This window comes from Pinus tabuliformis, chromosome 1_1, assembly GCF_031772625.1.
Source record: "Pinus tabuliformis cultivar Carrire ecotype Pingquan chromosome 1_1, CPIR1, whole genome shotgun sequence".
Lineage (NCBI taxonomy): Eukaryota > Viridiplantae > Streptophyta > Pinopsida > Pinales > Pinaceae > Pinus > Pinus tabuliformis.
The window spans coordinates 679,868,508-680,002,267 of NC_142297.1; the positions used below are offsets into that span (position 1 = coordinate 679,868,508).

Consider the following 133,760-nt stretch of genomic DNA (forward strand, 5'->3'; position numbering starts at 1 on the left):
ATATCTATGACCTAATATATGATAATGCAGCTAATGATATAAGGGAACAATGATTCTTAGTGATTATCAGATAAGTATGAGACACCTATGCTCAGATTTGTTGTTTAAACTTGTAGATTACATATTTGTGACATGTTTCATGAAATGCATGTCATGGCTAGTAGGGGTCTAGTGTAGTCCTTGTTGATGTTTTTTCAAATGTATCTTTGATCCACTGTGAAATTTCATTCATGAAGCTGTCATTGAGTTCTAGCCAGTGACCTAGGCTTTGGGCCTGAAAAAGTGGCACAAATCCCAGACACACAAGCGCAACACTGGGAAAAAATGTCCCCAGACTTACCCATGCCCTTATTGTGAGAGCATCCAAAGCCTCCCAGATGCACCCTTGTCCATATTGAGGGAGCGTACAGGGGTTTGATGTGCTAAAACTTCTGTTGATATCAGGGGTTGGTTACCGAAGTGGTTGGGATGGCTCTTAGGAGTTTTGTTGCTGATGTGGAAGGTTTGTGTGACGTGTTCCGACGGTTCCACTTCCTTAATTGACACATAGGGAGTCGAATCATATCATACTAACTTCTCGTCACATGTTTACCCCGGTTGGTCGGTTACTTGGGTAGATGTGGGAGGAGGGTGTTACAGAGTGGTATTAGAGCATGGTTCAACACTTCGATTAGATGGGTAAAATGTGTTTGTCACGCATGCATGTAGGTTGTATATGTATTTGATGTGTATGCATGGTGATGGTCATTTTTGCAGTTGCGTTGCATGTAGAAGTGGATGATGTTGTTGATGGGATGCATTTTTCATGAAAGCATGTCGGATGTATATGCATTTGTTATGCACGTCAGTGTCTGTATGTTGTTATGCATGCATTGTCATGGTTATAGTTATGCATGTATAGTAGGTCAAACATGTATTGTGAGGTCATTGTATGTAGTTTGTGTCATCATGATGTTTTTGTTATGTTATGATGCTAATGTGTTGTCTTAGAAAGAGTAGGAGATGTAGATCATCAAAGCGAGCTTGTAAAACCAGACTTCGGTGTAAGAGCAAATCGTCATATAGATTTGTATGTTGGGTATGCAGGGATGTGGTTAATGGTTGTTATAAGAATTAGGGTTACTTACATACATGTTTTTCGTTTTATTGTTGTTGTGGTTACATGCATGGTAGATGTTAATGAATTAGTGTGGTCATATGCACATGTGTCGAATAGTCATGAATGATAGTAACTTGTTATTATATGCATTGTTGTTGTTTTTTATGTTAGTTAACTTGGTGATTATGCTATATGTTTTTGATGAGTATGTTATATGTTAACTTGTTGTTGTTATATGTTAGTTAACTTGATGATTATGGTTATTACATTTAAGATCTTGATGTTATATGTATCATGCTAATCTAGATTGGCATGTACATATGGTTATGACTATGGTATTCAAGTATGAGTCGACCTATTTGTGATAGTGTGTTGTACTAATCTAGACTGGATGTGCATATGTGATTATTATTCATGAATGACAATTGTTTATGAGTTTATGATGTCAGCATGTTAGCTAGTTATTGTTATGGATATCAGGACCTTATTTATGTTTGAGTTGATATGTTGTGAAGTTATATCGTGCTAATCTAGATTGATTGTGTAGACAAGATAGCTTCCCCTGAGATACATCAAGGTATGGGTTTGCTTATGTCGTCTATTTGGTGTTTGAATGTTTGAATATGTTGTTTATTTTATGTTTGAGTGTTTGGTGTCTATTATGTCATCTATTTTTTTTCTAAATGTTTGATTACTTGAATGATATGAGCATGTGCCTATAATATTTCTTGTCTAAATGATATTGTTTTAAGATGGTTGTACTAATACATATGTGTTGAGACAATTGATATGTACTTAAGTGTAAGTAGGTGATAGTTGTAGCATTATGTATCACGACTGATGAATGTGAGTTGAGTGTTGAGTATGACATGGTTGTTAGACTTGGTAAAGGTTGATTTCAAATTAATATACATAATGTATTGATCTTTGGAATGTGAGACTGACATGTGTGAGTAGTTGCAGGGAAACATGCTTGGTATTAGCTTGACAAGGTAATAGTTGATGTGTTTACATAACTAACAGTCAGTTGATGTGACAATGCATAGTAAGACTCAATTGTGGCAAGGAAAAGGTAAAAGAAAGGAATTGGGTGAAAAAATCCTTTGTCTATGTTTGGAAACCACAATTCCAAAAAATTGAGTGCTTTGCATAAATGAAGTCTTCTTAACCTTGAATTTGTCTGAAATTTTGAGGATATGTGTTATATTCATAAATATGTATTTGATAGGTATAACAGTTGGTTCTAGTTATGGCTAGATTCTTCAAAGGATTGGTGTCCCTTGAGAGATGGTGTGGATGTGTTCAGTTGCAAGCAACGTGCTTAGCACATCAAGCTAAGGTAACTGGTGTATTGTTATGTTTATCTATGTGTTGACAGTTATGTGTTTATGGAAATATGATGCAGGGGATTGCATGGAAAAGAGATTGCATTGAATTTCTAAAGCAGGCTCAGGTTGAGCTTTCCTTTGGAAGCATTGGGAACCATGGGGATTGAGTCATGGTGTATGTTGAGAGTCTTGTGATTTTGATTCTTTGTGCTTTTTTTGTGCTTGATTTGTAGCTTTGTTTATGTCTAGTGTATGGCCATACCACTTTGTTTGTGGTGTCGTATTGTTATTGGTTTTCATGGTTTTCTTCTTGTTTTCATTTTTTCTTGCCTTTTATGTCTTGAGGGTCTTGGGAATTGGTTGGGAAAGAGGAAATTTAATGGAGCTCAGGGAGATCTAAATGAAACCTAGCAGGTAATGTAAGACCTGAATGAAGCTTAGTGCATGAGTAAGGGAAGTTGAAGGTAAGAATATGACAATCGGTTGGATTGGTTCAGTCCATTGGTGTAAATGGACAGTGGCAGTATAGTCATGAGAAAGGTAACAAGAAAGGTGAAGTAAATGGATCTGAGGTGTTAGATGCCTTGGCTATGTTGGGAACAATTGTTCTCAATGTTGTGCATGGTGTGCACAGATAAAGGGAGTTCTCTTAACCTTGACCTTATGCTATCTGGTAATTATGTTATGATCATGATTATGTTGATGTTTATATACATATGTATGTGTGTATGTATGTCGTTGTCTGACAGGATCATGATTGTTTTATGCTAATGTTTATGTATATTTATCTATGTATCTATGTCACTACCTGACAAGGTTTTCAGGGATCATTCTTGTGGAGGAATTATTGCTTATGCAGGTGAGTGGCATGAAGAGATTCTTGGTTCATGAGGAATCAAGTGGGAAGAGTAACCTGACAGATCTTTGAGGTCAATATCGTGTGGATATGAATTGATAGTTTATGCTTGTATTATGTGTATGTTTATGTTATGACAGATAACTCTGAGGGATACATCACTTGAATGGAAGTAGTAAGGTCTGCGGCATGCTAGGATAAGCATGGATGGTGGAGAAACACTAGAAACAAGGTTTCCTGGTAGAGAGAATGTGGTTTTGGATGTGCAGTACTATTTTTGTGTATATGTTGCGCATGTTGTATATTCATTGATTGTACATATGGTGATGTGTACATGTAATAAATCTAGTATTGTGTACATATGATGGTGTGTACCTATTGTATGTATGGTATTGTGTGCATATTGCATATGCAGTACTAGCTATAGATGGTACTATGCACACGTTGGATATGTAATGTTGTGTACATATTGTACTGTGTGCATGATGGATATTCGGTGTTGTGTGCATATGTTGTTGTGCGCATGTTGGATATGCAGTATTGTGTATATATGATGTTATGTACGTGTTGTATATGCAATGTTATGTAAATATGGTGTCGCGTGCATGATTGTACTTCTGGTGCTATTTTCCCATGGTGTTGTGTGCAAGTGGTGTTGTGTACTTGTCGTGCATATGGTGTTGGATACATATGGTCTTGTGTGCATGTGCATGTGGTGTTGTGTACGTCTAGTGTTGTGTACAAATGGTACAATGTACATGTGGCATTGTGTACATGTTGTGCAGGTGGTGTCATGTACATGTGATGTTGTGCACACATTGTGTAGGTGGTGGTTTATACAGGTGGTACTGTGTACATTTGTACATATGGTACTAGTGTACATGTGTTATTGTGTGCATGTCATACATGTTGTGTTGCGGGCATGTGGTACTATGTATGTGCGTTGAGTAGTCATGGTATCGTGACATATGTATTCATTGTGTTGTACTTTTTGTACATATTTGTGTTGTGTTGTACATCGTGTGTAGGTGTATGTATTGTGTTGTGTTGTACATTGGATGTAGGTATATGTGTGGTATGCCAAGTGTAGGTGCATGTATTGCATGGTGTTGTATGTCATGTGTGGTTGTATGTGTGTGATGCACACTATGTATATGTGTACATGGTTCAAGAGAAGGAATTGGGTGTTTGTCGGGTGTGGTAATCGATCCGATGTGTGTACATAAAGAACAAAGTCAGAAGTAAGGATCAATGAAGGATAAGTATCGGTATTTTATTTCAGTTTTATCATGCATGTGATTTATGATTCTCACTTATGATGGTTGCATGTTATTTATGATTATGGTTTATGATGATTTCATGTAATTCATGATTTTAATTTATGATGGTTGAGTTTAAGCTAACTAGGTGTGATATTTTTATTCATGATGATTTGATCAGACGGTTAGTTTGAATTGTTGTGACAGGAAGTAAACAGGATTGCAAGTGTACCTTACTGATGAGATACCAATGAGGTGTGATGTGAATTTGTTTCAGTTTATTTTAAATCTAATGGAAGTTTTGTGCTTAGTACAAGAAGAACAAAAATTCCCAGTTAGGTGGTTGAAACAGACTACAAGAATTAGCAGTGTCAGTGAAAGGAATTGGAACATGCATCAGCATGATGATAAAGAACTTTAGGAGCAGGGCCATTATGGGATACTAGTACCCAATAGTGTCCATTGATTTCCATGAACATGCTATGACCAGTATGATGGTTTTGAGGCAGGTATATGTCTTAGTTGTTTGGCCTTTTGATGTGAGGAATCCTTTCCAAGGGATGGATCACCTGAGATAAGGGATGTCGAGGAAATTGGAAGGTGAGTGACTGCATGAAAGGGGTAACCATATTTCCCGAGGGACTGTGTAGCAGAGAAGGGAAGGTCGGGGATGGATTGTTTTTGGTCATTATCATTGCCATATGGAATCATATGCACATTGGGAGTGGGCCTTGAAACAATGAGTCGGTAACTGTTCACTGAGAGGACAAGTGGCACAGGATTGTATTGCTGGACATTGGATGCAACTTTGAATTTGACAGTGGATTCTAGACTTCCTAGGAAGGAGGTGAATCCTGGTATTACTTTGAGGGTGGAGGTGTGAGCCTCTAGATTCCCTTGTTGTGGATGTAGGCATCGTATCCTTTTATTTGTTGGTTGAGAAAATGTGCATATGTGTATATGTGTGTATTATTGTAAATATTGTATCGAGTTGGATTTATAAAGCTCCATAGACAGTATGATTATTTGTTGGGTGAAGCAAATGTGTATGTGTGTATATGTGGTTATTATTGTAAATATTGTAATGAGTTGTGTTATAAAGCTCCAGTAAACGGTATGTTTGTCATGTTTTAGCATATGGTCATTGTAAATACTACAACAAGCTATGTTATAAAGCTCCATGGGTAGTATGTTTTGATTTTATCGGTTTTCTTATTTGTAAGTTTCATTGAACATCGAGAACGATGTTCCCCCAAGGGGGAGGGTTTTGTAACAACCCTAGTTAAAAATTCATGTAAAAAAATATAAGACCACGGTCATGGGACAAGTATTCCAAGTTGAATGTTGGACAAAACATCCTAGTGGGTGTTCATTTTGGTTATTATGGCTAAAGGAAATTGGGAAACGCTTTGGAAAGGCATGAGGTATTTATTGGAATTTTATTTATGAAAATAAATGAAAATAGGGGAAAAGGAAGGTGAAAGGTCACAGGTTTCATGTGAGGAGGAAATTGAAGGAAAATAATGGAAAATGAAGAAAATAGAGGCCTCATTAATAAAAAGGATTTTGAGGATCAGTTGGCAAGCTTTTGGCTCAAGATTTTGCTCAACGTTGGATCAAGAAAGGAAAAGAAGGTAAGAGGAAGGAAGGAGCAAGCAAGGAAGAGCAGGATCAAGCAACTACAATAATATTATTTGTAGGTGTCGATTTGAATGTGTGTTTTCCTTGCTAGATTTGGCACGCATGGTATTCAATGTGGTTCTTTGTTGTCATGGCATGGGCTTTTCCAGGTGCGAAAGTGATTTCAGCCTGTCCTTTCCATTTCCAGATAGCCATGGTGTGATGGGGTTCTCATTTTTTGGTTGAGCTGGATTGATGGATTGATTTGAGCTGGGTGAGGTGGATCTCCGAAAGAAATAACACATGGACTAGTGATCCCTAAATCAGAATGTGGATTGTGGTAAATCCATTGGCCTAGTGACCCCGGAACCGGACTCTGGGTTGCAGTAAAGCCAGGTATTGTGTGCCTCGGTGGGTATAGGAATCCTCAATCGGTTAATGGCGAGATATACGATAAAGCCTAAAGGTGGGTGTTCTTCATCAAGCCTACTAATCTCAGGATGGGTGTACGGTAAAGCCTATAGAGTGGAGTCTTGGTTAGGGCCTAGTGATCTGGGATGGATTGCGGTAAAGCCTGGAGACTGGTGTCTTGTTTATGGCCTAGCGATCCCTGGATCAGATTGTGAATTGTGGTAAAGCATAGAGACTAGGAGATAGGAAAATTCCTCATGGTGTCAGTGGAGAAATATGGTGGAATCCATGCTTTTTTGGCCTAGTGATCTGGTGGAGATCATGGTAAAGCATGTTATTACATGTTTATTGTTTTGGCCTAGAGATATGGTGTGGATTGTAATAAATTATGGTTTCCGTTGATGAGGGTGAGGTGTTTTATCCTTGGGATGCCCTGGTTGGTTCTTTTGGTTTGAGGCCCACATTCATTCTTGGAATATGGCATGGGGGTGATTAGCTGAAGAGAGACTTGACTCAACCAATCTATGGTCGGGTGGAATTTGGTAGTCCCATATCGGGTTGGTTTTTGCAATCATTAATAAGATTTTGTTTCCTTGGTATCTTATGTGTAAATACATTGGTTTATCTGTGGATTCTATGGATGATGTATCCTTGATATTTTTGTTTTTATTATGTTGTTTATAAGCATGTATTGCGACAGTGATAATGTATATCTCTTCTCATGTTTTGATTTGTAAATGAATGAACAATGTATCTATGACCTAATAGATTATAATGCAACTAATTATATAAGGGAACAATGCTTCTTAGCAATTCTCGGATAAGTATGAGACCCCTATGTTAAGATTTATTGTTTGAACCTATAGATTACATATCTGTGACATGTTTGACGAAATGCTTTCCATGGCTAGTAGGGGTCCAATATAGTCCTTGTTGATGTTTTTGAGAGTGTATCTTTTTTCTGCTGCGAAATTTCATTCATCAAGGTGTTATTGAGTTTTGGGCAGTGCCCTACAACCTGGGCCTAAAAAAGTGGCACAAATTCCATATATGTAGGCACAAAACTGGGGAAAAAGGTCTCTAGAGGCACCCATGCCCTTGTTGTGGGAGAATCTAGAGCCTCCCAGATGCACCCTTGTCCATATCAAGGGAGCGTCCATGGTTTTTATGCATTAAAACTTTAGTTGGTCTCAGGGGTTAGTTACCTAAGTGGTTGGGATGGCTCCTGGGAGTTATGTTGCTGATGTGGAAGGTTTGTGTGATGTGTTCCACCAATTCCACTTCCTTAACTGACACATAGGGATTCAAATCATATCATAGTAACTTCTAGTCACATGGTTACCCCAGTTGGTCAGTTACTTGGGTAGATGTGGGAGGAGGGTCTTACAATCATCACATTGATCCAACCTTTATTTTTGTTTCAAAAATTCTTTTACAATGTAGTTTCCTTCACTCACTATGAAACCCTCTTAATTGTTAAATAGAATCCACACGATGTTTTGGCCATTAGAATGGAAGTTCCTTTCCCATGTCCTACCTTTTTATTGAGCTAGACTTAGGGTGGAGTGACGTTCCCATTTTCTATAAACTCTCCACCTCACACAATTTGGATATCTAGGGAATGAATTAACTCATAAGAATATTTTCATTGCACAACAAATCCATGATAATGCTATTGACGTCATTTCTCTACCCTTTGTGGTATGCTTCCTACGGATTAAATTGATTCCAAATATCCCTTGTTCCCAGTGGTACAATAGAGCCAACACTCAACAATATGTCATCATTTGTATGAGGGGCTACAAAGGCCTCATGCCTGATATGTCACTTCCATACATTACTCACATTCCAAGCACATGTTATACCTAATACTAGTAAAGTCCACTTCTAAATGTCATTGTGGCATAATTAATTCCCCATGCCCTCCATATTTTCTCAATACCCCTATCACATGTAGTCTAAGAAGAGGAATGAACCATCTTCTATATTCAACTTATAACAATTACCCTTCTTATCATTGGCATGCATGCATCCACATGCCTTGAGCACACAAACCATGCTCTTGTATCTCCACATAGAAAGTGACACCAAGTTAAAGGATGTAAACATGCACTTCCATTTCATTCACCCTTAATGCACCCATTTCCATGGTGGTTCCCATGTTTTCCATTTGATCCACCTCCATATTGTTTTTTCTTAAAACATGGTAAACCAATGTGTTTTCTAAGTTCTACATCAAGGTCCATATTCTTTTGAGTATTGAGTATAATTTTTAGTATGAGGGTGAGGTGTCTAGCTTCATATTGTGAATAATAATTTGTGAATCTTCAAATATTATTAGCTTTTGCAAATTTAATAGTGAGACTCATATTGATCTATTATCTAATGCGTAAGATTCAACCTCGTTATTTGACAATGTTCCCAACACCATGCATATCTTAGTTTTAATTGTCCCTTGGGGCAAAGAATCACCCCCATACACTTGCCACACTAGGGTTACACTTTGAAGCTATGTGAAACACATAATATGCACATCCTATGATGAAATCTATTGAGAAAACTCATTTGGTTCCATTCTTAGATGCCAGCTAGTGACTTTTGTATCAAAGCGAGGAGTTCCCTTTTTAAGCTTAAAATAACCCATCCAATTTTGTTATGATATATCAATCTACTGAAAGGATAAATGAAACAATGGATTAGCATTCAAATGTTCAAATAGTAAGTATCAATCCTTAGAAGCTATCTCATGAGTTCTAGAGCACTCCTCCTCAAAAATGACTTTGTTTTTGGCCAACAAAATCTTCCAATGCAGGAATTTTGGAAAAGCTACCCACACCCTCATAATATGGGCATCCCACTAAAATACAAAATGTAGGTTTTCTCCTATGATTCAAAGAAAAATTTAAGAGAGCACAACGACACCAGCGTGTGGGCTATCCCATGTAGTGCAAACTCCCAAACAAGATCTGCGAATTTGATATTCTAAAAATAAATGGTTGATGGATCTAACATGTTTTGGACATAATGAGCACCTTTATGGTTTGAATTTTCTTTGTTTCCATATATTTTTAGTTATTATAATATTATTGTGTGCCAAAATACAACAGAACATGTTTATTTTGGCAAGCCATCTAGGTTCCAAATTCTACCCCATATAACTACTTTGGGAAGGAAACCATCCGAATAGAGAAAAGCATCATAGCTCTAATTAGTAGAGTATGCAAACATACCCCAACTATGGACATATTCATATAGAATATGTCTAAGGATGTAACCTAAGAGAGAAGATAACAAGTTTCAAGCTATTAGATGCAAATTAGCAGGTAGCTCACCTAGAGACCACCCTTTCCAATGATAACCATTCATCTAGCTAGAAATATTGTAGTCTTTCCTTCCCAAGCTAGCCATTCTCACAAGGGAGAAATATAAGGAAATGGTCCTAAAGAGAACCTTTCCATGACTTCACTTGTCTAGATGTTTATGTGTTTTCCATTCCTAGGAATCCATGACATTTGAGATTTCGATAAGTGAAATGGATAGTGACATTAGATTCCATATTTAAGATCCCCTTCTTATAGAGGAGGCATGATCCAAGCATGTTTTCCTTTTACTTTACTGTCAAATTATTTCTAATGAATGAGTAGTCACATAAAATATAGTGCAAAACCCAAGAGTACAAGAGAAAATAGATAAACCCTAAGAAAGATGTGTATAACAAAAAATAGAAAGCAATGTTCACTTCCCTCTTCAAGGGGGAAACCTCAAAGAGCAAAGCTCCAAATACAATAAAAATTCTTGAAAAAAACATTACATAATCTTATACACACACTCTCTCTACCTTTAGTTAAAACCCCCACCTCCACCTTAAGTGTGGGTTCCATAAGGATGCCCAGTCTTGGCTCAACCACTGGGGGATAAAGGAGGAGATCATCCTGGGAAGCAAGGATAGTGTCAAAGATATTATTACCTCCAAATTTAAGGATAAATTGTGGGATGATAAAGAGTTGGAGGGAAAAAGGAAGCTTATATATTATAAGGAGGTGATCAACCCCACCCTTGATAACCAAAATTATCTCTTTGTTTTGACTAGCACTAAGAAAAAAATGAGCATCACTAGGATTAGAACTAATTCTCGTGAGCTTTGGGGTGAAATCAGGCAGTGGTCTACTCCCAAAACTCCCTGGGACGATACAATCTGTCAAATTTGTGATACTAAGAGGGTGGAAAATGAAAAACACTTCCTCTTAGATTTCATGGCTCTTACTCACATCTGATCTCATTTCCCTGACATCTGCCACACTTCCAATCTTCTTGACAAGTTTCCAATTGTGACTCAAACCATTCAGCTGTTACTACGTTTTTAGTAGGACCCTTGTGCTTAATTATATCACCAGCTTCTTTATCTCTTATTAAGAGATAAGTCTTAGGAGCTAAGAAGACCCCAAAGTCATCCCAACTATATTGATCTTGGAGCACTTATTTCCCTTCTTTTTATCATAGAAATAAGATTTTTAAGAATCACAATTATATTTTTTTTTCAAGGTCTAATAGACTGCATTGGTCTTAGTAGACGTTAATCATCATCATCATCATCATCATCATCATATATATATATATATATATATAGATATATATATATATATATATATATATATATGGAGCCTTAGCTATCACATGTTCACTTATAATGAGGGCCTATTAACTAATTTGAGTCTTATTAATAAAGATGACCCTTTTTACAATGAATAACTATTAGCTAACTATTCACTAGGACTTATTCAAGAAGGTGGCCCCATACATTAATAAAATATCCTAAGGGGGTAGAGTAGGACCGTAATAGAGAAGGCTAGGTGAAAATGCATAAAAATTGTGTTCCAAATAGGTTTTAAGCTAACGTAGTGTTCACAATAGTATAACTTTTCAATAGATCTCCAATGATAGTGGTGAAGTAAAAGACTCTAGAGGAAGCATGTCAAAAAGGAAGCCCATAATTAGTCATCTTAAGGTGATTGGTTCTACAAATTTTTCCTAAGTTCTAGATGAGAATAAAATCAACTTAGACCTAAAGAGAAAGAAATTGACAATCACATGGTACCATGTTAGTCATAAATCCTACATATTATTTGATTATAATGCCAACTAGTCAAGCTTTAGTAGAGATGTTGTAATTAATTAGAAAGATGGGCCTTTCTATACTTCTTCAAAGATTAAAATTCAAAAAAAGCACCTTGTTTTAGTTCAGGATTTAGGTATCAAGCTTTAGGTAGCTCCCCCTAAAAGGATGATTCTAAGCATGAAGAGTTTTCAGTCTAATTTTCATGATGTTGGTACAAGTATAGGTCACCCAAATCATGGTGATAGACTCTATGGGGAATAGCTTGAGAAATGACCAAAGTGAAAGTGAAACATCATTCAATATGTTTGAATAGATGAAACGATCAAGGGATCGTCATCAAGAAATAAGAGAAAGACACTGAATATGGTCATATTTTCTTTAATATCCAATTTTCATGAAATATATGAAGCCACATATGTTTGAGGAAGAAAATAGAAAGCTTGAATGGGAGTATTGCATAGCAGTTGAGCAAGAAAGGTTGATGAAAATCAAACTTGGGATCTCATAGCTCTTTCACCAGTGAGTTGCAAATGGGTGTATAATGTCAAATACAATGTGAATGGTCAACTTTACAAGTATAAGGCATGATTGGTGGCAATAGGATTCTCTCAGTGAGAAGGAATTGACTAGGAGGAGACCTTTACCCTACAAAAAAATGAGGGCCATTAGATTAGTTCTATCCATGGAAAAGTAATTTGGCTAGAAGGTTCATCAGATAGACATGAAGCGTGACTTTCTTAATGTATTTTTGTAGAAAGAGGTATACAGGTATCAACCATAGGGATTTGATGTTCTAGGGAAATATCATATTGTTTGTAGACTCGGAAAGGATATATATGGACTAAGGTAGGAACCTCAAGCATGTCACATTAAGATTGACAAGTACTTGGATGAATATGTATTCCAATAGAGTCCTTCAAATTCCAATCTATACATTAAAAGCATTGGTAATCATATCATTTCACTCGTCATTTATGTAGATGATATCATTATTACAAAAAATCCCCCTCAAATTCAACACCATTTTACTCCAACTTTGAATATTTCCATTTCCCTTCTAAATTTGCTTCTTGCATATAGTCCCACCAAGTGATAACATCCACCTTCAGTTAAATACTTGTGAATATCACTTTATGAGATTCTTTCATTTTCTCAAATTCAAAATACATATTTGTCTTACTAATCTAATCTATCAACTCTTCCACTTACAAGCTTCCACCATATCAATGAATATTTTTTTTTGAGTTTATGCATTTTAGTAGTTTTGAAATTATCCCCATAATACCTTTTTCTTATTTTAAGTATGATTCAATTGGTTGTTTATATTTTCTTCTTTATGTATTTCTCATTTATTTTATTTGACTCCTTAGTGCTTCCACTTATCTATTCACTATCATTCTACGTCCTCTTTAGATCATTTCTTCACTCACACAACCTCTATCTATTATTCTTTTGAATTAATTTCTCCAAAATCCCAACCTCACTTTAATAGAATGATTCAACCCAATTTGGTCTCCCAAACTTCCTCAAATATATACAACTACTTGCAAATAAATTAGAGGCACAAACTGATGCTAAAACAACTAATAGTCGCCCAATTGCATTTAAAACTAGTGACATATAGATTAAAGGTACAAATTAGATTCCATTGATATATTTGCATATATTATAAAACTTTAGTCTCTTATGAGCTCTCAAAATATCAATTGTTTCCTCTATTTCCTCTTGTCTATCCCTTTTTATCTTCTCTCTCTCATACAATTTATCATATCTATCTACTTCATTATTTATATTCTAGTCACTATGACAATTAATATATCCCTTCCCCTTTTCTCTATCACTTTAGATTTGTTCACGTGGTCATCTTCTTTTATGCATTGTTCCTCCCACAATATGTACCCTATGAATTATTTTGTCTTTCCTCCAACCCAGTCCTTCCCTTTGGTAATGTGTATGCTTTATTATTTAATTCCAAATCTACACTCTTGTTCAGTTGATAAATCAAGGGTGGGGGGGGGGGGGGGGGGGGGGGGGGCGTGGGAAAGACAGTCAAGGTGATTTCTCTTGATAATTTCTTTTGAAGTTATGTTGGATTCTTATTACTTTATTATGTTTTGTTCATCAAAAATTTACCCAAACCATAAACAATGAAGATCACAAATAGACAATGAACACATGATGCAGGCTCTGAGCCAAGGAAAAACCCCTCCAAGGGGAAAACCCAGAAAATTCTTCTCTTCTTATAGAATAAGACCAAATGAGGAATCCAAGACCCAAAAAAAATACCTAAGTCATCCATCCTCCCAAGCTCTTCCAGCAAGATAAAGTCAACTCAAGTCAACACCTTCCAAGTCAGTTCTAGCAACAAAATTACAGCTTGCAACTTCAGAATTTCAACCCCAGCTTTAGAATTTCAAACCTATAGTAGATCTACAACTTTGACCCTGCAGTAGCTTTAGAAATTTCACACATGTGAGAATTTTAGGGCAGATTCTAGTGCAAAAAACTCGATTTTCCTTTCTTCTTTCTCTCTCTTGCTTCCAACTCCTTCTCTTGAATTTCACACTTCTTCTCTTGGAGATCGAACTTGCTTGATTGGTGTTGCAAATGAGGTTGAATTGTCTCTATATATGCACATCCAAGAGGTTGAATTACCCCTTTCTAGGTCGACTTGGGGAGGCAGGGCCGACTTGGTCTTGGAGACACAAAAATTACATTTATGACTCAAAAAAAAAAAAAAAAAATCTCTTCAAAGTCCAAATGAGACTTGATTCAAGGTCAATAAATTCTCATGCAAAATATTATTTTGACTCAATAAACCTTAGAAGCATGAATAACATGCTTGACCTAGTTGACCAAATAATTTGAGCATGAAACCCATGCTTGAAAAATAATATTTCCTCTTTTTCTTTTTGATCTTTTACATAAATATACAGTGACATAGATACAATATCAATTATGAAGACCGAACTTAGCTAAATTTTATAACAAGTTCTCTATTGCATATACAAGTAATTTTCTGTGTTAGGTCTTCCAATAAATCTTTCTTTTAGTTGACTCCCATGTATATTACATTTGTTAAAATATGTATACACTTGGGAGCTAGTTAAATTCAACTTGGTCTAAATTATGTGGTTTTAGGTGAAGTGTGTTTCTTTAGTATGCATTTGTAGTGACAAAATCTGATGGTCACGACATGTTTTATACATAAAGTGATATGATGGTTCATATTATCCCCAATAGTAACAACCATATTAATATATGGACTATCATCTAATTTGTCCATGATCTCTGTTTGAATAACATGGAAAGTCATTTACCAATGATTGATTGTGAAAAATCTCATGTAAAAACATTTAGTTTGCATTAATATATTGCCTCACATGATCATGCTAGTTGGAGTAATGAATTGTTTCCCACTTTGATGGTTTTAACCATGTAATGCATCAATGTACTAATATTTGATCTATTTATGTGAGAAAGTGCTTGATTTGTTCATTTTTTGTGAAAACACCATGTTTTGTTGAAGATGGTATGAAAGCCTATATAAAGACTCATTCTCGTTATTGATCAAGATCCTAAACTTTTTTCACTGCATGCATTTGAGAAATTTATTCCATTGTGGTCAAAGCACTACTTTTAGTTGGAAATACTTTTTATTTCACTTAAAAAGGTTACCATTTTCCAAAAATATGATCATTTTTATCAAATATGAACGTATAAAGTTTAATTACAGTTTTGAATTTTTTTTATATGTTATGTTAATGCTTTGATTTTTATGTTTATATTCCCTATTCACTACTCTTTCCAATCTGCATATGCTCTTTGTCTTGTGCTCTATGAAATTTCAACAAATAAAAAACAGAGTGAAAAATGTTTCCTTTATGTGTATTCTCTTTACTATTCACTTTATGTGATCTCAACAGATTAGAAACAAAGAGAAAAGTTGCAATTTCCATGTAGGTTAATCAAGATCTAACCTTGATCTTGTAAAGTTTCTTATTTTTTTTAGTGCAATAGTGTAAATATTTCTTTAAGGAAAAGAGTTTTGGACGAAGCACACACTTCAAGGCATAGAGTAAAGGAAAAAAAGAAAAGCCTTCTCGGTAACATTTGTTTTATATTTTTCATTAGCTTACTTGGTTGAAACTACTTTATTAAATAATTTCTTAAACTCAAATATTCAATTTCATTAAGTTATTATTTTAATTTGTTCATATAAGTTTAGGTCGTCACATAATTTTATTATAAAATGCATTTCATTTAAATTAAAAAAGTGAACCACTATAAAAGAACTTTTAATATAATTACTTATTGCATGCAACTTTAATTTATAAAATAACTTTATTGTAAATGTGATTATCACGTAATATGAAAACCATAATGTTGCAACAATTTTATTTTCTTAAACCTCTCTTCCTATGGTGCATGCCACTAGAGGGAGTGGTTCTCCCTCCTAGACCCATACTGTAGTGGATGGATGAGCATCTAAGAAGCATAAGGCCTCAAATCAAAATTCATCTTGGCCAACTCTGAATCTTGATCAACGGGACTTGAAGCTATGTGTCAACCATGCTAAGAAATGGAGATAGCGTAGCTACTTTCCAAAGGTAGTCCTTGACCCTAAATTCGAAGTCTGGTCTACTTGGATTAGGGAATATATTCAATACATGCATAGGGAAATTCGTGGGGATATGGCCTACTAAAAAATCCCTAACCCATTTGATTTAGAACCAATGGAAGCCAAAGGGTCAAATTAAATTAGAACTTGGTGCCAGGGGTTTTTTACCATCATTTTTTCTAGCTTAAAAGATCAAGATAGAGTGTTTGAGAATGGAGCATACTTTTTTAATTATGTTGGGCTTTATCTCATATTTCGAACTGAGAATTTCAACCCAAATAAGGAAGATTTGATAGTCACCCTACTGTGGATTCATATGTATTCACTGTTGAGAGAGTTTTGGGAAGAGGAAACATTATCTGGAATAGGAAATGCCCTAGGGAATTATTTCAAAGCATTAGATGCAACCAAACAAGTGTGATATATCTCCTATGCCCACATATACGTGTACATGAATATATTTGAGCCCCTTCTAGAATTAATCGATATGTATTTCTAGGACGAGTCGTGGAAGCAAATGCTCAACTACGAGCACATTTCTTTTGGGTGCAGAAGGTGTCACACATACAAGCATTTATGTTAGGACTTCCCACTAGTTAAACAAAAAAAAACCAAAATCGACATCATCTTAAGCCAGTGATGGGTTAACGGTAGTAGAGAGGGGTCATTGTAACCCTAAGACTCCCCCCCCCCCCCCCATGCTAGAACACAATGGAGAAGAAGGAAATTCCTACAAACCTATTTTATCTATTTGAATTGTTGAATAATATTGACAATCCTACCTCAGGTCAAGAAAGGAACATTGAAATGAAATATTTTGCGAAAGTCTCCTCCACTTTGGAAACTCCCCAATATGCAGTGGCTCCACCCACGCAACCACTGGTAAACCTTGTGCCTTAAGATAAAAAAGAATCTCGATTCCTCTGCCCAACCACTTTTTCTCTCCATTTGTGATCCATTCTTTACCTGAGGGGTTAAACCATTGTAATACCAGGTGGCAGAAATGGATTTGGACCTAGATGCTCTCAACCTACCAGAAATAGCGAAATCTTGGAAAGGAAAGGATCCATTCACTCTACCATAGCATAAAGTTTGTCTTTTAGGACGTCTAAATCTGAAATATAAACATATAGTAGTCAAGTCGAGTTCAGGATCTGGTCCCTTGGGGGTCCAAGCGCAATCATTGAAAGAATTAAGTAAACTACATAAGGAGGAGAAACGACGGGGTTTGAAAATCAATCTATAGATGCTAGATGAATTAGAATATATGCCTTAATCTTGATATAGAGGCTCACCAACATAATCATACATTTAGATTCGAGAAGTTTTGGCTTTAACACCCGAATTTTCTCTCAAATATCCAGAAGTTGTGGGAGGAGATAGGAAATATTGACATCTCAACCATGTTTTCTTTATCTAAAAAGATGAAACCCATCAAATGGAAATTAAAGAAATGGAATAAGGGACAATTGGCGACATTCTAGAGGAAAAGCGGAAGTTGGAGCTCAAAATGGTAGAGATACAGCAAGAGGCCATTTTGTATGGATGCTCGAAGGACTTGATTAAAGAAAACCCAAAGACTCTCTAGGACATGAAAGAGTGTCATAATTAGGAAGTAGGAAGAAGTTATGTGGAAGAAAAAATCTCGGAATCAGTGGTTGAAGGAGGGGCGAAAACACCACTTTCTTCCATAAAAACAATGTAAACTTTGAAACGGGAACTATAAACTCAAAACGGGAACTCTGGCCAAAAAACCCCAAAAACATCAAAAAAGGTGCTAAAACGAAAAGTGTGTATACTGGAACGATGTTTTTATTTTTTTGTTAATGGAAAAACCTGTGAGAGATTTAAGAAACCGACGTTTCGGACTAACTAGGTGAGTCCATCATCAGGGCAATGAGATCTGAATTATGAGAAGAGAGAGTCGAGGAAGAAGGCTATTAATAGAGGAAAAGAAAGATATCTCTTGGCATATGATGTCGGCTGGAAGATTTACATATATGAAATTAATTAATTATTAATTAATTCAATTTAATTTTAATTAAATTTTTTTTTTTTAATTTTTTTTTTTTTTTTTATTAAATATATTTATATATTTATTTTATTTTAAATTTCAAGATTCAAATAAGTTAATAAATAAGTTTTATTTAAAAGACTTTATAAGTAAATATTTTTTTATGTTATTTCTAATAATGATATTTGTTTTGAAATAATTGCAAATGAAGAAAATTAAAACTAGCATAAATTATGGATTAAGTTAAATTAATAAATTAAAATTATTTTTTTTTGTTTATTTATTTATTTTTCTTCTATTTATTATATTCCATTTATTTATTACTATTATTATTATTATTTATTTTATTTTATTAAATTGTAATAAAATAAATTTATTATTTATTATGAATTGTTTGTTTGAAATAATTTTAATGGGAGAAAATTAAATTAATAAAAATTGGATTAAATTAATAAATTAATTAATTTCATAAGGATATTATATTAAGAAGAAGAAATTATTATATGCATTAATTTATATAGTGAATTAAGTAAATTATGAATTGTCAAAAGTAGACCTAGAGTTGAATTGGATTAGTTTTAATAAATTAATCAAATAAATAAATAATCAAATAATCAGTTATTAAATTAATAATAAATTTAATGAATTAATTTTATTAAATTGCAATAAAATATTATTTATTTTGGTTTATTATTTTATTATTTATTTTATTTTAATAAACTATTTATTTATTTATTTATTTTTTTCTTTTATTTATTATTTACCATCTATTTATTTATTTATTATTATTCTTATTATTATTTATTTTATTAAATTGCAATTAATAAACAATTTTTATTTAAAAACTTATATATAACTAATTGATTTTTTATTTATTTATTAATTTATTTATTTTGTTTTTTCAAATTATGTGAGATGTAATATAAATGAGTTGTTTGTTTTGAAATAATTTTAATGGAAGAAAATAAAATTAATAAAAATTGGATTAAATTAGTAAATTAATTAATTTCATAAATATATTATATTATATGTTATTTAAAATTATGTGATATGTTGTATACGTGAGATCTTTGCATAGAAATGATTTAAGAAGAAGAAATTATTATATGCATTAATTATATAATTAATTAAATAAATTATGAATTGTCAACTGTAGTCATAAGGTTGAATTGGATTAGTTTAAGTTTTATTTTTTCATTTTATTTAATAAGGGCTTCCAGGTACTACTTAGTTTAAGACCATCATCCCTATTCATGTTATTAGAGGATTTCTCAATTTCTATTGCCTCTTTAATTCTTCTTTTTAAATAGTGGTCTTCCTTATGGATCAATTTAGCTTGTTCCATACATATATAGTGAGAAGAGGAACAAGCATGCTCAGCAAGACCTGATTTATCCGACCTATTTCTAGAAATATCATTAATGTGTTCTTTTAATCTTATACCAAAGGATCTCCCTGTTTCCCCTATATAAACTTTACCGCAAGAACAGGGAATTGAATACACACCTTTGTGATTGTTTGGGTCTATAGCGTCTTTAGCAGATTCAAGCATGTTTTTTATGGTGTTAGGGGGCGTGAAGGCAACCATAATGTTATGTTTAGCAAGAACTCTGGCAATTTTATCAGTGATTCCTTTAATATAGGGTAAGGAGATTCTAGGGTTATCACAAGTTTTTCTTATTTGTTTATTGGTAATGGAGTCTTTAATTATTTTATGGATAGTGTGGTTTTGATAGCCATTGTTTAAAAAGACTTCATGGAGATGGACAAGTTCTTCTTCTAAATGTTCCGGGTCAGAGATTCTGGAGGCTCTGGTGGTTAGGGTTTTGATGACACCAATTTTTTGTTTAGGATGGTGGTGGGAGTTTGCATGAAGATACCTGTCAGTGTGAGTCTGCTTTCTGAAGACCTGGTGGCTGAGTTTACCATTTTTCTTGGTAAGGAGGACATCTAAGAAGGGGAGCTGGTTGTCTTTTTCAATTTCAATGGTGAATTTTATGTGTTTAGAGAGGCTGTTTATATGAGATAAAAATTCCTTCAGCTTAGCCAAACCATGGCTCCATTTAGCAAAGATGTCATCTACATATCGCTTCCGTTCTTCAGGGGTAAAGGGGAAAGACTTAAGGGCCATTTGCTCAAAGTGTTCCATGTAAAGATTGGCAATCAATGGTGATAATGGGGAACCCATTGCAACCCCATGAGTTTGCTCATAAATTTTTCCCTTAAAACTGAAGTATGAAGATTTAAGACAAATACTTATAAGTTCCACTGTTTCAAGGTCTGTGATTTTCTTCAAAACTTCCAAGGCTTCATCCACCGGAATCATAGTGTAGAGAGACACCACGTCAAAGCTAACCATTAGGTCATTGTCATTAAATTCTAGGTTTTTAATCCATTCTATGAAGGAAGCGGAATCTTTGATGTAAGAGGGAGTATTACCGGATAAAGGTCTAAGTTTGCTCGCTAGATATTTAGCTAACCAATAAGTGGGAGATCCTATAGTGTTTACTATAGGTCTTAAAGGGACACCAGTTTTATGGATTTTAGGTACTCCGTAAATTCTAGGGATAATGGAATTGTTAGGAATTAATCTTTTCTTAATGGTGGCATCAAGAGAGGAGCTTTTAATTTTTTTGCTTACTTGGCGAAGAATTTTGCTGCTAGGGTCTTTGTTCAAAACTCTATAACATCCACTATTGTTTAAGTGATCTTCCATTTTATGTTCATAATCAGCCCTATTCATGATAACAGTGGCATTACCTTTGTCGGCTTTTAAGATTATAATGTTTTTGTTATTCTTAATGTTGTTTAGGGCTATGGCTTCTTCTTTGGATATGTTGCTGGGGGGAGGTCTGGCATTTCTCAGAATTCTGGAAACATCTTGTCTTATTTCCTCAGCTGTATTTTGGTCATTGTTTTTTATAATTACTTCAATATTACTTATGATGTCTGGAATAGGAATTTTGGCTGGGGATAATGCAAAATTTAAACCCTTTTCAAGAAGCAGCTTTAGGTTGTCATCTAACACTAGCTGAGAAAGATTAACTACTATAGACTTTTTGTTAAGGGAGTTAAGCGAATTTGAGGTGTTCTTGATGAGACCGCATGTAGCAACGTGGGCAGCAGTGCTATTTGCTGAGATGAGCTCATAGGAAGGGCGCTGGAATTATTACAGGTTGAATCTTTAACCATTCCGGAAGACTCCAGCGAATCTTTGTTAGGTTGCTGCGTGGAGACGAGTTCTGGAGATTTCTGCGTAAGGCCGAGAGCTTTAGACTGCGCAGATGCGTTGAGATGATCCTGCGAAGGGACGAGATCATCACACTCAGCAGAAATGTTAGGTTGTTCTTGCGTGGGGATGAGATCTTCGAACTGCGCAGAAGAGTTAAGAGAATTCTGCGTATTGCTGATGGTGCTACTCGAGAGACTGCTGCTCCGGTCCAACGACTTGCATGCTACAATGATATTCTGCGCCAAGTTGCTGGAGGTACTACAGTTTCGGTTCAGAGATGTGTGTAGATCCAGCGTGCTATCTGTATCTCGGAAGAGAGGATTGGGAAGGGCGCAAGGCATTTGGCCATGTAAAGGGGAATAAATTGAATTACTAGTGAGGTTGCAGTTTCTTAGAGAGTTAAGTTTTCTGGTTTTATTGGCCAGAGTAAAATCAAGAAATCTCTCGGCTTTGGCATGAGTGAGGGCATCTAGGTTCCGCCAGAGATCATAGCGAAGAGTAGAAGACAGTTTTTATTTTTTAGGTGTCAATTTTGAACATGTTTTAAAAATGGCAGTGAATACGAAATTTACTATGAATTTTTTGTGCAAAATATAGCTTCAAAATTAAAGTAATGATACTGGGAGAATGATCTTTTTTTTAGGGTCAATTTTCAAAAAAATTTAAAAGTACTAATAAAACCAATTTTTTTATGTCTCAAACAAAGTTATTTTTGAGGAAAAAACACATTAATGTTTTTGGTAGAATATCATTTTTCTTTCCTAAGTATAAATTTAACGTGTTTTCAACCACAACATGCTAGATATAAAAGAAATTGAAATTTTTTCAACTGTAAAATTAAAAAACCATGACATTATGAACAAATTATATCACTAAATGAATTCCAAAGTCTTTATTTCTATACTGAATAAAACAGACATTATATCTCTAATTTGATATTGCATTGTAGATATTTAAACAATAAAATTTATCATACTTAAGACATATAAAAATGCTTCATAACTTCTCATTTAACAACATATGGAAAACATTAATTTTATTTGAATATACGATGCATACATCAGTTATATAAATTGTCTTAAACAATTATTCAAAATCACTCATATTTTCTTGCGCACCATCAGAATTCACATCTTCAGATGAGTGACTGGATGCTGACGAAGATGTTCCATATTCTTCTCTTTCATCAACTAGTGCCCCATCTGAGTCCACATGCATGCCCAACATTCCAGGTTTCAAAAGTCTTCTAGATCTACGACTGGTTTCAGCAGACTCCCATGTCAACATTGTTCCTTCTGGTAACAACCTTTTCAGAATCTCTATCGTCTTGAAGCGAAGAGTTCCTCTCTTTGTTAAATTAAAGTCATAAACAAGTATGTCAACATCCTCCAATTGTAATATGTATGTGCAGCGGCGATTTATATTTGTACCCTTTCTTTTTCTTTTTCCGCCATTTTTTTTGTCAACTACCATCTCTGGCTTATACACACCATTGAATGGGTGTGTATTTGTGGCATACCAATGTACTTCAACACCTGTAACATCCTCATTTTCTGTAAAGACCTTTATAACTTTAGCAACCCAAAATGGATAGCCATTGGGATCTCTATCTGCTAGCACTGCAATCATGCAACCCTCCTTAATATCATGTACTGAACCCCTATAAAGGTTTTCCATGGCTTCACGTTGTGCACGAGATCTTCTGGAACCAATATACATCTCTCTTTCCATTGCCTGGTAAGAATTAATAATACCTTGACTTTGTTGTTGTTCAACAATGTTTACTTCCTCATGTTCATTCAACACATTTTGTGGCCAAATAAATGGATTTTTCAAAGGTATATCTTCATTTTTTGTTGTTGAAATGATATCGCTTTGATTATTGAAAAATGACTCCCACCAAACTGAATCAGCAATGTCAAAGTACTCATATGTATATCTAATACATTTTTTAATTTCTTCTAAGAAATCAGAATAATTTATATGTGTATTATGTCTGCGTGCATTCTGAACTTCACCAACTGATTGTAATAACAATATTTTTGATGCAAATATTGGACGATCTAGAATGAACTTCAAAAATTGCAAACCTGATGACGGTGCCCATTTTGTAGTAGTTGAAAAATTCTTGCCCCATATTAGTGTTTTCCCATCAATTTTTTTGATACGAAATTGATGTTGGAAGCTAATAGCATTAAGTTGTTCAATGCATTTCCCCTCACCATATGATCCTAGAATAAACCTTCGCATGTCAACAGTTTCTTCCAACACATCAAAAGTAGGCTCTGGCATGTATGATTTCTTAATACATTCAATTAGTGATGGCAAGCTCCCAACTTCCTTCCTCCTCAATGTGACTGAAAAACGACTGAACATCTGATCAATATGGTCATGAGTGTGCCCAACAAGAAGGAAACCAACCTTTACCTTTTGAAAAATTCTCAATACAACAAGCATGTTCAAATATCCAAAAACAACCTGATTTTTGTTTTCACGGCAAGTGTTGTCCAATTGTAGATACAAAACTTCAGGAAGATTACCAGACCAATGAGAAATCACATCATGAATTATGGTTATGGTCAGATTTGCATCATTATGAATATTTGGAGCTGTGAAGTACACCCTTGCAACATTTTCCCATTGAAGACCATACAACCGACCAAGTGAAACTGAATAAAATTTTCCTCTTGTAAATTTTTGGGTGTGTGAACAAAATGTGGTAAAAATGTTTTCTTATGGTCCATACCATCAATTATCAAACCCAAATATTTATTCGGATTATCATAACACTTCTTTCGATGCTTGTACAACTTCTTCCTTTCATTTGTTTGTTGTTCGTGATGCTCCTGAAGTTCTTTGACAATTAAATCTACACAACATAAAAGAAATTCACTAAGAAATATGTTTTCATAGTTGATGACTATACAATTTTAAAAGTAAAAGTTATGAACGCTTACCTCTTTCTAAGCCTTCACATTTGTCCCTTTTTTATTTAAGAGAAGTACATGTACTGCAAATCCCCATCCTTGTCTTCTTAGGAATACAGACATTATTGAATTCTTTCTTCCATATCTTCACAAAATATTGATATGTAATAATTGGCCATGTCCCTCAACACTTTCTGCATATTCTTTGTATAAGTTGTAGATTTCTCGTCTTGAAAAAATATCTAGAATATGTATTGTCTCTCTATTTGGCATACACTCTCCATGCTTTGAAAAGAAATCTTTCATCCTTGACATTGCAGTGTTTGATAATGGCCCAAACTGTCTTTTATGAAGTACTTCTGAATAAAATGTGGGATCCTTTTCCAAATTTTCTTGAATTCTTGAGAGACGAAAATTCCCAATTGAATGAAACATTTTGAAAGCTTTTCTACACAATAATAAATTCCTAATATGATAATCATAACCTAACAATGTAGATTGCATGCAGCCAACTAAATATGAGTTTTGCATGCTTTTATTCATTGACAAATATCTCTTCCTGCTTTCTAATGCAAATGTGAAATCCATATGTTTCAAGCAATTCTTTTGGCAACATTCACTTGAAATGAGAGCGCTGATAGAACTTATTCTCGTCAAATATTCTTCTCTACCCCTTGTATAACTAGAATAGCTTGCATTGATACGAAAAGGCCTACCCCTACTCCTCGATACAATATTTCTTGGCACCATCTCCATCATTGGATCATCATTTTTATAAGAATATTCATCATCATTAAGAGGAATATTATCCACACTATGATCAGCTCTGATTTTCAAATATTGACTTAGAGGATACTCTTCATCTTCCCCTTCTTCAGTGCTACTGTCATAGTCCTTAGAACTCGGACTAAATGGAAAACTTGAGTCGGTGTTTAATGGATATTCTTCTTCATGTGCATTGTCAGTGCTACTCTCATAGTCCATAGAATTAGGACTACGTTGAAAATGTGGTTGTTTACGTATTGAAGATGCTACATCCTGTCCTTTGTCACTGCTACCTTTATACTCATTAGAATTAGGACTAACTGCATCAACCTATCCTTCATCACTGCTGCTTTCATAGTCCTTAGAATCAGGACTAAGAGGATACTGTGATACTCCAATCTTTTGAAAATCATCATCCCGCGCTTCATCACTGCTGCTTTCATAGTCCTTAGAATTAGGACTAACTGGACACCGTGACACTCCATACTTTTGAAATTCATCATCATGCTCTTCATCACTGCTGCTCTCATAGTCCTTAGAATTAGGACTAAGTGGACACTTTGACACTCCATTCTTTTGAAATTCGTTATCACACTCTTCATCACTGTTGCTCTCATAGTCCTTAGAATTAGGACTAAGTGGACACTTTGACACTCCATTCTTTTGAAATTCATTATCACACTCTTCATCACTGCTGCTCTCATAGTCCTTAGAATTAGGACTAAGTGGACACTTTGACACTCTATTCTTTTGAAATTCTTTATCACACTCTTCATCACTGTTGCTCTCATAGTCCTTAGAATTAGGACAGTGGACACTTTGACACTCCATTCTTTTGAAATTCATTATCGCACTCTTCATCACTGCTGCTCTCATAGTCCTTAGAATTAGGACTAAGTGGACACCGTGACACTCCATTCTTTTGAAATTCGCCATCATGCACGTCAAAACTGCTGCTCTCATAGTCCTCAGAATTAGGACTAAGTGGACACCGTGACACTCCATTCTTTTGAACTTCACCATCATGCTCTTCAAAACTGCTACTCTCATAGTCCTCAGAATTAGGACTAAGTGGACATTGTGACACTCCATTCTTTTGAACTTCACCATCATGCTCTTCATCACTGCTGCTTTCATAGTCCTTAGAATTAGGACTAAGTGGAATCTGTGACTCTTTATTAATTTGAAATTCTCCATCCCCTCTTTCATCAGTGCTGCTCTCATAGTCTTTAGAATCAGGACTAAGTGGAAGAATTGACTTTCTATTCATAGTGGAAGAATTCCCGCTATATTCATCAATATGAATAGAGTTGTTACGCGATGAAGATGTTGATGGTGTATAAATCGAAACTTCACTATCATAACAATCCATCCCTTTCAAATAGGAGATGTTGAATGATACAAATGGAGTCTCCTAAGAATATTATATAGCCTAAAGAATGAAATATTCCCTCCAAAAAATTTCGCGAAAATATTTCCCTCCAAAAATTTTCGCGAAAATATTTCCCTCCAAAAGTTTGTTAGATTTATTTACCTTTATTATTTTACTCTACAATTGATTGAAAAACGTAAACTAAATTTTTTTATGAAATAAATCACTAAAATTAAAATTGTAAACTACAACTTGTACATTAATTATTCTAATAGTTAAAGCATATAATATTTACTAAACAACTGAATTTTTTTTTTTTTTTATAATATATTCTAAAACAAATTAATCCCACATTCAATCCGTTGTAAAACAATTCTACAATATTCACTTTATAATATTTTAAAACAAATTATCCCACATAAATCGTACAAAAAAACATCTTCTTAATTTCACTTATATATTAAATTTCATTATCACAATTACTCACGTCACATCCAGGTTTTCTGAAGTTCGTTGACAGACTCGTGAATTTGTGGAGTAGCTATATAACCACATATTCAACGAACAATTATCGCAAGTGAAAGGTAAGTTCATTTTTTCTATTCAAATTTTTCATATTATATTAATTTAATGAAGAATATATATATATATATATATATTTAAATTAATAAGTTTTCCAAACCAAAATAACAATTATGTCAATCGTGAAAATGGTGGGCCCGATCAAACTTAATCACCCAATAACTGTGGGTGGGCCGTCATCATGCCGCCCATGTCCCTTCCCACTCTCCCTCAACCCATGCGCCCCCCCAACCACCCCTCGTGCCCCACCCCTTCGTATTTCCTTAACACCCCCCTGCCCAGCCCCACCTCCCCCCTTCCCTTCCCCACCTCCCCCCTTTCCCCTCCCATTCCCCCCCACCCGGGGCCCACCCCCCCTTTCCCTCCCCCATCCCCTCCCCTTCCCCACTCAGCCGCCCCCCCCCCTTGCCCTCCCCCAACCCCCCCTCTCCCCTCCCATTCCCCCCCCCCCCCCGGGGCCCGCCCCCCCTTTCCCCCTCCCCCTCGTCCACCCCCCCTTTCCCCCTCCCCTCCCCCTCCCCGCGCCAATCCTCCGCCACCCCCACTCCCCCTCCCTTCCCCCTCGGCCGCCCCCCCCCCCCCCTTTACCCCTCCCCTCCCCCTCGGCCGCCCCCCCCCTTTCCCCTCCCCACCCCCTCCCCTCCCCCTCCCCCTCGACCACCCCCCCCTTTCCCCCTCCTCTCCCCTCCTCCCCGCACCACCCCTCCACTCTCCTCCCATTCACCCCGCTCCGCTGGCCTCCTCCGCCCCTGAGCGGCCCGCGGCGCCGGGCAGAGGGCCTGCACGAGGCCACTGTGCAAGCCCTCTGCCCCCGGGAGGCCCGCGGGGGCGCGGCACCGGGCAGAGGGCCTGTACGGCTTGAATCGACCCTCCGCCCCCGGGGGCCCGCGAGGATGCAGTGCCGGGCGGAGGGCCTGCACGGGGGCCGCGTGCAGGCCCTCCGCCCAGCGCCGTGCCCCCGCGGGCTGCCCGGGGGCGGAGTAGGCCAGCGAAGTGGGGCGAGGGGGAGGAGAGTGGAGGGGTGGCGCGGGGAGGAGGGGAGAGGAGGGGGAAAGGGGGGGGGGGGGCCGGGGGGCGCCCGAGGGGGAGGGGGAGGGGGAAGGGGTGGCGCCCGAGGGGGAGGGGAGGGGTGGCGCGGGGAGGAGGGGAGGGGAGGGGGAAGGGGGGGGCGGCCGAGGGGGAGGGGAGGGGAGGGGAGGGGTGGCACGGGGAGGAGGAGAGAGGAGGGGGAAAGGGGGGGACGGCCAAGGGGGAGGGGAGGGGAGGGGAGGGGGAAAGGGAGGGGTGGCGCGGGGAGGAGGGGAGGGGAGGGGAGGGGAGGGGGAGGGGAGGGGAGGAGAGGGGGAGTGGGGGTGGCGGAGGGGCGGCCCGGGGGGAGGTGGGGCCGAGGGGAGTGGAGGGTGGCGGGAGTGGGGGGGGGAGGAAGGGAGGGGAGGCGGGGAGCGGGGCTCGCAAGGGGTGGGTATTGGGGGTGAAGGGAGGAGAGGGGAGTGGCTGGGGTAGGGGGTAGTGGTGGCCGGGGGGGACAAGGGTGAGGGTAGGGGTGAGGGTGAGGGTGAGGGTAGGGGTGTGGGCGGGGGCGGGGTGTGGTGGCCGGGGGAGTGAGGGTGAGGGTAGGGGTGTGGGCGTGGGTAGGGGGTTTTGGGGAGGTGGAGAGTCAGGAGGGGTGGAGAGTTGGGGCGCATGGGTAAGGGGGTAGAGGGGAGGGCATGGGTTAGGGACAGGTTGCTTGGTGGTTGTGGGGGGCGCGTGGGTAGGGAGGCTCGCCCATACTTGCCTAGATGTCCACTTAGCCCCATCATCCCTCACCCGACCTCCCGCCCGCCCATCGACCCACTTGCCTGTTAGAGGTGGCTGGGCGATTCTGATTATAAAGATTAAAAATTTATGTTATATTTTGGTTGTTAATTTAAGTTCATATGTTTTTTTATTTACTAATTTATGTTTTTTTATTTTTTAGGAAAATGGCATCAAGGAAAATTTATGTGAATCTTTCTGGACCAAAGACTCTTAAAGGTGCATCTTCAAAAAACATTAGTGAACGAACTCCACCTGAGCTCATGGCTACAAATATTTCAAGTGCCTTAAGTGATAAGAAGATAATTTCTGACTAGAAAAATTCAAAAGAGGTGAAATTTCCATCAAGAGTCTGGTATGTGAAAGAAAGAGAAAGCACAAATATGAATATATATCTATATATTGATATACCCCATAATAATGAAAATTTGGAGGTGATGGGAAGAGTCATAGATATGTGTTCGGTGCCAAACGCTGAAGTTGTTTACGTACTTACAAAAGCTCCCAAGTCACATGAAAGGATTAAATACCGACTATCATATTCATTATATGACACGAGAGAGGTATCTACAAAGTTGTGTAAACAAATTGTAAATGAGATGACACAAAACATCGTAAGTATTGTTATTTGTATTTTTATTTTGCGTTCTTGAAAGTTTCTCGCTATATTTTTTTTAACTTTGTTTTTATTGACATATGATATTTTGTTTGGCAGAATTTTGTTGAAAGTTGTTCAATTAGGTTGGGAGGCATTCATTTCATAAAGCATGATATCATGAAAGTTGTCAGCCATTTTTACTCAGTGTCAGAAGAAGATATGGAAAACATGGAAAATGTAGTAATTGATGATGCTACAAAATTACATCCAAAGAATCAGAAAAGAAAAGCCTCTGATGGATAAATCTAGCAAGGGTAAACAAGTTACTTTTGAGGACGATGAAGTTGAAATTGACAGTGAAGCATATGTTTCCATTACTGAAGATGACATTGGCACTGAGAAAAGTCGTAAAAGACCAAAAGTAACAATGCCCAAGAATAAATCTATTGAGAATGTTATGACGAAGAAAAGTAGAGTTGAAGATCTTGAAGTAATCATTACCAGCAATCAAGAACCTAGTGAAACTTCAAAAGAAAGCAGAGAAATCATTACACCAGGAACTGATTTAGATGATGGCATTATCAAAACAAAACAAAATGCCATTCGACAGAATTTGACAAAGAGAAACTTAATTGATGGTGGTCGTACATTTCAGTTAAATGTCAGACAAACATACAAGGCAAGTGAAGGACAATGCCAATATCAAGTTAGAAAGCCACATTATCTGCATGTTCACAACTTGAAGACATTGATGAGGTACAATCCATATGCTCATGTGGTTAGTTATGTGCTTCTTGTTGATCCACTTCAAGTTCCCAACAAAGAAGAATTTGATAAGTCAAAATGTTTTGAATACAATTATTATGTGCTTGGGGGGAACCATTCCGTTGAAGCTCAAAGACAATTGATGAAGGAATATCCTAATAACCCACATTTTGAAACAATGAAATGTATCATTTATGCTGGTTTAAATGAAACAGAAGCAAAGTTGGTGGCATGGGATCATAATTCAGATAATGAATATAGGATGTCTATGACTTTCATCCAAAGGGTTAGATTTATTCATAGTGAATTCCTAGAAAAATGTGGTGGGGATAGGATGAATATTACTGCAGATTTTCGAAAGGAATGTTGTATGGAAATAGGCTATCAAATTGAAGAGAAAACCAATTCAAAAGGTGGAAAAGACAGCAGATATAGCGATTTATTCAGAGTTGTTGATAACATTTTCCAATTGGCATTTAGAACTGGAGATATTTTGAAGTTGCCTGATGATATTTTTAGCATGTGGGAAGACATTGGCATTAAAAACCAGAGGGTCAAAAATTCTAAGCCATTGATATGTAGCAACAATAAATCAGCTCCTGAACTAAAGCAACTTCCAGACGATATGACCATCACACCTTGGACGGCGATGCAAGGAGTGAAAGATGAAAAAATTGTCAAAACAATATTATCTCGTGTGAGGTCAGGGGAATTATCATTGGAAGAAATGTCTGAAGAATTTCAAAAGTAAGTTTGCTGAATTATTTTTACTTATTCCTAGGATTATAGTTATATTTTAAATAAAACATGTTGTTCTTGGTAGTATTTGTTATACATATCAATATATTAACTTTTTCTTACTTTATCTATGCAGTCACAAAGCTTACATGAAAATTTAGGAACAAATGGTTAGATTGTTGAATGAAGATAGTTGGGATGATGTTGTACGCAACTATCCAGATTCAAGTTCTACATCAACATTAAAAGCTTTTTATCTTTCATTTAAAAAGGTATCTTGATTTATACATTTAGTTTTATTCATCTGTGTACTATTTTTAATTTAAAACTTACACATATTTTTGTTTATTTGATAAAATATGAGGAAAGAAGATAATGGAGCACCAGACAGTTTCAAGACTTTTATTGAAAAAATAAAGATTAAAAGACTGAGGAAGCAACGTATTAAGAATGTTGAACTTGATCCAACTCTTAATCATTTCATTTGGAATGGGATAGACACTATTCAATATCAAGTAATACAAGGCGACTGTGAAGACATTTCTAAACTCATACCAAAAAGGGATTATGCCCTAGTTATTGCGGATATTCCCCATGGTTTCAATATTTCAAACATTTACTATGATAGTGACCCTTATACTTATCAAGCTTTTAATAAAGTGGTTGCGGGATTTGTAGAAGTGACGTCATCACCATTATGGAGATTTGTGACATTTCATTCAGACACACAATTGGCAATGATATTATCAAGCTTCAAGGGGAAAACAAATTCAAGGATGCAGCTTACATGGTAAGACGTTTAAAAGGTATATTTGATTAATGTTGAAAAATTCATTTATGTACAAGTTAACTGAACTTTTACTATTTCATGTTACAGGCAAAAGTCAAATCTTCTTAACAATGAAGATCAACAATTTATAAATGACTGTGAGTCCATTCATATTGATAGTTGGGAAAAAGATGATAGCCATATGTCTATGATTTTTAATCGGGTGGATAGAAAGAGTCATAGCCAAATACTGACTTATGATGCTGTTGTGAGAAAACTAACATATGAAGACAAAGAAATGAAAGGAGAGATAGTTAACATTTATCAAAAACCACAATTATTGATTAAATATCTTATAGACATATGTTCAAATGAAGGAGATTGGGTTCTGGATTTATTTTCTGGCTCATGTAAGTTTTGCCACATGGAATTGAATTTCAATATGTTATTTTTTGAATTAATATGTCATTGTACTAATTTAGTTCATTATTTTTTTGTGCTTGATAATTAGGTACAACACTAGCATGCTGCCTTCAAAAAGGAAGAAATTGCAATTGAGAAAGATCCATTACAATGCAATTTCATTCAGCAAAGAATTAATGCTCTTCAATTTATTCCAGATGCAATGTAAGAAATTAGGTTGAAAAAAGGGGACTTTAGTGAATCACATGTGGAAAAAAAGGCAAAGGAACCCCAACCACCATTACATCGAATGTTTGGAAAGACATATATTGGGAGATGCCCAGACATCAAAGACCCATTAGAAGAGGAAAATGCGCAAAAGGAAGCAGAAAATATTGTGGAAGAAGACAATGATGAAACTCTAGAGGACGAAGAGTTTGGATTACGTGACATTGTTGATTAAATTTAAGTTATACCTGGATATCAAGCTTTGCAATGTTTTGACTGTGACATTTTATGAAAAGAATAATCAATCAATTAAAGTTGTTATGTGTTCAATATTTGTAATTTGTGATTTTCGCATTGATTTTTAAGTTAATTATTATTTTTTGAGAAAAAAGTGATTATTATTATTTTTTTGACATGAAATTCATAAAAAAACTACTATTTGACCATTTTTAGTTAATATTTTTGTATAAAAATTGTGATTTTGACATGTTAATTCTAGCAAAAAATTATCAAAACGTTTAGTTTTTTTGTTATATTTATGTTAAAAATGGTTATTTTTATGTCCATTGCTAAAAAATATTGCTTTTTAGAAACAATTATTTCATGTGGATTGAAAAATTAACTAAAGATGTATAACTATGTAGATTATCTAAAATTCAAACTATCGACTTTCTAATTTAAAAATGAAAAACAATAAAAACCCCACTACAAAAAAAATTAAAATTAAGATAGAAAACAAGAAAATATGAATGAAATGACCACTTCAAAAACTATCAAATTTAGAAAATAATTATTTACATTTCATACACTACAAAATTTAAAGTCAAAAAATAGGTCTTTTAAAAAAAGGGTGTGATGCAGAATACACACTTTTTAAAATCAGCATGAAAATCACTACCATTCTAAAACGTAATGCACATGAAAAAAATTAAAGTGCCAAAAACTATGCTCTAAAAAAACATGTGTATTCTGCATCACCCCTTTTCAAAATCAGGTCATTTTTTTGCATCTCTACGAAACGGGTAACAGTATCAGTTCCCGTTTCAAAGTTTACATTGTTTAAATCTATGTTATAGCATAGACACCATAATAGGGCCTCTTCCTTAAAGGGTCTTGATGGTTGTAAGCTAAAAATCCATTAGGAGATATCCCAAGAATTGATTCAATACTTTCAAAATATTATTTTGAAGCCCGAGGTGGAGAAACCGGGGGCCATTATGCAAGTCGCCAAGTATATTCTATCACTTACAATAGAGGAGAAAAACACACAACACTTCTTCGGCAGATAACCTATGATGAAGTTGAATCTACCATCAAGGATATGCATCGTAATAAGGCCCCTGGGTTGGATGGGTTTGTCATAGATTTCTTCCAATATTATTGGTCAATAAATGCGGAGGAGGTTTGGAGGGATGTGGCCTGAGTCTCGACAGTCATAGTCTATCCTCATAACATTGGATGTAAAATTCATAACCCTAGTTCCAAAAAAAGGAGAAGACCAAAGATCCCAGTGCATACAGGTTGGTTGCCTTATGCAACGTAATATACAAATTTATCACCAAGATCATAGCAAACAAGCTAAAACCTTTCCTTCCCAAACTTATCTCTCCTAAACAAATAGGATTTGTATAAGGGATACAAATTCTAGATGGAATCATGGTGGCTCATGAGGTCATTCATTCTCTGAAAATCACTAAGAAACCAAGTACGATGCTTAAATTGGATTTTTCTAAAGCTTATGATAAACTGGAATGGGATTTTCTACCCCATACTCTAAGGGCATTTGGATTTTTCAATAAATGAATCAACTAGGTATATAACTCGGTCTCCTTAGCTTATTTTTAGATCATGGTTAATGGTTCCCCATCTACCCCATTTTAGTCCACTTGGGGGATTCAACAAAGAGGACCACTCTCTCCATTCCTCTTTATTTTGACAATTGAAGGTTTGGGACACCTCTTCAAGGAAGTTGTCGCTGATCGCAAGTCGAAAGGAATTTTCCTAAACGAAGAAGACTTGCCTCTCACTCATCAGAAATTTGTTGATGGTAGATGGTATTAGGTATCCCAATGGTGTTGAAAGCACAAGCTTTCAACCAGATCCTAGATCTATTCTTTGTGGCTTAAGGTATGGAAATCAATATAATTAAGTCCCTAGTTTTTTTCTTCAATGCTCCTATTATTGTACAAAGGCATGTAGCGAGAATCTTAGGGTTCTAGATTAATAAATTACCATCCAAATACCTAGGAGCTCTCATAGTGGATGATTCTCTCGGATGGAGTGTATGGGAGGATCTGCTTGCAAAATTTTAGAGGAAATTATTGAGTTGGAATTTTATATTATTGAACATGCTCGGTCTATTATTCCTTCTCAAAGTTATATTAAAATCTCTCCTTGTGTGTTTATGTTCCACTATGATGAACTTAACAACTATTCTTCAGAAATTGCAAAGAATTCAATGATCCTTCCTATCGGAAGGCTTACTATTGGATAAGAAATGGCCTCTAGTGGCCTAGGACAAGATAAGAATTCCAAAATTGAAAGGAGGGCTTGGATTGCGAGACCCCTCAATAATGGCCAAGGTGATGAGTGATAAAAACTTGGTGGAAGTGGCTCCAAGGAGGGGTGGATATCTAGAAAAGAAAATGGACACACAAATATGCCACCTCAACCCCACATCAATAGATGATAAGATTGAATACGTTGGCCCCTAGTTCAGCGATCTAGACTTTGGCAAAGAATGGAAGCACGACCTTATTCTAGGCAGATTCTAGGCAACAACTACCTAATCTAGAGGACCATGCAGAGCTCGAACAACTCAAAATTGAATATTATTGGGTTGAGGAACCAATGGACCAACAATGGTGTAAATGGATCCCTACAGAGAACTGGCATCCTAAACCAAATGGTGAGATTTAGCGAAACTTTTGGAACAACCTGCAACAACGTCGAATCCCAATGTCACACCAAGATAACAAGTTAAGGTGGGGTTATGGTTCCAAGGTAACTTTCTCAGTCAAGGAAGCATATCATTTGAAGCTGATGAGGTTTGGGTTAAAATATGGAAAAATCATTTATGGCCTAAAGTCTCAATATTCTTGTGGATGTTATTACAAATTAAACCTTTAACATGGTACAGCATTCAAAAGACAAATTTCTAGGGGCCCTCCTGCTTCCCTCTATGTTTTTTGGATGTTGAAACCCTTGATCATTTTTTCAGCTTATGCACATTATTCGGGTGTCTATGGAATAAGCTTTAATATTCCCTTTCCAAATATAACAGGATTCCTGATAGTCTTCAGAACATCTTCAATACTTGGAGGATTCAATCTTTTGAAAACCCCATCCTCAATTGCATCTAGATCATTTCCCCTGGATTTATCCTCTAGGGCATCTAGAAAGAAAGAAACATGAGGATTTTTAAAGGTCGGTCAATGTCGATGGAAACTATGTGGAACTCCTTTGTAAAATATGCAAAAGAAACGGTCCTTGCTTTAACATGGACCGCTCAATATTGGTAGGCTTCAAGCGTTGAATACAAGAGTCCATGTGAATGGTTTCCTTCCATTCCTACGGTTCCTTCCTCTGACGACCCTCCTCCTATTACTACCACTAGTCCATCTATTTGGAATCTCCCTTTACCCCGTTTTTTGAAACCTAATTTTGATGGTGTTTCTAAGGGTGATCTAGGTCCCACGGGATATGGAGGCATGATCAGATATCATATAGGAATTTCAATGTTCATCTATTCGAGGACAATTGGGATCAACACTTACAAGGCAACAGAATTAACAGGCCTACATATGGGCTTGGAATATTCCCAAAACCAAGGTTACAATAATCTCTTTGTGGAAGGGTACTCGTAACTCATTATCAAAATGATTCGTAGGTTCCAAGCTTGATCTAAAATAGATAAAGGTATTACAGACTATGTGTGAAGTTGCCTATGTTACTTAGTGCAATGGATCGAAAATATTGTGAATAACACAAAAACAATTATAAAACACATCTGCACAACCAAAATTGATAAAGGAGTTCACCAGAATTCCTGGCTACGTCTCCTGGTCCTAGCTTCCAGTGTTGACCTCTTTATTATGTCTTCAAATGATTGTTATAAGTGTGAGCTCAAAAACAGAGTCTCAAACACAAAAATGGATCTCACCACTATGTTCCACTCGAATCTTCAAGTCGAAATGAGCATACACTCGACCGTACTGGTCACTCTGACCTCCAGACCCCCTGGACAGTTCACAATCCACTCCTCTGAACTCTTTTCTATGTTATGGTGTTTATATAACACGTATAGTTACAAATTATGTTAATCAAGGAATAATATGTTACATTAAAAATAGCGTATTAACCAAAGGACCGACGGGCGTGGGGTGGACCCCAACTGTCCGGCCTTTCCCCGGCGTTGATCTTGAGAACAAACCATCTGATGGTTATCGTGTCCCACTCATCAACTGATCCGGACAACCTGCACCATTGATCTGTCCTGTGGGATCTGACGGCTGTCACGCGGTTTCGCACTCCAACTAGCACGTTTGCTAATTCTCCGAAGGCATGTGAAAAAGTGGTTTTCGGGAGGCTACATGTCGAGCGTTGAGTGGAATCGTGTGCTCCTGGTCTAAAACCACTTCCTTCCTTGAGGGCACATGATAAACCATTTACCGCCCTTCTGTCAGAACTCAAAGAGTTTAGCTCCTTTTTCATAATTTTATCGCATCTATTTTCCAAGATAACATGCTTGCATGTTTCGACGTGATATGCGTTGATCTCCTTTGATAGGACAATCTCCACACTTGTTATTTGATCCCCATCGCCTATCGTCTGAACCGACTGCCACATCATCTTTTGCACTTACAACATCAAGAACTTGTGACTCTTTCCCGGGTTTCCACCTGTCCTGCTGAGATAGGCATTGACTTTTGACCTAAATCTTTGATTAGCTCTAATTTCCTTATCCAAACTCGGATTTGCATGCGGTTTGCACCATTGGCTTTGTTTTAACGAGCTCTTCAACCTTATTCCACTTTCACCTGTATTTGAAGACTTTTGATCTAAAGGCTATGCTGAATCCATTTTAGATCAAAGCTGGATCCCATATCCATAAGGTCTCTAAAAGTTGGAAATTGGAATCATTGTTAGAACAAGTAGTGCACCTCATATTGAATTCCTTAGTTATTATCTTGATGTGCATAAGATGAACATGCAACAAAGTTACAGGACTACTAGCTAATTATGATTTCTTCATGTCATCTCATCCTATGGCATCAAATTGGAATTTCTTGCCTTCTTCCCCTACGAATACAACTTGTTGGCAGATGGATTAGGAAGCTTTTCCAACTACGTATGGGGTTAATTTCAAGGTGAGGGGGGGTTCCACCACCCCACCTGACCAACAGGTCGGGGGACGTGTCACCATGCCCTCAACAACTGTAAATAATGTGGGGTGGGTATTAACCTCTCCATCGATCAGGAAGATGAGCAAGTACTCAGTTGATTGCATTGTGGCATAAAGTGTGTGGCAAGGAGGTTGGAAATAATGATATGCATGTTTGGTTTAATTTTCCTTTGTGCCTCAGAAACCCAACACAAGAGGGTGATAGTTTTCTCTACGATGCATTACCCACAGCCTGAAACTGGGTATGAGGATAACAATAGTACAAAGGTGAGTAGCCAATAACACATTAAGATAGTTCATAATTTCTATACACCATGTCGGCTCAATAATGGGAAGAATGCATGGGTTTTTAGTTAGGTAATGTAATTTTGGAAAGTTCTAACTCTGGTAGGTGAGCTGAAAGCGGGAATTACTACCTTCTATGGTGAAATTATTGACTTCCAAGATCTCAGGTGACAAAGGTGGAAATAATACTACTTTCTGCTATCTGACTTTGGCACCTAAGGTGGAGCTTCTCTATTCATGAGGAAGATCTAATAAATATATGCAAACCATAGACTTATATTGGAAAATGAAATTCCTATTGGGATGCACTTTGCTAGATCATCGTGAGTCTCGGATGGACTTGCTTCAATCATTAGATCACATGCATGGGCACCTGAAGGGCTATGATAGTAGATTGGAGAGGATTGACTGCATGCTGGCGAGGATTAAATACCATCTTAGAATCCCATCGGTAGTAGATAGAACTTCGGCAGATCTAGTAGCTCCTATCCTAGTGGTAGGATCTGAATCAGATCCCCTTACTTGATTATGTTCATGGTTCTGGTTTATGGTTCCACTTTTGTAGTTATTTTTGTTCAAGGCCAGATATGCCATTGTATAGATTTAGGCTTGGTTTATGTAAGCTTTGTTAGCTTTCAATTATCTCTCTCACCTCTTTGGTGAGTACATTTTTATGGCCTAGTCTCCCCTATGAGAGATCAATATGATTTATTGTAATCCTTATGTAATCTCCTTTTTTCTGTAGTTAATATAATTCACGCCATACAAAGAAAAAATGATTATCACTTGTTTTGGAAAAGTGGGTCACTTCACGTAAAAATAAATTATCTGTATAAGTGATCTTATTGGAAAAGAGAGGAGAATGAAAACATTTTTTTAATTCAACTACCTAATTGTGCATCCATCACCATGCGGGTCAATTTCTATTTTTCTATGTGGCACCTTTGTTACGTTTTATTCATTTCTTAAAAAGTACAAAACTTTGTTATTTGGAGTCTATTTTCAATTCCTTTTGTTAACTGTCCATTTTGTCAAGAGTTTTCCATCTAGATAATCAATTCATGTTTTTGAGACCATCTTATCATATATTTTAATATGGCTAGTTCAAGTGATCATTTTCTTACTAGTTCAAACTATTTCACATGGAATCCTTGTATGAGGAAGTACAACAAAGTAGAGGTAATTGTTGGATTATCTTGGGAACAGAAACTACCCTCACTAATGCCTCAAAAAATCCAAATGGAATAGTAAAAATGACAAAAAACATGGGTGAATTGGAATATCCAAATCTATTGATTTATGGTTTCACCTTCAAGGAATTGATGATCCACATGAAGCTTGGGAATGTTGGAAACCATATTTGGTAAATACAATGAGATTAGAACCAACTACTAGCCTAAAAAACAATTAATTTCTTTAACTCTCAATTTTTTTTACATTGAAGATTATATATCTAATTTTAGAACACTCAAACTTTTACTTGAAGACTATAAAATTGAAAACAAAGATCATTAATGTATATATATTTTTTTTCTAAGTTGGGTAGTCCATATTTTATACTTCTATCTTCTTTTCAATCCATTAGAGAAGCTCTAGGGGATACTTATAGACCAACCTCTCTTGAATATTTTTGTAATTCTTTGATCAAAGAGCAAGATAAGCTCTTACATGTTGGAGATATCAACACTAAAATTACGTCTGACAAAGCGTGAGCCCAAAAAAAGAATAAATCCAATCATTTGAAAAAGCAACATCCTAGATTCTAAATATTTTAAGAAGATGAAAGCATTATAAGCACCAATAAAGAATCACAACATCGATATTGATTCCCATTCTTTTGATGTTTTCACTCATAGACATGCACCTTTTGGTTCTCGGTTTTTGTTCAACACAACATCTACTTCTAATAACTTAGTGGCTTGATGATTCTAAAGCATCTCATCATATGGCTAAGGATAGAGCCATTTTTCTACTCATAAAAAATGTAACACCAAACAAATATTTTTTCATGATGATAAATCTCTTAGTGTTGTAGGGTCTAGAATATTTCAGCTAAATGATTTTTATTTTAATGATGTATCATGTGTTCCAATCCAAGTCTCCCTTGCAATATTCTATTAATATATGGAATTACTCATTTGGGTGAAGACAAAATATATGGAATCACTCATTTAGGTGAAGGTAAAACAATAGAGTTTTCATCTCGCCAAGTTGTAATCAGAGATCTAAAATATTTTAAGCATGTCCTAGCAATTGGAGTTATTGATGATATTACCAAGTTGTATAGATTTGACAACTTTGAGTCCTCATTTTTTCCATAATTTTTTATTGATGACTTAAACAAATTTTGGCATGAAACATTTGGTCATCTAAACTATTGTGTATTACAACAATGGTGGAATTAAAACATGGTGACCAATATTCCTCTCGTTTCTTGCAAAGATGTTATGTGTGTCGACTATGTTCTCAATAAACATCATTTGAGAAGTTTTGACAAGTATGCCTCATGGCGCTTGCGGCTTATTCATTGTGATTTGTGTGATCCACTTCTTTCTCCTTTCTCCTTCTTTCTCTAGGTTTATTGATGACTTATCTAGATGTATTTGGATTTATTTCTTAAAACTTAAGAGTGAAGTTTCTGACATGTGTGTGGCCTACAAGGTCCTTGTAGAAAAATGAGTTGAATATCAATTACAAAAGTTAAGACTATATAACAAAGGAGAACTTGTTAACAACAAAGTTACAACTTACTTCAAATGTAACATATTGTTCCATATACATCATAGTAAAATGACAAATAAAGGAAAGAAATTATCACACATTAAAGGAAGTGGCAAATTGTATGCTCCATTTATTGGAATAAATCTTGACTTTTGGATGAAAGCCATTCATTAGAGGAATTTTGAGGTCTAAAATGGGCCTTCTAAAGAAACTATAAAATAATAGTGGAAATAATAAAATAAGATTAGATTACATCATCAAATTTTAGAGGGAAAAAAGAAAAACTATTTTTCAACTCATATTTTCAACTTATCTCCCTATGGGTTTACTCAAATTTAGAGAGGGAACACTCGTTGGATGCAGAATTTGATTCCTCGTCCAAGGAGTACCCATGTTGCATACTCTCAATGGACCCTCCTACACGAAAAGTGATAAATATATGAAAAATGTGATTGCAATCACGTTTTTTCATGTATTTTTCATTTTTTGTGTAGCAGGGTCCATCAAAAGTATGCAACATGGATACTATTTGGATGAGGAATCAAATTTTGCATCCAACGAGTACTCTCACTTAAAATTTGAGTAAAACATTAGGGAGATAAGTTGAAAAATAGTTTTGTTGTTTTATTATTTTATTATTTTTTAATCTTTTTGCTTTTTTACTACAAAAATGGTGAATCATCTCCCATGGTTGAAATCATCATCTTGAATCCTATGGGTTCTTATAAAGTTTATTTTGGTTGTACATTTTATTAGGAGGCCCATTTTAAACCTCAAAATTCCACTAATGATTTTTGCAAATTACAAAGTCAATTGCACTCCCATAATGACTTTAAAAATATAATACTAAAAGTAGCAAGGAGTAAAATTAAATCAAATGTAAGAAAATTCCACACGTTTCATAGTGAAGCATGGACTCACATTCCCGATGACAAAATGAAAGCAATTACAATCTAAAAGTGAGAAGACTTGCATTTTTGTTTGATATCATAAAGATGTAACAGGTCGTGGACTTCTTAAAACTCATTCTAATGAAATTGTGATTAGGAGAAATGTTAGGTATGATTTAAGTATCTCAACTTAGGAGCTTAATTCATCATTTGTGACATATGTGGCCCGTGAACTATCTTTGGTGTCTATGCCATCTTCTCTTCCCAAAAATTTTTTTAGCGATTCTATTATGGTTTCTTCTTTAGATGATGACAATGAGAATGAAAATCCACTTCTGCATACTCACCTTCCTCTAGTTGGACCCTTTGAACATGAGCTTGAATTAGCATCATATCCTCACAATTGGGTCTTACAATACAAGAAGCAATTGGCGATCTTGTAAATTATCATACAAATCAACATTGTACATGTTCATAGTTCTAGCAAACCTCCTCTCTTTTGATTCAATTTTTAGAGACTTGTGATCTAGAAATATGTATGGAAGCCTCCTCTCTTTTGATTCAATTTTTAGAGACTTGTGATCTAGAAATATGTATGGAAGCCTCCTCTCTTTTGGGAACCATCAATGAATGAAGAATATTATTCCTTAATAATAATAAAATATTAGGGACCTTATACCTCTTCTGAAAGAAAGAAAACTTGTTAGATGTAAAGGAGTGTATAGATCTAAGCATGCAACATATGGAGGTGTTGAAAGAAATTAAGGCCCGGTTAGTTTCAAAATGATTATATCAAGTTGAAGGGATTGACTATAATGAAACCTTTTCCCCATAGCCAAAATGAATTCCATCATCTCTATCCTAGCCCTTGTCCATCAGATGGATGTCAAATCCATCTTCTTGCATGGTAATTTGAAAGAAGAAAATTACATGGAACAACCCCCTAGGAATGTTCAAAATTACTCTAGCCTTATTTGTTGCCTTAAGATATTTCTTTATGGTATTAAGCAAAATCCTTGAGCTTGCTATGCTAAAATGGATAGTTTTGTTCTTTAAAACTACATTTCTAGGTATAATTCTAACCCCAATATATATACTGGGAGAGTAGGTAACCATCTCATAGTACTTGTTATTTATGTTGATGACATTATTCTCACTAGTAGTAGTCACAAGCTTTTAAACCATTTAAAATCCAACCTCAAGAAAAATTTGACATGATAGGCTTAAGTTATTTGCATTATTTCTTGGCATCCAAGTACCGCAAATTAATAGAAGAATTTCCTTTTCCCAACCTAAGTATATATGTGCTCTTCCCTATTTTCACAGAAGATTGTAAACTAACTGCTCTCCATTTCAGTCTAGAGTCAAACTTGTTGTCACCTATACTACACTTGAAGTAGATGTCACTTTGTATTGTTAGTTGGTAGCCTTTTGAATTTTACTTATACTTGTCTTGATATTTTCTTTGTTGTTGATATTATTGCCCGATGTGTGCAAACACCCCATGAGAGCCATTGGAAAGTAGAAAAAAGGATAATTTGATATATTTGGGATATAGTTCAATTTTGGATACATTACAGTGTTGGTTCCAAACTTGTCACATGGGCTTGTAAGAAAACAACATGGTCTTTCTATTTCACTTTCTTAGAAAACATAGAGTATCAAGTAGCAGTTAATGCAATTCAAGAAGCCTTGTTGCCTTGATCGATCCTTTCAAAGTTTGGATTGCAGGATACACTACAATGTGACAATATGAATGCCATCAAGCCAACTAAAGATTTGGTTCAAAATCAATGAAACAAACACATTTGCTACAAATTCACTTCATCAAAAAGCTTCCTCAATATTGCATTCTTGAAGTTCTATTTTGCCCTTCAGATGATCAAGTTGCAAGCATTTTCACAAAGTCTCTTAGAGAAAAAGAAAATTCACAAATTATGATCTATGTTAGGAGTTCAAGAAATTTTCATTATAAGGTGATAGGCTTTAATGCCTCCTTCCTTCTCCTATTGTGTGACCTTTATAAATCCTTCAATCCTATCCCAAGTGTTGAAGAATGCAACTAGGTTCGGTCTTCATATTTATATTTGAATCATTATGAAATGTATTTATCAAAGAATAAGAAAGGAAAATTTATTATTCCTACAATGATTTAGTAAAGCATGGGTTTCATGCTTGGGTCATCATCTTATAGGTCAAAGTCCCCTTTGAGGACTTCTAGGTTTCATATTGAGTCATTAAATTCATTGTCCATTTAATGAGACCCTTCTTGGGCTTTTGAATCATGTAAAAATCATTATTGTTGAGTCAAATATGTAATTTTTCACCTCCACGCCAAGTCGTCCCTTGCCTGATGAAGTCGACCTATAAGAGGACAATTCAACCTATAGAAAAGGCTATATATACAAGTGTAGTTCGATTTATTTGCTCACCAACTCAACAAGTTCTATACATAAAAAGGAAGAGCGGAAAAGCGTGAATTTCAAGGAGAAGACAAAAGAATTCCATAAGAAGAACAAGTCGAAGTTTTGGGCTATCTCTCTCTCCCTTTTGTATGAAGTTACTGGATAGTTGTTAGGGTCGAAGATCTATTGTTGGGGAGGTTGAACTTCTGGATTTGTTGGGTCAAAGTTTTGTTTCTGCATAGGTTGAAGTTCTGTTGTTGGATAGGTCAAAGTTCTATTGCTGCAATGTTGAAGATCTAGGTCAGAGTTGTTTGAAGGAAGAGATGACTTGGTAAAATAAGCCAACATAATTCACAAGTAATTATCAAGAAAGAGAAATCAAACCCTAATACTACTAGCATTGATTTCTCAATATGGCTTTAGAGCTAAGGTCAAGAAATATTGGATATCACTTTGTTGGCTTGAAAGAAAAAGATACTCCCTCTATGATAAGATACTTGAAAATGGGATTCAATATTGCAGGAAGTTGGATCAAAATAATCGTCTACAACTTTTCAATAAGTTCAAAAGAAAAGGGTTCTTGGTTGCACTCACAGGTTCACTCAATGATGACAATGCATGGATTATTGATAATCAAGCATCAAGGCACATGACAAGAGATAGAAAACAAATTCACACTTTATCAAAGGAACAATATTCTCATGCAATGGAATTGAGAGACAACAAAAGTTATGTTATTAAAGGCTTGGGATCAACTTCTTTGAAGTTGGACAATGGAGCAAAGCTACATCTCAACAATATACTTTATGTTCCAGGTTTGAAAAAGAATTTACTTTCAATTTCTTGCTTAGAAGATAAAGGTGATAGAATTTATTTTGTAGATAGAAGAGTTATGGCTTGGGGAAAAGATTCAAGCATCGATAAAGATAGGGTTATTGGAGTACGTGGAGGAAGTCTATATAGAGTCATAACACCATCTCCTCAAGCACTAGTTCACATGGAAATCAATCCCATTGAACTATGGCATAGAAGATATGGACATTTACATTATAAGGTTATTCCCTCTCTTAATCAATTGGTAAATGGCATTCCCAATATCAAAGAAGAGAATATGCAAGGGATGGTCCTTAGGAAAGAATACAAGGAAGCCCTTTATAAGCAGTGAAACAAGGTCTAAAGAAATATTGGACCTCATTCATTCAGATGTGTGTGGGCCTATGTCTGAAAAATCTCTTGGAGTTCATCTTTATTATGTAACCTTCATTGATGATCACTCTAGAAAGACATGGCTCTATCTACTCAAATCAAAGGACGAAGTATTTGAAAAGTTCAAGGAATTTAGATTTGAAGTAGATACCTTAACCGAAAGAAGAATAAATACTTTGAGATCCGATAATGGTGGGGAATACACTTCAAAATAAATAATTTCATATTGCAAAGAAGCAGGAATTAAGAGGGAGCTTATTATTCCCTAAAATCCCGAACAGAATGGAGTTGCAAAAAGGAAAAATAGAACACTTAAAGAATGTATACGAATAATGATTTTTGATCAAGATATATCAAAATTTCTATGGGGAGAATAAGAAATGACCGCATTATATATGAAAAATAGAAGTCCTCAGAATCTTTGATAATATGACACCCAAAAAAGCATTCATAGTAAGGAAGCCATGTGTGGACCATCTATGACTCTTTAGATGTCCCGCCCATATCCAGATTCCAAAGGATAAACGAAATAAGTTGGATTCTACAATCATTAAAGGGATTTTCATTGGCTACAGTCTTTCTTCAAATGCATATAGAATCGACATCAAGGAAGGAAGATATATTGAAGTAAGAAGGGACGTTATATTTGATGAAAATCATGCCTACAAAAGATCCAAAGATATTCCTATTGATTCTGATGACGAAGACATACCACTATTCTAGGAAGAAAAGCACTACGACAATCCTACTACAAATCAAGAAGAAGAATAAGAAGGACCAAGTGAGCCTATTCAACTTGTGATCATACCTAACACAAGGAAGAGGCCAAATTGGTTAAAAGCTACTCTTGAATATGTCAAAGGACATGGAGCTGCGAAAGGAACTTTTAGAGAAAGCAAAATACCAAAAAGATATTATGTATATGTTGCATACATGACAAAACTAATAGAAGATGAACCAACTACATTTGAAGAAGTTTCTCATCAAGAAGTATGGAAAAAGGAAATGCAGGAAGAATATCAATCCATCATGAAGAATGGGGTTTGGGAAATAGTTCCTAGACCAAGTGACAAATTGGTTGTCACTTCTAAATGGATCTACAAGATCAAGCATGTTGTTGATGGAAGCATAGACAAGTACAAAGCTAGATTCATTACAAGGGGTTTCTCTCAAAAGGAAGGTATAGATTATGAAGAAACCTTTGCACCTACCGCAAGATATACTACTATAAGATCCTTGGTTTCATTGGCTGCTACAATGGGATGGAATATCCATCAAATGGATGTAAAAACAACATTCCTGAATGGAACCATTGATGAAGAAGTATACATTGAACAACCTGAAGGCTTTGAAATAAATGGAAAATACACTCATGTTTGTAGACTCAAGAAGGCCCTATATGGTGAAGAAAACTCCTAGGTTATGGTATGAAAGAATAGATGCATACCTTCTAAGAATATGGTTCGTCAAAAGTATTGTTGATCCAAATATCTATATCAAAGTTGTGGATAATGAGCCAGTGATTATTATACTATATGTGGATGATCTATTTAGTATAGGTGTAGAGCAAAGGATACAAGAATGCAAGAAGATGCTAGCATCAAAGTTTGACATGAAGGATCTGGGGCTGATGCATTATTACCTAGGTATGGAAGTATGGCAGAAACCTGGGGAAATATATCTGGCACAAGTAAAGTATATAAACGAGTTGTTGCAAAAATTTATTATGATGGATTCCAAGCCCATGACTACTCCCATGATCACCAATCTCAAGAAGTTGAGAAGCTATGACTCAAGTCCCGTAGATCCTACCACCTATCATAAGTTGGTGGGTTCTTTGATGTATCTGGTAAATACTATACTAGATATATGTTTTGTTGTGACCATTCTTAGTCAATGTCAGTTGGAGCCTCGTAATGATCATTGGATCGCTATCAAGCATATATTAAGATATCTATGTGGCATTATACATCACTGCGTAAAGTATGGTAACAAGGAATTCAAGTTGACTGGTTTTACAGATTCTAATTGGGGTGGCAATGACATTGATGGAAGAAGCACTATTGGTGGATGTTTTAGTTTGGGATTTGCGATGATCTCATGGATGAGTAGAAAGCAAGATCTTGTTTCTTTGAGTGTTGAAATTGAGTATGTGGCTTCTTGTGAAGTAGGAAAGGAGGTTGTAAGGTTGAGGAAACTTCTGTCAGATTTGTTTGAGAAGCCCCTAAGTCCTTTGTGATAAATTGTGATAATCAAAGCAGCATTAAGATGTCTAAAGATCATGTGTTCCATGCAAGGACAAATCATATCAACAATAAGTACCACTACATTAGAAGTTTGGTATAGGATGGGATTGTGAAGCTACAGTATGTCCTGACCGACGAACAGGTAGTTGATGTGTTAACAAAGTATCTTCCTAATAAGAAGTTTGAATATCTTAGAAGCATAATTCGTTTGGTTGATATCACTAATCTCGTTGATGATAAATGTTTGGAAGAGATTTGAAGAGACACCTTGTGCAATATAAAATGCTTGGGAGGACATTTGGTTGGCCTGTGTGTTGATGTCTAATTCCCGAAGTAGGGAGGGTGGTGTTGGTCATAGAACTCTGACCTTGCATTACGCACCTAGTTACCTAGGTTGATGGTTAGCAAGTAAGCCTGATGGTACCTAGAGAGGCTGAAAGCTTTAGTCCATCTTATTCCCACCCAGATATATTTCCTTGCTCAAGAATCTAGTATGTGGCAGGTGTGCACCTAAACTCTTCGTAGTTCCTGTGTTTTGAGATCTTCATTGTACTTGTATATACACGTGTAAATTATGAATACCTAGAGGGAGTGTTGAAGAATGTAACTAGGTTCAGTCTTCATATTTATATTTGAGTCATTATGAAATGTATTTATCAAATAATAAAAAAGGAAATTTTATTATTATTACAATGACTTATTAAAGCATGGGTTTCATGCTTGGGTCATCATCTTATAGGTCAAAGTCCCCATTAAGGACTTCTAGGTTTTATATTGAGTCATTAGAGTCATTTTCCATTTAATGAGGCCCTTATTGGGCTTTTGAATCATGTAAAAAGAATTATTATTGAGTCAAATATGTAATTTGTCACCTCCACACCAAATCAGCCCTTGCCTGATGAAGTCGGCCTATAAGAGGACAATTCAACCCATAGAAGAGGTTATATATACAACTGCAGTTCGATCTATTTGCGCTCCAACTTAGCAAGTTTGATACACAAGAAGGAAGTGTATAAAAGTGTGAAGTTCAAGGAGAAGAAGGATGAATTTCAAAAGAAGAACAAGTCGATGTTTTGGGCTATCTCTCTCTCTCTTTCGTACGAAGTTACTGGGCCGTTGTTGGGGTCGAAGATCTACTGCTGGGGAGGTCGAAGTTTTGGATTTGCTAGGTCAAAGTTTTGTTGTTGCATAGGTCGAAGTTCTATTGCTAGATAGGTTGAAGTTCTATTGTTGCAGGGTTGAAGATCTAGATCGAAGTTGCTGGAAGGAAGGGTTGACTTGGTGATTGTAGTAAGTTTGTGTCTAGGTCAAAAAGTCTTGGATTATCTTGTCTTAAGTACTGAAGGAAGAAGTTTGACTGAGTTTTCCCCTAGATAGGGGTTTTTCCCTCGTTGAGTGCCATCTTGTGTCTCTTGTTCTTGTGATCTTCATACACACATAATTTGGTAATTGCTTGATGAAAGATAATATAATAAAGAAGTTAAAAAAGCCAACATAATTCACGAGTAATTATCAAGAAAGAGAAATCAAACCCTAATACTACTAGCATTGATTTCTCAACACCAAGTTGTTCTTAAAAGAGAATGCTAAAATATTTAGACACTTAGGAGTTAGTTAAAATCAACTTGATATAACATGTTTTTAGGTAAAGTGTGTTTCCTTAATATGCATTTGTAGTTGTGTAATCTCACATTCATTATCTATTCTAGACATAAAGTGATCTAAGGGTGTATATTTTCCTCAATACTAATGAATGTATTGATCTATAGCTTAACACCCAATTGATCCATGATCCCTATCTAGAGAGAATGGAGGGTCATTTTCCAATGATTGATTGTTAAAAACTCTTATCTAAACTTGTTTCCTTTTGCATTAATATATTGCCTCAAATTGCTACATTGGTTAGGGCCATGCATTGTTTCCCCCTTTGGGGTTTTTAACCATGTAATACATTAGTATATTGATCTTTGATTTGTTCCTGTGAATGGTAGCTTAAGGTGTTTGACCTATGTTGAAATACCTTGTTTTGTCAAACAACCTTATCTTCATGTTTTTCTTGAGATTTTGTGTTCCATGATTTTAGCACAACCCTTTTCTCTAAATAAAAATTGTACTTCCAGCACACCCCTTTTCTCTAAATAAAAATTGTACTTCCGTTTTGCACTTCACATTGTGTATTTCCTTTTTTATCTATATCTATACAATCTAATTCAATTTCACTTGTATTATTCGTTCATGAATTTTTCATGTGTTTTCCTTGTATCTTTTATGTTTTTTTGTAAGTTTCACTTTTTGCAATTACACTTGTATCTTTCTTAGATGCTCCTACATCAAAGCTTAATTGCTTCCTAGTCTAGGAATGTTTGTAATAGGATTTTTTATTTCCTCACTCTTAGTTGGTAGTGAAATTATATACCAGTTACTAATAAAATTCTATACCATAATTATTTTGATTCAAATATGAGGTCATTCTCATGGTGGCTTAATGTGTTTGACCTATGTTGAAATACCTTGTTTTGTCAAACAACCTTATCTTCATGTTTTTCTTGAGATTTTATGTTCCATGATTTTAGCACACCCCTTTTCTCTAAATAAAAATTGTACTTACATTTTGCACTTCACATTGTGTACTTCCTTTTTTATCTATATCTATACAATCTAATTCAATTTCACTTGTATTATTCATTCATGAATTTTTCATGTGTTTTCCTTGTATCTTTTTATGTTTTTTTGTAAGTTGCACTTTTTGCAATTACACTTGTATCTTTCTTAGATGCTCCTACATCAAAGCTTAATTGCTTCCTAGCCTAGGAATGTTTGTAATAGGATTTTTTATTTCCTCACTCTCAGTTGGTAGTGAAATTATATACCAGTTACTAATAAAATTCTATACCATAAGTATTTTGATTCAAATATGAGGTCATTCTCATGTTGGATGGACCATTTTTGGGGGAATGCTTTTGGCTCAAGTAAAACATTTTTGTATTGTACATAAATGATCAAATTATCATTTTTGCTCCAAAATTGATGAGGTTTCTTCCTACTCTTAAATAAATTAATTAAATTAAAAATAAAAAATAAAAAATAATAATAATAATAAAAAAAATAAAAAATAAAAAAAATATCATCCTACCTTAATTGATGCTTATTAGCATGCCAAGAAAAGATCATTTATCTCCTACATGCATGTGTTTCCATCAATCACATCATAAACATCAAGTGAGATCATTTTATAGTCAACCTCATCAATAAAATACATAAAATTTGCGAATTTTTAAACTTATAAATTTTGTAACAAATCAACTCATCATCTCATGTGACTATCCTAACAAGCATGGTGTGAGATGCACCTTCTTTCTATTGCAAATATTTTTATTAGAGATTATGAGAAGTTATTATGGTTTTAGAATTTGTAGTTTCAATGCATCATTATATGGCAAAATTCTCTTTATTCCACCTTACCTTGTGACTTAACCATTAATTTTAACTTATCACATGCTTCTTTGGTTCGTTCAATTTCTTGCCCATTAGCTTGCTCAACTTGAGTAAACGAAAATCTCCCCCATATACTTTTGTATCTCTTTTCTTAATCCATTCTTTTTCTTCTATATGTTGAACTTAGTTATTGCAACTTTAAAGAAAGAAGTCACTTTAGCTTCAATAAACATTGTTTTAATAAGAAATTTATAGCACATGACATCATCCCTTGTATCATTATGCACCTTTCCAATTAACTTGAATAATGCCTATCTTTCATCTTCAAGCAACGTAATACAATAGCGTATTATGAAATTCAACACTTCAAATATTAGCAATCTATCTAGGCTTTTGCATAAAGTGGTACCTTAAAATTTGCAATCCATAGGCATAAGGTAGAGCATTTTTTGCATTAGAATTATTTCTAATCGAGGAACCTTGTTGCTTTTACCATTGTCAAAAAGTTTCACTTGCACAAAGCATTGAGTAACATCTCCAGCTAGACAAGTGTGGCCTTTTGTAAGTCCAAGAATTGTTGGCATCAAGTGAACTAATCTCCAACTTAGCTTCAACTTTAAAGGGATTATGCTGAATTAACAAATAATTTGTAGGCATTGTTGTTGAAGCACTTGTGTCCAGTTTTTCAGATGGAACTAACGTGACACAGATGTTATCCAAAATTTGATTTTGTTGTCCAAATTTATTAATGATTATTTCAAACACATGGTCATAATTAGTTAGCTCACTAATTTATTTTTCTATTTCATCATAAAGTATATATCTTTGAGGCACTCTAGCAAAGGCACAAAATCATGAATGCATGGAAAGTTGCTTGAACTTCTTCAACTTTGAATTGTTTATTTACTCTCCCTCTACATTATATTGGATTCCTGGCTTTACAATTGATTTTTCTTGCGACTTCTTATTAAGAAATTTAAACTTTTTTTACACCAAATTATCAAAAGGATTTATATTAGTATGATGCCAAATTGCCCTATGTTTGATTGTATCATATGCTTGTGTATGTGTTACTTGCAACCTATGGACAATATTTTGGATCCTCAATAACATCTCAATTTCAATAGCACCTATTCTGTTCTAATAACAAAGTACATCATGGGTCAGTTTTGTCACTCTATTGCTGCTGCTCTAAAATTAATATGCCCACATATCCTAAACTCTTGACTCTTCTCCACTGCAAGTAATTTTATCCAATGATTCCAAAATTAGCTTTTGCAAACTCTTGACTCTTCTCTACTGCAAGTAATTTTATCCAATGATTCCAAAATTAGTTTTTGCAAAATATTACAAAAATAAACTTAATATACATATATTACAATTGATAACATGTTTGTATACAAAGAAATAATAATGATGATAGTCACATGCACCAGCTGCAAACTTTGCACAAGGATTTATAACCCATGCCTTCATTTATAAATATTATAATTTTTACACTTGCCGCAAGACTCAACTAAATGTCAACAATTTTTTGGGACAGTGAGATTGTGTCTTCAACTTCCTTTGTAAAGGAATGTTACAAAATTCCAACTTTTGCACTACTTTGTTTCTTTTTACTCACAGGATTCTGCAACAAAGCAACAAATTCCATAGCTTTGTTATGCTCACATTATTTGTATTAGTGATGTTTTCATTGGTTCGTAACCACAAGTTATGCTGCTCATAGCACTTAGTAGTGTTGGTCTTGTGACACCCTTAATTTTTTTCAACATTTCTACAAAGCTTCTATGGGTGGTTGAACTCAATGAATTGCCACTTACTAGTGAAGTCCACTGCATATACTTCAACTCAATCAATACCCCCTTTTTTGACTAAAGGAATTTCATTTTGTGTGAGAATTTACTGGAGAACTTGTCCCAAGGCTTCGAGAAAGATATCATGAAATTTGATGGTCCATATGCAATACACATTTAATCCATCAATGCCTATGTAGATTACAGTATTATAAAACACATTAGATTGGAGAAATGTCAACAAGCCAAGCATTAATTATAAGAAAATCTACTAGGAAATTAGCAAATACAAATGTAGACTTTGGTTGTGGCAAAAATTAGTGACAATAATCCTTATTGGGATTCCTTTGGTTTGTACCCCCAAACCTGTCGATTTTTCTCAATATTTCTACAAGCTTCTATGGGTGGTTGAACTCAATGAATTGCCACTGACTAGCAAAATCCACTCCATATACTACAACTCAAGCAATAACCCCTTGTTTGAGGAAGGGTGTTTCATTTTGTGTGAAGTTACTCGATAACTAGTCCCAAAGCTTCAAGAGAGATCATGAAATTTGATGGTTTGTATGCAATACACATTTAATCCATCAATGCCTAGGTAGATTACAGTATTATAAAACACATTAGATTCGAGAAATGTCAACAAGCCAAGCATTAATTAAAAGAAAATCTAACAGGAATATAGCAAAGACAAATGTGGACCTTGGTTGCAGCAAAAGTTAGGGACAATAATCCTTATTGAGATTCCTTTGGTTTGTGCTAGCCCAGTTTTGACCATTGCAAGGCATACAGAGTTTGTATAGATTGTAAATGCGTAATTTGTATGATGAGTGTCAAGGCACTGAGGTAAATTAAATGACCCTGTAATATAAACATTGTAACTATGTTTCATAAGAATTCATGGTGCATAGCGATAGGCCAAGGCTTCACTAGATTATCACTAGACGTATAGATATAAAACTGTAAATACACTATTTATTGATTGTGGTATGAGTTACCACAACACACTCTAAGCCATGTAAAAAGCCAACACTAGAAAATAATGGTCTGGGATGGTTGTAGGGAGCACGAGGGGATTGAGTGCAATGATTCCAGGGGAAAGAAAACATGTTTTTCTCAATGTCAACTCCAGAACCTCCCATCTTTTTCATCATGCCCCATAAATGAAACTCGCAAACATTTTTTACTTGAAGAACAAAACATGAATGCATGAAGTGGTCAGTGAAGGAAACTCTGAATCATGTAAATGATGAGGATAAGAAAAGTACCTTGTAAGAGAAAAGTACCATGTAAGAGAAAAAGTATAACTATTTCAGGAATTCATAGTAATTTTTCATTCCATTCTCCTCCCTCATTGTTTTGCATTCAATGTCCATTATTACCTTTGACGTACTAGATTCTCATGAGGTATTGGATCCCAAATATGTATTTTTTGTAACCAGCGCCACGAATCTGGGAATTTGGGAGGTTGTATTGAGTATAGAGGCTACGGGAACACAGTAAACCATCACCTACTTGTTTATGTTGTCCATTGACTCCCCCTTAAAAAAAATTAACTCAGCATGTTTTTAAAGGGCAATCAGTAATTGGGATAAGAAGTTTCATTGCTGATTGAAGGATGGATATGGTGTTCAAGAATGTAACTAGTGTCAGTCTTCATAATTGTATTTAAATCACGATGTAATGTATTTGTCAAAAGAAAGAAAAATAAATTTTACTATTAAAGAAATTGACTTATTAAAGCATGGGTTTCATGCTTGGGTCAATTGTTTTAGGTCATAGCATCCATTGAAGGATTCTAGGGTTTATGTCAAGTATTCTTGTCCATGTCATAATGTAAAAGACCCTTCTTGGGCTCTATTTGTTAAGAAAGAAATTTATTTTAATGTAAATTAGGTCTTCTAGGTCTCCTCCACCAAGTCGGCCTCAAATTGAACAAGTCAGCCCAACTGAGGGGCAAAAACTCCTATATAATGGCAGCAACTTGACCTCCTTTGGAGCACTCACTCATCAAGTTCAATCTGCAACTTTTGGGGCCAGAAAAAGTGTGAAATTCAAGGGATAAGAAGAAAAAGGCTAGCGAAGGAGGTCTCTATCAAGCACCAGATGTCGAAATATTCTCTCTCTCACGTGTGTGAAGCTGCTGAACCATTGGGGGGCGAAACTGCAGTGCTGAAGCTGGTCTGAAATTTTGTGTTGCTAGGGGCCAAAATTTCTGGGTTGTTTCTGGGTGGATGCTGCTGGACAAGAAGAGACTACTGCAGTTTGTTGAATTTAATTGGAAGGTTGACTTGGTGGAGGAGGAAACTCTGTTGGTCTTAGGTCTTGGTCTATATCTCATTTTGAATCTACTGAAGGAAGACTTTTTGACTAGATTTTCCCCTATAGAGGGGTTTTAGCCCTGTCAGATTGCCTACATTGGTGTGCTTGATCTTCATGTTTTTCTTTTGGTAATTGCTTGATGAAACTAAGATAAAAGAAGAACATAAGAAAGATAATAAGAACTCAAAGATATCACAAGTGAATATCAACAAGAGAAAATCTTTCTGCCTTTTCGATTTTCTAACATATGGTGCTTGGAGCTTGCCAATTGGTTGATTTATGAACGTTGCATGTTGGATTTGTTGTGCTTAATCCCATAGTTGCTTTCTTCACCTTGGTGATCTCATACCCTGGCTTGGGGTCAGGGTGGCATCTACAGAGGATGCCTATAGTTGGGCAGTGAAGAATCTTTGCATGAAGTTTGCATGAATCTGTTTAAAATAAATATAGGCATGTGCGGCCATGATATCCAAAAAGCCTTGCCAGATAAAGAAAGGCTAACAAGATATATTCAGCAATAAAATCATGCGAGGATGTCACAAATCGCTTTAAGCTCTGGGCACAAGAAGAAGCCGCTGTCACCTATAATGAATATATGGCTTCCAGCTCTGAATGTTTCGCCACTACTCTGATAAGGGGTGGTGGTTCATGATGATTAGCTGGCTCGAGGGGTCTCTCATGACTAGTGTTACTTGGGTCCACCTCCAGAACCACTACCTCACTTAGCATTGGTGTAGATAAAATTGACTCTTAGACCTTCCACTAGAAGATCGATAATCAAGCAAGTTAGACAAAAGCGGAAATGGTACTATCAATGAGCAAGAATTAATGAAACAGTCTGAAATGCACAAAGTTTAATCAGGGCCTAAAAGAAGCCAAATAAACTTCTAGCAACAAAGAACAGTGAAAAGAGATCTCAAGTTATGTGAAAAAAATGCAACATGATCTTCAACCAGTCGAGATCATTGAAGCATGTAACGTACACATCTCCATCTATTGCAACTTGCAAGTCCAGAGGGCATATTACACAATGCAAAATGGCCTAACTCTAAAAACAAATTTCAGAACATCTTCAGATTAAGAAAGGCTTTCATGCATTTAACATGATATCACAGCCCTCTCTTACACAAGTTAGAATGTGCTAACATAGCCCTCTCTCAGAAGAGGTCAAAATTATGCTCCATAAAAGTATATTTTCAAGTTACTCAGGCCAGAACTATATATACAGTCTACAACACAATTCTAAAAAGGCATCAACTGGATAGAGAATCAGAATACTTGAAAAAAAAAAATATCTGAAATACCCAATTAAAAATGGGTGTTTTGACGTTGTGTGGTTGATTTGGAAGCCCCCTACATGAAGACTCCTGAAAAAGTAATAATCTGAATAAAGACAAACTAAGCAGTGTCCTGGGATCTGTTAACCTTCCCAAGAAACACTCCCATCTTGTCAATGGCCTGCTTTTGGTAGAACCAGGAGAATGTCATATTCATGCTTCTGCTTCCCTATGTCTGTTGGATCATTTCAAAGAAATCCTTTTGAACCTTGCTTTACCAAACCACCTTGAAAATAAACGTCCTGGTCAGAAGCAGCAGTTCTTATATGGTCCATACCATGTTCACTTATCTTGAGCTCTTGAAAGCATAAGAATCAATAGTTTTGACACTAATGTGCCCATACCATTGACCTCTGGACAGATGAACAGATGAAGTATTTAAGGCTTTAAATACTGGAGCTGGCATTAATCCATTTTGTTGATGTTGAAATACCCAGATAGCTTACCATCAACCTCTACTAGTTTTGTTCTTGTACACCAAATCCTGTAATCTAATGCTGTAATGCTCTGGATACATGATATTCATGATTGTCCCAACCGATTTTGAAGAGCTTCAATAGCATCTTTCCACTGCCATCCCTGCTGTCTCAAATCTTCAAATGAGGTGGTCTTTTTCAACTGCATCACAGTCCAAATAAAACAAAATTTTCAAAGGTAACCAGCCAAATAATCTCCAACCTTATAAAGAAAACTAGAAAGCTTCTGGGTGAAAAAAGAATTCCAAAGTTCTAAATATGAAGTTTTAGAACATCAAAGACAAAAACCACAGGACTTACAGTACAGATCTTAAAGTTGGAAGAATTCAACACTTGGACATTAAGCTCCTTAGGATTATCAGACCAAACTATCTCACCCTTCTGTACCAATTTGACTGGGTCTACATATATCAACTTCGGCTTGTCTGTCAGAATCAGCTGCATCTTTTTGTTGTAAAGTTTCCGAATTTTCTTAACCAATGAAACCATCACAATGGACTCCCCTGGATCTAGAAATTTCTCCCTGCACAAGTGAATGTTTCATCTGTTCAGAAGGATTGAGGAACCAGTTATCAGAGGAATATATCGACAAACTATATAGAATCACCTCTGTTATTTCAACCATTCAATCAATCAACCTATATATATATATATATATATATATATATATATATATATATAGATATAGATATATATATATAGATATAGATATATAGATATAGATATATAGATATAGATATATTACCAGAAACACCTGTAGGAAATGTATTCCTGGCCCAGGAACCTTTCAGAAAGGTTTCCTGGCATTTCTGCCTGTTTCGACCCCCTTTTTAGAAGAGAAAAGAGGGCCAGAAATAAACAGATCCCAAATGAAAATCAAACAGATAATTATTCTATAAAGATGTTTCTAGAAGTCAGTTATCGTTATAGTGAAGAAATTGTGCAGAGCAGTAACAGAAAAGAGCATGCAGGTTGTCTGGGACAGATTCTTTATTTTGCATGTGCATGTGCTAGGACAGAAACTATTTTTGTATGTTCAGGATTGGCACGGCAAGGATATTTTGTGATGGTGAAGGGACTTTGTGAGCAATAGCAGATTTCTTCTCTCTCTCTTAACCATACTGCATAAATCTTCCTCTGAACAATGGCTTCTCACTCCCCTGCTGATGTCTCCTATTCTGAAGAATGTGTGTGCAGTAGTAAGAGAAAAGTGTGTGCATGTGCTAGAACTGCAGCGGCTTTTGCATATGCAGGATCGGGACAGCAGAGAAAATTTGTGAAAGAGGAGTTTTGTGAGCACCAGATTTCTTCTCTTTCTTTCAACCATCCTCCATAAATCTTCCTCTCAACATTTCTTCTCATTTCTCTAGTCATGTCTCCTCTTGTGAGAAAGTGTGTGCAGTAGTAAGAAAAAAGTTAAAAACATGAAAACTGTGTGCCGGTTGTCTGGGACAGCATCTTTTTTTAAATGTGTGCATGTGCTAGTACAGCAAAGAATGTGCAGCTGTTTTTGCATGTGCATGAATGTGACAGCAATAGCAGATTTTTTCTCTTTCCTTCAACCATCCTCCATAAATCATTCTCTCAACAATGGCTTCTTCTCATTCCTCTGCTGATTTCTCCTCTTTGGAGAGACATTACTAATTTGCTGGCTGATAAAAACCCTTTATGCACTGATTCCCTATAGCAGTCACCACAGACATTGTAACCCAGAATTGATGAATTTGAGCTTTTCCAAGACTTGCACAGACTCCATTTTTTTTTATAAATCTGATCTTCTTGTCTTGGTAATGTATGTAGATGATCTTATCATGACAGGAAATTCTAACCAGCTCATTTTGTGATGTAAGAAGAAATTGGCCAGTGAATTTGACATGAAAGAAATTGCTCTGCTGCACTATTTTTTGGGACTAGACGTTTCACAAGTTGTAGGTGAAGTCTTCATTGGACAAAGTCTACTGTGGGGAAAGGTTGTTGGGAGTTGGAGCACGAGGCACCAATCTCCAAAAGACTTTAAGTGTGAAGCACACGCTGGGAGCATTTTTATATGATATATATTTTAATATAATTTGATGCAAATATGTTCAGAAAATGCAATGCAGAACAGTGAATTAGCTGCAGAAAATATGAAAACAAAGATTTGTATAGTAGATTAGTGATATCGTCAAAGAAACAAACGTTTAGTACACAAATAACATCAACAATTTAGCAGTAATAACTTATAGCATTGTCATCAAATATCAACCATAAAATCAACACACTAGCAAATAACATCAACAATGAAATGAAACAGGACTTCATGACCAAATAATTGTACAATGAAGTCAACAGCTCAAACTTAATCCTCAAATTGTTATATAATGTTGATGAAATAGGCCATAATAAAGAATCCAGAAAAATAACACTGTTCTAGAAGCTAGATTCTAAACTGAAAAAGACAATAATCCTAACATCTACTAAGCTTTCCTCTTGTTAGTTAGAAGTTATTAGTTATAGGAAGTTCAAAATCAGTGATCCTCTCACCAAAAGACACAACAAGGACAAACGTTTGCAGCTATTGATCTTATTAATAACTGTAGAGATCTAGTTCAAAAACATGAAGATCTTTAGTTCTTCACTTAACATAAGAAGGTTTAATATGTTTGTTCCTGATTTTTATGCTAATGTGAATTAAAAAATTATCTAAAGTGGTAACTCATAGGAATTATGGCCATTGATCGTGGAACATATATTGCTTGTAAATTTGTTATTTTCACAATGTTACGTGGTCCATGGAGGATACAACCTCAATTAAGTATTATTATCTCAATTCTTATCTAAGTTACCGCAAACGCCTAGCACAAATACAGAAACGCCATTTGCTGTTTCAGAAATGGATCTGGGCAGGAAACGGGTTCGAAACGGCCTTGAAACGTTTGCAACCCATTTCAGGTTTTCCGGAAATGCCGAATCCGGTTTCGGGGTTGTTTCAGGGAATTTAAATGGTTTTGGATCATTTCGGATCCAAGAAAATCGTGATCTGTATCCGGATTTCCAAAAACGGATCCACCCAAGAACACCCACGCAAACGGAATGGCTACCAATGCGTGGGTGTATCAAACATGGCAGAAGCTAAGTTGCACGAAACAGGGAAACGGGTACGAGTTTCCGAAACGGGAAGCGATACGAAACGCGACCTCCCCAGTTTTTGGAAACGGGGAAACGCGAATATATATATATATATATAGATATATATATATATATATATATATAGATATATATATATATATATAGATATATATATATATATATATATATATATATATATATATATATATATGTGCAATCATAAAGCATTAATGATACATTATAATTTATTACACTTAAACATTAAGATTTAATTTACATCACATTTACTCATGAATGATCACATAATGAAAATAAAAATATCGGAATATGCAAAAGCACCGTTTATTATACATCCAAATCTCAAAATCAGCCTTTATTTATATTAATATATGAGGCTGCAAGTACAATAAAGACTATAAGGCTGCAAGAGAGAGATCCAAATCAGGATTTTCTGCATCCACATCCCATTCTTTAGAAGGACCACTGTTGTATTGGGAGTCTCCTCCTACATAATCGAACGACCTTAGTGCTCTTAATTAAATACACGTTTCATACCCTAGTACCCTACATGATCTTGATTATTGGGAGTTTCCCCTGCATAGAGGGCTTGATTCTCTTGATTAAATACAAGTTCCATACCTTAGTACATGATAAAATCCAATGGAAACATTGCAATCCCCCCAATCCTGAAAAACAAATAAGTCTGCTGGATTTTGAGTGAGATCTAAAATTCTACTTTCTCCATATGAAATCCAATGAGGGCGAAACCACTCTCAAACATCCTGAGTCATTTCATGGTAATGTTAACACTAGGTCATATGCCTCAAACTTCCTTATGAACTGCATATCAACACTAGGGCAAAAATTCACTTTTATAACTTTAGACACACATCTAGAAGTCACTAACATACCCTAAAAGTAAATTAAAAAACAGATTAAATTTTTTTTAAAAAACACAAGTCAATGAGGAAACGTGGGTCGTACGGCCCTGAAACGCGTTTCCAGCCGTACTGGCCACGTTTCCGTTTCGGGAAACGTGGCAGTACGGCCGGAAACGCGTTTCACGGCCGTACCAAACGCGTTTCCTCGTTCGTACCCGTTTCCGTACAGAAACGGACCTCTATGCCACATTTCCTGCAACATAGGGCAGAAGAAAAAGAAGAACATAAGAACATAAGAAAGTTAAAAGAAGAACATAAGAAAGTTAATAGAACATAAGAATATCACAAGTAATTATCAACATAAAGAAAATCTTTCTGCCTTTCTGATTTTCCAACACATTTTGTGGCTCCTCCTAGTTGAAGATATATTAATTCTTGAAGTATGGTACCCCAAAGATGGGCATAGCACCAGCACATTTGCCCCAAAAGGATAATGGCCCTTTTATTCATTGCTGCCCTAAAAGGAAGGCCAGAATCTATAATTTAAGAGGCCTAAATCCAAGTGTCTAAATTGGCCTTGAAAAGAGCTTTTATAAAGAATCAAAATCAATATTTTTATGAAGCCTAAAGCCCCCTTTAACCGGTCAGTTCATCTTCTTCAGGTAGGCTTCAATACAGTCATGACTTTTCAAAAGATAAGTATTATTTGGTTCAGGTCGGCTCTTGTGGACAGATGTGTCTTTTCAAGGTTCAAGTCGGCCTCATTATAGGTCGTCTCAATCACTATTTATACACCAGCCATTGGCATTTTAGTAGCAACAATTTGGTAATTAATCTGAGATAAAAGAAGCAGTCTGAGATACAAATTTATGAGGCCTTGTGCTTAGACGAAAATCTGAAGAAAGGCGGATCAAATATTGCTTTGATTGACTTGGGATTTGGTTTCTGGTTTTTGGTCTTGAGTTCTGGTTTTTTGGTGATCGACAGATCAATTTTTGGAGTCCATCATTGGAGCAGACTTGGTCACCCTCGTAGACAGACTAAATCCGGCTCATCCTTGCACAAAATTTCAGCCTGTGGGTGAATCATCACAGACTTATGTTTCCACCCAAAGTCTGAGGTGATTCAACCCTATTGAAGAAGCTAAGGTCTATGGAAATTTGGGCCTGAGGCAAGCACATAACTCAGCCCCTGTGGGCAGACCCGAGCCTGCAACCTCCTCCCTATGAAGGAGGTACAGACTTCACCTGTTATTTGATCTCAGGCTTTGGTCTATTTTATCAAGAGCTCGACCTTGAAAAAGACCAATCTTTGGTTCATATATTGGTGTATATGTTACGCCAGTTAGGAGCTTATCTGAAGCATACTTGAAAACATTTTTGTAGCAGCCTCTCTAGAAGTATTTTTAAAGACTTGAAGCAGACCTGGAGTAGTCCTTAAAGACATTCTTTGAGTAGACTTGTAGCCTGATTTTTTGAGCACATAGGAGCAGATTTGTAGCCTGATTTGTTGAGAACTTACAAGCAGAATTGTGACCTGATTTGTTGAGCACTTAGGAGCAGATTTGTTGTCTGATTTGTTGAGCAATTTGGAGTGAAACTTGGAGACCCTTTGTTGCAGACTTGGAGATATCTTGATGTAGACTTGAAGCTGACTTTGGAGTTGAACTAGAAGTCTTCCTTGTAGCAGAACTCGAAGCCTCTTTGGAGCAGACTTGGAGTAGATCTTGAAGACCCCTTGAGAGCAGATTTGAAGTAGACCATAAGAGCAGATCTTGAATTTTGTTGAAGACTGCTTTTGGTATCAGAATTTGATATTGATCTTGAAGCAAGCTGGGGTAAGATCGTTTGTGGATTTGATGATCTAAGGTATGTACTTCTCAGTTGAACTATTGATATGACTGTTGAAATTCATTTGCAAGCTAGAATTTCTAATCATGATAATTACTTGTGACTGATATATATGTTTACTTTTAGCATTCTCTTCATTTAATTATGTCATCAAGCAATTATACATTTAGTTATGTGAAAAAGTAGAGATCACAGTGCACAAGAGACAAGAAACACCAGAAATTAGGCCAGAGGCCAGGGCAAAACCCACAAGGGGAAAACCCAGCAATCCTTTCCTTATAGAATCTTTGTCAACAAGAGAAATCCAAGTCACATCTCAACAGACCAGTAGACCAATTATCCAAGTGCCAAGTCCACCCTCCACCAATAGCCCAAACTTTGTCACAACTCTGTCCATAATATATTCAACAAGTTTGCCACATGCCTGTCCTTGGATGCCACGTCCCACAGAGATAGAGTGCCTCGGATAGCTCGAATAATCACAGAAGAAATAGTGCCTCAAGTAGCTTGCATTTCACAGAAGTAATAGTGCTTCAGGTAGCTCACGTTCACAAAAGTATAGTGCTTCAGGTAGCTCACATTCCACAGAAGATTAGTTCCTTAACTAGCTCTGAATTCCACAGAAGAATGCCTCTGAATTCCCTTCCACAGGTGAGACCTGAATTGGTTTCTAAATGGTGGAGAATAGATGTCACTATATAGTCCTCATCCAAAAAGTTGCCTCTAAAGGCTGAATCAACTTGACTTATGTTGGGCTGACTTGGTCAACTTGAGGACACAAAATATATTCTTTAATAACATTTTTTCTTTTCTTTTCAATGTCCAAATGGGACATGATAATAATTTTTTTTCTTTTGACTCTAGCATGAAGAACATGCTTAAATAAATACATCAATGACAAATTATACATTATGAGGACCAACCATAGTTACAATTTCAACACTCCCTCTTATCTAGGGAGGCATTCATAATGACTCATCTGGATATTCTCAATTTGAAGACTTCTATAAGAAAGGATCCAGATTGATAAGCATCATCAATGATAACATCATCATAACCAACATTGTCAAACTACCAGGCCTCAACAAGTAAGCTCTATCTCTCCACTAGACCAGAGCACAATGTTGGGAGGCATTCAATAGGACAACACACAACTACCTCTCCGAGGCACATACTCCACCTAGGTTCACCGAAGTATGTCCTCCACAGGACCATTTCCTACTTGTCACAAGGAAATGTCGGTCCACCAGACCATTCTTAAACCAGGTCAATGTACTTGACTGAAGGTTTCTAAATGGTGGAGAATAGATGTCAATATATAGTCCTCATCCAAAAAGTTTCCTCTAAAGGCTGAATCAACTTGACTTATGTTGGGCTGACTTGGTCAACTTGAGGACACAAAATATATTCTTTAATAACATTTTTTCTTTTCTTTTCAATGTCCAAATGGGACATAATAATAATTTCTTTTCTTTTGACTCTAGCATGAAGAACATGCTTAAATAAATACATCAATGACAAATTATACATTATGAGGACCAACCATAGTTACAATTTCAACACTCCCTCTTATCTAGGGAGGCATTCATAATGACTCATCTGGATATTCTCAATTTGAAGACTTCTATAAGAAAGGATCCAGATTGATAAGCATCATCAATGATAACATCATCATAACCAACATTGTCAAACTACCAAGGCCTCAACAAGTAAGCTCTATCTCTCCACTAGACCAGAGCACAATGATGGGAGGCATTCAATAGGACAACACACAACTACCTCTCCGAGGCACATACTCCACCTAGGTTCACCGAAGTATGTCCTCCATAGGACCATTTCCTACTTGTCACAAGGAAATGTCGGTCCACCAGACCATTCTTAAACCAGGTCAATGTACTTGACTCAAGGTTTCTAAATGGTGGAGAATAGATGTCAATATATAGTCCTCATCCAAAAAGTTGCCTCTAAAGGCTGAATCAACTTGACTTATGTTGGGCTGACTTGGTCAACTTGAGGACACAAAATATATTCTTTAATAACATTTTTTCTTTTCTTTTCAATGTCCAAATGGGACATGATAATAATTTATTTTCTTTTGACTCTAGCATGAAGAACATGCTTAAATAAATACATCAATGAGAAATTATACATTATGAGGACCAACCATAGTTACAATTTCAACACTCCCTCTTATCTAGGGAGGCATTCAAAATGACTCATCTGGATATTCTCAATTTGAAGACTTCTATAAGAAAGGATCCAGATTGATAAGCATCATCAATGATAACATCATCATAACCAACATTGTCAAACTACCAAGGCCTCAACAAGTAAGCTCTATCTCTCCACTATACCAGAGCACAATGTTGGGAGGCATTCAATAGGACAACACACAACTACCTCTCTGAGGCACATACTCCACCTAGGTTCACCGAAGTATGTCCTCCACAGGACCATTTCCTACTTGTCACAAGGAAATGTCGGTCCACCAGACCATTCTTAAACCAGGTCAATGTACTTGACTCAAGGTGTTAATCTTAATCAGCCACAGTACATGACACAAGAATGTCAATCCACAATGTCTATCCAATCTACCATTCTCCCTATCCTAGTCCATGTACTTGACTTGGGGTGTACTTGACTGGTCCCTCTTAACTAGGGAGGCATTCATAATGACTCATCTGGATATTCTCAAGTTGAAGACCTCTATAAGAAAGGATTCAGATTGATAAGCATCATGAATGATAACATCATCATAACCAGCATTGTCAAATTACCAAGGCCTTAAAAAGTAAGCTCTATCTCTCCACTAGATCAGAGCACAATGTTGGGAGGCATTCAATAGGACACCACACAACTGCCTCTCTGAGGCACATACTCCACCTAGGTTCACAAAGTATGTCCTCCACGGGACCATTTCCTACTTGTAACAAGGAAATGTCGGTCCACCAAACCATTCTTAAACCGGGTTGATGTACTTGACTTAGGGTGTTAATCCTAATCGACCACAGTACATGACACAAGAATGTTAGTCCATGATGCTTATCCAATCTACCATTCTCCCTATCTTGGTCCATGTACTTGAATTAGGGTGTTAGTCCTAGTCATAGTACATGACATAGGGAGAAATAGGTTTCCATCCTCACCCCCTCTCAATATGGGAAGTGTTATCCACAAGCCCAAGCTTTGTCTTGAAAGTAATCAAGCTTCCTTACATCAGCTACCTCTTCATCTGTGGAGATTTGTTGTAGCTTCTTGGCTCCTATCTGCATCATATCGCAAAACACAATATGCTTCGACCTTCCATTAAAAACTAGGTTTTCTGGAAATCTTTGACAAACTTCATACTGATTTGATCATTACAAGATATTATGGTCGAATTCAACACGCCTTCAAATAGTCCATCAAACATTTTACGAAGCCAAACTGATTCATAGCTAATTGCACATACTGACATATCTTCTACCTTTGTAGTGCTTAGTGCAACAAGATCCTACTTTATGGTCTTCCAACAAACCATACCAAATCCTAAGCATAAAAATTCACCAGTAGTATCTTGTCCATCATCAACACTACCAACCCAATAAAATCAATATAACCTTGTAGCCGAATCACATGAGCTTCAACATATTAATAACTCCATCTGGAAGCAACACATTCTCCACAGCTGCTTCCTTTGACATTTGAGCCTACTTGGGAGAATCGTCTTGCTTCCATGCTTCCATTTTCATTCTAGAGCTTGACTTCTCTTCGATACAACCAAGGGATACTTCAAATTGCATGCTCCTCCTGCATGCCAGTCCTCTATAATTCTAGAAAGTCCTCTTGCTTTGCTATGTTCTTCCATTTCCTGTAACAAACAAAGCTCGTATACTCAATAATCTTCAGAATACTTCGAAGACAAAGACATCCATTGTAGGACAGGTAATTGTATATTGAATATTGTATAAAAAATTGATGAGATGATTACAATGAGGGTAAGGGCCTGCTTATATAACCTAGGCAGGTGTCCCTTTATAAACAGTCATGTCCTTAGGGACATACCTCTTCATTAACTAATTACTAATTAATCATTATTTATGATGTGTTATTATTATTTATATCTATATTTTATTCATAACATTGTCTTCCTCCTCAAAAATCTTTGTCCTCAAAGCTTGTTGATGGAACTGTCATCTTCGTTGATACAAGATGATATGATCCTTTGAGTGATAAATAGAACTGCCGAACTGAGAAGGGATCGAACCATCCTAAATTAATCTTATATGAAACTTGGCAATTACTTGATAGCTAGGACGCAGATTGATTGAGATGTTTGTTCTTGTGATTCAGATGTAGATAAGAAATTATTTTGGTTTGTCTTTCCTTTATCATGTGTGTGGCAATACTCTAATTTACTTCAGGTGACAATGTTGTTGAGTTGGCTACAGAACCTTCACTTGGGGTGTTCATCGTCTAAACTACAACATCTAAGTGTGTTTTTTTTCTACTGGCTTTTCTTCTTCTTAAGTTGTGATATTCACTGGATTAGTATTTATTCCTTTCTCTTCAACTTGGACTTCAACATTTGATGCTTCCTTCTCGATAAGTTGTTGTACCTTGTTTTCCAATGACTTCTTGTCCTTCTTGAGCTTTTTAATTTGCGTCAGTAATTTTTCGCTATGGTCTTCAAGTCGAGAAACTTCTTCATTTTTGTCAGCGGTGATTCTATCAACTTCTCTTTGCGTATTTTGTAGTACTTTTTTACGTTCTTGAAAATTTAATTTTGAGATATCTAGTATGCTTCTGGTGTTAGTGAATTTGGCTTCAATGTAACATCCTGTAGTGTTATATTTTTCTTTTTGTATGAAAATGTCAAAATCTTATTTTTTGTATTTAGGATGAAGGACCCTAGAGTTTCCATCCAAGGTGATCCTAGAATAATGTCACCTTGATCATTCCATAGGGATTGAACAGAGAATTGCAATATAAATATGGAATCTCCAATGTTTAACTGTAAATCAGTTATTTCGTATTTTTTTTGTTCAAGAAGTCTATTTTTTTTATTATATTTAACTCAGGAATCACCAATTGGTTTGCAATTTTAGGGTTTATATAATTTTTACTTTCAGCGGGAGAGATAGAAATAGTAACATCTTTTTCTGCGAGAGTTCCCTTAATTAATTTTAAATAGCACTTTAGCATAGTTGGGTAAGGTTTCTAAAAATCTTCCATTGGTGGTTTCCATATTTATTTATTTTTTACTGAGATCAGGTTAGGCTTTAATGGTAACCCTTTCGATCCCTTTTTTTAATATCCTTTGTATTTTTATGGTGCTTTTTTTGCCTTTTTTAAAAATATATTTTTATGGGTTGGTTATCTATTTTAATTAACTTACACCTTAAAACACTGCTTTCTATACTTATAAAGTACCTTCTCCTTTTTCACAAGCGAAATTATCCCATTTTTTAAATTATATTATAATTTGTTGTACTCTATAGACTTTTGTGTTCTTAAACCTAAAAGTTCTCAATGTAACGAACAAAGTAATGTAACAAACAAAGTTTGTAAGCTAAATAATCTTCAAAATACTTCAAAGACAAAGACATCCATTGTAGGACAGGTAATTGTATATTGAATATTGTATAAATAATTGATGAGATGATTACAATGAGGGTGAAAGCTTGCTTATATACCCTAGGCAGGTGTTCCTTTATGAAAGGTCATGTCCTTCGAGACATACCTCTTCATTAACTAATAACTAATTAATAATTATTTATGATGTGTTATTACTATTTATATCTATATTTTATTCATAACATTTCCTTCATCTGTTGCTCAGGCCGAGTTGACACTTGTCATCAACCGACAATCCTCACTAGGAGACCATGGAAAAATAAATACAGTTAACTACATAGGCAAGAGACTATCCCAAGGTAAAGACAATAACAATAGCAGTAATCAAATAGAATATATATAATACTTATCTTTTAACAAAAGTCAGCTCCCTCGAGATCTTTAGACTCCTTGCATCTATCTTGCACCTTATCCATGTCTTCATATTCATGCCATTTCTTCCTTGCAAAGGCTAAGGTTTCTTCTTTTAGTGTAAACGTCTAATCTTGGGGTTTTGTTTCTAAACCCTAGGGTTTTCCTTTTCAAATCTTTTTGAATACTAGGGTTTACAAACCCTAGACATCAAATGACAAAAACCCTAGAAATTGATAAGCCCTCCATGTGATGAAATCTATTATTGATATCAACAAGTAGGTCTTATCCAATGATTGTCCTTCAAACTCATTGTAGCAGCTTCATTTTATTCCATGATTTAGGGTTGATCATAGCATCTGTATACATCTTCGATGTTACGAACATAAGTTGTATAAAATAAATATAAATAATAAATAATGAAATGATGATTATGTTAAATAGTCATTAAGTTAAGTGAAAAAGCATGTCTAAAAGACATGCCCAGTCACAAAAGGACACCTTCTTAGGTATATATATGCGGATCTTCATTGTAACATCATCACTTGTACATTTTAATATATAATAAATTATTATTACAAAATACCTTTGTGTATTTTTACATTTAAGTCAACAAGCTATAAGTTTTGTTGCTTCAGTGGTATCAGAGCCATGCTACACAATATAACCATACGAGTCTTTGAACATATGCGAGACTTTGAACATTGTTCACCGCACAATATGCCATTAAGTTTTTGCCCTGAATGCGTTAAGCAGTTTAGTAAAATTCAAGAAGTATTTCAGCAATTAGAAAAATCATGTGCAGAAGTTAAAGCATGTCTAAAGCAAATAAATAATAAGGAAAAGGGTGGTCGGAAAGCAGCTGTGGTAATGGATTCAAGTTAGTCAGTTTATGGATTGAGATATGCCTCATACAACTGCAGGGATTCACAGATTCAGATTGGGCTGAGAATGATGATTCAGCTTGGGGATTGTTATGATGAGCAAGTAGCTGATGGCACTACTGAAACAAAGTATATTCAGTATAAGGAGGCAAGCACAGAAATCGAGGGGACATTCAGCACATAGTTCAAGGAAGTAGCAGCACAAAAATCGAGGGTAGAGGCACGAGTTTCGAGGCTACTGTGCACAAAATTCGAGGACTGTTCCTCCATTGCTTGGGCCCAAATTTTGAGGCAGAAATCTTGAGTTTGCTGCTACAAGCAGCGCTGATTTTGAGGCAGTTTCCTGGCACAAAAATCGAGGGACAGCAGTCACCTCCAGCTCAGTAATCGAGGCACCTTCATGCAAAAATTTTGAGGCATCTACAGCACAGATTTCAAGACTGAGTATGCATTGTTTTCAAGGCAAATTTGGCACTGATATCAAGGCAACTTTTCTGGGCATGAAATTTGTAAATCTGGAAATTATTTTCAGTGGGCACAAATTTCCAGAAATTGAATTAAATGCTTCAGCTGAAGGAGATAAATATTGTGGTTAATTTTATGTACTCAGACTAAATTTTTCAAGCAATAAAATCATCCTTTGAAGACCGATTTTCCCCAAAAAGTTGTGGTGTTTTTTCCAGGATCACCTTGACCAAAAATAAGTGTCTCTCATGCTTGAAATGCTTGCATAAATTTTAATTTAATTACAGCGGTTAGGGAATGTGAAAAATAGTAGCACGCATTAAATATTTACAATGAATGCATACTGAAAATTATATCAGCATGACAAAACATGTGGGTAGCGTCAAATAAACACTTGCAAAATTGTAAACTGAGGTTGGGGTGCAGATCATTAATTTTCTACATGGTATCACAGCTTAGTTGAGGGTTAGATCTACATTTTCAGTCAGCTAATAAAGAGGGCAGCAAGCTACTAAAGTCTTCAAACAGTGAACCAAACCTTTGAAAAATTGCCAGAAACCCAAATATTTCAGCAGTTCAAAGGGAGAGTGGCTTTAGGTTCCAGTTTTTTGCTTTGTTTGGTTGGTTGTGGGGTCATGGCTACAGGGTTGAGAGTAGAGAATAGATTGGTGGGGCTTAAAAATTTTGGCCTGTGGAAGAAGAAGATCATGCTTTTACTGGAGAAGGTGGAAGTGTGGGGTATTGTACAAGCAGTTGTACAACCGCCCACTGATCCAGCTCTATTGGTAGAGTTTACTAAGAAAAATGTGAAGGCAAAGAGGATCCTTCTCGATGCCATCAAGGATCGTCTGTTCCCTCGTGTTTCAAGAATGACATATGCATATCAGATGTGGGATTCCTTAGTCTCTTTGCACCAGAGTTGGTGTTGAGATAAAAATTATGCAACACCAATATGACCAGGACTGACAGCGTTACATCTTTCCTCACTAGAGTCTCACAGGTGAAAGAGGAGTTGAGTGTTATTGGAGAGACTATTCCAGAGGAACAGTTGGTTCGCATTGCTTTAGATGGGTTCACCGAGAAGTGGATAGTTTTATCCACATCTTGGTGGCTAGAGAGGATTTTCCTAAATGGAGGAGGATGTGGGATGATTTCCTTTAGGAGGAGATCAAGAGAAGCATGCGCAGTGGCAGCAAGAGTGGTGGAGGAGGTGAAGGGGATAATGTTGCTCTTGCGGCAAAAGGCAAGAGGACCAAGAAGATCAAAAAGGGGTCTTCTAGTGGAGCAAAGCAGGATAAGGGGAAGCAAAAGGCCAAGGGGAAGGACATGAGCAAAGTGAAATGCTTTGCTTGTGGGAAGATGGGTCACTATGTTGTACAGTGTCCTGACAAGAAGGGTAAGAAGAAACAAGGATTTGCAGCTACAGCAGATGTGGATGAGTTTGTAGCTATGTTTGACTCAGAGTGTGCTTTGGTGGTGAGTTTAGCCACTGATGTCACATCTTCACGTGCATGGTTCATAGACAGTGGAGCATCTTGCCATATGACCGAAATTAGAGAACACTTCATGAGCCTTTTGGAGGATGACATTGACTTGGAGATTGTGCTTGGCGACAACTCCAAATTCAAGGCGGCAAGTATGGGGACAATATCATTTCAAAGGGAGTCAATACCCCCTTTAAAGGTGACAAATGTTCTTTATGTTCCAGGGTTGAAGAAGAGTTTGATATCAGTTTCCAGCTTGGAGGACAGGGGGTATGAGGTACTGTTCTAAAAGGGAAAAGTGTTATTGTATCCTAGAGGATCTAGTTGTTGGAAATACGAGAGGGGGGTAAATCAGTATCTCTTTTCAATTGTTCTTATTACCAATTTAGATTCTTTACAATTTTAATCAAAGAAATGATTTTATTAAATATAGAAAAAGGTTGAATACAATATCTGATGAATTTTGCCAAGCACCAACTTGGACTTTGATGAGGCTCCAACCTCTAGGGCTCTGACCCTATCTTGTCAAGGCACCAACCTTGGATTTAGGAGCACCAACTCCAAGGACACCAATCCTTCCAATTCTGAGGCACCAACCCCAAGGGCTCTGACCCTATAGTTTTTCTTTGTCAAGAAATGTTTTGATTGTATTACACTGCTCCCTGTCCTTGTGATCTTTGTAATAGATCGTGGTCTGCACTACATAACTGCTTCAGGAGTGACTGCTTCTCACTATCTTACTTCCAAGGAATATACTCATACATACTTCAATGTTGATGTAGTCTATTGCTTCCTTCAAACGATGACTGATGAACCCTTATTTCATTTACAGAACTGTTCTCCAGATTGCGTTCTGTACTTCTTCCACATATTACAGGTTCGAGCCCTTTTAGAGATTAACCCAACCAATAGACTTGCTCAACCTTCGGCTTCCTTCCTTTTTGTTGGACCTTCAGCTTCCTGCTTCACACCGGACCTTCAGCTTCCGTCTTCGACCTTTGGCTCTCTCTGTTTCTTCAAGTTCACGAGTTGTGAACTGTCAATTCTTCTTTGCTCCTGATGACAAGATCGATGCATGAGGCGAGGCGTTTTAACCCGTATTTATACAAGTTTTAACAATAACCAAGAGACACCCTATCCTTGTGATCTTTGTAATAGATTGCGATCTGTACTACATAACTTCTTTAGGCATGACCGCTTCTCATTGTCTTACTTCCAAGGAATATACTCATACATACTTCAATGTTGATGTAGTCTATTGCTTCCTTCAAACAATGACTAATGAACCCTTATTTCGTTTACAAAACTGTTCTCTAGATTGTGTTATGTACTTCTTCCACAGATTACAGGTTCGAGCCCTTTTAGAGATTAACCCAACCAACAGACTTGCTCGACCTTCGGCTTCCTTCCTTTTTGTTGGACCTTCGGCTTCCTTCTTCACACTGGACCTTCGGCTTCCATCTTCGACCTTCGGTTCTCTCTGTTTCTTCAAGTTCACAAGTTGTGAACTATCAATTCTTCTCTGTTCCTGATGCCGAGATCAATGCATGAGGTGAGGCGTTTTAACCCGTATTTATATGAGTCTCACCAATAACCAAGAGACATGTTCATTGGAGGGAGAGGCCGACTTATGAATATTCATCCAATTATTCACAAACTTGTTTATTTACAGAAAATTTCATAGGAGAGGTCGTACCCACATGAGGTCCCACATCCACGTCATCACCTCAATCGCAATCGCAACTTTCGGAGGTCTTTTACAAGTCGTGCTCATAACATAGTTGATTTTCGATTGCCCCTACTGGATGCGATATTATATTAAATTGTTTTGATAACTTCGTTGGGTCCACCACACTATCGCAATCGGCGGTTCGCAATACTATCATAATCAACGGTTTTGAATGTGTTAAGCCTTTATTGAAACTTGCGATGCAGTGGATGCGATATTTTAATAAATCCATCGGGTCCACATATTATATCACAATCGCAGTTTTGGTGAGGCATTTCTTTAAGACTTGGGGTACATAACTTCTGATGCGAAGGTTCTGGTATGGCAGATGCAATATAACAATAGAGCATATTGTGATGGAACCATTGGGTCCGTAATACATATCACATTGGGGGTTTTGAGCGGTGGCATATAATAGAACCGTCGATAAAGAAGCCGATATAATTTCTTTGATGTTGTTTATTACTTCCTTCAATATGGCTCTTACTCTTGAGTTCTCACTCCTGTGACTTCCCTTCACTCTTCCGCTCTTCCGATGGTTCTTCTTCCAATGATGTGTTCCTCTTTGCTCCTCCGATATCATTGTTGCTCTTGTGGCTTCATGGATCTGCTCTGCACGTAATGTTGTTGGATCTGCTCTGCTTGGCTTCACATCATCATTTAGTATCCTAGAATATTGACATCAATGACAATCTAGATCAACACCAGTATCGAGTTTGCTCGTGTGATTGGAGCTCGCAGCGGGAGACTATACAGACTCATGTTTCAGCCTCTTCAAGTTATGGTGGCTCAGACTAGTAGTAGAGGTTTATGTGAGCTATGGCACAGGAAGATGGCCCACTTGCACCATGGAGCTTTCAGGATGTTGAGGGAGATGGTTACCAGGTTACCAGACTTCAACACTAATCATCATGATGTGTGCAGGGGGTGTGCTTTGGGAAAGTACACCAAGACACCTTTCCAGAGCAGTGACAGTAGAGTTGCAGGTGTCCTTGATTTGATTCATTCTGATGTATGTGGTCCCATGTCCCATGTCTCATTGAGCGAATATGAGTACTATGTGACGTTCATTGATGACCACTCCAAGAGGACCTGGATTTACTTTTTGAAGACCAAGGATGAGGTCTTTCGGCGATTCCAAGAGTTTAAGGCTCTTGTGGAGAACCAGACAGGGAGGAAGATCAAGGTGTTGAGATCAAACAATGGGGGAGAGTACACTTCAGTAGAGATGAGAGACTTTTGTGGGAGTGTCGGCATAAAGAGGGAGCTCATTGTGCCTTATAACCCTCAGCAAAATGGGGTGGCAGAGAGGAAGAACAGGACCATTGTGGGTGCAGCTAGAGCGATGCTACATGATCAAAGTTTACCTTTCTTCTTGTGGGCCGAGGCAGTTAACACTGTTGTTTATTTGCAGAACCGAAGCCCACATAGAGTCTTGGGGAACAAGACTCCTGAGGAGATATATACTGGCAAGAAGCCGAAAGTTGGGCACATCAGGATTTTTGGGTGCCTTACATATTCACATGTCCCTAAGGAGAAGAGGACGAAGCTGGAACCCACAACAGAGAGAGGTATACTAATGGGTTACAACGAGACCAACAGAGCCTACTGCATATACCTTCCTGCACAGAGGAAGATTGTCTTGAGGCGGGATGTGAGATTTGAGGAGGAGAGGGCTTTGAGGAGGTCTCGGGAGATTGATCAGGTAAAGAAGCAGGCTCCTCAGCAGGGGGGCACACCACAAAACATAGCTTTGCCTGGTACCAGATCACCTGGTGCAAGTTCATCAGGCACGGTATCTCAGATTTCAGGATCTCCTTTGGTTAGTACAGAGCCTTCCTCACCAGGAGGAGAGGCACCAGATGAGGATTTTCCCGTACCTCCACATGAGACTACTACAGGGAAGAGGAAGCCAAGATGGCTTCGAGAGACCCTGAAGGAGGCTCAAGAGGCAGTGGGGAGACCCAAGTGGTCAGTGAGGGAGAGCAGACCGCCAGAGAGGTTGGGTGGCTTCATGGTAGACGTTGTAGAGACAAAGCCAACTTGTTTTGAGGAGGCCGCTAAACAGCAGATTTGGAGAGATGTCATGATGGAGGAATATTCTTCTATCATGAAAAATGATGTCTGGGAGGTAGTGCCATGCCCTGATGGGAAGTCAATTGTGACTTCCACGTCGCTCTACAAGATCAAGCATGTTGCAGATGGCAGCATTGAGAAGTTCAAAGCTCGGTTCATGGCGCGGGGATTCTCACAAGTAGAGGGAGTTGACCATGAGGAGACCTTTACATCAGTTGCTTGTTATACTTCCATTAGAGCAGTTATACATATAGCAACTAAGATGGGATGGAAGATTCACTAGATGGATGTGAAGACTGCCTTTCTCAATGGTGTTATATAGGAGGAGGTGTACATTAATTGAGGGCTTTGAGTTGCATGGGAGTGATTCTCATGTATGTAGGTTGAAGAAAGCATTGTATGGACTGAAGCAAGCACCAAGGACATGGTACAAGAGGATAGATGCTTACTTGCAACAGCTCGGTTTCCAGAAGAGTGATGCAGATATGAACCTATACTTTATTTTGGTAGGTGACAATCCACTCATTATGGTACTGTATGTGGATGACTTGTTTATTACAGGGGAGGATAGTCTCATCCAATATTGAAAGAGATATATTGTTTCAGAGTTTGATATGACTGATATGGGGTTGATGCATTACTACTTGGGGATGGAGGTTTGGCAGGACCATGGGCACATCTTTGTGTACTAGGGCAGTTATGCAGGAGACATCTTGAGGAGGTTCCATATGGATGGTTGCAGGCCTATGGCTACTGCTACGATCACCAACTGGAAGAAGTTGCTTGATGTTGATTCCAAGTTGGTGGATCGGACTTTGTATCATCGGTTGATTGGTTCATTCATGTATCTAGTCAACACTAGACCAAATATTTGTTTGCAGTCAATACATTGAGTCAGTATATGGTAAAGCCTAGGAGAATACACTAGGTGGTTGCAAAACATGTGTTGAGATACTTACCAGGTACAGTGGATTATGGTTTGGACTATGTCAGATGTGAAGGGGTCAGATTAATTGGTTGCAGAGACTCAGATTGGGCTGGCAGTGTCAGTGGCCGGAAGAGCACTTCCAGATGTTGTTTCTCGTTAGGCTCGGCAGTTGTGTCATGGTTCAGTGGGAAACAGAAGTCAGTGGTGTTGAGCAGCATAGAGGCAGAGTACATGGAAGCTAGTCAGGCAGGATGCGAGGCATTATGGCTTTGCAAGATGCTTCATGGACTATTTGGTCAGATGCTGAGACCAACTATGATTTACTGTGTCAATCAGAGATAAAGATAAGATACCACTTCCTCAGAGATTGGGTTCAGCAAGGGGTTGTGAAGCTTGAGTATATATCTACTAATGAACAAGTAACAAACATTCTCACCAAGTCTTTGCCAAGAGGCAATCATGTCTTTTTCAAAGACAAGATGGGAGTGGTGAACAACACCTTCCTCGGTAAGGAGTGTTGAAAATAATACCAATGAGAGAGGTTACTAGGCATTTATCCCTTTTAGCCTAGTAGACACATTAATGACTTTTATCTTGGTGACATTTATGACTTAATAAATTAATGTCATGGATGGAAGAGATACTTAAAAGTGGTGTACCATGTACTTTTCTAATATTAAAGTCACTTGCACTTTATAAAGTGACTTTATGTGTAAAGTACCAAGTGTACTTTTCTAATATTAAAGTCACTTGCACTTTATAAAGTGACTTTATATGTAAAGTACCAAGTTCACTTTTTCTAATATTAAAGTTAGTAGACAAAATCACTTTATGAGAAAATTAGAAAAATGGATACAACTTGAAAAAGGTACTAAGAGGCCTTTAATGGGGCCAATGTGTGAGGGGGGTCAACTGGAAAAGTTAATCTCAACCACACATCTTGAGAATTGGAGATCAAATCTCATCCATTGAATCCTAGGTTTAGGGATTCAATCTTTTCTAAGAGATAAAAGGAAAAGGAAGAGCTCATTCTTCATTATTCACTCATGAGATTGAGAGAGCAAGGGGAGAGGAGAAAAGATCTTCCAGGAGAGTTTGCTGCAAGAGAAAGGAAGCATGATTTTCAAGAAGGCAAGCACAGAAATCAAGGGGACAGTTAGCATGCAGTTTGAGGAATCAGCATCACAGAAATCGAGGGCAGAGGCACGAATTTCGAAGCTGCTGTGCACAGAATTCGAGGACTATTCCTCCAATGTTTGGGCCCAAATTTCGAGGCAGAAATCTCGGGTTTGCTGCAACAAGCAGCACTGATTTTGAGGCAGTTTCCTGGCACAAAAATCGAGGGACAGCAGTCACCTCCAATGCAGAAATCGAGGCAGGCACAAATTTCAAGGCATCTACAGCACAGATTTCAAGGCTGAGTTTGCACTGTTTTCGAGGCAGATTTGGCACTGATATCAAGGCAGAATTTCTGGGCATGAAATTTGTAAATCTGGAAATTATTTTCAGTGGGCACAAATTTCCAAAAATTGAATTAAATGCTTCAGCTGAAGGAGATAAGTACTGTGGTTAATTTTATGTACTTAGACTAATTTTCTCAAGCAATAAAATCATCCTTTGAAGACCGGTTTTCCCCAAAAGGCTGTGGGGTTTTTTCCGGGGTCACCTTGACCAAAAATAAGTGTCTCTCATGCTTGAAATGCTTGCATAAATTTTAATTTAATTACAGCTATTAGGGAATGTGAAAAATAGTAGAAGCTCTCACTAATTGTTTACAATGAATGCATACTGAAAATTATATCAGCATGACAAAACATGTGGGTTGGGTCCAATAAAGACTTGCAAAATTGTAAACTGAGGTTGGGGTGCAGATCATTAATTTTCTACACTTGCCATGCCACGTGGAAATTTTGTCAAAATGTTAAGGCATCAGGGAGATATTCTCAATAAGTGGTGGTTTTCCCGCCTTTTTGTGGCATGTGTGGGTCAAGGAAGTCATTTTTGGGTTCATACTTGATCGAACGGGACATGCTTTCTGTCAAAAGTCATCTAAAACAAATTTCAGACAAAACCTATGTGCGTATATTCTCAAAATGTGCAAGGCATTGGAGATCTATCATTTGGCTCATTAATTCAAGAGGATATTCCACGCATGTGAGCTCCATTGAACCATTCAACTAGTCGAATCTAGCTGTTAGGGCTAAGTTAATGAGGAAAAAGGTCAATTATTCAAGGAAAATCAAGACTCCAAGCAAAAAGGAGAAAGGGCATTGCAAGTCAAAGCTAATGGACCAAGTCTACCACCTTGTCAGGCCAGGTTAGCTCAGAAATCAATGAGCGCAAAAGAACTGAGTGAGTATTATTCATTCAACTATTATTATTTATACAAATTACAAAACGGATCAGTTCATCTTCTAGATGACTGTCCGACTTCACCTCATCCGTTTCGGATTAGGTGTCAACATTCCCCCCTTAATCTGAAGGGATGTTGGTGAGTCCAAGCATCGTTCTGAATCTTTCAAGCTTTTCTCTTCCAAGCGCTTTGGTGAAGATGTCTGCAATTTGCTCGTTTGTGGAACAATGACGGAGATGGATTGTTTTGGCCTCAACATGATGTCGGATCAGATGATATTTAGTATTGATGTGCTTAGTACGATCATGGAATTTTGGATTCTTGGCCAACTTTATTGCAGATGTGTTATCAATCATGAGTGGAGTAGATTGTATTTGTTTTACTTGCAAATCTTCAAGAATTTTCCTGAGCCACACAATTTCTTTCGTTGCTTCAGCTGCTGCCACGTATTCTGCTTCTGTTGTGGAATCTGTTGGTACTGATTGTTTGCGTGATCTCCAGGAGACAGCTCCTGATCCAAGACTCATAGCATATCCTGAAGTAGATACCCCAGTTTCTTTGTCTCCATCGAAGTCTGAATCAGAGTATCCAATCAAGTTGAAGTCGTCCACCTGTGTATACTTGATTCCAAGGTCTTGAGTTCCCTTCAAGTACCTTAGAACTCTTTTTGCAGCAGACCAATGTCCCTCACAAGGCTTTTGCATAAACCTGGAGAGGATTCCAACAGCAAATGAAATGTCTGGTCTGGTAGTAGTGAGGTAGATGAGACTTCCTACAAGCTGTCTATACTTTGTTGCATCCTCAAATTCTTTTCCTTCAGTAGATGTGAGCTTCAAGTTTTGTTCCATTGGAGTAGAAAGGGGATTGCACTCTGTCATGCCAAATCTGTATAACAAATCTCCAATGTATTTCTTTTGAGAAAGAAATATGGACTTTGGATGTTGGGTTACTTCAATGCCAAGATAGTAATGAACATAGCCCAAATCAGTCATTTCAAAAAAATTTCCTAATTCTTTTTTTATGGATGCAATATAGCTTTCATTATTCCCTGTCATTAAAAGATCATCTACATATACCACAAGATATACAACTGTTTTGCCAACTTTCTTGACAAATAAAGTTGCATCATCAAGATCAAAATGTTTGAAGTTGAGTTTCAGAAGATGCTCAGTTAGTTTTTCATACCAGGCTCGTGGTGCTTGTTTGAGGCCATACAAGGACTTCACAAGTTTGCATACTTTGTGTTCATGTCCTTTCACAACAAATCCTTCAGGCTGGGACATAAAAACATTCTCTTTTAGATCTCCATTCAAATATGCAGTTTTTACATCCATTTGATGAACTTTCCAACCGTTCTGAGCAGCTAGTGCAAAGAGTGTCCAGATGGTGGCCCATTTTGCTGTGGGAGCAAAAGTTTCCTCATAATCGACCCCTTCCTTCTGTGGAAAACCTTTTGCCACAAGCCTAGCTTTGTGCTTGTCAAGTGAGCCATCAGCTTTGTACTTGTTCTTGTAGACCCACTTGCAGCCAATTGGTTTGGTTCCAAATGGAGGATCAACCAGCTTCCAAGTGCCATTCTTTATGAGGGCATCATACTCCTTCTGCATCGCTTCTTTCCATTCATCATGAGAAGCAGCTTCTTTGAAGGAAGTTGGTTCAAAATCTGTAGACAAGTTCAATTCACAATCATAAGTAACATCCATATCAACAGGTGAATTAGAGTTATCTACATCCCCTCCATCTTGTCGGTTTGAATTTCGGGTTCCTGTTTTTCCAATTTCATCAGGATGAACACTTTCAAGTATCTTTGTCAGCCACTTTGGGGGACCTTTCTGAGATGGTCCAGGCTGTTCTGTTGATTGAGTTGGGTCTGAATCAAGATTGAGTCTCCCAGTTCTATCAATTACATCACTTAAAGCATCATCCGTTGTTGGAGTGTCATGGAGGGGAGATTGTTCTTCAGAAGAAGATTCCACATGTTGATCTAGTATAGGAATCCCCCCTTCAAGATGTGGAATCTGATTATCAAACTCTTGAAATGATTTCGGTTTTGTGAATCTATCCAAGCGATCAAGTTGTCGCTCAACAACATTGTCAGATTTGGATGATTCAAGAAAAATGACATCTCTAGATAAAACAAACTTTTTATTTACTTCATCATAAAGGCGGTATGCTTTAGATGTGTTTGAATACCCCAGGAAGATACACTTACGACTTCTTGCACCAAGTTTGTTTCTATGTACCTTTGGTATTAAAGCATAACAGGTGGAACCAAATATCCTGAGATGTTTTACCGAAGGAACATGTCCATACCACAATTCATAAGGAGTCTTGTTTCTTATAGCACTAGATGGACATCTATTCTTTATATATGCAGCACATAGAACAGCATCAGCCCAAAACATTGTCTTTACATTTTTGAAGAAAAGCATGGATCGTACCATATTCAAAATTGTTCTGTTCATTCTTTCAGCTACACCATTCTGTTGAGGATTATAAGGCACAGTTGTTCGATGTTTAATCCCATGTTGGCGAAGATAGTGTTCAAATTCATTTGATGTATATTCTTTTCCATTATCAGTGCGAATAGACCCAATATGAGATTGTGCATCATTTTCAATCCACTTATGAAAATTCTTAAATGTATGAAAATTCACAAGAGAGTCAAAGGTTATATCTTTAAGGTTTCCATTTGCTTGTAAAGACTCAAGATAATTGGAGTAGGTAGGATAGAGTGCTTTGAGAAAGGCAATAAGAGAGATATCCAGCTCAACCTTAGTGGATTTTATATCATGCATTATAGACTTTATTTCAGATGCAAGAGCAAGAGGATCATTATTTTTCAGTTCAAGAGTGAAGAGTTTAATCATGAGCTGAACAACTTCAAGTGCAGAATGTGTATCATAGAGTTCTTTCAGCTTTTGTATAGCTTCAAAGGCAGTGGAATAGCAGGAAATATGACGACTTACTTCCTCATTGACAGATGCTGCGATCAATGCAAAGGCTTTGCTGTTCTTGTTTTCCCAAATGGCGAGTTCTTTGTCTGATGTGGGCTGCACAGGGTCTCTGTCTTCTTCTCCGACACACACTCCTTTCCACAGTTCATTGTAGATAAGGGTGTGTTTTACCATCCGGGACCATTCAGAATAGTTCTCCTTGCCAGTGAGAACTATTCCGACCATAGAAATGATTGAATGCATTCTGTAAAAAAATCTCTGCCAAAAACACTTCTGTTGAGAGAGAAAAAAAAATCCTTCTGAAAAAATATCTCTGCCAAAAACTTCTGTAAAAATATCCTTATATGATTGCCTTATGCATTATATATATCACTGCTCAATATGATTGCCTTATGCATTATATATATCATTGTTCAAAAAATCAAAGGGCGCTCAATCACATATATCATTGTTTAAAAATCAAAGGGCGCTCAAATATCAATGTATATCACTGTTCAAAAAAGGCGCTCACATATATATATATGACATGAAAACACTGTGGTATCCGCTGACATGAAAACACTGTGGTATATATATATGACATGAAAACACAGTACTCGGCCTTGTCTTTCACGCAAACACTGTTTCAAAAAAACTCGGGAAAGCTGAAACCATGTCAGTAAACCATGTCAGGAAACGCTGTATTAGAAACGCACAGTATATATGATGCAACCACTATTAACGCAGAGGTCAGTGGTCAGTATATATGATGGAAGACCAATGGTTATTTGAGATAAGGACGCAGCAGCCAGCATAGAAGACGCAGCGATACCATATACGCACTCAACCATGTATGCAGTCACCACAGTTCTTTAAAAGAGAAAACGCAGTCTTAATATACGCACTCAACCATGTTTCAAGAGGACGCAGTCACCACAGTTCTTTAAAAGAGAAAACGCAGTCTTCAATATACGTTTAAGGCATAACATTAAAGGCATCTGTTATATCAAAACACGGGTCTCCTGAGCGTAGTGCTGTTCATACCACTGACGGAAAGGAGCAGCATCAACCAGTATCGAGTTTCAAAGCCCTCCGCTTTACATTGCCATGTCCAAGCACGCACAGCGAGATAGGTAAAAAGGTCTCACAACAGACACGCACAGCCTCACCACAGCGTCTCAAAGCGCAGGCTTCTTCACAACGTTATCAATACGTTAAACGCAAAGGCTATCAATACGTTAAACGCAGGATATTAAAAGGCAGGTCTTAATACGTTGCAAAAAAAAAGCAGTGGTCATATATTAACGCAGGTCTTTAATACCATACGCAGTCTCAATATACTGTTGTCAGGTCTTCAATACCATACGCAGTCTACGTTAACAGGCAGCCCTTAATACATTAAAACAGCTTTAATAAGTTATCTTACAGTAAAACGATACCGTTCTCTTCCTTCGTTCTCTTCCACGACTTCCACATACAGCAACGGACCTCAACGCAGCGTATGCAGCGATGTCAGAAGGGAGCAGGTGTCAGGCTATTCAGAGAGCGTATGCAGCGCTGGTGCGCCAGGGAGCAGAGGCAGCAGAGGAGTTACACTATTTCTGGAGCCTGGGACCTGTGCTCTGATACCATGTCAGGCCAGGTTAGCTCAGAAATCAATGAGCGCAAAAGAACTGAGTGAGTATTATTCATTCAACTATTATTATTTATACAAATACAAAACGGATCAGTTCATCTTCTAGATGACTGTCCGACTTCACCTCATCCGTTTCGGATTAGGTGTCAACACACCTTTACCTAGCCAATGGAGGTCATAAAGTCCATCTCGAGCAATCTTTGAGCAAGGAAAGCAAGTCATTGGGCCTCTTAAGGAATCTAAAAAATTTTCAAGTCACCTCGAGCCAATTTCAAGTGGAACAATGCACACTCAAGAGTCTGTTGAAATTAAATTGCAATTACTTGTGACAGTTATATATGTTTTCCTTTTAGCATTCACTTCATTCAATTAGGTCATCAAGCAATTATACATTAAATTATGCACGTATAAAGACAGTAGAGATCACAATGCACAAAAAGACAAGAGACACCAGAAATTAGGCCAGTGGCCAAGGCAAAACCCACAAGGGGAAAACCCAACAATCCTTTCTTTATAGAATCTTTGTCAACAAGAGAAATCCAAGTCATAAACAAACTAACCAATATGACTTCCCAAGTGCCAAGTCAACCCTCCATAACAAGCAATAGTCTTCATGAAGTTTGTCATAAGGTTATCCTCAAGCTGCCACAAAGTTTTGCCCATAAGACTGTTCATAAATCAGAGATAAGCTGCCTCAAGAGCTTGCATCACCACAGAGATACACTGCTTCAGAAACTCACATCAACACAGAGATAAGTGCCTCAGAATCTCGCATGAGTTGGTTGACTCGGACTTCGCATCATAGGGATTGGCCTCACGTTCGCATTACAGAAAGTAGCCTCAGATTTGCATATGCCTCAATACCTTAGAACATATCCGAATTCATCTTTTGGAGAGCGAACAGTCTCTATTTATAGTTCGTCCACGCGAAGGGGCACGTCACTTGGGCTACCGAATTCATCTTTTGGAGAGCGAACAGTCTCTATTTATAGTTCGTCCGTGCGAAGGGGCACGTCACTTGGGCTAGCCAACTTGACAAATGGAGGGTCGACTTGACCATTTTGGGTTTTACCAAAAAACACTTAAAATTTTATTTTTCTTTTCTTTTTCAAATATACAAATTTTTCTTTTCTTTGAGCATGAAACCCATGCTACAAATAAAAATCTTTTTATGACCCAAGCATATTAAATATGCTTTAATAAATTTACAAATGACAGAAATACATTATGAAGACCGATACTAATTATAAAATTCAACAAAGTCAAGCCAAATCATCATCGTATATTTGACGTCACTTGCTTTTCAGGCGTTTTGTGACTCTTTTTAACATAGAAAGCCATTTCATGCTTCATGGAAGTGCCTTGACTTGTGGTATGGGCATGGGCCTTCGTTTGAGGCACATTTTGAAGGCCAATAGGCATTCTTTGAGGCCTTAATGGAGCTTCTTTTGAGGGTGCCGCCCCCTTTGGCAAATTTTATCACCTCCCTTATGAGGGTTTCAAGCAATGTAAAGTTAATTATTATAATGACATAGTCTTTGAGTTATGGATGACAAGACAAATCATTATTTTGGGAAGAGAGTTTCAAAATAGCAGTTAGAAAGAAAATTATATAAGGCTAGTCCCTCATCTCATTTGATTGTTGTGAAAAGGTGAGATCATTATGCTTGTGGATCGATCCATCAAGGGACTACATAGTTTAATGGAAGACAAGGGTTAGGATGCTAAGCTTCAAGTTCTCTTTGTTGGGTTAGGGCTATCAAAATCTGATTTTTGAACTAACCCTAATCGAGGATTTCTCCTTAGAGGACAAGATCTCTCTTGATTCCATAGTTGATCCATTGGCCAGAGGTATTCAAAGAGGGAATTGCTCCTAGTTGGGTTTGGACAGCAATAAATCATCTTATACAAGAGTTAGGGCAACTAGTCCTACACTCCAAACTCACTTTCTTGTCCAGATACACAAGGTCGATTTAGGGAGGATTGTGATCACAATCCAGCACCAAAAGAGGTAATTACCATGGCAAAGGTAAGCCTCACTTCACCACCATTTTATTCAAAAAATCCAAAACTTCTTCCAAAATTATGTTTATTTAATGTTTAAAAATATAAAAAACAGAAAATACAAAAATATTACTAGCTTGAGCTTAATTTCATATTTTTCAGCTAGTTTCATCACTAGGGTTGCACCTCAATATTATCTAATTGACCCAAGGAAGGTCTAGCTGTTTGTCTTATGCAAAAAGGTCAATTTGAAGCAATTTAAGGAGTTCTTCAAGGGTTTAACAGGTTTGCAAATTTGATTTGCATTAACAAATTTGCATGGTAAGTGAAACACTTTCACAAGGGTCTTGATCCTAAAGTATATATCTTCAAACCCTTCAACTTTATTCACCCAAGCAGTAATTGAACATTTCTAGAGGTGAATAATCAATTTCCAGCTTACTGAAAATTAAATTTCTGCATAAATTAAGATCTCAGTTTTGACCATAGTGGGGATTGTGTGGGAAATTCAAAGTGGCAGCTATTAATTCCAACTTTCCTTTACCTTAGTATTTGCTTGTGAACTAACTTAGTCCTCTTGTGCTTTATTTAGATCTTTTAATCAAACAAGTATCAAGAACAGAAATAGTAATAACAGATGACACAGAAATTAGGCTCTCGGCCAAGGCAAAACCTCTCCAAAGGGTAAACCCAGAAAACTCTTCTCTTCTTATAGAATCTATTTAAGATGAGACAACAAAGACCCAAACCCTAGACCAAGTCCTCCTCCAAATACCAAGTCAGCCCTTCCAATCAAACGTTCCTTGATCTAGTACAAACCAGCTTCAAACTGCAACTTCAACCTCCCAGCGTCAATATTGATTCTTCGACCTGCAACTTCAACCTCCCAGCTTCAATATTGATTCTTCAACCTGCAACTTCGACCTCCCAGCTTCAATATTGATTCTTCGACCTGCAACTTCATTCTGCAATTTCAGCCCTGTAGCTATTGTAGAAACCCTAATCCAGCTTCCTCTTGAGACCTTCCTTGAGCAAGACAGCTCCTCCCAAGGTCAACGAGGTCAAGATAAAGTATTCTTCCTTCCAGCAACAAGAGACTACACTTCGTCCTACTGCAACTCAGATCTGCAATTTCGGCCTCCTTTGTAGCTGCAGAAACCTTAGGTTTTTGCACTTGTGAGAGAGAGATAGCCCAAAAACAAGATTTTCGTCCTTCCTTTCTTCTTCTAGACCTTCACTACCTTCCTCTTTTGCTTCTGAGCTACAGATCGAACTTCTTTCTTAAGATCGAACATGTGAGTGAGTGGGTTGCAAATTAGGTCGAACTACTCCTTTATATTGCCTTTCCAAGGGGTCGAATTCCCTCCTTTAGGCTGACTTGAAGTTGCCAGGGCCGACTTGTACTTTTGAAGTTTCTAAGACTTTCTTGACTCACAAATAATTCTTTTTCAAATTACACTTTGCCCGAAAGGGTCTTATAAGCATGATGTTGACTCCTTTGACTCATGACAATAAATCCTAAGACCTAACAAACCCTAGAAGCATGAAGAACATGCTTTTACCTAGAAGGCCATCAATAAGAAGCATGAAACCCATGCTTTAATAATAATAACTTTTCCTTTTCTTCTTATGTTTGTTACATAGGATACATATTGAAATGAGTACAACAACAATTATGAAGATCAAAACTAGTTACATTTTCAACAGATTTAACCCCTCTTCGTGAGTGATATTTTCCAAATTTGAATATATTTCATACTACTCTTTATCTTTAAGCATCAGGATACTCATTTTATTCGTATTCCATTGTCTTAGCTTTTCCACTCAATGATATCACTTTGTTTGTGCATTTATAGGCTTGTGGGTGGACCAAAAGGGGGATTATCATACTAGTTTTTGCATTTGTCTGCATTTTTTGCATTTGTCTGAAGTATCAAAACAACAAGCCAATTGTTCATTTTCATGCACATACCAAGACCTACAGTAAGTTATTTCATCACAAACTTGGTAAAGGCTCTCAACACTCAATTATTGTGCCATATCAAGGTTTATTTCTCCTAATAGTGTATTTACTTGTTGATCTGCATTTTCTGCAGTAGACTTCCATTTTCAAATTGGCAAGGAATCTAAACTAACTCCTAGAGTCCATCATCGAAGAGTTATAAGGCACTTGTCCACTAAACTGCAGTGGAGGATATTTTAGTGTAGGGAAGCCTCCCTTGGCTTTGTAAGTATTGGCCTAAAGATTGGGGACTCATGCCAAGGTGATAGTGAGCACTTGTCCTATGTGGTGCCACCCGAGCATCTCATAAGGACCTTAGCTAGACTGCTAGTTTGGATGGTAACAATACCCATAGAAAATTATTCAAGGACCATACAAAGGACTCCAAGGCATGTAGCTTTGTCACCTCTGCTAGATACGCATAAACTCTCATTACAAATAAACAATAAATCTAATAGCCAAAAATGGACATATGGGCTTAAAAACAATAATTCATGTCAGAGTATGAACCAGTAGTGCTCTTGTGATAAACATGAATACAAAAAAACTCGTATGTCCAACACATAATGGGAAAATTCATTCGCCAATGTCCACAATGAACTTAGCCCTTGCACTAAAGAGAATGATCTAGGAATTGTATGCCATTAATTTCACTCGTCCATGCTTCCAACAAGTGATCATAGTGGGCAAAGCCTCATCTGCAAACATAAACGGCCAAAAAATAGCATTATAACAAAAATATTAAAAGCTTATATACTGGAAATGTAACAGATTTAGAACAGCAGTAATAGCATAGATGAGCAATCCTGAAACACAGCTAGGAGTGTATAATTGCACACTCCCAAAATTCCTGCAGGTTGGATGTGTGCTCCTAAAAATGCCAGCATTTTAGGAACACACTCCCAAGAGAACTTCCACAGCACTCCACCTAGAAGTTGAAGAGATATGGTGATAGAATTGCAACTATTCAAGAAATTTAATCTAAATCAACAGACACAATTCTACTCTACTGCTTTGTGGAAATTAATTCATAATTTAGAACAACATACGCAAACATAGGTACACACCTCGGATGCGGGTGACTAATGGTGCCGTCACGGCACTAACCTTTCGGGCGGACAAGTGGAATGATCACATGGCCTCTCGCACCACCATTCTTAATGGCGTTTTAATGCAGCCAGAAAGCAAAAAACCATTAATGAAGGGAGAGAGCCGAGGCCACCTACTTCTGGCTCTAGACCTTAAGATGGAGAATAATCTGCGGCCTTCCCCTGCTCTGCCTCCTCTCGCCTACAATTGCCTTCCTGCAGCAGCTCAGTCAAGCTCCAGAACGGCCACGGGGCGACGATGTCAACTTCTCTACTGCATCGAGTTAAATGACAGTGCCCATTTCTCCCATAACCCGCTCTGCTGTTTCAGAATTGCTATTCCAGGCCTCAATTCCGCCACTGGCACCCGTTTTCCTCACTCCCCTGTCTTCTCAAGCCTCTCTACCCCGTCTCCTGCCTCTCCAAACACCCAGCGCACTGAAATTCACCCTGTCAATATGCCCCGCCTCAGGCACAGAATGAGAAGCCGCAAGGGAAGCAGTAGAGGGAGAGCTATCTGCCCTCCCTCGCGGTCCCCGTCGGACTCGGCTCAGGCGGACTCCTCGCCTTCGACCACAACTCATAGCAGAGGTCGCTATCCCAACACTCGTAGTGGAAGAAGGCAAGACCAGAGAGCTGGCCAAAGGCACTTGGAGGAAAACCAGACCCCTCAAACCAACACTGAGCCAATGCTGAACCCCACGCACTCCACTCAATTCCATTTCAGATGCACCCTGAACCGCCCCTGTATAATCGCCACAGTCTCTGTTGCATTTAGGGAGGAACCACAATGCACCTCTGCCCTGGACAGCATCACTCGGAACAGGACGGGTGAAAGCAGGAGGGACAGCTCGCAGGCAGAACAACTCGGAACAGCTTGGAACAGAATGGAGGCTGGCGGAACTGCCCGGAACAGGACGGAAGCCGCTCGCTCCAGTCAGGAAGCTTTGCACAAGACAAGTAACTCCCCTGATGGTCAAGGGAAGGTGGCAGCAGGAACGAACAGTCCAGACGGCAACGAGAAGCGGGATGCTACGACCAGTGGCAAGCAGCAAACCGACGACGACGACCCTTATGCCTACGGGTGTCTCATCGTGGAGGAGACACAGCCACCTGCTGACACCTAGCAGGCTTCATGTTTTCCAGGTTCCTAGTCATCAGATCCTCTTTGGTCTTTTTGTGGTTTTTATGTGATAGCTGCCACGTGGAGTTTTTTTGGTTTTTTTTTTGCTGGAAAACTCTCAAACATGGTTATTATAAGCTGGTTTCCCCTGCGTGGGCAGCTTTCTCCTTCTTTGGACTGGTTTCCCCGCGTGGGAAATCTCTTTTTTCAGTCACTGTTTGATAAACACACAGTAAAATTCTCTGAGACAGTTTCTGCAGAGGTCGGTGCCTCCTTGTAACTCTATTTTTTTGTATCCATAATAGAATTAGTCTTACTTAGAAAAAAAAAATACACAGGTACACAAATGTTTCTAAGGGAAAGCAACTGTTGAAAACCCCTTAAGCCTTTTTGCATTAATCAGCTGAATAGAGAAATTATTACAATTGCATGCTCCAGCACTAAGAACCACCTGCAAAGGCAAAACTGTTGTCCCTATTGACCGAGGACCTTTGGCCAACACTAGGCCAATTTTTGCCTCCTCCAGCCTCTTGAGACTGCTATGGAAAATACTGAGCCCTCACTCGCTCTGCCTGCACTCGCGTACTCGTCCTCACTCTGCCCGCCCTCGCTTTGCAAGCACTCACAATGCTTGCACTCGCTCCTATTTCCTTGCGCACTCAAGGATTGATCACCTGACCAATACTCTAAATTGTACACTCAATCTAGTATTGCTTAATTGTACATTGCCTTGGAATCTACACCACAGCTAAGGAACTCAAATTTCATGCATGCACTAACTATTTTGAGTTGTTGATCAGTGAACTGGATGATCACTAAGGTAGACTGCTATCCCACCGCACAACTGACCTCCAACTAGTTCTATTAACTATTAGAACTAGTTTAACTGAGTACAACTAGAAATAATTGAATTGGATTGCTACAAATTAGCAATCAACACATGAAAATTGAACTCCAAGCCCACTAACTCGAATTTATTGAGCTAAATGAGTGACAAGAGCCATGTCACCTCAATTAACTGCCTCCAAGTTGTCCTGCTAATGTGGAAATTCAATTTATTGAATTTGACTAAGTCTAAAATCAAATTGAGCCTTCCCTGCTACATTTTTTCAACATGCCCTCTTATCAAGAAAGGGATTTTTCACCACCCCTTTCCAACACCTGTGGAATGTACTATAGCACTACCTATGACTATTGTTGTTGCTACTGCAACAACTGCAACTGAGAAGCATAAAAACAAACATTAAATCAATTGTGTTTGCCACTGTCTACTACGAAAATTGTGTTGGTGTTGACTCTATTTCTGAGCCTCCTGCTCTGTTGTCAACATTGCTATGTGCTCCTCAATTTTTGACTGCACCAATTGACATTGATCCTTCTGCTACTAAATATTGTGGCCCCCTATAGCAAGGGTAATGATCCATGAGAAGAGTATACTGCAATTGCTACTGCTCTCCTATGGACCATGCCCAAATCTTTGCAACTCTGGGACTAGGGTTCTACATTGCCCCACCTCACTCTAGGAGGTATAGTTGCATGCAAAGCAAACTCTGATCTACTCAGACTATTGTTGCTATTACTCTACTGTTGCATCCGCACTGTTGCTACTACTCTATTGTTGCATCCACACTGTTGTTACAACTACTGTAATAATGGGTCTGATCTCCCCAAATCCTGAAGTACTAGCTTCCATAGGGTTGCTCCCTCTGAAACTAAACTCCCTCTGAGTTTCGATCTCCTTGTGGGGAATCTCTTTGCTCTTCAATCTACCAATATCAATGATCACGGCCCCTTTTTTGTGTCACTAAACTTTGGCTCACTAATCTACCCACTAGCAGCCTTCTAGCTCCATTAAGAAGTCTACACATAGGATCTTTTGGATCTGCCTTGAACTAGGGCTCCATCAACTCTGCCTCTTAATAGTTCATGGCTCCTTTCATGCGTACTGTACTTGAGGTCTTCAAGTTGTTGCATATGAAAGTCATTGTTTACAACTACGTTTGTGAATGGTGATCAGCCTTCTAGATCTTCCCTATCTCTATGGCATATCAGCTACTATTGTCACTCTTCTTAGGGCTTTCAGATCTGCCCACATACAGTCACTCCTTGACTGATCTACAGCTTCTGCAACGAGCCCTCTTATCTCTGATTTGTCAAACACCAAACTAGTGAACTAGGGCAGCAAAACCATCCCACTTGACTGCTCTTGGCTGCTCCAAAAGTCAATCCTTAGGGTATCAAAATACAACCCACTTGTTGTGACAAGTCTGCCACTTGTCCACAACACTTAGGGCAACTAGACAACCACTAACAGGCATCCAACACACAATACATAGGCTGAATACTTGTTCTAATGTGAATCTTGCTCTAATACCATGTAGAAATATGGTGATAGAATTGCAACTGCTCAAGAAATTTAATCTAAATCAAGAGACAATTCTACTCTATTGCTCTACAGAAATTAATTCACAATTTACAACAACATGCGTCATCAAATACACAGGTACACATGTTTCTAGGGGAAAGCAACTGCTAAAAACCCCTTAAGCCTTTTTTCATTAATCAGTTGAATAGAGAAACTATTACAATTGCATGCTCTAGCTCTGAGCACCACCTGCAAAGGTAAAACTATTCTCCCTACTAACCGAGGACCTTTGGCCAACACTTGGCCAATTTTTGCCTCCTCCAGCCTCTTGAGACTGCTCTAGAAAATATTGAGCCTGCACTTGCGTTGCCCACACTTGCACTACCTGCACTCGCTCCTATTTCCTTGTGCAATTCTCAAGGATTGATCACCTGACCAATACTCTAAATTGTACACTCAATCTAGTATATAATTAATTGTACACTACCTTGGAATCTCCACCACAACTGAGGAACTCAAATTTCTTGCATGCACTAGCTATTTTGAGTTGTTGATCAGTTAACTAGATGATCACTGAGTTAGACTGTTGTCCCACTGCACAACTGACCTCCAACTAGTTCTATTAACTATTAGAACTAGTTTAATCGAGTACAACTAGAAATAAATGAACTCGATTGCTACAAATTAGTAATCAACACATGCAAACTGAACTGCAAACCCACTAACTCGAATTTATTGTGCTAAATGAGTGACAAGAGCCATGTCACCTTAGTTAACTGCCTCCAAGTTGTCTTGCTGATGTTGAAATTAGATTTACTCAATTTGACTAAGGCTAAAGTCAAATTGAGCCTTTCTTGCTACATTTTTTCAACAAAAGAATAGTAGCAAATCGCAAGCTAGACACTGAGGATCGTTCCCCTGCATCACTGCTTAGACCATTCCCCATGCTATATAGTAAAAGAGAGGAATCATATGGGAACCGTCAAGATAAGAATGGTAACATAGTCGTAGGCTATGATTATAGGGTTTTGGTTTTGGAAGATAATCTTCAAAGTGGATTTCGATAGCAATATAGCATGTCTTTGAAGTTAGGCCTACCTATTGCACATATTAAACTGTGCTTGATCAACGCATGCCTTTAGTACATGAGTAGGACTAAATCCCTACTATAACTCTATAGCACATCCATGCTATAAGCCCATAACACATCCATTTAACCCCATAAAACATTCTTCTTGGTTTTTGTGATCCAGGTGTGGAGAACAAGCACATAAGATGTTGAGAGATGGCTAGGAAATTGTGTCGTTTCAACTAATTATAATCATTTGCAATGTAAGATGGACCTAAACATGATTTTTCATAGAATATAATGTTTGAGGAAGTGGCAAAACTGTTTTAGTGTCAACAGAATGTGTGATAAAAGCAAACTCTAGAACACCAGTTATCAGACGACTCAGTATCTAGTTTTTTTTTCAAAACTGGCCAAGGCCTTTTCATGCATTACATGGTACATATTATTGCAAAGTTTATGATTTCCCTTCATAGACTCTGGATCATGTCAATATTATTCTGAAGGGTGGCCAAATACGTTGCATAAGAATTTGGTAGGAACTCTAAAGTCTGGAAGTAATAGGAAACACTCAGTTGATTGACATCCAACAGAACTTTAAAAATGCATGCAAGCCGAAAATGAAGCACATCCTTTCAACTTGTGCATAAGCTTGGGAAGAGCCTACAACAAAATATGAGTATATGCCATTTGAACTGTCTATATGATAAGTTTTAGTAAGAATTGATTTGCCTAACACGTCAGTTAACCGTAATTATGCAGTTTGTCTTGAGAATATGAGCAAGTTAAATTGTATATATGACAATCTGCACAGCTCAACCACATAATTCACACACATAGAATCAAGAAGTCAACTCTCCATATATTCTCATGGTGTTCTTGCCCCAAGATTGTTTGGAATGCAATGAAAGTTAATCCAAAAATATTTATTCCAAAGCTCTGTATCTTCTTCATCTCACTTGCTCAATCTAATGTGTGATATTATATCATGATGCATAGCAATCTAGCATATGCAGGTCTTTCTCTCTTAAGATACCAGACATAATGTTGTGTTTAGATCTGATAATTGAGACAAATTGAAGAATAGAAGGCTTCAGCAAATATATGACATACATACGTCAGATTCAAACAGACTGAGAAAGAGAAAGGAAGAAACTAAGTCTACAATATTTTTAACACAGTTTGGTGTTGAGTAGTAATACAAATGGCAGAAAGCTGAAATGAACATATTTAAGATACCATGCCTTCTCAAGCATTCACCTTAGCAAATTAGACCTTGAGGAGCCCATCAAATTAATTCAGTCCACCTCCCATCATGCAGAGAAACAAAGATGCCAATGAAGCAGCCAGTAATTCTCAAGAAACAGCCAACAGTATATTCATGAGTCCTATCATTTACATTCACAAATCCAATCCAGTTATATGCTTGTATAGATTATTTAGTAAATAATTATTTCAGATTTTGCATAGACTGAGAAGCTTAAGGCTATGGCCACTTATAAAGCTTTAACACTAGCAGAGGTGGGATACATGATTCTGATTCTCTCTATATATATTCAAGTGCACACATTCTACTTTTAAGCAATGTTATCGGAACCGAACCAGAAAACCTTGTGAACCAGGAGCTGGTCAGAACCAGACTAGAACTGGTAAAAAAACTGGTTAACCAAAAACACATAAAATATTCAAATTTAAAAAAAAATCACATATATTCATGTGCACCCATATGAATCCAAACCTATTATACACAAAGAATCAAAAGTTCTCATTTATATAGCATGTAAGGGTGCACATAACCAAAATAACATCGAGTGCAATCCATTTCTGAACCGAACATGCATCAACAAATAGGCTCTAGATGGCCTCTAGCATCCAAAAAAAAGTCATGCTACAGCAAATACCTAGATATCATCAAAATCATTGCCTATATTGGGATCTTCATCATGAACATAACCCTCTAAGCATTAAAATCAGATAGAAAAATTGTACCATGTCGAGATTTTTTTTGAGTGATGGGAACATTTTTAGTATAGTCATGATAGAGGAGTTTGACAACCGAAGCCACTAACATCAAAGTACACAGAGGGATTGGTGCTCTTGATTATATATCAGTTTCATACCCTCGTACGTGACAAAATCCAATGGAAACATTGCAATTCCCCCAATTCTGAAATCCTGAAAAATTGTGAAGTATGTAGGATTTTGAGTGAGATCTAAAATTCTACTTTCTCCATATGAAATCCAATGAGGTTGGATCCACTCTCGAACTGGCCTATTTTGTTTCCGAAGCAACAGAAACGGCCAGTTCGATACCAAACCAACCTATTCCGGTTCTGAAGCCGAAACCGGTCAGACTGGCCAATTCCAATCCAGTTTCGATAACATTGCTTCTAAGTTTTAACAACTAGTGTGATATGGCTACTAGCATGTAGTCTCCCATGGAGATGGTTTAACGGGGATTTAAAACCCTCGAGTGTATTTTTGGTGGGAAAAAAACTCTCCTATTTTTGTGGATTCTATCTAACTCTTTCAATTCTGAATTTCATTTTCAGCAACAAACTAATATCATTTTCTAATTATCCAGGCATCATCAACATACCATTTAGAGTCAAAAGCATCGATAGTAGAAAATTTAGCCTTGTGCTCCTTATTCTCTACTGCCACTGATGATGAGGCCAACTCTTTCTCTTTGGGAGGTGCTTCATCATTAGTAGAACCACATCCAGCATGTGAAAGAAGCCACCCAGCATCTTCAGCTTCATCTTCCTTGTCAACCTACAAAGATAAAAGTAATCATAAAATATCCTGCCATTGACATATTTGCAGCACCACTAAAGAAAGAACGAAAAAGATCATATTAAAAAGAACATCAGCACATTGTCAAAAAGAAACTGGCAAACCTAAACAGTTTTTACTTTTCTACAATAACTATCACCGTATTTGACATTGGATTTTTGAGTTAAGGAACCATACAGTTAATGGTGGGGCTAACTTTGGAGCCAGCATACCCCTAACATTATCCCAGTCAACTCCCTTGAAGAAAGGATGGCTCTTGAGAGAAGCATACCCTTCAGGGCCAGAAGCCAATCTTTTAGATGGGTCCATATCCTATATACAAACAACAGACACATTAGTAATCAGGAAAAAAATAGAAATCTGGAACCTGGATTATTGGTGTTACAATACATTATTTTCTAAAATCCATGGACAAGACCCTACACAACAATTAATTTAACGAAGTTCCCTGGAAACCGAATAATTTGAAAAAAATACTGCAGAGATAAAGAAGGATTCGCAACCAGTGATTAACATATTTGTAACCATTATCCTACATTCCTAATATATTAATAATATATATTAGTGGTGCATTTTTTTCCAGTTGAGGACAGAATTCAGGTACATCTTTCAAATAGCAGCAAACTAAGAGCACCCCCTTTGAGAGGATGATAAAATTAAATTTTGATCAGGCCTCTGAAGGCAATAGAAGCTGCAGGAGTCTTCAGGGGACCATTAAGTTAATGCCATAGTTGTCATTCATAGGTTCTTCAGGAATACTACAATCAATTGAACAGAGGCGGAAGCTCTAATGATGGGTATTACAGAATCTCTTAAAGAAGGTTTTAAGCATATTGTGTCGTGGAAGAAACCTAAATGTGTCTTGGGAAATGACTAGTGATGTATCCTGGATTCAACATGCCACAAGAGGTTTCAATCTTGCAGGCTTGCTCATGTGAGGAAGGCAACTGACCAGACAGCAGATTGGCCTGCCGAAAGAGCAACTGCAAACAAATTTGACAAATCTTTGTCCCTAACACACCTCTGAGGTAAGAAAGAAATTGGAAAGAGGCCCTAGCTCTTTTGCTTGATCACAGGGTCCCACCCTCATTCTGAATCATGCTTTAGTTAACATTGCATATCATCTTTGTCCCTTCGATTACTTTCTTAATTTATCAATCATTTTTGTTCCCATCAAAGTTGACTGAATATGCAAAGAGGACTTTCGATCCAAAAAAGACCCATTGGTTTATCCCTTGTTTTTGTGCCCATAAAAGGGATTGACTGAATATGAAAAGGGGATTTTCAATCCAAAAAAAACCCTTTCGCCATATGTGACCAAATTCCCTTGAAACAAACCCAAGATCAATGGCAGGGCACATAAATGAAAGTACAATATTTGTGGCCATTTGGGAGTTATAGCAAGGGTAAAGAAGCATCTTTTGGGCATCCCTGGAAAAGGAGTTAGCATATGTGAAAATCTGACTATGTTTCAAAAATCTCAACTGCTCTAGCTGCAATGGCGGCAGATGTGAAGGAGAAATTTTCTTGTAGAGGTGTCACCTCCCAGACTCAAGTCAATAAGAGAACAATTGACAAAAATTCTGGTGAAGGCCACTCCTTTGCTATGCCTCCACCAGCACTATTAGATGTGGGGTCTTCTATCTAGAAACTGGTGGACAATATACGTGAGAGATGAAAGATAAAAAGAATAATTTAATTACTGAAGATCCTCTTTTATTGCATCAATGTGGTCGTTATACTACCTATTGTCCTAACTGTTGATTTTTCAAGACCTTCTAATCTGATAATTATTTCTAATGATTTCTTAGTTAAATCCTTTTGTATTCACATTCAACAGTAGAACAAATAATGACAGTAGGATCATAAAGAGAGTCAAACAAGAGACACAGATATTTACCCTGGTAAAAACCTCTTCTAGGGAATAAGTCAGCAACCTTTTCTTAGAGAAATTATTCAGTTCAACAAGAGATACAATCTAATCTTTTCCAATCAAACAAGATCAAACTGACTATAAAAAGACCCAGGGAAAACCTGGTCAAACAGAGATAAGTAGCCTCAGAAAAATTGGTCTGCCTCAGAGAAATCGGTCTGCTGCTGCCTCAGGAAACTTCGGTCTGCTGCTGTCTCAGGGAATTTTGGTCTGCCGTTGCCTCAGGGAATTTCGGCCTTCTGCCGAGGTAAGAAAGAAATTGGAAAGAGGCCCTAGCTCTTTTGCTTGATCACAGGGTCCCACCCTCATTCTGAATCATGCTTTAGTTAATGTTGCATATCATCTTTGTCCCTTCGATTACTTTCTTAATTTATCAATCATTTTTGTTCCCATCAAAGTTGACTGAATATGCAAAGAGGACTTTCGATCCAAAAAAGACCCATTGGTTTATCCCTTGTTTTTGTACCCATAAAAGGGATTGACTGAATATGAAAAGGGGATTTTCAATCCATAAAAAACCCTTTCGCCATATGTGACCAAATTCCCTTGAAACAAACCCAAGATCAATGGCAGGGCACATAAATGAAAGTACAATATTTGTGGCCATTTGGGAGTTATAGCAAGGGTAAAGAAGCATCTTTTGGGCATCCCTGGAAAAGGAGTTAGCATATGTGAAAATCTGACTATGTTTCAAAAATCTCAACTGCTCTAGCTGCAATGGCGGCAGATGTGAAGGAGAAATTTTCTTGCAGAGGTGTCACCTCCCAGACTCAAGTCAATAAGAGAACAATTGACAAAAAATTTGGTGAAGGCCACTCCTTTGCTATGCCTCCACCAGCACTATTAGATGTGGGGTCTTCTATCTAGAAACTGGTGGACAATATACGTGAGAGATGAAAGATAAAAAGAATAATTTAATTACTGAAGATCCTCTTTTATTGCATCAATGTGGTCGTTATACTACCTAATTGTCCCAACTGTTGATTTTTCAAGACCTTCTAATCTGATAATTATTTCTAATGATTTCTTAGTTAAATCATTTTGTATTCACATTCAACAGTAGAACAAATAATGACAGTAGGATCATAAAGAGAGTCAAACAAGAGACACAGATATTTACCCTGGTAAAAACCTCTTCTAGGGAATAAGTCAGCAACCTTTTCTTAGAGAAATTATTCAGTTCAACAAGAGATACAATCTAATCTTTTCCAATCAAACAAGATCAAACTGACTATAAAAAGACCCAGGGAAAACCTGGTCAAACAGAGATAAGTAGCCTCAGAAAAATTGGTCTGCCTCAGAGAATTCGGTCTGCTGCTGCCTCAGGAAACTTCGGTCTGCTGCTGTCTCAGGGAATTTTGGTCTGCCGTTGCCTCAGGGAATTTCGGCCTTCTGCCGAGAATCTCATCTTGCTGCCTTAGAGAACTCCCACTTGTGCACAGAATATAAGAAGCGATCTAAATTTGTGGTACAATGGAGAAGGGTGAATGTTTGTATATATATAGATTAGAGTGCCCCAATAGACACGTCCCTTGGGCTGGGCCAATTTGAGCCGACTTGATTTTGGAGGCAATTTTGAAAATTTAATTTTTTTTATTTTCCCTCATTAATTTGGAGACTTAAAAATCAATTTATATTTATCATTTCTCTTGTTTTTGATGGGCTAAAATAAAATTATGAAGACCAACCATAGCTACAAAATTCAACACTCCCTCTTAGCTAGGGAGGTATTCATAATAAATTTTTCAGATGTCCCCTTGTTGAAAAATTTCTCTAAGCAAATGTTGAAATAAATCAGCAGCATCATCGTCATCAGCATCAACAAATCACCATAATTCTGGTTAGCACCTTTGACCCATGGTATACAGACTAGTCTTGCTTCACCACAAACTCGGTCAGCAACTCTAACCAATGGTGAAACCCTAGGCACACACTCAACTCATTTGGGGAGTGATTTGGACCAAATGTTAAAGGCCCCCACTCAACCCTTTTCAAGAGTAATTTGGGCCTCAATCCTCTCAGAACCATTCTCCCTAACCACATTACATGGTAACCTGATCACATTTGTGAAAGAGGGGGAATGTTTGTCATTGATGTTGCAATATCAACACTCCCTCTCACTGAGAGGTATTCTCAACCACTCCAAGCTTGACCTCAAAGTATACAAACTTCATCCTGGAGCAGAGGTTTTCTTAGAACCTGCTCGTTTGTAGAATAGTATTGGAGCCACACAGCTCCCTTCTATACCATGTCTCAGTACTAGAACTCAATGTGCTTCAACATATCATCATGGTTGGTTCCTACACTTCATCAAACAATCCTGCAAATAGCTTTTGAAGCAATATTGCTTCACAACTCACCAACCAAGTTGCAATATACTCGATGTTGTGCAGTATTGGGTGCAACAAATGTCTACTTCTTGCTCATTCAAGAAATCATTAGCAGAGCCTTAACTGCAACAACATCCGGATGTACTCTTTCTGTCTTCTACACTCTCTACCCAATCTGAATCTGTATATTCTAGCAACTACACTTTATCATTTCAATACATATCTAACTATAACATGTTGTTACTTCAACACATTTTGAGCCACATGCCTTGGCTCAAAAATTCCTTTACATCACAACTGCTTTTCGGTCACCCTAACTAGGTGCTTTCTTTGACCAAGGAGGTAATGCATCAAGTCTAGGTCCTTCATCTCAAACTCAAAGGTCAACTCCCTCTGACATTGAAGCAAGGTTAACTACTCCCTCTATCACGTGAGTCCTACATTCGTCATATGATAACAAAATCAACCTTGATCCATTAATCCAAGAATACCAAGTCTGAGGTGCCTGTACAAATCCTTCTTTTGTTTGCAAGCAAGAGACTCCTTCATGTACCTCAAAAACCTGAGGTAGCTCTATGTACACTTCTTTAATTACTTCATCGAGGAAAATGGTCTTTACATCCATCTGGAGTAATCTTCAATAGAAATCATAGAGATAATAATTCTAATAAAAGTGTACCTGACAATTTGAGCAAATGTCTTGACATGGTCTTCTCCCTCCTGCCATGAATCTCGCTTTATTCTGTCATTTGTCGAATGCTAGATGTTGTAGATTTACTTGGAAGTCATCACTGACTTCTCTTCAAGTCTTTAGCACACTTTTCTTCATCATGGCATCTTACAAACATGTTGGCTTGTCAATCAGCTACCTTTGAACTGAAAGCTCTTTTGGTCATTTGGCATGGCTCTAGATGTTTGTACCATTTCTCCCTCTCGAACGCAATTCACTTATGCTCTACCCTAGGAGAATCCTCTTGCTTCGTTCTTATCTGAGTAGCCTTCAACAACAGGAAGAGAAAGAAATGACCAAACTCTTCCATATAAAGATACAGGTCAAGAAGACAAAGATTGATGCTCTGTTTTACTCTTGGTTCTATGTGGCAGCGATCAAGAGCGTGGGCTTAAGGTAAAAGGCGTTGGGGGCTAATACACAACACCAGGTTAAGGTTTTATGCAACAGCAAAGACCAAGAGCTCAAATCTTAGGGACCAAAGATGTGGAGGCAAATATTAAGCACCCAAACTTAACGATAAGGTCACAACACTTGGACCCATTCGATAAGAAGACCAGGAGCATGGAGGTTTTGTGTTATAAGAGAATCCCTCAGGGATATGATTCAAAAGGGCCAGTGGAGACTTAGCTTGGTAGCATAAGCACTTGGGCCGAGATTTATATCGCAACGGATTTTACGATGGCATTGTATTGAAAGGCTTTGGACCTATATGTTAAAGTCATTTGGGCACACAAAAGAATGGATCGGCAGCTAAATTTGGCAACACTTTTATGAAAGCCTTCAGGACCATGGTGTCTAACTATGAGGGACCATGAACTAAAATATTCTTACATAGGTCTCGGAGGGATTTTTGTTCTAGGGTTTAAAGGTCTTGGAAATCGTCATTTGAAGATGCTATAAGAGAAGAATTTCTTGTGCATTTTCCACTCTAGGAGAGGTTTTGGCACTGGCTAGCAGCCTACATCTTGTGTCCATTTGTTCTATAGATCTTCATGTTTCAGTAGTTGTTTGATGATAGGAACACCATAATAATCAAGATAAGAAGAAGCAAATTAACGAGTACATCAAGTTGGAAGTAAAAGAACATCACAAGCAGTTATCAAAGTAAGAGAAATCACCCCTCATCTAGCTGCTCTAGATTCCTCAACAAAACTCTCAAATAGCTCTTTCTCAAAAAACTCAAAACGCATGAATGAGGAGAGTCTCCTCATTTTCCTTCTTTTATGAGCTTAGGGTCACCTTTTCACCTTCCCTTTTATTAAATCAACTTTTATAAAGTCATTTTATGATATTTAACTTTATAAATTTAAAATGACTTTTCATTTGCCTAGGGAATATCACCCTTTCTCCTATTTAGACTTTATAATGTTTTCCTTAGGCAATTTAAGTCCCCTTTATTAAATATTTCCCCGCTTTAGCCTATGGGAACCACTCTAGGCTAGCGGACTCCGTCATAAGCTTCCTAAGTGGTCGAGGACATTACAATCCTCCCCGCCCAAGATTGCTTGTCCTCAAGCAATTTCAATTCAAGATGTTTGAGCACCTATTCACCCTCCCAGGTAGCATCTTCTACCGAAAAATCTTTCCATTTTACCAAGTACTCCTTGATTGTCCTATTCCACAGCTTCCTCTCCCTTGTAGCAAGGATCTTTTCAGGAACCAAGGTTATTCTCCTTCTTCACCCAATGGTGGGAGTTCTGTGGAAACAACAAGACATGAAATACGTTGTGAATTTTACATCCTTCCAGAAGCTCTTCTTCATGGGCCACTTCTCCTACTCGCCACAAAATCTTGAATGGCCCATAGGAAAAGGATAATATGATATCTGGTGGCCAAGATGAAAAGACAATACCAATCATTATTTTACTACATGATGTTTAGTATTTTTCATTCATTAACAAAATTATCTCTAATACCCTTCAATAATCATCCCTAACCTTTTTGACGTAACATGATTAAAATATGATATCCCTAACCATTTTGATGTAACATGATTAAAATATGCTTTATTTTATACAATGGCGATATAAGTTACAGTTAGAAAAGAATGCATCTTATAAAAAGATTAAAATAATACAATGCATCTAATTTCCCAAATATATTAAAATTTTATAGATTTTTTGAAAAATACAGATATGTAACCAACCAATCAATGATAGTGTAGATTAATGTTACAATAAAATTAAATTAAATATTATGATGAGTTTTATATATCTCAACAAAATCCTACTTGATTAGTGAAACAATAGGGTCAAGGCTTTAGTCTTCATACCATACACATTTCTTATCAGCTGTAATTAATGCTAATTTTATGCAAGCATTCAAGCATGAGAGACACTTATTTTTGGTCAAGGTGACCACGGAAAAACCCCACAGCCTCTTGGGGAAAACCAGTCTTCAAAGGAGGATTTTTTCGCTTGAGAAATTAGTATAAGTACATAAAAATTAAACATAAAACTTATCTCCCTTCAGCTGAAGCATTAAATGCAAATCTGGAAAATTGTGCCCACTGAAATTTTTCAGATTTTCACAATCTTAAGTTCCTAGCATTTTCTGCACTTTTCCACAGTCCAGCTCCTAGATTTTGGTGCTCATAAAATAGCCTTGAAATCTGTGCTGCAACAACCACGATTTCTGTGCCCAAAACAGCCTCAAAATATGTGCATAAACAGCCTCAATTTCTGCACTGTCTCGATTTCTGTGCCCAGACTGCCTGAAAAATCGTGTTGTAGACAGCCTCAAAATCTGTGCTGGAAGTGACTGAATATGCCTCGAAATTCATGCCACGTGACAGCAGAGGCCCTCCTCGAAAATCACACTGGACAGACCCTCGAAATTCATGCTACAGCCCTCAATTTGTGCTGCTGCTTGCCTCAATTTCTGTGCTGACTGTCCCTCGATTTGTGTGCTCCTCTCTTTGGAAATTGCGCCTCCCTTTCGCTGCCTCTTCGTAGAAATTCGAGCTCTCTTTCTCAATCTGCAAAATCTCCTTCAAGTTCTCTCCTCTTGCTCTCTCAAGACTGAAATGAAGTGAATGAGCCTCCCTTTTCTCCTTTTGTCTTTTGGAAAAGATTGAATCCCTAACCCTAACCCTAGGATTCAATGGTTGAGATTTAATCTCCAAATCTCAAGATGTGTGGTTGAGATCACTTTTCCCAATGACCCCCCTCATACATCAGCCCCATTACTTAAAAGCCTCCAACTAACCTTTTTCAAGTTGAACACATTTTTTTAATTTTCTCATAAAGTGATATTCTCAACTCACTTTAATATTAGAAAAGTGAACTATGTACTTTACACATAAAATCACTCGTTTGTTACAGATATTGCAGTGTACCTTGCAGATCCATATGTACCAGATTTAGAGGACAATACTCTTGCTACCGAATCCACCTTATATGGAGATATTCTCCATATTCCAGGGATGGACACCTTTATATTGGATGTTGTAGTTAGTGACACAAAACCTACTTCTCAACTTTCAACAATGATTCACAGTGACTCTCGCAAGCTTGTCAGAATTTGTTTGCGAAGGAAGACCTCTCTTGACCCCTTTGATGCAGTCTCCACTTGTCAGTCCATTAGCTCTATCCCAGTCTACTGATGATTCTAATTTCTAGTGATGGTTCTGAGCTTGGTTCAGTTTAATTGTGTGGACCTTTCTCCTTTACACTTATATTTGTCCTTATGGGACATCCTATATAGAGCACACTTCAATGGCTCCTTTCAAATCTCCGCTAGAGTCCCCTTGCCTAGTTGTGGCACTCTATTGGAATTGGTGCTGGGGTGTTTTGGGGAGGTTTTATCTTTAGATCACCCGCATTTAATATTACAGTGGGGTTTCTATCTCATGCTTTCTCTTCCTAACCTCCTTTCCATCTTTGAGGAGGATGTTGTGCATAGGGCCAACCTATGTTGAGATAGATATTCATTAACCTTCTCACTTCTTTATTTCTGTTTCAACCAAAAATCATTTCGAGTTGGTTCTCCACAAGCCAACTCTCACTTGCTTTTCAGCCACCTGTAGTATATTTTTCCGGCCACAACCATTGTTTGTGAGGAGGTGGGTATTTATAAACTCTCTCATTTTATATTCAAGCATCCTTTGAACTTCGCTCTCTTAGGTGCACCTATGTTGGGTATCCATAAGCCTACACGCTTGTTGTATTTGAGCATGCATGGTCATATTCAAGCTCTTTTAGATATATGGATTGGATCTTCTCACTCTCACCTCAGCTACACCTGATCTTATTTGAGGTTGGCACTCCTATCATCTCACCACCATAGGATATTTCTTCACACACCTCTTCAAATGAACATTTCAATACCAAACTCACATTAGATAGACAGTATGGCAAGGATATATCTTCCCCGCCCCCTCTTTCATTGGATGAAAAGGTTAGTGATAATTGTTTACAATAGATGAGCTGATCTGTATTTGCATTCATTATTTCTATATGGATATCTCTTCCAACACATCTTCAAAGGGATGGTTCAGGAGTGCCACTCTCCCAATAGATGAGCAGTATGTCTGGGATATGTCTTTCTCCCATCCATTGGATGAGTAGGTCAATGACAGTTTTTTCCAACAATTAAACAGATCGATAATTACATTCCCCATTTCTAAACAGGTTGTTTCTTCTAGTACTCCTTCATTAGATGAGCAATTCAGTAGCACCACTCTACCAATAGGTGTGCAATATGGCAGGGATGTCTCCTTGAGCTCCTCCATTGGATGAGCAAGCCAGTAACAGTTTTCTCCAACAATGAACATATTGGCGGCAAGTTGCAACATTCTTTTAGGTTATTGGGTCCAGCTTCTGTATTGATTGGGTTATCAAAGACCCACCCTCTATTCTTCCATCTATTGCTGACTATATACTAAGTTGTGTATCCCCCTCACTTTTCTTTCGTGCACTTAACCCTCTTTCATCACCTGCCTATCAGATGGCCAGAGCACTATCGTGAGTCTCCAGATGATGGGCAGTTCAATAACATCTTCTCAAGGGTTCAATAGTTCTATGATGATGGTCGGATATTCATATCAGTGTTGCAAAAATCGCGATATTATTGCGACTATTTGAAAAAATCGCGGTTTTTTGGTTTAAACGATAATATCGCGTGATTTTTACAACGTTTTTTTTTTCCAAAAAATTGCTGAAAAAATCGCGATGCAATGGGAAAAAATCACGGGGCACGGGACAGCACATTTTATAAGCAAAATTATAAGTTTTATTTGTCATTTTTAGCAGACAGCGGACTTGCTTGAGAGCTGAGGAGGAGAGGAAGGTGTCTACTAGGGCAGAGGAAGAGAAAAACGAGAAATTTTAGCATCCCAAGCAAGAGAACTTCATGTTTGGACCAAATTTCTTCGGCAAACCGTGGTTTCCAGGTATGGGCACCAAATTTGGCCATTTTATTTTGGTTTTTTTTTTGTTTTTGCTTCGGTTTCTATAACCCATTGACTATCAATTATTTTTGAGTGGATTTGATGGTGGTTTTTTTTTATTTTTTTGCAGATAGTGGAGAGGGTTCATTTTGGTCAAAAAATGAAAAAACTTGATTGTTAGATTTATTAGTTTAATTTTTCTTGTGCTCTATCTTTTTTCATCATTTTTTATTGGGTTTGAATGTGCATATTTTCTATTACTGTTGGATTGAGTTGAGGTTTTTTTTTGGTCAAAAATTCAATGTGTTGTGTCATGCATGTAATTTTTTTTTAACTTGCAATACTTATTGGACCATAGGTTCAACTTCAAACTTCATCTTACATTAAAACTCAAGAATTCAACCAATTTACAAACATGCCAAGGAAATTGGACCCTCTGTGGGAATTTGGTGAACCTGATGGAGGGTTTGATAGAATGAACTTGTCTTGCAAGTTGTGTGGGCAGCATATGTCAGAGGGGGTTTATAGATTGAAGTATCACCTTGCACAAATCCCTGGACGTGATGTAGGGCCTTGCACCAATACAAATGCGGAAATCATTCGAAGAGCCATGAGATCATTGGAAGAATTAGAGCAAGACAAAGTGACCAAAGCAGATCTAAAGAAGCAACTAGCAGGGAGAGTGTTAGGAGGTGAATATGGAAGTGGCACTGGTTCTACTTCAGCATCAATGTCTACAACCAACCCTGTAGATACCTCATCATTTTTTGTTCCTAGAACCACTCCTATTTCACAACCATCTATCACTTCAAAGCTTAAAAAAAATGAGAAAGAACAAGCTAACAAATTGTTGGGCAATTTTCTCCTTTGAAGTGATATTCATTTCAGCATTGCAAGGAATAATCCATTTTTCCAGCCTGTTGTTGATGTTATTGCAGTTGTTGGCCCAAGGTACAAAATCCCTTCTTATGATGACTTTAGAGGCCGCATTCTTCAAGATGAAAAGATTGACTGCACCAAAATATTGGAGTAGTTTAGGGCATCATGGGCACGAACAGAATGCACTATGATGTCAGATGGTTGGACCGACCAAAAGGGGAGAACCCTTATAAACTTCTTGGTTAGTTGTCCCAAGGGGACAATGTTTATGAAATCTGTTGATGCATCTTCACATATCAAAAATGCAAAATTATTATGTGATTTGTTGGATGTGTTTATTTTGGAGGTAGGTGCAGAACATGTTGTCCAAGTCATAACAGACAATGCTGCAAATTATGTTGATGTTGGCAAGATGCTTATGGAGAGGCATCCTACTTTATTTTGAACACCTTGTGTTGCACATTGTATTGATTTGATGTTGGAAGACATAGGAAAAATTTCCTTTGTCAAAGATATTGTTGACTCATCAAAAAGCATTACAAAATTTATATATAATCATGCATTTGTGCTTAGCTTGATGAGAAAATTCACCAACAACAAGGAGTTGGTGCGCCCCGCCATTACACGGTTTGCCACCAATTTCATATCTCTTCAATCCCTCTTGAATTCTATGTGGGACGTGAAGAGAATGTTTCTTTCAGAGGAGTGGCGTGCTTTAACATTTAGCCACAAACTAGAAAAAGAGACCATATGCAGATTAGTTTCATACCAGGCAAACTTCTAGGCGAGAGTGCAGGAGGCGTGCACCATTACTAAACCTTTGGTAAAGGTTTTTCGATTAGTTGATGGTGAGAAGCCCGCAATGGGCTATTTGTATGGGGCCATGGACAAGGCCAAAGAATCCATTCGGGCCTACTATAATGATAAAGGAGATGAGGGGTTTCAAAAACAACTCCTCCTATGGAAAGTGATTGATGAATGATGGAACAACACACTCCATCGTCCCATTCATGCTGCAGGGATCTACCTGAACCCCACATTTTCTTACCCATGTAGGTTCTTATTTGATGCTGAGATCATGGAGGGATTCTTAACCTGTGCTCAGAGGATGGTGCGATCTCGAGAAGAACGTGTTGAAATCTCCAAAGAAATGGAGATATACAGGATGGCAGGTGGCACATTTGGCTTTGAGATGGCTGTGGTTGATAGGAAGACTCAAATGCCAAGTATTTTTTAGTTTGTTTCAAATTTCATTGTCTCTTCAAGTTCATAACTTCATACTTTGCTTCAACTTTCAAATTTCATTTTTTTCTCATGTTTATCTTATTTGTAATTTTGTTGTAGATGCACGGTGAACTCGCTATGGTGCCAGAGTACCCCATCTGCAAAAGCTTGCCATTCGAATCCTCAGCCAAACATGTAGCTCCTCAGGATGCGAGCGCAACTAGACTGTATTTGAAAAAATACACAACAAGAAGCGCAACAGGTTAAACTTAAAATATTCCAAATTTCCAATTAATTTTTTGAATTCTTAAATAATATTTTTTATTATAATTATTATTTTATGATATTTGTACAGGTTGGAGTCCCAGCGACTAATGACATGGTCTACGTCTACTACAATCTTCAATTGTGGGTGAGGCAACTTGAGAGGATACCTGATATGGATGCCATCTCATTGGATCGGATTGACACCACTGTTGCATGGAGGGTTGAAGCTGAGAGGCCTCTCATGGAGTCTGTCGATGATTGGTTAGAGCAGGAGGTAGTGGAAGGCGTAGAGGAAGGAAGGGGAGGAGGAGGAGCAACAAGAGGAGGAGGTGATACCACCTACCCAAGCTACCCCTGCCACCAGTAGAGGACGTGGTCTACCTCCTCTAGCTCCTACTTCAGCTTCTTGAGCACAGCGGAGTCCACTACCAACTCCAACGACATCTACATCTAGAGGGAAAGGGAAACTATTACATTTTCTCGCAAGAGGGGCAGAGGAAATCAGTGATATTAGTTATTTGGTTCATTTCATTGTATATGACATTATGACTCATGATATGAGATACATTATTATATTTTTTGTTGATATTTTGAGGCTGAGTTGGGACTCAAGAGTCAAGGCTTACTATTCAAAACATGATTCACTGTTATGTGTGATGTAGCACTAGAAATGATATTACACATCTTATATATTAGTTCTTTTATCATATTTATGTGTCAATGTATTTATTTTATGTTGTAGATGCTTTAGATATTAAAAATTTTGAAAAAAAAAATGAATATTTTTGTATTTTACGATTTTTTCCCAATTTTTACGATTTTTTCCCAATTTTTACGATTTTTTCCAATTTTTTCCCCTCGCCATTTTAATCCCAATAACGATTTTCGTAACATTGATTCATATACTCATCCACTTTTGTATTTGAGTTGGGTCATCTCATACCAATGCTACATTAAATTATCAGGTATGGATGTATCTCTATTGTGTTGGGTATCCCACTCCAATACTTTAGCATCCTTCTTCATATCCCCATGCTAAGATTAAAACGGGGTGTTGGAATGATGGAAATCTTCACATGCGGTCATTTATGGCTAAGTACCCACTTTATTGTACTTTTTTACATATTTGATTATGTCAGCATAGTCACACCTTTGGATATGTCCCCTTGGTTTGTGAGGCTATAATCCCCTCTTGTAGAGACACCTCACTTGAATTGTGTATAAATACACTACACAAGCTCTCATTTGCATTATCTTATCATATTGATTCACAGTGATTGATTCTTTTCAGCCTACGAGCACCATATTTTGTGTTTCTCTTTTTCATGGGTTTGTTGATGGTTCCATTCGATCCTTCCCTCTCCCTCTTGCGATCTCAACTTAATTGTCCATATCTCATATTCTGCTCTGTAAAGTGTTATCAAGAAAAAAGTGCTGTTCGGTTCAAGACCCAAACCTGCAATCATGATAAATTTATCTACAAACTCAAGCATACTTTTCCCCGCTGACCAGCACATACATATATAGAGGAGGTGGTAATCATGGACGTGATAGCACCAACTACTAAAATTTGAGGTCATTACTACTAGTAAGTTGAAGATCCACTCTATAACTGATGCAGCTATGCATTCTATTACAAACAAGAATTTTCTATGCCAACAGACGGAAAACTATGTATGATGAAACTCCAAATTCAGTTAAACTTCATGTACACTGCAAGAATCAGGACAAAGTGGTCTGTCTTCAAATTGAAAATGGTGTTCAGTGTTTAGCAAACAGCTTGCTTCAATGACTATTTGGGAATTTGCAAGGGTGCATCTAATTTGTTGATCTCAAATTATGCATTTAAAAAATGCTCCCCATTCTCGCTCAAAATATGCACTCCATCTGAATTGGCACCAAGGGCATTTCTTAACAACATATAGATATAGATGAATAACAGCACTAGAAAAAAAATAACAAGCAGAAATATAATACAACTAAAATTGAAAATTTTATAACTTATATTTCAAATGCAATTCAATGCCTTCAACTTACCAGCAAACAATCAATAAGGTGCCGTGCTTCAGAAGAAAAATATTCAGGAAATTTGAAATCTCTATCCATGATCCTTTGGAATGTGAGCCACTCACTGCCATCTTTAAAGGGTGATATGCCAGACAGCATCTGATACAAAGTGCAACCCAGTGCCCATAGATCGTTTCTGTTTTCAAAAATTGCAATTTAAAATAACTAAGGAACTCACACACCTGCCGTCAAAAGACATATCAACAAGAATACAAATAAAACATCTAGCAACTAAACATAATATTAAAGGAGAAAGCCTAGTACCCAATTGTTGGAGGTGCATGCTTAAGGACCTCTGGCGGAACATAGGCAGCTGTACCAACAAATGTGCAGGCCTTCTCGTCTGTGCAAGTTCACAGTTGAGGCCCTTAGAAATCTACTTCAGAATTTCCACTCTTTATATGCACAAGCAGACATATTATTCCAGGTGGAAAGAACAAGTAACGTGTAACAATTATCTTAAATTACAAGAAAACAGAATATTCCATAAAACTACCTTCCTTGAGGCCTTACTTGACGTAGTCGGAATAATTGAAATTGAGGTGTTTTCCATTGGTTTTACACTGCCAAAATCTGCTAGTTTCACATGTCCATCTGCAGTAAGAAGTATATTCTCTGGCTGATAACAAGCACACAATATGGTATTTCAGTAAAGAACAAATGACTCCACCACGTGATGCAGTATTGCAATCTAAAGTCTAAGTGCCACTCACCTTTACATCTCGGTGTATCAGTCCTACTTTGTGAAGGTACTCAAGGACATCCACAATCTCTGCAATATAGAAACGTGCTTCATCCTCTGAAATACGAGATTTCTGCACCCAAAATATTTGAACTTCCAGTGTTATGCAAGCAATAATTTTTATTCCAACATGCAAATTGCTTATTTTCATATTTGTGTGAATTTGGAAGAAAGCGTATTGTACAACAACAAAACTCCATTGAAGGACAGAATTTAGGCTCTCAATCAATCAACCAACTATACAACCACCCTCTAGTGGCTGGATCAAGTACAGTTTTTATGTATCATCTAAAGGTAACCCAGACATAGCTGGAGCAAGGGGAGTATTCAGGGATCAAGAAGGAAACATAGTAGGGCCATCTACCAATCCCTGGGCCATAAATCCAATAACCAAGCAGAACTGGATTCAAAGATATGTGGAGTCAAACAAAACCTAAAACAAAGTTTTGAGAATGATTTAAGGTTAATAATAGCCTACCTTAACAGCACGATTTGAATCCCATCCCAGGATAGGAAGCAACATTCCATGACAGTACTATGAAGATTGCGAACATGTTACAGATTGCAGATTGGTTAGCAAACAAATTTGTGAAGATGACACCCTCTCAATCAAGGAATAAGAAAGATGAAAGTTCTAAATCATATCCTAGCACGGTGACCTTCCATTCCATAGGTTGAAGTTATTCCTTCATAAATGTTGTACCTTCCCAACTTATTCCCAAGCATGCCAGTGAATATGGCAGCTCAATGCAGAAATAGGGGAATGGTACAACGGCAATGGATTTCCCCCAGACCTGTCATTCCAATTAAATGTGGCTTCATGGCTTCAACAATTTAACCATGCAAACTCTAGCCTTCTGTTCCCTTTCTCATTCAATTTCTGTACTTGGCTTGCTCTGCACAGTAGTCTGGTGAACACAATGGAAAATTTCTCATCCCATACAGAAAGTGAGAGACCCAGGATGCCAACCCTGCTCAGGTGGGGCATAATCTCAGTCTGCCAACCCCTTTATGGTGCAAGAATGGCTCAAGATTTTATGGAGTGGCAAGGCCTCCGGGGTCCATAATCCTGCCTCAGGCACAAGAAACAGGACCAGAGTCTACAATGAACAAAATCCGGATGCTTTTCTCAACTTGGGAAATCGTCTGATGGAAAGGGAAGACGTGCTGGCTCATAGGCAAACAAATTTAGACCAGAAGGTGATAAAATCCTTAGAATATTTGGTGGTGGTTAGGAGCCTGGACATCAACTGCTCATAGGCCGTGGAAAGTGGAGAAGGCCTTCAAAATGAGGGTTATTCACAGCCTGGAGACACTGTTGGAAGACAAGCTGAGCAGCCAGCCAACACTATACACTGAAGAAGAACATGCTACAGTCTAGCTTGGCAGACTGGTAGCACATGGTGTTGATTTTCTAGTAGCATACAAGACTCAAACAATTTTCAAACTGATAACTACTTCCAATGATACAATTTGACTTCTTTAGAACATTCCAATCATTAAGCAGTTATACTTAAAAAATTCAACCATTAACATTAAGAGCCATAGAGCAGTAAATATCACAATAAGACAATGAACAAGAGACAATATTACCCTGGGAAAACCCCACTCCAAGGAGAAAAACCCAGCAAACTTTCCTTATGAGAGAATGTCCAATTCAATCCAATTTGTACATCAAAATAGCATATCTTTGACAAGATCACATAGACAAATACTGACCAGCAAGATGACCTCCCACAAGTGCCAAGTCAACCCTCCAAAATCCAATACAAAGATCCCTTCAATTCTGTCCATAAATAGGTCTGTAATTAGATCTGCCACAGATCTACTAGAGGGCTGAATTTCAGTCTTTCCCTCAGGCTCAGAATAAGGATGATGTCACAGAAATATAATGCCTCAGTCCTTCGCATAAGCCATAGAAGATAGAGCCAGAGACCCTTCGCATATCCACAGGGATATAAGCCACCAACCTTCGCATAAGCCACAGAGATCATGAGATCATTCGAAGTGCCTTTTTTTTGGAGGAGAGATCACATATATACAGTCTTCAAAAGGGGTTGAATAGGTGCCTCCAAGGAGCCAGGCCGACCTGATCTAAGGAGGGTTGACTTGGACACTTGTGGGGTAAGTATAAATTCAAGTTTTCTCTTTTAATTTTATTGATGAAAATACCGACCGAAACTACCATTTTCTAACACATGGCAAGTAGAATTCCTGTGGCCAAAAACAGATCTGGAATAGATGAAGTAGAGTCACTTACTCTGCTTATCTGGTCAAAAAGCTCACCACCATCACAAGATTCAAGGCCCAGGTCTGCATAGTTCAAGTCAAGGACAGTGTTTGCAATAAAACTATAATCAAAACTATCAGAATAAGTTGATTCAAAGAAGTTAGTTGATAAAAGCAGGCAGCACCACATCCAATATCCTAGACACTCTGCTAATTGGCAGACCTGCTTAAATGTTTAAGATTTACATTCAACCGTTTTGAAAATAAAAGCCACCTATTTCAGCAACAGAAATGAGCAGTTCTTCAAACTGCATATACAGTACAAATATAGTTAACAGCCACCTATTTTAGCAATCAAAAAGTCCAGTTCTTCAAACTGCACATACAAGACAAGTATAATTAACTCCTGGATACAAATATTGCATGCATCCTGAAAGGTGAAGTACAGCTTTATTATCCCTGGGTGATCTAATTGATCAAGCACAATACGCTCCAGCTTGACATAAGCTGTTTTCTTTTCTTTTGCTATGAATCGTTTATCCATAATCTTCAGTGCATATATTTTCCCAGTGTCTTTCTTTTTTGCCCTGACAACCTGAAAGTAGCACAACAATAGCATAACATTAAACATCATTTGAAAAATGGTAGGCTGTAAACAGTCTAAAATGTCAATATCTACAGCCCTGTCACTTCAACGCAGAGACATGTACATCCGTTTCTGGCCTTTATAAGAACAAATTTGCATTTAAAATAATGTTTAATTAAAATCATTAACCATTTTGTCTTCATACTTAAAACTTATTTGAAGCATGTCAACCCCAAGAAGTGTCATTCTCTTATAATGGAATGTTTACTTAAAACAAAAGGAACCCAATGCTTCAATAAACAATAAGAAACAGAATACACCGTGGTAACAGAGAAATAGATCTATGGATCACAAAACAAGAATGATTTGTTAAAGACAAGACTCTTTCAATGGTTGGTAAAACAAGCTGAAATTTCAGGGCAGGCCTGTCCTAATCCGACAAAGATCAATCTTCATTCTACATTGGTCCCAATGAAAATCAGAGGTGCCAGAGCCAGAAAATTTCTAAAAGAAAAAAACATTGGGTCCCCAAGGTTCTTCTACCTTAGTTCTTTTCTCTTCTGCTGGATGTAATTTCAAGTCCCATTGACCTCATTTCGTCATTCATGGATATTAATGTATTTCGTTCTTTCTACAAGTGACATGGTTAGTGAAAGAAAACATTTTTTTTAAATAAAAATAAAAAACGACTTCATTATTCTTAACAACTCAGTTCCCTAAAGTGTTCACTAACCAATTCGAGAGACGAAAGTAAAGCCAGAGTAAGAACTGATGTAGACACATTAAATATGAAGGGATGACAGATATGAATTGCTAAAAGAAATAAACAAGACAATGGCTTTGGAATCTCTATGCCCTGAACAATAGCTCACATGGTTCATTGAAAAGACAGTTCTATTTTTAAACATGGAGATTACCGGAAAGTTGTTGTACAGCTATCTTGTTGTATAAAGTTGTTTTTTAACTCTCTGTTAAGTTTTTTATTAATACCTTGCTGCTTTACTAGTATAAGGGCCACATTTCGTACAGGCTCTTTAATTAAAAAAATTAGATAAATTTTGAATGGGTTTATTTTCCCATTTCACGAACAATTCTGTTGGGCAATTCTCTTAAGCATAAATTCAACTGATGTTAAGTTCAGTAGAAACTTGTGCATCATCAAAATACCTTACCATCTATAAGATATTTTAACTGTCAGGTCAGGTTATCTTGCTAAAATTATCTTATTTTAGTTTATTCAAGCAAACCAGCGATTATGAAATGAGCTTAATTTAGTTAGTACAAGCCAGTGTGCCATCTTGGGAGTAATGTAAGAACATTGGGACTTCTACAACAAGACCAGTTAAATTTTATACTACAGGGTTGACTTTGTAATATGAAAAACCTGAATTGTAGCTCATATTCCAGTAATCTTATTTAAAGGTATATTTCATGTCAATTTTATTAATACAAAGTTGATTCCCAAACATGATTATATAGATGATAATCTCTGTTTCCGTTTGTAGACTTCGATGAGAACCTCATTAGCGTAGATCTTTTTAAACCAAAACTCCAGTTTTTAGTAGAATTTGCACAATTCTGAGTTTAAAACTACTGAACATAAATAAGCACATATAAAACAAACTTGAATATAAGAAGCACCATTGTTATGATGTATGTATTTAAAACCAGTAATTCTCAAGTGCTAAAACTTGAAGTACAAATAGCTCATCATATAAATGCAAATGTACCAAATAAGAAACATTTTGTCATTAGCACATAACTTCAAATATAGTATGACTGTGAAACCCTTTTTCAGCAAAACATTAGACAAACAGCAATTTGGAAAAAAAAATAAATACATTAGGAGAACTGCAGTTAATATCTATAGCTCTGAGTGAAAAGGACATCTAGGATATGGCAAGGTTGATGGTGTTCTTTGTAGTCACCTAGAGCAACTTCACAGAATTGTCCATGTAGGTGGAGCTTGGGAGTCTTAGAGAATCCAGCAGTCTTCCATGGGTATGTGTCCTCTACGTTCCAAGCTCCCTGGACTTCGGAATGTCCCTTGCTACCCTTTGTACACCCCAGTAGAGACATTGTTAGTTTTTGTTTGGGGTAGCAGCGGACAGGTGTTCTAGTCTCTATGGTGTCTAAGAGGCTAAGGAACACAAAATCTCCAAAACCAACAAAAGGTTTAGCAAGAAAAGACTTGGAGACACCTCAATTAAATTAATTAGCCAATATTTAATTATTTCCTAAGTCTAACTTGGGAAAACTGGTTAATTAAAGTGAATTAAATTTTAGTTGAGGGAATTTGGTTTTGCTCTAGAGACTTCCGAAAAAGTTAATTGATGGAGTCAAGATTATCTTAGCCATCGGTTGAGATGTGATCATGGCCATTGAGACTTCAACGAGAGATTATAAGAGCAGGTCGAAGGGTTTGGAGAAGACGTTTTTCACATGAATAGTTCGACTTACCCAGTTGCAGTATTCAGCAAGGGCGCAAATGAAGCTAGGGAAGCATTAGAGGCAGGGGATCAGCGAAGATTTGGAAGAAGGTTTCTAGAGGAGATTTTCATAGTATTTTCCAGTGTCCGAAGGGCAGGAAAAGGAGGCCAAACTATCTGCAGGAGGAGGTTGAATTAGCAGTGCAAGTTAGCCAATTTATCCAGTGCGAGTTGCCTAAGAGACCGCGTTTCAGTTGCCAGTTGCTAGATCTGTATCCCAGAGGCAGAGTGAGTGGGTCTAGCAGATACAGGAGACAAAATGACTTGTAGGGAGGCATTCCCAGGGGCTACACAAATTTACCAAAGCCACTAGTGCACATTTTTGTGCAAAGGTGCGAATAGCCTGAGGAAGTGCGAGTGGTTGGAGAGAGGCCAAATCAAGTTTCAGAGGGAGACAGTTAGTTTCCAGATTATTTTGCCTATGGAGAGCAGTATTTGCCGGAGGTTTGCCACTAAACGGCAACATTGGTTTTCCCTTGGGGTTTTTTCTAGGGACAATTGTCCAAAAATAACAATGTCTATTTTTGTGTGTGCGTATTTTCTTAGTTCTATATTTTTATCTTCTGCAGCATATTTTATTTGTGAACATTGCAATAGTAATTTAATCATTATTTATCATAAAGTTAATTATAAAAAACAAATAATCTCCAGTAGATAGAAGATTAAATCCCAGTTATTGCAATCGTGGAATTTTCACATGGTATCAAAACAAATTAGATCAGAGCAGCTCTAAGCAAGGGTTGTGCAGTTGAAAGGGGGAACTGAAGCACAGGAAACCAAATCTGCGCAAAACTGCCAGGGAATGCGAATCGCAAACGCAGCGATTCAATTTCCAGTCCAGGGAAGTCACCCGAAGGAAAAGCGAATTGTCTCAGTTGCAGCAATAGTCAATTAGGTTGTCGGAAAGGGTTTCCGAAGGTAGATCAGATATTTGTGAGCAAATCTAGCACAGAGGGTTTGCAGCAAAAGGTTTTGTAGTAGCAAATCTAGCGTAGAGGCTTTGAAGCAAAGGGTTTTGTAGTAGCAGATCAGTGCAGGGCAAGGAAGAGAAAGCACGCGAGGATATAAAACCAGTTTATTTCTCCAGTATTCTCAAGGTTAGAGAAGGCCAAGTTATCTGCAAAAAAAAGGGTTAGAGCAAGCAGTGCGAGTAGCTAGTTTTCCCAGTTCACAAATCTGAAGCAATAATTTCATTTCCAGTTGTCGAATTTGTTCATCGAAGGAAGTGCAAGTAGCTTCAGAGGACACAAGGAGACAATATATTCGTCGGAACGAACTTCCAGAAGCATTTCTCAGTTGCCAATGCGAATTGCAGGATCTGGTGTGAGTTATTGGATCTAATGCGAGCTACAGGTAGAGGTTGCAAATTTGCAGTTGAGGCCGAGTTGGATTTGCAGATGAAACTTAGTGTTTCCAATTCGATTTTCATTTGGAGGAGTTAGGGTTCTCTAGTTTATTGAGTTTTGCGGTTTTTTCCAAAGATAGTCGCAACAGGACTAAGAGATCAAGGCAGGTTGGATGGAGCCTCCAACTTTGGCATCTAGAAGGCCAAGATGTTGTTTCTGTTAGATTAGCATGGTTTGAAGGAGTTTGTTATAGTGATGATAGTTGTGCCAACAGATTCCATCTAGTTTCATGATTACACGAGGGATAACGCCAAAGGCTGAGAGGATGATTCTCGATGGTGTTTGAGATCATATCATTTGCATATCACAGAAAATACTACAGCGAAGGAGATGTGGGACGCCATAGTCAAGCTATACTAGGATCCTTCCAAGAACCAAAAGATGATTCTCAAGGAGAAGCTGAGGACGATCAAGATGAACAAGGGCGAGAACATAACGTCCTATCTCACTAGGATTCAGAGTGTCAGAGATGAACTTGTAGCAGTTAGAGAGAAGCTAGCTAATGACGAGCTTATGAAGATAGCTCTCAACGGGTTTTCCAAGGAATGGTGAACATTCATCCATATGATCTTTGGGTGTGAGAACCTTCCAGATTAGGAATGCCTACGGAGTGACTTCACTCAGGAGGATTTGAGGCTCGGCCTTGTCAATGGCACTACCAGTAATGGTGGCAAGGGACTCTTCTTCGCTTTTCCCTTCCCTGCAAGAGCGGGCATAAGGAAATGCTTTAACTAGAGTTTCATAGATGATTTTAGATAGGTTTTTTTTAAGTCGTGTTGGTTCTGAAGCAGACATCAAAGGCCGAATTTAGCCTCTTCTTGAAGCAAACACATTTGGAAAACTTCGAGTTCAAGAACTCTTCTTGATTGTACTTCCCTTGACTACACATTGTGATGCTTCTTTGAGAAACTTAAGGGTAAATTTTGAGCATGAATAAGGTCTCCAGAGTTATGATGAAATATTCATGTTCTCTTAAAGCAATTTTCATACACTAATCTGAGGTCTATTCGAGTTATTGTTGGGTTGCGTAGAGAGATTGTTTCAATCTTCATCAATGGCATCTTTTTGCTTTCTTTGAAATTTTTGTTAAGTACATTTGGAAGGCAGAATTTTTGGCATCATACTCTGAACCGTTGTTGACTACTTCAGGGTTTATTGAGCTCCTGAGCATTCTCATCATTTCTCAGACATCATATAGAAGCCATAATATGAGCATTTGCAGAAGGTGGTTGAAGTGAGACATCTTGGTATAGTCATATTTATCTCCAAGAGTTTTGTGATTTTAAAAGGGCTCTACCCACAACAGAGAAACTCAAAAGCAAGAACTCCAACATATTAAAGGCAAGGCCAAGGCAAAGAAGAGGGAAGACAGTTGCTAGAAAGGTCATCTACAAGCATAATAGTGACAGTAATCTAAAGTGTTCAAGGCTAAGTCATCAGCAGAGGGTAGATCAATATTGCTTATTCTTGGTAACCAGCAAATTCAAGGTTCAACAATGGGAAACGAGGTATGATGTGTTTTCATAGAGCAGGTTTGTAATTGATTGCACATCAGTAGCTTGAATGGTTTTGAAGTTGAGCATTATTGTACATCTATCAGCAGTAATAAAGTTTCATTGAAGATCTTTGTAAGTGGGTCATTGTCCCTGGTACGAGAGCCCACAGTTCATTCTTTCATATTCAGGGTGGTTAGGTGGTGTAAGGCAGGAAAGTGAAGTCTCCTTTAGGTTGTAGCCTGACAATACTTTAGGTGGCAAGGTGGTGGTAGAGAAAGTTAGAGCTTGCAAGGTGTTGGAGCATGCTATCAATTGTAGCTAATAAAGCCAAGGTGTTGGAGCGTCCTTCCAGTAGGAGCTGGTAAATCAGGGTGTAGTAGCATCGTTTCAAGAGTAGGAGCTTCCTAATAAAATGAATGCTTTTCTACAGTACTAGGGAGTTGGCAATTCCCTTTTCAGTTGAAGCTGAAACATATTTTATACTCGTTAAAAATTATTAGAAAAGCACTCAGTAGTTTTTCTCCCAAAAGGGTTTCCACCTAACAATCTCTTGTGCATAGTTCTCTTGATGTGTTGATGTTTTACTTGTTAATGCTCTGAAATTAATAAATTTACTAATTGATAAGAAATATTGATTCACCCCCCTCTCAGTATTTCCAACATGGAGCTCTTGATTAAATACTAGTTCCATACCCTCGTACATGACCAAATCCGATGGAAACATTGCAATCCCCCCAATCCTAAAATCCTGAAAAAGCTATTAAGACTGTTGGATTTTGATTGAGATCTAAAATTCTACTTTCTCCATATGAAATCCAATGAGGTTGGAGCCACTCTCAAACATCCTAAATCATTTCATGGTAATGTTAAAAGTTTAAGTAAAATGATGAAAATGAAAGATAAAGGAGAATGTCACTTTTACTTTAAGAATTTAACATTACCATGAATTTCGTAGCAATATCAGGGCCATAGGCTTGAATATTAGGTTGCCCCACTCAAAAATGTTGTTTTTTCTTAAAATAATTGTGTTTCAAATCGGCCATTTCCAGTTCCAAACCTCAAACCAAACCGATTTGGTCGCCAAATTGGTCGAACTGCCACTTTAGAGGGATCTATTTACAGTGAATGCATGAAGTTTTGCTTTTCTATGCAGTGTTAGCCTTCCTTGCTTTCCACTTCTGCTTTCTTTTCTCCTTGCTCTTGCTTACAGTGGGTTGGGATGGTCCCCCAACTTCTGGATTTCCATTCTTTCCTCTAGCTTCTAGATGAGTAGCTTGTACATATACCTCATCTATACTAGTGGGATTAAACATGAGGATGGTATGCCTCATGTAGCTGTGTAGACCACCAATGTACTTCAAAAGAGTCTCTAGTGAGTCTAATGAGATACCCAACATCAATGCTCTTTTTCTGAACTCTTGAGTATACCCTTGCACACTTTGCCCTTTCAACTGTCGAAGAGTTTGCCAACTCATCATGGCTTGTTGCATGTAGGCCAATGGATAGAACTGCTTTTTGATTGCAGCAACAAATTCACTCCAGACAGAGATGGTCTTACCATGTCTTTTCATATCAGCTTGGGTTCTGCCTTCCCACCAAACCAAGGCAATGCCTCCTAGGCATAGGCTTGCCATCTAAATCTTACTCTTGTCTGAGTCTATGTTCTGTACCCTGCAATACACATCAATTTGTCTAATCCAATTGTCCAACTTTTCAACATTTAGCTCTCCATCATATATAGGCAAATCAAATTTAACATCTAGCTTAATCAAAGATGCTTTCTTATTATGCACAGGGCTATTAGGAGGTGTGAGAAAGCTTTCCTCTTTCCCTTTTCCCTTGGAGTGGTCATGGAAGTGAGACTCATCTTCTTCCTTATCTTGTTTAAAACCTGATGAATCTTCAAACTTATGCTTTCTAAAGTCCCTATACATTTCTTCTACCATGGACTTTATAGCTAGGAAACATTCTATGAATTGAGGGTCTGTCCCCACAAAACCTTCCTCTGACATTGTCTTCCGAGGATAGACTCTCCCAATTTCAAGATTAGTTTCCAACTCTCCTTCTCCTAATTTGAGCTTGATCTAGTGAGCATTCAACAGCTAAACCAACACAAGCTTGTCTAACCTTACAGCCTAGAGCTCTGATACCACTCGATCTGATAATCACCCAGTGAGTGACCTCAGTTAAAGATTTATTGAATAAAGGTATTACAAACTCATGTGCTGGTGTGTGTGTCCATGTTATTTAAGCAATGGATCGATCAGATTGCCAATACACAGATAATTAAATGGAAACACAGCAGAAAAATACAGTGAGCAAAAGCAAGAACACAGGAAGTTAATAAGGAGTTCACCCTATCCTCCAGAGTTACATCTTCGGTCCAGCTTTCAGTGGTGGCCTTGTTTTATTGTGTCTTAAGCAGAGAATTACAATGTTGAGACTCAATGTGAGTTCTCCTGAAGCAGGTTTGTTTGGCAGGGTGGTTCTTGGACTGCTTTCAAAACAAAGCAAGGATTGTATGAATGGCTGGTTATGTCTTTTGGCTTGACCAATGCTCCTGCTACTTTCATGAGATTAATGAATGATGTACTCTGACCTTTTTTTGATGATTTTGTTATTGTGTACCTAGATGACATTCTGATTTTTAGTAAAACGTGGGAAGAACATTTAAAGCATGTTAAGCAAATATTAGATGTTTTGAAAGAAGAAAAACTTTATGTTAAACTCTCAAAATGTGAATGTGGCAGAACATCTCTAAACTACTTGGGGAGGTGAATTGAAAATAGATCCCTCTAAAGTGGCAATCATTGTGAACTGACCTAAACCCAGGTCTGCTACAGAAGTGAGAAGCTTCTTGGGGGCAGCGCAATATTGGAGGAAGTTCATTTCTAACTTTAATTGCAACTCCCTTACATGCTTTACAAGATTGAATAAGGTGTTTCAATGGGGAGGCAAACATCAAAAAGCCTTCGACACCTTGAAAGAAAAGATTAGTACAGCACCTATACTAGCACTGCCAGATCTACAAAGACCATTTGAAATCCAAACTGATGCCAGTGACTATGCCATGGGAGCAGTGTTGACACAGCACGGTAAACCCATATGTTATCATTCTGAGACTTTTAATCCTGCAGTAATTAACTATCCTACATATGATAAAGAATTGTATGCATTAGTTCAGAGTGTGAAAAAGTGGAAATATTACTTAATGGGCAAAGAGATAGTAATACATAATGATCATCAGCCACTTCAATATCTACACTCCCAAACTAAGTTGCAGCAATCAAGACATTACAGATGGATGGGTTTTCTACAACAGTTTCATTTAGTCATTAGATATAAAAAGGGCGTACATAACAAGGTTGCAGACATGTTATCTAGACCCATTATAAATGCATCTACCATACTTAAGCATAATTTTGTGCTACATGAAAGCTACATAGAACAATATGCTCAAGATATGGACTTTAAAGATGTATATGCAACTTTGAGTCAAGGCAAAAGAGTAGAAGAATTGGACTATCATGTAAAGGACCGACTCTTATATCATTGTGGAAACTCTGCATTTCACAAACTAAGAGAGTAAAGATAATTAGGGAAGCACACACTTCTCTGATATCAGGTCACTTTGGGGTAAGTAAAACAGTTGCACCGCTGCAAAGATTTTGCTATTGGCCGAAAATGAATGAAACAGTTTCTAGATATGTAAGAGGGTGTGCTATGTGTGCTAAAAGCAAGCCCAGCAATAGAAAACTAGGCTTGTACACTCCATTGCCAGTTCCTTCTCATCCTTGGGAAAGTGTTTCCATGGATTTTGTTGGAGGACTGCTTAAATCTACGAAAGGTCATGATTATCTATATGTTGTTGTGGATAGGTTCAGCAAAATGTCTATTTTGATACCTTGTAGTAAACAGATTACAGTTGAACAGACTGCAAAATTGTTCTTTGAACATGTATGGGTTCATTTTGGATTACCCACTTCCATTGTATCTGATCGAGACACCCAATTTGTGGGGAAGTTTTGGTCGAGTCTGTGGGAACTGATGGACACTAAATTGAAGAAAAGCACAACTTTTCATCCACAAACTGATGGCCAGACAGAAGTAGTAAACAGGACAGTGATCCAATTACTGAGAGGATATTGCAACAAACATCCTAAGCTTTGGGATGAACACTTGTGTTATGTGCAGCATGCTTACAATAGAGCAAAACACTCTTCTACACAGAGATCTCCTTTTGAGACCTGTTTTGGTTTCACACCAAGGTCTCCTTTGGATTTTGTCTTTGGTAAAGATACCATGGTTGATGGACACAGTGATGTGGACAAGGCAACTAGGTTCATTGAACAGATCCAGGAGATCCACCAAGCAGTACAGGAACAGTTGGAAAAGAGCCAAGCCAAGTACAAGGCTAGGCATGATAAGCATCGGATGGAGCATAGTTTTCAAGTTGGAGACCAAGTCTGGCTGTATATCAGCAAGGACAAATGCAAGGTGAAAGTAAAAAGCTAAAGCCTATCAGGTATGGACCCTTTAGGATACTTGAAAAGATTGGTGAAAATGCTTTTCGCCTTGATCTACCAGCTTACATGCACATCTACTCAGTCGTAAATGCAGATTGCTTAAGATTGTTTGAACCTTCAATGATTGAGGACCCTGAAGAGCAAAGTCAATTGCCTTCTATTGATGACCTGCTACCTGAATATCTTAATGAATTGCAGGAAGACACAGTGCTGGACATGAAGGTGAGGACAACGTGCAGGGGAGACGGGAGTACCTCAGAGTTGGGCTCAAAGGTTCAAAGCCAAGCAGTGCAAAGTGGATTGAGATCGGGCAAGTGAGAAAACAATACCCACACTTAATCGATGCTTGAAAACCAACTTTTGGTGGTCCAAAAGCTTTTTCAGTGGGAAGGCCGTGATCCGAATTGGATCCATAAAGACTGTCAAAGGAACCATCACTGTATCAGGTCGGGATAAACATCAAATAAATCAAAACGCGATCAAAAACACACCTGAACTAGTGGCAATGGCAGCGAGCGTGGAACAACAAGGACCTCAGTCAAAGCGCACTGATCGAGGCCCATGGAGACTGCGCGGAGAGGTCAAAGTAGCCCCTGGGAGCCCCGGATCGGGAAAAGGAGATGATTTTTGATGCGCGATTAGCGCTAATCGCGCATTGCTGGGAGAAAAGGGCTGAAATGGAGTAGCCCCGAGCACTCAGTCGCCTAGGGAGCCGGAGAACCGCAGGCAAAAAGCAACAAAGCGCTAAAGGACAAAGGCGGGACCCGCACTCTGGAGACTGACAGTATTGATCGAGGGCCCTCAGACGGTAAGCAGTTTTGGATGGAAGTGGAGTGATCCCACTCAACGATCGACGCATGGCAAGCGGAGGTGAGAGAAAACCACCATTGATCGCGCACTAACGGTCGAGCAAGTCAACCGCACGAAACGTGTGTATGGCGTCAAATTTGGAGGCCCCAGATCTAACGGCTGAGATTGCGCCCGATGGGGGAAGTGGAACCGACAAGGGATTAAGCTGTGTTTTAGAAAGATTTGAGGTCCGTTTGACCACCACGGTGGAGAAAGACTCACTCCACGATGTAACTGAAGAAACAAACCGACGAAGCAGGCTGGCGCGAGTTACAAGAGGACATGTGAACACTCCCTGAGCGTTGATGATGACGCTGAACAGGGAACTCCAAGCGCAGTTGCAGAAGGCGAATCGATAGAGGCCGAAGAGGAATCGAACAGACATGGGAACGAATGGCTTCAAAGCCATGAACAGAGGAGACAATTATCAAGAGGGACAGAGAACCCCAAGAAACAAAGAAACCAGAACCCCGAGAGGAGGACGGTACACAAAGAAGAAGACGAGTGAAGCAAAAGCAGCAGAAGACAGAGGGCCGAGCTAACCAAAGGCAGCATCGAGCACCAGAGAGCTTGAGAGATTCAAGCCATCCCAGAGAGGATCTGTCGGACTGAGCAGCACATTGGGCTCTCTCCATTGTAGACCAGAAGGTCACAGAGCTGGTAGGAAAACGAGTTTGTGCACTCCAGTGGCTTGGGGAATCCAAAAACAACCTGCCAAGAAAACCTGCTTCAAGAGAACTCACATTGGGTCCCTGCATTGTAATTCTCTGCTTAAGACACAATAAAACAAGGCCACCACTGAAAGTTGGACCAAAGATGTAGCCCTAGAGGATAGGGTGAACTCCTTATTAACTTCCTGTGTTGTTGCATTTGCTTATGTATTTCTCTGCTGTCTTTCCATTTAATTGTCTGTGTATTGGCAATCTGATCAATCTGTTGCTTAAATAACATGGACACACACCAGCATTAGTCTGTAATACCTTTATTCAATAAATCTTTAACTGAGGTCACTCATAGAGTGATTATCAGATCAATAAAGATTTTGTTGGTTGACTTAGTCTAATAGGGAAAACACACTTCTATTCTCTTATTGTGAGATTGGAGGAAATGGGTAAATGTTTGACTTGTAAAATCAGGGTAGGGCTTGTTTCCCTTAGTGTTGGATCTCCTTGCAAACAAGTTGACTTGTGAAATCAGAGGAGTACTCATTGAAGCGAAGCTTCTTGTTGTTGGATCTCCTTGCAACTTTCCTTAACCCAATGAGGATAAAGTTGGAAAAGAAAACAAACATTAGCTAGATTAATTTTATTGCTTCACATGGGTCATATACCCAATTGCGCACTCACACTCAATTAATCTAACCCGAGTGAAATCTAACTTAACAAAAATCTACCAAGAAATTCACAAATTCCTTTCCTCATCTATAGAAAGGAAGGATTTCCTCATTTGTAAGGACCATTTGATAGCAGGAGTGTTCCTCCCAGGAGCTTAATATGAAAATCTGTTGGGCGTGATTGGGGTTTCAAGCTTATTAAGTGATGGTTGTATTTACTTGGTAATTGTCTCATTGCCATCAACTTTCAAGCTCATTTATTTTTGGTACTTTCATTTCCAAGCACAAGCACTTAACTTTCAAGTAACTGCCATTTACTTCGAGTATTTCATTTTCAAGAATGTACTTTTCAAGTATTTGAGCATTTTCTTTCATAATCTATCGTACTTGGCAATGGTCTCAATTTGTTATATCATTTGTGAATATTTTGTTCATTTGATTACTATTGCTACATTTCGAACTTATGGATGGTTGTATGTGCCTTTGAATATTTCTTTTACTTGTGAAGTTATTTACATGATCTTGAAATGATATGTTGTGATTTGCATTTAGATGGGAATGTGCTCTTGGTTAACTCATTTAACTCCTAGAATATTGCTTGCTTAACTTAGTTTAGTCAAGCCTTAGTTTTCTTTTTCTCATAGGGACTAACCCCCCTTGGCTTCGTAAGGAGTTAGCCTAGACAAGTTGAGAATTGATTGACAATTGCTCAACTCAAGACTTGCCCCCAAGGACACACCAAGTGGATTAAAGATTTATTCCACGTTAGCCCAGGTGTGGATTTAGGCAGCAACAGGCTCAAGGGTTTAGGCATCGCTATCCAATAGTTATGGTATTGATGTCGGCTCATCTAAGGCGGCGACAAATTCAGGACCCTTACTTCAACATCTAGTTCACTTGCTGATTGGTAAAAACAGACTTTTAACTTCTTCAAAAAGGTTGAGTCATTCCTAAAAGACCATTTTTGGAGAACTATTATATCTCCTTTCAACCTTTTCATAGAAGAGTGGGACCTCATCAATTGACATTGGATATATGAGGCTTAGATAAAATTATTTTGTTGAAGGATAAATTCACCTGTGGGCCTCGTGATTTGCTAATGCACATGTGCATGTGACAAAGCCAATTACTTTTTTCTATTAATATTTTCTATTTGACAATGTCCAAGGGGCTTCGTAAAAAAATTGTTTTACTGTAAAATAAATTCCTTTCCTTATTTATAAAAAGGTAGGATTTCCTCATTTGTCAAAAACAGTTTGATAGTTGGAGTGTTCCTCTCCCAGGAGCTTAATGAAAATCTGCTTGGTGCCATTGGGGTTTCAGGTTTATTATGTGATGATTGTTTCAATCTAGCAAGTTTTTCTTTCTTGGTTCCATTTGCAACATTTTTAAGGGTTTAACTTGTACTGGTTTAGGACCACCACTAGGTGTACTGAGATTGATCCACTGAGGGACACTGACCACGTGGAAGGTGGTGTCACAAACATAGATTTCACATCCCCTTTATTATTGTGGAGTAGTCACATAGCCTCTTTGCTAGACAAACCCTCGAGGGGGTCCCCTTCGTAAATGCTTGACTCATTTTATACTACAGTCAATCCTTGGGCTAAGGGAAATCCTATTGAGGAATCCTCTCTAATGGGCTCTTGACCTTGCAATTTACTGTCATAGGCCTTGAAACTACTCATCTCTTTGATACTAGTTTTTCCTTTTCAATCCATTATTCCGAGAGCAACTGACCTAAGGACGGTTATGATTCTTTTATCTTCTCATCCTAAAATTTCCTTGACTCCATCACCCTTGAATGTTGGCACTAGACTTCACATCCCTCCATTGCCATTATTTTCCTTTTCTTTCAAAAAACCAATTCATTTGTTGGGGTTACTAGTGATCTCACCTTTTTCCTTATTATTGATGCCTTAGTGAGTTCTAGGGGAGCCCCCTCAAAACTAGAGGAGAATCGGGCTAAAGAGGCAAGGTAGGTCATCGAGGTTACAATGGGTGACCTACTCAGGTTCCGCTTTGATTGTACGATGTGGGTTGGATTCTTTCATCACTATAATGTATAGTCTGAGCTATAATAGCCCCTAAAACTAGAACGGATGCTACCACTATACTGAATTCTGATAATAACAAACATAAAGGGAAATAAAGACCATGGATCGGGTCACTTTCATACCCAATTAAAATAAGGAGGAAAAACTATCCAAAAATGGTGTACTGAAATGAGTTACATTAATTCATCAATTGATAATAGAATGGTTAATACAAGTGAGAGGGAAGATCCCTATACACGGAATTCTCTAAAAGGTGAATCCCACTCTGGTTGTTGCAGAAGATCACGGTGGTATCTAGCACGTGCTCAAATAGCTCACTGAAGAGCTTCCTCAACCAAACAGCTTCACAACAAGCCATACTCGCAACAATGTATTCGGCCTCGGCGGTGCTTAAAGCAACCAATTTCTGCTTCCTGCTCATCCAAGATATTGAAGCAGACCACAAAGAGAAACAACACCAGACATGCTCTTACGATCCACTACACTACCAGCGCAATCAGCATTTGTGTGTCCATGCAGCCTCAAATTCCCGACAGTGTATCTCAATCCATAGTGGATTGTGCCCTGAAGATATGTCAAGAGATTTTTAGCAGCAATCCAATGAATGTGATGAGGCTCAATTATAAATTGACTCGACGTGTTCATAGTGAAGCATATTTCAGGATGGGAGTTTACAAGAGAACATCATGGTCCCCACAAGTTGTCAATACTCATAAGGGTTCGTTAATCTGGGCCCAACAACACTTCCACATAGCTTCTTGAAGTTGAGTTCCATCGAAGTAGACACAGACTTGCAATCCACGATGCCACATCTCTCAAGCAGCGTCACAATGTATTTTCCTTGAGAAAGAAAATCTCCCCGGCTTTTGCCAGACATCCAGCCCTAAGAAGTAGTGCATCAGTCCTAAGTCCTTCATCTCGAATTCGGAAGCCAACTCCCTCTTGCATTGATAAATGACAGGGCCATCACCTGTCAGAAAGAGATCATCCACATAAAGGACCAGAATGAGGGGCTTGTCCTTTTCAACCTTGAAGTATAAGTTTGGGTCACTTCGCTCCTTGTAAATCCAGCTTCATAAGATAGTTATCTATCCTCTCATACCAAGCCCTAGGGGCTTGCTTCAACCCATAGAGGTCTTTCTTCAACCTGCATACATGTGTCTTACGGTCTTGAACTTCGAACCCCTCGGGTTGTTCTACATAGACTTCCTCCTTAAGTGAGCCATGCAAGAAAGCAGTTTTGACATCCATTTGGTGTAGGCTCTGTTACCACTCAAACCAGCAGGGGGCCTAAAATGGGTTCCTAAGAGGGAAACTACTAGGTTAAGGGATAACGGCGAAGGCTTAGCCCACAGTGACCACAGCTAAGTCTCCCTACTCTTTGTGGACTTTCACGATGGGAGGAGTCTCGATAGTGTAGGGATCACTTGTAAAGTATATGTCAATGGATATGTGAAAAGTGACCCTGAGAAACCTTTCCAAGGATGGAGTGATGAATGGAACTTTCTTGCTCTTTAAGCAAGGTACTTGGTCCACCAGGGGTACAGGATGAGGATTGGAGGGTTGAGGGGGAAAGGATGGGATTTTAAACAAGGTTCTCAATCCTATAACCCTTGGGAAACTTGGATTTCCAAATGGTCCTTGACAAATAATTTTTATTGAGAAGTGGGACCACACGGGGTTAAGTGTACGCAGCTTAGGTTCGGGGATGGAATGCAGCAACCAATTATGTTCCTATCCTGGACAAGGTAAGGGGAAAGGACAAAACAAGAATATTTACTTCAAAGGTTGAATTGATTTTATTGAGGTCTAGCCTTGGAGATGCCTAGGCACAATTTGATCCTAGAGCTAGGACTTGGGATTCTTGGAGATTCAGCATCAAAATTCCTCAAATTTGGAGGAGGGGGAAGGGACCCACCAGCGCAGTAGCCTATAGGAGATCAAAGTTTTTCCTTGGGTCAATTCTCGAAATTGATGCCCTAGGTGACCTAATGGGGCTAGACTTGGGGAAAAAGGGGAAAATGGTAAAAATAGGTTAAAATGACCACCCTTTTGAGGGATCAGTGCCTTATTCACTTGGGGGTATGGAGTCAAGGATGATGATGAGTAAGAACTTGGTTTCTTGATCAAGGAGGCCCCGAAGGTCAGCCTCATCCAATGTTGAGAGAAAGAAAAGAAAAGTGACCTTCAAGCATTTATACTTCAAAGCAAACGATGCAAGCTTATTGAAACAAATAATCTCTAGGACATTTCATTCATATAACATTGGCCCATAAATTAAATTAGCTAAAACATGCTCAATTCCACATTTCAATTATGCAACAATTAGCCTTAATTGTAGCAGTATGCAACAACAAGAATAATAACATCAAAATTTACTCACAACGTTATAGAGCATATCCAACCAGCATTTCGTTTACAAGGCAAAGCTCCAAGACAAGATAAATAATCCAAATCAATATGGCAAAATTCATGCATATCCAAAAATATCCTCCAAGGAAAAAATGTGAAGTTCTCTATATTAGAGAGATCCCAAGTCAAGTGATGATCCAAATGGATGTATCTAACATCAATATATAGCCTCCTAAGGAGTTCGAATTAGCCTATGGCCTACATTAGCCCCAATGATAAAATAATGTGCAAATAATAACTCCTATTGGTGACAAGCCCACCAAACTAGCTCACAAATGTAAAAATAAGCCTCACAAGGGGCCAAATAATAATATGTGCATGTCGTAGGGCCCTCCAAAGGCTCAATAGTATCCTGAAGTGCCATATTGAGGAATAAATTCCTTGGAATATGATGGACAAGGGAGTGACCCTTGTCCTCCAAGTAGTAGACTTGTGGTGCTCCTAATGGGTTTGAGGGCACATCAATGACCCCATGGGTCTCCATATGAATCGAAGATGCCTGTAGATCCTCTGCAATGGTCTATGTGGTGGAATAAATGTTGCAATGACATCGTACAAGTGTTGGGACACCTGCCAAGAGTGTGGAGCTCCTGTGGGGGGCTATTGGGCATAGTGTACCAAGCATATCACCATCATCCCAAAGGTGGATCGCTAGTAGTCTCTAAACATCCATGAAGACCCGTGGAGTGTTGTCTGTAGTTGTGGAAGCCCGTGGCTCTCTATGCACACCCTACATGTGATAATGTAGACCTCTGTGTTAGGATCCCATATAGGGAGACCAAACCCAAATGCTAACCACCTGTAATCTTGCATAAGATCCAATGCATCCCCTAGGCTTCCAGTACAACCAATCATTAAAATAATCGGGTAAATGAGCTTACAAATCATGGATAACAAAATGGGACTTCATAATGGCATGCTCTTCCGTAGTGGGCTTTGGCATGTGCTAGTGTCTCCAAGCTCCAAAGGGGGTTAGCCAAGTACCTTATTAGGTGGTTTCAGCCCTTAAAGGGGATAGTATGTCCAACATACATCCCTCTAATGGGGGGTGGCAAGTGACAAATAAGTGGAATGGAATAGGGAATGAGAGGGGCAACCCTGAGCCACATAGTGGGGCATAGGGGTAGCTAAATAAGGGGAAGCCCACACCTGGTATGTAATGGGTAGGAGAGAACAATCGTAGTACATGAGGTGCCCCGGCCTTGATTTTCCACCCTTCTTCATATGCCTTTTGCCTTTTATGAATTTCTTTAATTAACTGCTCGAGGCTCAAGGACAAGAGCATGATATGTAAGATACAGCAGTGATTACCCCCCTTTAGGTAGGGCAATTCATTGCCCTCCAGGGGTTGGGACAATCATGGGTTCCTGAATGATAAAGGAGGCTCATCTAGGGCCTATGGAACCAAGGGTGATGGCCATGGATTGGGGTAGAGCTCATGCATTGGCTTTTGCCCATGTGCTGATTATTTTATCCCGACCATCTTTTGCATTTTGTGGTACAATTTACCATTAAATGTGGCCAATTAAGCTTTTCACCTTTTCTTTTAATTGCTTCAACCTCTGGGGCATCATTCTAGGCCTGACCCAAGGTGGTGGCAAGGGGATAGGGAGGTTGGCCCTATGTGGACCCAAAATGGAAATGTGGACCCAGGTGGGAGAAAAGATGAATGGGGGTATAGTGAGTGGAAAGGGAGTAATATGTGCGGGTCAAGGAATGGGACCACGCACCCAAAGTCGGGGTTTCCCAAGTAGCACAACCCTAAAACCAAATGGTCAATAAAGGAGATCCCACGAGACTAAGGTCCAAGGGTAACAACCAAAAAAGATCAAGGGGATAAGATCACAAACTAAGCCCACTCTTTCTGCCAAATCCCCCATCAATCCATACCCAGGAGTATCCATGATAAGTAAACCCAATACTCAATTACCAAATGACAAGACATACCTTTAGATGTGAGAGGCCCATATTCAAACATACGATCAATGCAGGTCGGTGAGGGACCACATGGCTGGCTCAAGTGGCAGAGAAATGGCACAACAAGCTAGTAGGAGGCATCAAGGGGTTGTTGGCTGCCGGCTGAGGCTCATCATGGAGAAAAATTTCTCCTGGGGATATCACCCACAAAGTGGTGGGTAACAGGCTCCATCTTTGAAAGGCAGCAAGGGCTATGATCGAACGGATAGGGGTATATTGGGCAACCGATGCAAATATTTCATCATAGTCTACTCCTTCCTTTTGAGAGAAGCCTCGAGCAACAAACCTGGCGTTGAACTTTTCAGCACTCCCACTAGCTCCATGTTTGAATTTGTAAATCCATTTAGAAGTGACCACTTACTTGTCCTTGGGTCTAGGAACCGCATCCCAAACATCATTCTTCATGATCGATTTATATTCCTCATTCATTGCATCTTTCCAAACTTGGTGCTTCACAACTTCTTCGAATGTACATGGCTCAAATTGAACTATGGTACTCATAGCAGCTAAGTACCCATCGCATCTTTCCAAACTTGCTTCACAGCTTCTTTGAATCTACATGGCTCAGATTGAACTATGGTACTCATAGCAGCTAAGTACCCTTGGTACCTATTCAGCTTCTTGCTTTCATGAAATGTCCCCCTTCGTGCAATATGTCTCAGCATCTTCAAGAGTATTTTTGAGCCACAAAGGTCTTTTTCTTGAAGTATAGGGCTCACTAGGAGGTGGATCAATGGGATCCATCAGACCTTCAACATCGGGCATCAGATCATTTGTCGAAGATTCATCCTGCTTTCCTACATCTTCATCATTGTCTTTCCTAGGGATAAGAAGATCTCGGACTTTCCAAGGGCAAAATCTTCATCGAAAGTGACATCATGACTTATTTCCACTTCTCTTTTACCAAGTACATAGATTCTATATGCCTTCGAAGTTTTACTGTAGCCCACAAACGTTCATTTCTTCCCAGATGCATCTAGTTTGTTTCTTTTCTCTTTCGACAGGACAACCAAAAATTCTAAATGAGAAACATAAAGTTTCTTACTAGTGAAAACTTCTTCAGGGGTCTT

General features: G+C 37.8%; 1 protein-coding gene across 1 annotated transcript; it reads right to left on the reverse strand.

Moving 5' to 3' along the window:
• Window positions 1–56,988: 56,988 nt before the first annotated feature.
• Window positions 56,989–114,149, reverse strand: LOC149215244 (3-phosphoinositide-dependent protein kinase 2-like). The gene is made up of 10 exons (XM_089392579.1): window positions 113,974–114,149; window positions 113,591–113,643; window positions 111,302–111,403; window positions 111,102–111,207; window positions 110,853–110,931; window positions 110,559–110,724; window positions 95,944–96,078; window positions 95,570–95,745; window positions 57,323–57,545; window positions 56,989–57,164 (listed from the first exon to the last, which is right to left on the reverse strand). The coding sequence occupies exons 1-10, from the start codon at window positions 114,101–114,103 to the stop codon at window positions 57,069–57,071; spliced, it is 1,266 nt and encodes a 421-aa protein (XP_089248705.1). The 5' UTR covers window positions 114,104–114,149; the 3' UTR covers window positions 56,989–57,068.
• Window positions 114,150–133,760: the final 19,611 nt, after the last annotated feature.

Coding starts and splice junctions, on each gene's coding strand:
- LOC149215244 (XM_089392579.1), bottom strand. CDS start 114,103: ATGGATAAACGATTCATAGCAAAAGAAAAGAAAACAGCTTATGTCAAG. Junction 110,932..111,101: donor AATTATTCCGACTACGTCAA/GTAAGGCCTCAA, acceptor GAACTTGCACAG/ACGAGAAGGCCTGCACATTT. Junction 57,546..95,569: donor GATGCTTTTGACTCTAAATG/GTATGTTGATGA, acceptor TCACTTGTGCAG/GGAGAAATTTCTAGATCCAG.